Genomic DNA, 121,896 nt, shown 5'->3' on the forward strand with positions numbered 1-121,896 from the left:
AAAGAGTCCAGCGCAGAGCCACAAAGATGATTAAATGAGTGGAACACCTCCCTTATGAGGAGAGGCTGAGGGAGCTGGGTCTCTTTAGCTTGGAGAAGAGGAGACTGAGGGGTGACCTCGTCAGTGTTTACAAATATGTAAAGGGTGGGTGTCAGGATGATGGAGCTAGGCTTTTTTCAGTGATATCCAGTGGTAGGACAAGGGGCAATGGGTGTAAACTGGAGCATAGGAGGTTCCACGTTAACATCAGGAAGAACTTCTTTACTGTGAGAGTGACAGAGCACTGGAACAGGTTGCCCAGGGAGGTTGTGGAGTCTCCTACGTTGGAGATACTCAAGGCCCTCCTGGACAAGTTCCTGTGTGATGGACTCTAGGTTACCTTGCTCTTGCAGGGGGGTTGGACTAGATGATCTTTCGAGGTCCCTTCCAACCCTTGGGATTCTGTGATTCTGTGATTATTCTAATGATTTTTTTCCTTTACTCCCCTCAATGATTTTCTGTTCATCTAAGAAAGCTGTGAGAAAGTAGCACATCAGGGTGTTTTCCATTCATGTGCTGGAAGAACGTCGATATTAGCCATCTGTTAATTTACCTGTCAACATGGCCATTGGTGAATGGGGACAGCAAGGAGTATTGCTTGTCTGAGAGACATCAAAATGTGCTTTCAAATCAAAATGCGAGAATTTTTCCTGTATGACTCCGTTTTCACTACCCTTGGCTGCAATGTTCTGATTATAAATTCTTTGATTAAGCAAAAAACTTCCCCCCCCCCACCCCGCTGATGAGAAAGCATGACATCACTGCCGCTTCATCAAGGAATTTGCAGATCTTTCTCCATCCTGCAAATGGAGAGAGCCATGAATGGTGCCATTTGAAGCAGGAATGATTCTGCCTCAGTGGAGATGGTAACAGTGATAATCCTCAGAGTCACAAAAGCCTCAGGGTCCCAGGAGCTGCTGAGGCACAGTGGAAGAGCATTGATAATATTGACCATTTGCTGGTCACATCTCTGTTCTACTGATACCACCTGTTTCTACGGTTGGCCCTAACTTCTCTACGCAAGAAGAACCTTCATGCATAATTTTCTGTTTAGATCATTATCCAAGAAAAACAGGATAATCCAAATGTATTGTCATTCTCTGTAGGTCACTCTCATACTCCTCACCAGATTCTTCACATGTGACTGTTTTTTGATGTGACTATTTTCTGTCCAGTTGAGCTATGATTGTGATTGTGTTTTTCAGGCTTTGGTGGTTTTGAATGCTCTTCATCCTGTGCTCTTCCCCAGCAAGGCTAACTTTAAATCTGATATACTTTCCCTCACCTACACAGGACTGGTGGTGATTTTATGCACAGAGCGTGGTGTAGGTTCATTTCTGGATGTCTTGATGAATCACATTTTAGCCCCACGGGCTTTTGTATCCGGTGTGTTTTTTAACAAAGACAGTCTATACACACACACATTTGACTTTGTCCTGTCAATTGTATCTATGACACATGGCAATGATTGTGGTTGCACTTTTTGTACAGGATCCAAACTACATATATGTGCTAACCTTCACTTGTGGCTGCAGGGAAGACTAGTGCATGGCAAGGCTTTGAAGTGTCTCCTTGTGCATAAGTGGGGCTCTGAATGTATGGGTGCATATGCATGTGTCTATAAGAGACAGGATCTGTCTGTGATCGCACCTATCCCTAAGGCTGGACTCATGTAACAGTGGCTGCCTGAAACTTGGGCATCTGGTATAAGGAAGTCACCCAGGCTCCTAATGTGTGAAAATGCCCTTCTAGAGGGGAACTCATCCAGTCTTAGACACACATGTTGGGAAAGAATGTGCTGTGCTTTGCAAGGTGTCTAGAGGGATCCTGTAAGAGTCCCTTTGGCTAGACATTTAGACAGCTAGAGATAAATGACACAAATACCATCTGCCATTCCTACAGAAAGCTGAGGATCACATTGCTGCTCGGATCTCTTCTTTTTAGCTCTCCTTCTGGCTTTCTGAAATATCTGCAGCTTTTTCGCACATATTTTGTGTTGATAAGGATCCACTGCAAGGTGCAGTTTCTACTTTGCCATGTCCAATGACAGCGCAGAAATAGTCAGTAAAGTCTCCTCCTATACAAAACCTGGACAGGGAGAGAAAGCCAGATTTAGTTGCATTCCTGCCCTAGGAGGATGCAATGCAGTCATATCACTTCTGTGAAAGGCAGAGTGGCACCTGGCCTTGCTGCTAAGCTATACTATTGTCAGTGGGATGAGAGGCTGCCTTGCTGGAGTCTCACTCCCATTCCTTAATTTTCTTCCCCAGACCTCAGCAAAACCATATGGGCTATGCTTTTCCATCTAGAGACCTTCCCCTTCTTTGGTATCCTCCATTCAATGATGCTGACATTACACTTCCTTGCCCCTTCCTTTCTCCACTGAATTCAATCTAATCAGATTCCTCCTTACTCACCAGAACTACAGCTGTGTTCTCTCTTGTCATCCTCATGTGACGTGCCTGTGTTCCCACATGACTTACAGTTCCCTTTGACTTGTCACAGAGATGTGCTGAAGCACCTGAATATAAGGACTCAGGTTGCTGCAGATTATGGTCCCTGACCTCGCTTGTACTCCCTGTTGTTTGTTCTGGGGTTTGTTTGGATTTTTTTGTGTTGGTTTGGTTTGTTTGTGTGTTTTTGTGTTTTACTTTTTGCAGACATTGCATCACAGTGACTTGCTGAAAAAGGCTTACATGTCTGAGCTAAGTTCCATGTTGTTAATCCACTTCCACTTCTTCTCACTGTTAGAGTATGTGAGACCAAGTAAGTAGTAACTACCTCTAGATCGTTTGCAAAGAAAATTCTAGAAAGGAAAAAAAGAATAATAATACATTAAAATTATGTTGTCTTCACCAGAGGTACAGAGAAAGTTTCGTGCTAAATAACCAACATTGCAAGTACACCATGCATCCAGCCACACATCTCTTTGCACAGCTTTAGATGCTGAATTTTTCCAATTCATTTAATCTCATTTCTCTTCCTGGGGCTTCTTAGGAATAGAATAAAAAGAATAATACACCTGTGATACCATTAATTCTATATGCTATACTTAACCATGTATGACCCAATACCTGGAGATACTTTTCTATTCTGATTGTGATAGGAAAGCCTTTTCAGTTTTCGGCAAAAAAATGACTCTCACAAGTAAGTGTCTGCTTGTATGTCTTGGTTTGTATGCTCTGTCTCTTTAAAATGTAAGTAATTTAAGCAGAGAGTTTAGTCCTTCCCATGGGAGCATGCTTGCAGAGAAGCTCCCAGGTGCAAGACTTGAAGCACCAAGATGTATCTGACTGTGAAGGTGTTTGCTGCCTTATTGGGGTGCTTGGTGTATACAGCTAGCAGTGGATTGTACATCTGCAAAGGCATCTAGCATAAGAAGGCAGACATCTAACATGAGGATATGCAAGTGTAACCCATTAGCCCTTTGGCATACAGGTCAAGCCCCATGAATTTTGATCTCACCAGTTCATCCTTGTTGTCAATGATGACCAGGTCAGCCTTCATATCAGTGCATTCTTTACGGGAGTCATTCCAATCGGTTTTATTCTGCCTTTGAGAAAAGAAGTAGCATTTTCCCCCATTTTTTTCCCAGTGTTTGGGGCAGCCTGCAGGAGGGAAGAACAGCTGTGAAAAAATCCATGTTCACACTAACAAAAGGATCACATCACAAAAGAAAGGTAAGAGAGTGGATTACAGCCAGAGAAGTACCTTTCTGATTCTGCTTTTGATTTTCACCATACCACCTGGGATCCATGCCATTCTCTGTAGTTAATTCCCGCCCTAGGCATAAGTCAGAAGTAGAATCACAGATAACATTATCCAGCCTTTAAAATATTTGCTGAGGAGGTAAAGAGAAATGACCAGGTCAAAAAGCAGCTTTAAGTTTTCAAAAGTCCTATTTGCCTGCTGCAATATATGGCAATAGTGATGCTACTAAAAGAAAGAACATTTCTCTCTATTGCTAGGCACGGTACCAGGAGGAATAGATAATGAGGCCTGGAAAGGGTGATATCATTCAGGGAGACAAGGACTGCTTGATACAGTTTTATTGGTTATCCAGCAGCTCCTAAACATCAAAAGGGAATTGCACTTAGTTAAAATGCTAAGAATGGAGAGGTACCTGAGAAGCAGTAATGCACATTGATCCATCATGCTCACAACAATGCTGGGATACCAAAGGGATTGTTATATTTTTGTCTGTTCACCTACCCGTGGGCTCCTCTGTACTAGCATGAGAGAGTAATCAGTTCTTACCTCCAGAAAAGTAATGCAGTGCTGACCAAGCACTACTTTTAAAGAATATGAAAGTAAGAAAAGTCTCTGGCCTTGAAAGTGTATCCTATGAATGTACATGACAAGGTTGTTTGTTCCTGAGATGTCAAATTCTTTGTTTGTTCTTCTGAACAAAATCTAGACACATACCTTCCGCCAGCCCCTCCACCCCCTTAAAAGACAATTGAACAGGCTTCTGGAAACTGTCTTTTGAATGGCAGAGTATTACCTACCTAGTGCATGTTCATCTTCACAGGTGATGGAGCAGTTTTTTGAGTCAGCTGGTGTGCTTGCAGTTGGATGATCTGGAAATAAGAGTGCAATTTCTGCTTTGAATGTCTGACCATCTTGCCATACACTCTCAGGGCTCTTCTGGACCTCTTTGACCACCACCATCACCCCATACAGAATGCCTGCTCCTCACCTTTCTCCTCCTTCAATGAAGGATTTCAAGGACCACCAGATGCTCCAAACTGAGCAGCGATATATGTGAATCTCAATTTTAGTACAAAGGAATAATCAGCTCCTTCCATAACCCTAGAGCCAGACAGTGGGTGGCAACAGGAAGGAAGGAAGTATGAAATAACATCATTATTTGAGGAAATGACTATACTTGTTTTCCCAGAAAACAGAGCCACTGGACCAGATTCCTCTGTTCTGTAATTTTGCTCAGGTTTCCTAGCATCTGATCAGACCTAGGTTTTTCTATTGTCCTCTCTTTCTTTATATTATTAACTCTAATAAATCACATTTTAAATAATGCCCTACAGAGCATGCGTGCTTTTCTTTTTTCTTTCTAAGTGGGATAGTGACAAGCTGGCATCTCCTGGTGCAAAACAGTTGTTGAAATACTGTTTCACAAATTGCTGGAGTATGAATTGTGAGAGCTACTGTGGTCTTCAAAAACACACTGGCTAGGAAGACCTACATTTCTTAATCTACATTTCTTTCCCAATAGCAGGCAAGAACCAGACTTTAGAAGTTGTGAGAGAAAAAGCTTCACTGTAGCACCTAAAATCAAATGCTGGCAATGTAGAATACTGGTTTTACATTTACAATTAAAAGATCAAAGTTGATCAGTAGAAGTCTAATTTTGTGGATACTAACTTGCATGATTTGCTCTCTTCCTTTTGGGGATTAATTTCAAATATATTGCTGGAGGAGTAGTTGAGTCTTAGATATCACTATTTAAAAATACAACAAACCCAAAACTAAATGAAAAAACTGAAGGAAAGATATATTTCTGAACATTAGAAAACAAAGGTTCTTAAAGCTCTGGTATATAGAATTACATCCAAACCTGTATACAGAGATACCCACGATAAAGTATGCATTATATTTTACAAAATATTAACACTGATTGTAATAATGAATTTAAAGCTGAGGACTGAGAAGTTGAAGACACAATCAAATGTTTGGAAGAGGGGGGAATCAGAATTTATTCTTCAGTAAATGTTTTCAAAAATATTATATGAACCAATGTCAGGACCATTTCATCTTAGAAGATGAAGAAGCTGGGTTTTGCATATTGCCAGATCCTGTGGGTGGAAGCTTGGAGTACTGCTTGTAAAGGTGACCTGAAGACTTTAGCATGTAATAGTACCAAATATTGGTACTAAAACTACCTGACATAATTCAGAACCATTAATTTATGTGAAAAAATCAAAATTAATGCATACTGGTATGTATTGCAAAAAATAACACCATCACACTGATTCTCCTACTGAATGGAAATCAATTTAAAACAGATTAAGTGGTAGATCAAGATTGTCCCTGGAATATTGTCAACTCTAACTCTGAAATCTGCTGTATCTTCAGCATTGTTATTGAAAATGGTTCAAATGTGCCAAAACCTAACAAAGCAATAATGTGTTACTTTCTAATTGGAACAACTTAATACTGAACTTTATCCTGCTTTGGCAATACACTAATTGTGAACATTTAGGCTTTCTTTGCTATTTAGTGAACCCCTAGAGCAATAAGGGAAAATAAACCAGAAGAATAGCTTTGAAAGTGTATGTTTTTCATGAATACATGCATTTATATGTATATATCTTGAGGCTGGGTATCAGCTCCTGGTTTCAGAAAAGAGCAAAATTTAAGTCATATGAAGGAGCATTTCAGAGTCAGACCTATCTGTTATTGGAAGACCAGGTCATGAACTGCAGGGCTAATATTTTACTTACCAGCAGATAACTTGGCTTTCAAGAAAAAATAAAAGAATATGATACTACTATAAAAATCACAACAATTTCTGCTATAAAAGTCACAACAATTTCTGCTCATGTTCCACTGAGTAAGATTGTTGTCATTTTCATGAACAGAAATGGAAAATGCCTTCTGGCCTGCAGAACTCTTGTAAAATGGAGCAATATCAAGAGGTGACAGTTTAGTTCATTTGAACAAGCTGTTCATCAATAACAGTATATTTGGCAAAACAAAACCATATGGAAAACTCATCTAAAAGAAAAGCTTGGAAATAAACCACTCAACATGGCAACAGTTTTTATTTGGAGTACAAGTGAAAACTATGCTACTGAAATTAAAAACTAATTTGCTTTAGTTTCTCAAGTTTTATCTAGATCTCAAGTTTCTTAGGATTATTTTTTTCAGTTCACTGGGGCCGTACTGAAGCAAACAAAGTAACTACAACTGAAGCCATACCTGAATCAGAGTCTAGTGGCTCCTCATTCATCTCCTGATTAAAAGCCTTATTAAATGGTGTTAATTTTACCTTATAATATTGTTCAGATTTATATATATATATATAATTTTGCTCTTCCTGTGCTATTTTACATTTTATAAAGGTCACATCACTATCAGACATCTATCCTTTACTTTTTGCCTTGAAAAACAGTTATCTCCCCCAACCCTATTTTTAAAGTTCCATGGATCAGAGGTTTTGTCATGTCTTCAAAAGAGTTTCTCCATGTGCATCCAGAGTAGGTGGTAAACTCTAGGACTTGAATGTGATTGACTGTGGAAACCTCTTTAAGCTTGCTTAACTGTTAGAGGATGAAAAGAAACAACCACATCTGAAATTTAAAAACATTCCCTTGAAAATATTCAAAGGAATGTATCGTGTGGCTCTAATAAAATTTGTTGGTGCTTTGTTTTTTTTCCTCTCTAATGGAGATAAGAATGCTAAACTTCCAAACCACTTGACTCTTTATGGATTTCCTACTACAGCCACGGCTGGCTAAAAACTACTGCCTTGTACCTTCAGACTAGCCTTCTGTTGCTGCTGGCTTTGGATGGCATTACTCAGATGTCAGTCGGTGGGTGAGGGTCACAAATTAATTGCAGTTATTACATTTTTAGCAGGACTTACACATGAGTATCAGACACACTGCTAAGGCCAATAGGAGGATTATCACAGCAACTGATACAGCAACACATGTTCTGGAGCAACAGCTTTTACCTACAGATAGACAGAAAAAAAATAAAGATTAGGGAAACAACTGGAAAAGGAACCTTTTGTCTTCATTCAAATATGCCATTTCCAGTCTCACAGTGAGACTCTTTAAGTTAGACAAAGACCTTTGATGCTGTCCCTTCATATGTTTGTTCTTCTTGTGATAGTTATACTGTGGACACGTTTTTCCATCACAGACATTCAACCTGAACCCTTCTGCCATTGCTTACAATACTTTGATATATTCTGCTGCACTTGATACTGGAGTTAAGTGCTCACTGGAATCCTTACCTGCCCTCTCAGAATACTATGAAAACAAAGCCCAATCTAACTACCAGATAAGGGTCCTGCCATGTTATACTCCTCAACAAAGCAATTTTTTCAGAGAAGTGAACTATCTCTTCTTTTTGTTTTTACTGTTTATGGACTTTTGTTTAGGATTTAATTCAGGAGGGTCCTTGCGATACTCATAAGTCTCTCAACTCAGTGGATATTGGCTGGGTGTCATAGATCACAATAAAGGTCCAAGAGAGGATGGATAATTTGTTTTGTAGGCCAGTGGGTGTTAGGCTGTCTAGGAAGCATTCAGAAGATAAGGTCATAGTAGAGAAGCTAAATTAATCCCCTATAGCAGGGTTGGCTGAGTAAGAACTGGGTAGATCTTCCATTTCAGGATAGTTCCTTATGAGAAGCTGCATGAACTGGAAGATGTATGGTCCAAATAAAAGAATAGATAAGCTAAAAAATTGCAAGAGACATTAGGTGTGAGATAGCTGGGCTGCTAAACCGTTTTGTAATCTCAATCTTAAAGCTGCCTCTGCACCCAGGGACTGGAAGTTAATGTGCATTGAAAATAAAAAGTATACAGAAGTTCTAGAGGAGATTTGTGAACTTAGGTTGGCTGTCCTGACCACACAGTCATAGAGTCATTTAGGTTGGAAGTCATCTTTTCAGATCATCTAGTCCAAGCAATGTCAACTACAGCAGGTTGTCCAGGACCATGCACAGTCAGGTTTTGAATATACCCTAGGATGAATATTCTACAACCTTCCACTTTAGGAATCATCCAGAAGGCAAATTAACAAAACATAGGATGTTTTGTCTGCCCCGTGGTTTTATAAAATCATGGTTTGCCTCTATTTTAAATGGTGAATGCAATTCTCCTACCAGCATGGGAAAAGATTCAGAGAAGTGAAGCAGTAAATGATAGTGCAGGCTAGGGTTCTGCAGCATGGAAAAGAGATAACCAAAAAGAAGCTATGTTAGAGTTACATAAAATCCTGAGTGTCATTTGGACCTTGGGTATTATATGGCTGCTTACTGTATCTTTCATGGAACATCAGCTGAAATTAATAGAAGGCCAGTTCAGAGTGGAAAAATCAGATGTTTCTTCATGTGGTATTAAAAAGAGCTATGGATCCCCTCATAAAAGTAGGAATCTGGGCTATGTATAAAACCAAGGGGAGACTGGGCAAGTTTGTAGAAGAGATATCTACTGGGGGTGCATAGACAGAAATACGCCTGCCTGGGGAAGTCCCTGCGTCGATGCATGCATGAGAAAGTATTACAGGAATGTATTGTGTGTGCCCACCCTCTTCTTACTCATCTCTAGCTGTTCACATATGCCTGCTGTGGTTTCTTGGTCTGGCCTAGAATTCCCGTGTGTTCCTACACCAGTGAACCCATAAGTGTTTCATTGCATATAACAGAACACATGAACAGCCCCCTGCTCTGGCTATGTAAAGCAGACATCTGTTTCTTCCTGTCAGCCATAAGCTTTCATATCACTGCATTTTTGGAAAATAAGGACCAACATCCTCTCCTCTCAGTGTTTAAATTCATATAAACTTAGTAGACAGCTAAAAACTCACCAGATGACGTGTAGCTAACTGCAGCACTTCTGCCTAGGGACTGCACTTTCAGTTCTGCATACGTAGACTCTAAAACCAGGCAAAAATAACAGAGAAAACCAAGGAACAACTAAAATGGAACAAAAATGACTGAAGTTATGAGAAATGCTATACACATCGCAGCAACTGATTTATGTGACTATGTTTGACTGTGCTTGAATAATATTTTTCTCCATTGCATTCACAGCTAAGAGGACTTGCTATAGGCAGAAACAGATCTGATTTATCTTCAGTGCAAACAGCAACAGAGGGGGCATGGGTACCTGCACACATGTTTTAAAAGGAAGTGAAGAAAAATGTGTAAGGTTGATTGTTTGTCTTATTCACATCCATATGTACATGGTGAGATTGGCTACAACATCAAAGCAAACCTGGAAGCTGCAGATCATGCTAAATTTCAAAGGGTTAATGACAAGACGGTGTGAAAAGAGAAAACTGTTCTAACATCTGCAGATAAAAAATATAAATAGAAACTACTGTTTGTGTCAAAGAGACGGTGAAGTTAAAAATGAAGAAAAATAAAATTAAACACAAAGTGTATGAAGTCTGTTATTTTAGGATGTAATCTTATGCAGATGTAACAAAGCCAATTCAAAATTTTATGCAATAATTCTTAGTGCATTAAAGCAAAATCAGCTTTACATTAGAATTTTGCAAAGTCATTTATACTAAATCAAGCTAAATCTGCCCATGAAACATTTTATGCTTGATTTATTCAACATGTAGTTTATACAGACAAAGCCAGTCAAAAAGAAGAAACCCTGGAGCAATGCCTCCCATGGTCAGCAAGCAGGAACAAGCTGTGCATGAGACTGCTTCAAACAACAGAAACGTTAGGCATTCAATCTCCTGATCAGTTTGTTGCAGGAATCAGTCTGGCACCTGAGAACATTCCTGGTTCAGAGCCAGTTGGCATTCAACTGTGGAATAATCTCTCAGACTGATAGAAACTACTCTTAATATCACATAAGAAACTCTCCCTCACATGTGTACCTTAACAAATAAAAATTAGACCTTCTAGCAATCCCCTTTTTTGGGGTAAAAGACCTGGATGGACACCCCACCTGTACATTTTTCACAGCATTGGCCCTCACATTTTCTTAGTCCTCTTTGAGGCTTTGGTGTTCCACAAAAGGCTGAAGAATACAAAGAAAGCTCAGTTCAGACCGATTTACCTACCTTGGACATCAGTGACCTGTATTTTGGGCCTGGTTGATTCAGTCAAGTTCAAGTCAGCATAAACGAGTTTTTCTGACATTCTTGTTCCCCCTTTACTTTCTTCCCTCTCGCTGCTGATTTTAAAATGGTACTGTGAACTGAGGATGACTCATAGCCTTCTCCCCCATCTAACTTCCAGGAAGTAGTTCTTTCCTCTTTTAGTCATGCAAAAATCAGTGACAAACAAGAAAGCTTACTTCTAACCAATCTTTTTATAGCAGCCTGTTAAATGTAAGGTTGTGGATTGATGCGGTCATCTTTGTTAGCAAGTGCTTCTGGCTTTAGTAGTATTAGAGTCCAGAAGACAGTACTTTCAAAAGCAGACACCTGAAAGCATGATACATTTGCCCCTGATCCGTAGAGAAATGTACTCAGTGCTGCTGAAACAGGACCCTGCCACACTCTGTGGCTCTTAATTTGTCTGTAGCTCTTTTAAACCAGAATCAAGCTGACTTGCTGTGGCCTGAGGAACGTGGGATTTGTGCAGCTCAGGAACAGGTTCTTCTCCTCAGTAGGTAGCTTCTGATGGCAAATGGGAATTTGTAAAATGGGATTGGTCCGGCCTGTTCAGGAAGGAAAAAGGGTGCTTAACATGCAAAGAGAGCAACTAAAATAAGTTAGTCTAGAGAAGACAAGCCATAGGCTTTCCAGGTTTTTAATTCCCACATGACTAATGCTTTCATAGAGCAGGAGACAGTAGCTATGTGGACATTGTGCTGTGAATCATTGTTGGAGGAATTATCCTAGCTCGTAGCATCATTTGAAAATGCCAGATTTAGTTTTTGTGCTGATGGGAGATGAAATCGACCAGGAAAAATGTCATCCCCCAGATTGATTTGCTGGTTGACAGCAGGATCAAGCAGTGTGCCCTGGCAGCAAAGAGGGCAAACTGCATCCTGGAGTGCATCAAAACACAGTAGAACCAGCCAGCCAAAAGAAGTGACCATCCTGCTCTTTCAGCGTTGGTGCAGCCTCACCTTGACTGATGCGTGCAGTTTTGTGCCTGTCGCAGTTTAATCCCAGCTGACAACTAAGGTACTCACAGTTGCATGTCCACTCCCCTCCAGTGGAGTGGAGGAGAGAACTGGAGATGTGAAAGTAAGAAAACTCATGGGTTGTGGCAAAGACAGTTTAACAGGTAAAGCGAAAGCTATACGATGAAGCAAAGCAAAGCAAAGATTTAGTTCACTAATTCCCATCACATGGAGGTGTTCAGCCATCTTCAGGGAAGCAAGGGCTCCATCATGCATAACAGTTGCTTGAGAAAACACCCTAATTCTGAACGTCTGCCACTTGCTTCTTCTTCTGCCCAGCTTTATGTTGCAGAGCATGACTTCATATGGTATGGAAATCAGTTGGGGTCAGCTGTCCCAGCTGTGTACCCTCCCAGCTTCTTGACACTTCCAGCCTGCTTACTGGTGGGTGGGGTGAGAAGCAGAAAAGTCCTCAACACTGTGTAAGCACTGCTCTGCAATGACTAAAGCATCCCCATGTTATCAACACTGTTTTCAGCACAAATCAAAACATTGTCCCATACTAGCTACTACGAAGAAAATAAACTGTATCTCAGCGAACACCAGCCCAGGGCCCCATGATTCAAGAAGGATGTGAAGGTCCTGTAATGTGTCCAGAGCAACAAAGCTGGTGGAAGGGACTGGAAGGCATGTCCTGTGAGGAGCAGCCAAAGGACTCTGGATTTGTCTGGTCTGGGAGGAGGGTAAGGTGTGACCTCATGCCTCTCTACAGCTTCCTGAGGAGGGGAAGTGGAGAGGGAGGTGCTGGTCTCATCTCCCTGGGATCCCATAGCATGAGCAGCAATACTGTGAGTTTCCTTCTCTTATTGGTATCGAGCAGCTTTCACTCCTCTGCCAGACAGGTGGGTGTGGAGCAAGCAGGCAAACACATGAAGGTCTGGAACCAGCATCCCATTCATCTGCAATTCTAAATGAAGTGGGTCAGAGCCTGGCAGTCAGAGCATAGCACTGTGTTTTACACCTGCCCATCAAGTCAAAAACTTGGTGAAACTCATGTAAACATCATCTTAACATTGCTTTTTAAAAGCAGGTTTAAGACCATTTCCTTATGTGAGTCACTACTGATTGAAAGATTGCTCTGGTTAGCCTTTCTGAACATTGCTCTTTTGGCTTTGTGTACTCTGGCATAGATAACCTCATGCTGGGTACTGTAAGCATATCTTGGTAGCAGCTATGTATAAAACAAAGGCAAAACACAGGTGAGATAGAAGTTAAACATAAAGATACATGGGCTATAAAAATAAGCAGATAATAAAAAGAGTAAAAGTAGAAATTGAAAGACACTATCAGTGGGCCATTAAAACCATCAAAACATAAACCTTAGAAGGTTCAAAGAAAAATGAAATTGGATGAAAAGAAAAAGAAGATTATTGCAGGTCTTGTAAGAGGGAGCAAACCTATGGATGTGTTGTATGAGAGGGACTGTGGGATTGTGTAAAATTTAAGGGATATTCTAAGTGGATTGTGGGAATGTGAAAAAAAAATATTACCAGACACTTAGGTTCTTACCTAAGGTCAAAGGTAGGGAAAGAGAAACAAACATGGGAAGACTGGGAGACAAAAAGGACAGTCCAGCTGATTGTTGGTCAGTATGTTTGTCTGACCAAACCTGATCACTGCAAGCTAGACTATCTTATTAAACTCTGTTCCTAACTATTTTCTGGGTGTGTATGCTCTCTAAGCTATGTATATGTGTGTGTTTGTGGTTTTGGGATGGGATGATCCATTAGGGAGCTTCAAGGAGGGCCTTTTATACAGATATTCTTATCAATTTCAAAGGACTTTCGATATAGAAAAGTGCTTTCAGTATAGAAAATTCTGGAAGATGTTCTCAAAGATACCAATAGGTAACATGGTTCTGAGCTAACTATACTCATACATCAGAGTTGTAGCAACATTTCTTCAGGTGTGATGTACAGAAAGAAAAAGGTACTCAAAGCTGGAAACAAGACAGAGCTTATCTCCACACGAGCCAAACAAATTATCTGGCTTATCCCAGTGGCAGTGACGGACAAACAGAATGCTCCCAAATTAATACTAAAATGCTGTAAAAGACAGGTTTGTATACGTGATTGAAGGAGCAAGTCTGGAACAAGTCTGTCCTGTCCTATTTTTCCTCAGTTGTGACAAGCCTGCAAATTTACCTTGTAGATAATGGTGTTTCTGTTTGACAATGGGATAAAGATACAGGCATATATGGTTTCTTCAACCGGAACAGCAAAATGGAAAAGAAACACATGGGTAACCGGAAGGTTCCCCTGGCAACTCAGTAATGTGCACAAGGAATTGGAGAAGTCAAAGGCAGCCAGTGCAAACAGAATGAGACCTGGAACAGCGGGGGACATGGGGGAAGGGAAGAGGAAAGTTGATGCTTTAACCAAAGAACTATTTGGTTTTTTTGTTGCAATGGGTGGGAGTATTAAAGGGTCAAGAAGATGAAACTGTTCTGCAGAAGGGCAAACACATTTGTCAGCTCCAAAAGGTCTTAAATTCTTTTTCTTTTAGATTTTTCTGTTTGTTTGTTTGTTTGTTTGTGGGGTTTTGTGTGGGGTTTGGTTTGGTTTGATTTGATTTGGTTTGGTTTGGTTTCCTAAAAGGGAACTGTATTACTAATTTGCCTGTTGTAAGATGAACTGAGTGAACTGAAATCATCCATCCAGTTATTGAACATTTTTAATTGCTGGTTTTCTGGAGTCACAAGCACAGCACATGATAACACTAATCCCACAAATATATACATAAAAAATAGCATCCCTCTTTACTATGGAATATTGCCCACACTAATCAGCTGATTCAGCTGCAGCTTGGGTGAGTGCTGACTGTGTGGGCTGGTGCTGTTTAAAGAAAGAAGTTGTTAATGCAATACCACCCTGAATTTGTACTTTTGAACTCCATTTGACAAGAATAGCTCATGTATCATGAGGTGATGTTAATGGGGGGCTCTAGCTTTCCTGGTAAAAATCCATAATTCTGACACTGAGATGCTGCATAAGTTAATACTGGAGGCAGCACACACTGTAGTGTGTATTAAATATTCTGAGCTCTTACCCAAAGACTTGTCAAGAGCAGGTAAATGCATACCCATTGTTTCTCTTCACTGTGACATTGTGTGGTTCCCACAAGACTAGGATGGGAAGCAGTAAATATCTTCAGTATACTATAGATGTTTTTTAATGGGGCTGTATGGCTGAGACAATAGACCTGTATACATATATGCTGTGTTAATTATATTGCAGTTCAGTAGCACCACAGTCTATATTTGACTCCCTAAACTTTGGTCAAGGGAACAGGCAATACCTCACAGCTTTTCCTAAGAAATAAGCCCTTTCCCCACCCATAGCAAGCCTTCCATTCCCACTCCATTTCTACTCTTGCCAGCTCTATTTGCATGTTTCCAAGATCAGTCACATCCATCTTTTGAACATCATGGGCATGATCAATTTTGAAAAGAAAGACAAAAAGAAAGGTGAATTTTGAACATGCCAAGCAAAGTTCTTGTTCAATACTTACATTGTCCGACCTCCTGTCATAGGTGAAGAATATTTTGGGATCAGTTGAGGCAGATGGACCTTTGTACCTCATCAAGAAAAGAGATTTGGAGAATCTTTGTCCTTTAAAGAATTGAACTGTGTCTTCAGTGCCAAAAATAGTAACGAGGCATGCTGCTATCCTTACATGATCGGGCAGATCCAGGTGGACCTTTGAGTACATTTGTGCTCTACAGTAGCTACTAATGGGGAACCAGTGGACTACAGTTTTGTTAGCTTTTTGTGTAAGTCATCATAGCACTATATCATAGAATGGTAATTATTTGTAAAAACTGCCAAAACCACATTAACAATACATGAACTGCATCTGCTTGCTCTAAGTTATGCAAAGATCTTTAGCACCACTGTACAACTCCCACAGGTAGAACAGTATCCAGACACTGACTATCTGAATATTTAAACATAAAGTGGTGCAGGTGTGAAATACCTGTTTCACTCTTTCACTAAAAGCTCCAAATTCAAAGATAAGTAGTCTGCAAATGAGCTATCTTGAAATAAATAAAATATTTAAAATTCTGTATACTTTATGAAAGAGGAAGGCAATAAACAGTGGGGGGGAAACACCTTTACAAAAACAAGCCTTTTCCACTAGTTTTTCACCCATTGGATATTACTCACATAATGACTTTGTTATGGTTGTAGTAAAGAGGAATATTAAAACAAAAAAGAAGGATGTGAGAGGGTTAGAAGAAAGAATGTAAATGGAAAACCCCACTCAAACTTCATCTACAGTAACTCGCATGTTTTCCCTTCAAACTGCTCCAAGGGTTCTGTGGATATGCTTTACAGTCTACTGAGCAAATGTGGATTTTTGTGGTAATTAATCTGCTTGTTTACTGGAATGTCCCCAGACCTAAATAACTGGGAGATATTTTCTGACATGTAAAAGCATTGAAAAAACCTGACACTTTTGTGGGACCAAAATTATTTTCTAATATAAATAAAGAGTTTCAGCTACCAATGCAGAAAAACATCGAAAATGTTAAATATCTCTTCTGAAACTAATAGGATGTTTAATATTTTTGAAACAAAACATTTCTATTTTTTTATTTCAGGATGACCTTTTCGGATAAATTAACTGCTTCTGTTTTACCTCAAATCACATTAAAAAATCATTGTTTCAAATATAAAGAAGAAGTGTTTCTTCTAAATTGATCGTATTTTTTTCTGCTATAGTCATTCACAGCCCAAAATTCCCTGTTTGTGTCACAATCACAAAAAAGATTTCTAAACTGGGTATTTCAAGAATCAGCTAAAGGCTACAATTAAGGCGAGCTACCTCACCCAAAGTTCCTCTATTTCAGATGAACTCTGACACTTCACATGCAAACCACTTTTTACAGTTGTGTAAAAAGGGAACTGAAAACATCTGAACAAAATAAAGCCACTGGGACTTACAAACACTTCAGCGTAAACTTTTTCTGTGTCTGGATAACATTAAACTGCCTATTTCTTTTTTCACTAATAAAAACCCCCCAAATAACATTCTTTTAAATTTAACACCCACAGTGGCACTTCGTTCTTCTAAACTCCAGCTGTTTTTACATCAGATATCTATCCTTGGTGGTTGCCTTTACATACAATGGAAGAAACAGCAAGTTCCAAGAATGTCCTATTCTATTCCTATGGGAGACATTTAAGGCCATTGGAAGGAGCAACCTTTGGAGGTGTACACATCTCTACTTAATGCAGAGGAAACCAAGTAAACTAACCTTTGAAGAGCTTCAGTGAGGGAAAACATGGGTTTTTCACACCTGAATCCTGTCTGAACTGACCTGTGGTTTGAATGAATTAGAAGTTACACTCCCAGCAACATTTTCTAGCTTTGTGGTAGGTGATTGCTTCAGCCATATCTAATTTGTTCTGGCTGTGGTTTTGACTTGCAGATGGGATCAGTTTATTTACCTAAGCAACGTCATCTAGTGCTATCTGGGATACCACAGGGTATCTCAAGTAGCTGCATGGGGATAGCAGGAATGACACAGGACCTGCAGAAGACCTGGCTTCTTCTAGACTGTCAGAGGCCAGGCCAACTAAGGTTTTCAAATGGCCTCAGACACTTACCTTTATCCGGTTGAGCCCATATGTTTTAAAGCCAATATACTTGGAGCATGACTTTTTGCAAAAAGGGATGCGAAGAAAGTCTTTACAGCTTACAGAGAAGTAGATGCTGCCATTTGGGAAGACGCCTGCTATCACAATGTCATATCCAATCAATTCTCCATGAGGGCTGAATCCAAATGCCATCCAGCCAGTTGTATGGACCTGCAGCTCAAATGTCATCAGTTCCTGTTCATCATGGTCCCGGTAGAGGGAGACCATGTTTGAAGGATCCAGGAAGGTGGAGGAATGCCGCAGTGGAGACGCAGGCTGGCCAGAACAAAAACATGGGAGGAAGAAGCAGAAGAGCATACCCTGGATTCTTGAGAACTGTCATTATCAACAGGACCGCTGGAGTTTCTGAGTCTTGCCAACACCTTGGGCAGTTATTGTGTTACAAGTGGCCCAGTTTATATGGAAGCTCATGAAGCTGGGCCTGTTGCCAAAAAGGAGGAGTGCAAACTGACTGTTCTATATCCAATCTAATACGTAGGAAAAATCAACACTTTACATAATATGCCCTGGCACCCTGCCTCAGTGAAACCATACTAGGCCCTGCCATATACATCTTAAAACATTTCAATAGCTCTTTTGTACTGCAGAACCAAAAAAACCCAACAAGGCATGTACCTCCCACCCAGTACTCCTCAGGGTGGGTGAATGCTGGCTCTTCTCACCAGGTTAAAAAGGCTCTTCTGACTAATTTGCCTTTGTGTTGAAATGAACCCTGACTATGTCATCCTATTGTTTGGTGTGATGATTATTGGCACGTTTGTTGGAAATGGGCTGGTGAGTCTTACAGCCATGGTTTATCAGAGGAAGCTGCTGTGGCTCATGAAAATAGGGACTGTAGTGGAATGGTAGAATAGGAAAAATGCTTTTGCATGCATTATGCCTTGGTGGGAGTGAGTGGAAAGAGAAAAGTCATCATCTATTGCCCCGCTTAAGACCTTTTAGTGTAATGATATGAAAAACAAAGAGCCTCCGTAGGTTTCCAGCTGGTTCTGCCAGTAAGTGCCTTGTGCATTTCTTCTCCAATTTGTTCAGTTGCATTAGGGTTGCACTATAGCCCAGTGACTATAGCGGCTATAGGCATAGCCCAGGTCTGTCAGTTTTGAATGACATGGTAGTTCATTCCTATTTACTTGCTAGGAAAGCCTAGAAAAGCCCATTTGTATTAGTCTGCTGAGACAAGTGCTTGCAGAACAGATAAATAACAGAGAAGAAGGGTATCTAATCTCATCTTCAGGAACAAAGCTTAAACAGATCAGATTGCATACAGATTGCTTGAATCCCAGGTTATGTTGTTGAGAGTCCTGCTGTAGACAGCAAGTATATTTGTGGTTTGTTTTGTGAATTATGTTAGTACAATCCAAACATTTTATATTTCCTCTGCTCCAGAGAGTCCCCAAACACTGCTCTGGGGGAACTAGACAGGGCTGAGGGATATGGTAATGCAAAGGACAGCACAGGGATATCAAAACTGATGGACTTCAGACAATCTGTGATGAGAACCAATGACAGTTAACAATACAGGGGGGAGGGAAAGGGGGAAGGGAATCTGCATGACTGCATTAGGGTGCTTTGCAGAGCTGCTGGCATGAGAAATTCTCATCATTGTTACTTCTCTATTCTTTTAAGCAGAAAACCTCTCTCTCACAAGGTGGGGGGAGACTGAGATTAGGGAACACAGCTGAGACACTGCTGGAAGACGTGTTTTGGAGGATTACAACAAGGGATTGTTCAACTGTGTGACAAAGGTTAGACCTCCATGGCTCTTTGATAGAGCAGGATGTGGTGATTGCATAGCAATGCTGAGGGGCATGGGAGAGATATCCAGGAGCAGGAAGATACCACAGATTGACAGTGAGCAACATGCCAAAGAAGATTATATAATTATGGGTGACCTGAGTAGAAGAAAGAAGATAAAAACTACTTCCTTTAAAAATATAAGTGCTTATACAGGAGCCAAAAATGAAGAGAAAGAGGAGAGTCAGAACCACAGGTGCAACGGCACTGTTGAGGGTCTGCCTCAGGGAGCAGACACATACATAGAAAGAAGGGGAAAGCAGTGATGCTTCACTGAGTTTTCTCTTTGGGGATCATGATGATGTACCACAAAGTCAAGAATGAAAATGCTGTGCCCAGTACTCTTTTGAAATTACCATGAAGGCTCCAGTGCTGAGATTTTTGCTGGCAGCACATGCATCCCTAGCACACAGACAACTCCAACTCCCATGTCTCCTCAGCCCAACAACTCCCTGTTGCAGTGCAGGGTAGGAAGCACAGTATTCCTGTTATAACCAGTTGAAGCAACATGCGTATTTCATGTCACAGTATTTGACCTTCTGTTGAGGTTACTTAACACTTCTGTTTTTTCTTTTTGGCCAACTTTTAGCAAAATACACAATTAAAAAAATAAAATCACAGACTCTTGCTTTGGAAATGGGGAAAGAAATGCAACCTGCACCTCAAAGACCAAAGGCTGTCAAAAGTGGATATCCAAGGGATTTATTTAGGTTGCTTTCATGATCAGTAGCACAGGAAGCCTAGACTTAGACCAAACAACTGTTTTTTAAAGTGACTTAAGTGACATGGAATAAATCTAAAATGCAGCATTTCTATACTCTTTAAATACCTTCTCATCTGTTAGTATAAAGCTAGTCACTCATTTCAAAACATTCCGTTTTAAACTTAGTGTGAAAAACCTCTTACTGAAGATGAGCTATAAGACTTTTAGGGAAGAATTAAATTTGAGAAAAATGTATAGATATATAGAGGTCTAAACAAATACAGGTGCATCCCTATCCATGAGCTGTCACTGGAGCCCTGAATCAGGAGACATAATTCAGTTGTTCACACATAGGTGTGTATATCTGAGATGCCTTCTTGTATTTCACCTGCCCTCACCTGCTGCTCCAGGAAGGCACAGTTTTCCTGCTGTACCTGTCTCATCTCTGTCAGCTCTGTGTGGATATCTTCAGTCAATAGGCCGTCCAAAATAGCTGTTAGTGCATATATTAAGAGTTAAGATCCCCCTGGTCTTGTCTGGGCTATGGCAGTGACTGTATATTTGACTCACAGCAATTGTACTTAAGGCAGCATTGTGAAATGCAATTATTGCAAAGTTAATTCAGATCCAGAAAGACATCAGGGTTAGGAGTATTTTTTAAAATATCATTATTTTTTTAAAGACAATGTTTTCTTAATGAGGTTTCAAAGACAGAAAAGGTATAACAGCCTGTTCACTGAGGCTTTGTGTTTGCACAGCTTTATTTCCTAAAGATTTGTATCTCACATCCTGTAAATACCCACTGTTGCAATAGTGCTGGTGCCAGCAACTTCTCAAGGGATTCTTCTCTACCTTATTTGAAGGCTGTTGTCTACAGCACATAGATGAACATGCTACCTGGATCTGATGGATCTCCTTGTTTCTGCAGAGGAATGTGAAAGCAGTGATGACATCTGAGGGCTAGATCTTTCTGCTAAGTAATTTCAATTTATTCCTGTCATATCTGAAAAAAAAAATCAACACTTATCTGAGAGAGCCCTTATTAGGAAAGTTTCTGAAGACAGAAATCATTGTGGAGGCTGAAGGAGCTAAAAAAACCCCAGCGGGTCAGCAAGGAGGAGAAGACAGGAAAAACACGGCAGTCAGCTACAGTGAAATGCCATCTGTCTGTCTTCTGTGAATAGAAGGATAATCTAACTGAACTGTGGTCTCAGGTGGCTTTGTCACTTTTCCCTCAACATTGAATGCCTTGCAAAACCCATCAGCATATGCCATGAGAAGTAATATAATGCTGCTTACTACAAAAAGCTATTGAAAATTCCTGTGAAGAAAAGGTGGCTCCAGCACACAAGCCCATACACCAAATGAGGTTTAGAACTTCATTCAGACTAGGCAATACTATCAATAGCAACCTGGTATAATCAACCCCAAACTTTGCCTCTGAAGTAAAGCAGACAAATACACAAACGCCAAATTCTAAGACAGGTATTTTAACTTGGAGCAGTCTAAGCAGTCAAGTGAATGTGCCACAACAGAGAAGAAGAATGAGCAGCAACTGAATCAAAACAGTAAAAATTATAGTTGCAAGGGTATAAGAATATGGCTTTTTATATTATGTGGTATCAGGATAAATATTTTTGCTGTTCTTAGTCCACATTGAACCCTTGCACTTAAGCACAAATCGTTTGCTTCTTATCTTTTGTGTGACTTGTAACAAACAGCCAAAGTATTTTCCAAATATCTGCAAAAACCTATCTGAATATTCATTAAAACTGATTATGAGTTTGACTCTTTCATTCAGCTCTGACGAGGGGTGGGAATTCTTCTCTGTGAAGTATGAGAAGGGCTTGGCCCACATTCTACAAGATGCTCACTCACCCTGGGTATTCCATTTCATCACCTAAATGCCACCACAACAGAGAACTCATTTCTCCCAGTACATCATTCTGGTGATGAATGGGAGCATTTTATAGTCTCACAGCTTCAAATGAGTCTCTCTGAAGCCAGAGATGTAGACAATTCTGGTGCTGCAAGTTGTCCTGTTTGTCAGTAGTGTCTGCATCACAGTGGTGTGATATTTGTCTGCCAAAATACCCTTATAATTCACTGCTCAATTACACTCAGTAATGGTCTACTGCCCTCCTTGGGTCACTCATCTTCCAGGTGTTTTTTCTTGAGCTCCAGGATTTGCCTGAATCCAAGAGAATTCTTATGATGCATTGTGCAGCCCATTTTCTCTGAGGTGACTGTAACCATCAACTTTCTATTCAGTAGAACACACTTGCTATAGGCCTTTTGTTGTGCTGTCACCTCTGTACCTTGTCAGATGGCTTGTTTACTCACTGTTACATTAGAACTGTGTAAGGACCATTTTCATATCCTTTGGGCTTTCCTTTTACACAAAGAGCCTGTGGAGTTTGCTGTTATGGTGACTTAGAACACTTGTTTCTCTTGGGACTACTGCAATATTACTGCTGCAATAGCAGCTGCATTTTGTAGGACAATTTCCTCATTATTTCCTTTTAAACTCCAATACCATCTGTAAGCCATAGTAAAATGTGTCACAATGAGATGGATGCTTTACAAATGCAGTGAAAAGATCGTCCAAAGAGTTAAATGTTTAAACTAATTAAACATATAAAACATAGAAGTCATAAAATCTGGGGTTTTTTTTCAGAGTTAAGTTAAATTTCCCATGGAGGACAATTTTCTTGAATTGAAACAGCTTGCTTTAATCCATCCTTCTTGTTGCTATGAATACTGAGTGGAGTCTCTGCAGCAGTGGGCCCAGAATACCACTCTTCTTTGCTGCTGCTAAAAACCTAAAGAACATAATTTGCATTTCTAAATGCTTCTTCTGCTAAGAAGGTGTGACAACAGTTTCCATCTAGTGCTTCACTATAAAGAAAGAGATAGAGGAGGAAAGTGAAGATGCTGTGTTTGATTTATCTTCTTTTTTTTTTATATAGAAGTAAATCCAGTAATCCTATCCATGAATTATTGCTGATTTATGCTGAAGTAAGTGAAAGGATTCAGATTGTTCAGTCAATGCATTCTTTCATTTAGATCCAGGAAACCTAAAAGTCAGAAGTCTACTATAACATCAAGAATAAGGCACTCTCCACCTCTACAGTCTCCATTTTATTGCTGCTGGTTGTGAAGAATCTCTGATCACAAGGATATACATAAGAAAAACAAACGGTTTTCAAATTCCGTTTTGCTTGCCTGGACTATTTGAGGATAAAATGAACATTAAATATACTTACAATGTGCACAGCCCATGTACAGACAGATACAGCTTATATTCCTGAGTACAAATAAAACCTACAAAATATAACAGGTATGCAACTGAACTAATCATCACTTGTGCAGTGTATTACTTAATTGGTGGGAAAAAAAGAGAATGTTTTGGAAGAACTGTTTCACCACTGTGTTCTACTTGGTTACTGTTTACAGGCTTTTCCATTTGGGTTTCCAAATGTTTCTCTGGAAAAACATATTTCCTTGTGTTCTGCAAATCATTTTCTGTTGTGCCTGTGGAGGGCACAGTAGGAGTCAGTCTTTCAGCCAGTTCACTTTCCACTTCAGTTTCCACTTTGTCAACCATATCTTTCCAGATATTTTCTGTAATAAGAAATAAATACAATGATAGGGTAAGACTGCAGGCTCTTAGCAGCAGGTAAACATGACTATCACAAATTCACAAAAGAAAAAACAGTTGAAAATTTTCTCTGGATCTTACAACCAGCACTGATGCATTCTTTTCCTCTGAAAGTGAAGTGCATCATAATGGGGTGTCAGATACCATTGTTATTTTGCTGTCAGCAGGGAGAAGATCTTTCTATGTGAATTTTGGGACTGCCAGACTCCTTGCTGGCAGCTGCTATAAAACATAAGTAATGCATTACTACAGAAGTGAGAAAGAGTGGCTCTAACCACCACATTCTAGTGACTATCCATTATCTACATACTGTGTACTATCACCTCACCTTACTTCACATCTAAAGAAATACCAAACACTGATATAAATGTACTTGGTTCTCCAGGTAGCACATGCTTACGAATATTCTCTTTTTTCTTTTCCAGTGTAGAGAAAGAGACATCACTCAGCACTCTTGAATTCTGTTTTGCTCTGTATATTTTTGGTTCCTGGATCCACGCATGCTTCATTGCTTCATCAGGAGTCATGCGCAGGGCAGGTTCCCACCTTAAATCCATGGTAGACAAATAATTATTGAACTGTTTATGACAGAAAATTAATTCAAACCAAAAGATTCAGTATTATCTTCTGAAAGTCCTGTCATGAGGATATTTCTGAAACAGATACTTAGCTGAAAATTAAGAAAAATCATATGTGATCTCTTCCATCCTTCAAAACTTTCTATTTTCTCCAGCACTGTGTGCTTTGCTGATCAACCCCTCTGCAGCACAAAACCATTTTTAATACACAGTTCAAAGTGTTAATAGGGTAGAGAATCTACTGAATATTTGTTTCATGGTTTTCACATTCTGTCAATGCAATCTCCAAGAAGGGCAACATAAATGAGACATGGGATAACTTTGTCTTCCCTAATTTAGCTGCACCTGAAACTACAGTAGAGACTTACTCTAAGAAAACTCATGGGAGATCTTATTATGGAAATTAAAGGTGTTGTTTGGTTTTGGGGTTTTTTTGCAAAATCTCTACATTGACTATATGCTTTTACAGTTTTCATTTACGCAGCTCTCACACCCCCATACTCACAAGTACCAAGTGTTTTGGACAAGGGCACTTGTGTGTCCCACAGAGGACAAGTGCTGTCAGCTACTGAGCCCTCATCACAAGTCTTTGGGCATGTTCCTTCAGATCAGAGCCTTGCTAACTTCGGTCTCCATAAATGTTAAGCAAGTAGTTACTCATGATCTATTTTTCCTTTTGGAACATATGTTTGTTTTCCTTTCAGGCTAACAGGCAAATGAAAATGAACAGCATATATGATAATCTGTAGCCTTGTCGCCATGCAATGGCTGTGAGCTTTGACATTTATCACTGTGCTGTGGTCTCACCAGAGTGCAGGCTTCCTGGCTGTGACAGACAACATGCTCCCCAGTTTTATTTCAGGAGCAATGACCTTCATTACCAATACATACCATTCTTTCAACCCCTTTTCTGCTGTTTTTTCCAGTGCTCAAACACATTTATGTTTCCATTCTTACTGTGTTATTGTCAGTCCTAATACTTCTTTTACAAATCTCTGTATCATTACAGACTGTTACATTCTGATTTGTCTCAGTGCTGTCCAGAACTGTACAGAAATAATGTAGGAAAACAAACAGATTCTTGTCATCCCAAAAGCTGAATGATTTTTTTTGTGTTTATTTGATGTTTTCATCTGCAAAAGAGTTATATGCAAGTTGAACAAAACTATATATGAAGTTATGGCAAATGTATCAAGCTGCTTTGGACAGACACAGACTTGCAACCAAAAAGGACAAAAGAGTTCAGTTCTTTTTGTCTCCAAAAGAGTTTTCTTTTCAAACCGTACTTCATTCCTTTGAAAATTTAAACAATCCCAACACACAGTATTTTTAATGTGCAACCTGGAAAATACTTGTTCACAAAGTTGTGTTTTTTTCTGATTCACTGAAACTATTTTCTAAATGTTATGATTCAGGCAGCAAAACAAAATGGATCAATGATTCATTCAAATCTAGCAAAATGAGAACATTAAAAGCAATCTCTTAATGAAATAAAGAGGGTTGATTTTCATCATGTAACCCTATGAGTTTCTTTGTTAAAGTACTACTGAACTTCTAGAAAGAAACCTACAGTCAATATTAGACTTGTGTAAGACAGAGGTAACACTGGAAAAGGTATGAGGCCAGCTTCTGCTGCCATTACAGAGTGCAAACTAGGATCCAAGCTCATCCCGAAAGCTTTAGTGCACCTGTGCAAGAGGTTAGTATTTAAGGCAACCAGACAAAAGTTTGATCCTGCATGGTCAGTCTTTTAGTTTGATGGATGAGTAAAACCCCATTAGTAACCATCTTCAAAGTAAAAAGACCTATTAGTAAAATAGCACCTCATATCAGCAGGGTCTGTGGAGTCCCACCCTGCAAAATGCTTAGTAATGTGACCACCTTGGAAAATAACCATGATCATGTTTGAACTTCTCCCCATTTATTAAAAAGTCCCATTTATTTTGTGATAACAGATGACATGCTGATGACACTAAATCGTGTCTCTCTTCCCTCACTCAAACACATAGGCACTTTGCCACTGACACTCTCACCATGAGTGAGATTCAGTTTTGGAGCAAGTTGCCCAAGAGGCTGTGGATCTTCCTCCTTGGAGATACTTAGAACCTGACCAGACAAGGTCCTGAGAAACCTGTTCCAAGTTTGCTTTGGTTTGAGTGGGAGGATGGTCTAGATGATTTCCAGAGGTCCTTTCCAAGCTAAATTATTCTACTAGGTAAAAAGTTTCTGTATAGAGAATTTCTACCTTGTCTGAAGGCTGTTAACAGTTACATGCAGTTTGTATTTAGCAGCATACAAAAATATGCAAATCAACTATTTCCTTTAAGAAAAAAGCTGTGGACCACTCGCCATACTAGGTATTCGGTAGCAAACCCCTTGACTAAAGTCAACAGTTTATCCTAGAAATGATAGGTTCTGAGACATACTAGACTTTTCACACTCTGAGCTCCAGTGACTTATAAAAATCTATTCCAAACAAGAGAATAGAAAAATACAGTTTATCAACTAATCCTTGAAATGCAAAATGCCACTTCTATCAGTGAAAAATAACTATGAGAAGGAGGTAAAGGTCTTAAATCAGCTTACAAACTACAAGGTAACACTGTGCTAACTGTGCTAAGTAATTCTCCACACTAACTACCAGAATCCAGAGGAAGCAACCAATACCATTAATTCTGGGTTGGAGACATGGCTGAATGCCTTTTTATCCTCTGCTAATGGTGAGGCATATGGTGTACTGGAACTAAAAAGAGTCTAACCTTATCTGAGGGAATGTGCATGCAGAGCAAGATCTCTGTAAGCACATATTTAAAGAAGCAGAACTGTTTTCATTCATATACTACAGTGTAACACCTGATTGCCATTTCCAAGCCCTAGCACAGAAAATTCCATAAAGGCATTCTAGGCATCTAAGTCAGCTCCAAGTATAACTTCTGCTGGAGGAAATAGAAAGACTTTTTCTCACGGAAGCAGGAGTTAAAGTACAAAACCAAACCTTGATCTCCATAAGCACACTGCCTTGGGACAGTGCATTACCATTATCTATGTTATCTGAATGAACCTTTTCTGATAAAACAGAAAGCTTTAACTGTAAAAGCTCTCAATGAGTAAAAAACATTGCTTTTAGAGTTTAGTGTTCAGCATCAGAAGATCTGCTTTTAGACAGGATGATGTCAGCTTTCTTCTGTACCTTAAACCAATCCCATATAGGCTTTCTGTGCAATGATTTCTCTCTGGAGTAAGCTATGAATAATATTAGTTATGCAAATGCTATCATGGAAAAAAAAACCAAAGCAACCAAACCAAATAAGAAAACCAAAAACACCCTACCAAAAAGCACCCCAACAGATACAAAGTTTTTAAATGCACAATAGAATGAAAGCAAAGTCAGAACTAGCCTGCTGCATGTAAGTCAAAACTATGAATTCACCTCAGGCATCCTTGCAGAAAGTCCAAGAAACCAGCATCATTGGTTTTCAGTACTGTGCTGAGATCCTTGGAGTCTGGGCATCTTTTTTTCCCCTTGCTGTTAGTTACGGATTTAGGAAAACCTTTGGAATCTTAAAAAAAAAAAAAAAAAAAAAAAGCTCAAAAAATATGCTAATACATCCTCACCAAATATGTAAGACTTGCAAAAACAGTGCCCATATCCATCCCACTAACTCTGGTTTTGCCCTGCTGGACTGATAGTCTGCCAGCATTGTGGCAAACAATATTGTATGCATCCTATAGACTGTTTTCTGTAATTTCCAAAACCAAATTTTATATAAAGGAATGAACTCAACGTGTATGAGCTCCCAAAGCTTGCTGTATTCCTTCAAGCAGTATTTTTAAGGAGTAACAGTGGGATGGTTTTCTCAATCCCTTCCCTATCACCTTGGCAATGAAAGGCCCATAAGACATGAAGAGGAAAGCAACAGGTTCACCTGTAAGCTTCATGTCACCCTTTTGCTTCTCCCCAGTACCCCTCCCTGAAAAAGGTTTGTTAGCTAAGAAGCAGCTAAGGTTATCTGGCCCTGCTCTTTATCAGTGCTACTAACTAGTGATTAACTAGCAGGGAAGAATCCAGCAAGGACAATCAGAAGTAGTTACCAAAGAATGTTCGCTTCCTTGATGAAGCCTGGATAAAATCAGCTGGTGGAAGACCCAATACCTTCAACATAGAAAATGAATTCATGAAGTTACTCCTCATGTCATTAACATACCTAACAAGTATGTTAAGCATACTAAGCATCAGGAGAGATGTGGTATTTTACTCTCCATTTGAGAAGAAGTTGAATGGCACAATTTACTGTGAAACGTCTGCAAACCATTTCCTCTTGTGCCATTTAATGTGGAAGGAGTTAAGAGATTCCTTAAAGCTGTCTGCACACAGAAAATGTGATCTTATAAAGGGTAATACTGGAATCCTCACTACCACATATCCGTTAATGACACGTCACATAGAGAGATGCTGTCATTTAAAAACCTTGCACAAATTAACATGGCAAGGATCAGAACTCAGGGCTGAGTTCAATATGAGGTTGCAGTTGAGTGATTGGTATGGAGTAACTAAGTAATTTGCTTTCACCTTTGCACCTATTCTAAGATTTGCACTGGGTAGGTGACCTGAGGTTGAAGATGCTGCAGCACATTCCTAAAACTCTTTGAAGATGATAGTGCCAAACCACTTGGTACGTACAGACCAGTATAAGAAGGGGCAATTTCCACAAACTGTGGCTTGAGAAGTGCAGGGTGACTTAGGAAAAACTTTTTCACCAGGAGAGTAGAGCAGCACTTGAGCAGGCCACCCAGTGGGTTCCTACTCAAGACTGAGGTTTTCAAGATCTCTAGACAAAGCTACAGCTGACTACTCAAATGTTAGCAAAAATCTCTTCCTCAGCAGGAGTCTGGAGTAAAGAGATCTGATTCAACTGACACATATTAGATTTCTAAGAGAGGAGGCGCCTGTTGTCATTTTGATTGCTTTTTCTTCCCCTTAGATACACTTCTTCTAACTTCTCCATATAAATTCTGACCAGATTAAGATATGTTTCCTTCAAAAGCAAAACACTGAGTGTACAAAATGGTGTTTGGCACATGAAATGGAAATAACAGTTTTGCCTTAAAACCCATCATCTCAAAGAGCTCTTTGGCTCTGTAATAAAACTCCCTCTAAATGGCCAGCCCATAGCCAATTATATTTCATTATCTCTTGAGATTTCTTTGTTTCTGGCAATGTAGTTTATCAGGTGAATATGTAATTCAAAAGATAATCCCAAAAGTTACCTCCATGATACAGGCAAGTTGGTCAACTTCATTTTCCCCTGGAAACAGTGGATAGCCTGTGTAAAGTTCAGCTATAATACAGCCTAAACTCCACATATCAACAGCCATAGCGTAAGGATGACCAAGAATCACTTCAGGTGAGCGATAAAACCGGCTCTGAACATAGGTGTACACTACATCAAAAAAGAAAATTAGACAAGAAGCAAAATATCATAATTGGGACAGAAATGTAAATTCCAGATTTCACAGAAAAGTGAAATACATGTTCAAGTATCATAAATCTCCTCTACCCATTAGATAACATTAAGGGATTGCTCACAGGCTCTAAAAACCTTTTCTAATCCCATCCTAAAATCAATCTGTAATATACTTTCCACTGTTCTATTTGGAAATTGTTCTTCAACAAATTTCACTGAAGGAAACTATTCTACTAGTGCTGATTCAGCTTACTCCGTGTTCATTTTCCTATCTGGAGGTCTTTGCCTTCCATCACCCAATAGTTCTTCATTATTGCAGGCTTGCACTGTAAGAAATACTGGTTTCACTGACACCTAAGGAACACCTCCTATTCTCTTCTGATTTCCCTATTAATGCATTACTGTCCCACAGCAGATGCCAAAAGATCTCATTCCAAAATTAGGACTCATCATAGTGAGAGGTCTAATTCTTTTATCTCTTGTCATTCAGACAGCTAAACACACTGTGTTATTTTCTGTTATTCTCTTATTCCTACCTCTCTGATCATTACTTTGTATTTGTGCACTTATTTGAATCCCATATTCCATCTTTCTGGAAGTAAAGCACCCTGAAAAGTAAGTGCTGCGTGATATGTGATTCCTCCAAAGCTGTACAGTTAGAGAGTTCCATGGTGGCAACCCACCCTTCTGCATCTGACCAACTACACAACTGCTGTCTGATTTTTGTCATTCTTGTCACAAAGAAATCGCTGCCTTTTTGCTTTCCGCTCTCTAAGCCTATATGACTTTGAGGGTTGTACCAATTCTCTTTTCAGCTGTCTCCTCAGTCATACCCCATCTTTCCTTTCACTTGTTTTGTGTTTCGATTTGTTAGTCTTCCCAAAAATTTTAGGCTACACCTCAGATTACCTTCTACTCAGATATAGGCAAACTTAAAATGATTACACACTCCTACAAAACTGGGATGCAAGTGGTCTGAATCCAGTGGTCTGAATCCCAAAATACAGGTGAAAAAGTTTCGCTCAGCTTACATATCCATCATTCATAGGAAAAATATGAGCTATACAAGACTAGTTCTGTTTTTCCAAGTTAATGAAATGCAGTGCAGATTTCTTTCTTAGGTTTTGGGTTTCATTGTTGTGTTTGTTGGTTTTTTTTTAACAGATAATGTTTGCATTCCTGATGATGATATCATTCTTGCTTTACAATATGTCTACTAATATTAAGATTTATTATTAGGTAAATTTTTATGCATTTGTTTCTTTTCTACTAATTTGGTTTTTGTTACCTCCTCACAGTGTACTTAAATCTTCGATAAAAAAACCCCAACCAGCCGAAACAAAAACAAATTTAAATTTTCTAGACTAAAACCATAGTTTCCATTCCCCCCATTGTATTAATCACAAAGTACCAATTATAACATAACCATCCCATTGAGAAAGGCTCTCTGCACCTGATAAATTCCTTGCTAAGTGAAGTATTGAGATTATACTCATATGCCTATTAGCAAGAGCTAGTCAATCTTGCAAAATGAAATTCTGATTTCAACAGGAGTAGAGGATCCCAAATCATCAGGCTTGGGATGAGGAAAAAACATGGCAGTAGAATACTTGTCTCCAACTCGTATTTGTTCTACCACCAGTAGCTGAATAGTTCATCAGATTCTAACTAAGGACATAGGTCACTATATCAGCTCAAAGAAGTAGTTTTCACATTATTCAAAATTAAGAAAGCTTATTAAGAAAATTACATCCACTTGACTTTTCTGCAAACCTCTTTGGTGTTCATAGCAGCTTGATCCAAAATCAATAACTTTAACTGAGCCTTGGCCTTTGTGGTATAATAGTATGTTCTCCTAAAGAGAAAAAAGAATCACAGGGAAAAGGGGTTTTAACATTACATCAGATTAATTAACACTTTGGAAAGTAATCAATGCATAATACATCAGGCTTACACTTATCTGCATAATGAAAGCTTCAAACTAGAACTTCCTTGGGTGTGTATTTGGTAACATGAGTAAGCATTCAATAATGGGCAATTAACCAAAGAGAGATCTGTGGAGTTATCCAGTTTGAAGGTTAGCTAGACAGAGACTCCAGTCCATGTCATACAATACAAGACACTGCACTGTGCAGTGTGTGGTGTTACAAGGTACCAGCCGGCAAGAATGCTTGCTGTGTAAGTAGAGTGAGTTCCACAGACCTCATTATTTGCTAACCTAGTAAAAGGCAAACTGCATCTGGTTGTATGCTGTGCTGTATCAACCAGAACAATCCTTCTGTAACCACAGAAAGCCCCTGTCCCATGAATAAGTAGTGCTTCATGGTTTATCCATCCATTGCTTTCAATTTTCTCCAGACTGCCTTTATGCATACCACTCCACTCTCCATCTCACAATGGTGTGATCCCACTGAGAAAGGCTCTCTGGGATCCCCAGGAAGTGATGGATGGAAACAGTAGGGTCTTATGGATTATTAGCTGGGTGCAGATGGCTACCTGCAATTCACTACAATTCCAGATTGAGAAGTGATTCTTAAACAGCTAGCTCAGGGATATTTGCACCAATGAGTAAACATAGCTTATTAGCTCTCTTCTGCATAGCTGACTTTTATCCTCATTAAAAATCTACCTAAATCAAGGGTTTTCTTTGACTTCTTACAGGTCATGCAGTCTTTTCCACTTCTCAGTGGAGAGATGACTACCTTTATCAACCAGTTTTAAAGTTATTATATGTCAAAACTTTGAAGCACTGAGCAGTTCTCAGGTTGATGTCAAATAATGAGGAAGTAGTTTCTTGGCTAATTAGTAGGCTCATTAGGAAATACTTTGTGTGACAAGAGGGAGAAACTGCTACTGTGAAAGTCAAGGCAAAGACTGACTTCCACTACAAAAGTGCTCTTGGTCCTGTTATGGGAAGAAGCATCCTCCCTCTGCCCTTCCTGGCCATGGTAGAACTCTGTCTCTAATAGTAAATCTCTGACAATGCAAGGGAGCTGATTAACTGCAAAACCAGGTTCTGGGGCAGTGATTACCTAGCATTAAGTCCAGAGAAACTTCATACTCTACATAACATTGTGGAATATCACAGGAGGCAGATGGAGTAACAGATGTGAGTTTCAAACACATAAATTCACAAAACTGTACAATTGTAGAATGAGAACAAAATTCTCTTTTAGCAAACTCATTAGATGTTCACTAATATATTACTATATTTAAATACACTCATTGATCATGCCAACCTCATTCCTTATCAGTGGCTTTCTGAAAACAGATTTCCCATTGGGCTAATTATTTCTGATTAAGATATTTTAGATATTTGCAAGTCTCATTTCTCACTGCAAATTGGTCTGGCAAAGACGCTAGCAAGACAATGATTACAGACCGTATGTGACTCTTCAGAATTCTGAGTCAAGGTACGTTAAGCAAAGTGAGAGCAGAATTTCATCCTTGTAATTTTTATTTGAGAGCTGATAACGTTATTGATTTACTGGTTCATTGCGGTTTTGTAAATAAATCAAGAGAAACATCCTCGTGAAATAAAAATAGAATTAAAATACTCAGAAAATCTCAGAAAATTGGAAAAATCTAAGGCTGGGGATTAAGTAAAACAAAAATGTTTCACCTAGCATAAATGCTCAGCAGATATAGCAACAGGACTTGGATCACAGATGTTCCTCCAGAAATAGGTGAGTATCCTAAACTCAGTACTGTAGAATTCCTTTGCCATCTACTAGGCTGCTTAATTTACAGTTAAGTATGTAGAACTAAACAGATTTAACAGGAGAACCTGAAATAGATGCCTTGTGAATATCTCCATATCTCCTTGAATTATAATGTCCTTTATACTGAAATACTTACTTCCACAAGTACTTTTTTCTTTCTGTAAGCAAAATGTTATTACCTGAATTTGATTCACATCTTCATGCATTTTGGCAACCATCTGAACTCATATAATAATTGCAGTGAATAAACTGAACCAGTGGAAAGAGTTACTTGAGTCTAGTACTAACACAGTCTGGAATAAGCTATAGCTTCAGTACAAATAGCCTACTGGGTTTTAAAGATTCTTCTGACAGTTCACTCCCAGTCAATAAAAAATAAATTGAAGCTAATGTATTCTGTGCAGAATAGCAGGTTATGAAATAACTGTACTTACAGGCTTCAGATCACAGTGAATGATTCTTTCCTGGTAGAGCACTTGTAAACATTTCAGCACACACTGAGTGAAGTGTCGAATTAAAGACAAACTGAAACCTTGGAAATTGTTCTTTTTGATCAGCTCATACAAATTTATTCTGTGGGGGTTGTGGGGGTGGAAGAAGACAGAAAGCAGAAAAGAGATTAGGGAACTTATTTTTAAAGGCATGATTGCTTACTGACATCAAGAGAGTATTTAGCCTCTCTTCCTACATGAGGAAGGACTCATGCAGAAGAAAATAACTTAGCTCTTTCCCTCCTTGAGAATGCTGTTCTGCATGTAACATGCCCAAATGTTTCCCTGATCATCCAGACCTAAAGACATAATGTCAGTGACTTGCTTGCTTGCTAAACTCAGTGCTATGTTATGCAGCTGTCTGATATTCACTAAGAGCAACTATAATTCAGGAACTGAGAGAAATCAATTTTCTTCATTTGCTCTCATTTGTCCTTGCTTTGGCAGCTTGTATAAGTCCTTTTCACCTAAAGAATCTTTAATCAGCGTAAATCCTTCTAGATAAATACCCCTGTGAAGTCAGGTCTTGCTAAGTTTTTATATCTCTCCTGTGACCATTATATCTTAGCTCCTTCCAGTAGGTCATTAAATGATGTTGCAACATGGGAATGCTACCCAGGCACTCGGGGCACCAGAACCCTGATGACTCTCCCTAGTAGCCTGGGGTTACCCCCACCTGCTTACAGTCCAGGACCCCATGACTCCAGTGACACCACAGCAGGGCTGGTCTCCAGCTACCCCATGAACATTTTGCTATGAGTTTCCATAGTAGCTCTCTGAAAAGAGTGGTCTGTGTCTTCTGTGGAGGGAAAGAGTCAACTCTTGTGTCTGTGTGTCTGTGAGTGACAGACTGACAAGCAGTAACACAGTGAATTTATGTCTCTTTGAGATTAAGTCTTCCATACAATAATGAATATTCAGCAAGGATTGTAACATGTGCAGCAATGGGGGCTTCAGTTTAAGGGAACTGTGGGTAACCTGCATGATTCCAAATTGATGCCTGATTATAAGGGTGCTGGTGAATAAAATTATCTTCTCTAAAATTCCTTCAAAATTTCTCCTAAGCTGTGTCCTGCAACACAGGTGCATAGAAAGCAGGAAAAAGCTATATTTTTTAATTATTTAATATTATCTGTATTTATATACCCTGAGGTTTAACAGTCCTCCATTCACTGTTTTACTCTTTTCCCCATAGGTCTTTCAGGGAAGAAGACTTCAATATACAGCACAAAAAAATGAGGGGTGGATCATGTCATTATCTGTGTGAAGCCTGTGAATGGAGCTTTTTCTTGTTCATCTTTGGTGAGCAAAGGCTCAGTTATGCAGTCTGTATTTAGACAGTATTCCTTTCTTGTAACATTAACAGCTGCAAATTCTTCTGAAGAAGACATAAAAGTTAATGCTTGTAAGGCAGAAAATCTACAATTCTCCCTAAGATTTGTGTAAAGGAAAATATACTTTACCCCAGCAGTTCAAAGGAAATACAGAAGTGATTACGAAAGTAGAAGTATTCCTTCATGTGGATGATATTGTGAGTGTCATCTTTGTCCTTCTTCAGGAGAGCATCAAGGATCTTCACTTCTACCAAAGCCTGGCTATGAAATCTGAAATATCACATGACATAGGAATGATAACATTAACTTAGTCTAGCATTTGTAGAAATACAAATGCTATGAACACTATAATCTTTCTGTAAACTCAGCATGTCAGACAAGGATTAAAAATTTACCATTCACACATTAACTGCTGTAACTTTGATTCATTATGCTTGTTTCCTTGTCTAAATATACTGGCCTTACATAACACTTCAGAGTGGTTATTTTTGACTTGTCTGAAAAAATGCTCTAATGAAAAAGTTTCAAATTAGCATCAAGAGTAAGATCCTAGTGCTTTCAAAGTCCATAGGAATGCTTCCATTTACTTGAACAAGGCCATATTTCACACCTATCACAGTAAGATAGTTTTGAAGAGCACCCATACATTTAGTGTTCACTGATGGTGAAAACTCAACAGCTAAAACTCTGATGCTTCATTCCCATCTGCTTCATTGACTCTGGTTCAAGCTGGACTCAACTGCAAATTTTTAACCTATCACATAATAAGAAGAGGTTGCTTAGGACCATAGTGTAGAATGTTTCATGTTAAAATGAGTGATTGGAGCATCCCAGCATATTCCTGTGGGGTTTGAGTCTTGGGGAGAAATGTAGGCTATCAGCTCTCAGTCATGCAGGGCTGGTCTGATGTAGAGGGGGTTTGATTTTGCCTTGTTCACATTATCCCAGCTGGTCACTGCCTATATAACAAAGAGCTGGATATACCAGTTTAAAGATGTCTCACCTTTTCTTATTCCTTATTATCTTCAATGCCACTAATTCATTGGTTTTATGATCCAAGCATTTAGCCACCTGCCCAAATGACCCTTTCCCAATGACCTCCAACACTTCATATCGATACGCAATATGGTCATGTAAAACCTTCAGAGGAAAACAAACAGTTCAGATTCAAATGTTATGACAAAGATCAGGTTTTAAAGTAGTTCATGTTAAGTCTATGTTAAACAAGAGTGACAGAGAAAATACCAAGTGCATACTTTATTAATCCACCTACCTTGCATCAATCCCAAGTTAGATGCAAAGTGGGCCTCTCTTTAGGATTCTCTTCTAAGCTTTAAAGTGATTGGCACTGATGTTTTCACTATGTGAATATTTATCTTCTAGAAGCAACATTTATCTCACATAGATCACTTAAGAGTTGGTATACAGTCACTGCAAACTTATCCAGCTGAAAATGAATATCATACTTTTTCCACTTACCTTTAAGTAGGAACCATGCTCATCATCATAACAATTATTATTCTGGGTTTCTGGCAAACCTTCAATCTTTTTAGCTTCCAGCCCAAGAAACCATAGCTCCGTGTAATTGAGAATTTCCTTTTGCTCATAGACTGTTAAATGGTTTCTAAAATATTTCAAGGCTTCTAAATCAGAAAACAAGAATGTAAAACCAACAATCAATAAAATGTTGGAAACCTGATGGAAAATTGCTTTCACCATGGAATATTTTACAGTACAGCACGCTACTGAGCAGGAGGCTGAGTAGGTGACTGTTGGAGTTCGCTTCCGAACAACATTTCTATGATTCTACAATGTTGACATTTTGCACAAATCTATGTTTCTGTTTTATTTTTCTGACTTCCAGTATTATGTCCAAAGCAGTCAAAGCAACAAAAATCATCATCTGTCAGCAAGACTTTTAAGAGAGCTCAGGTAAAAATTATTTGATTTTGAGCAAAGTTATCTACCTAGGTATTTTTGAAAATCCCGTATGTTGCCTATATGCTTCAGCAAGCTTCAAAGCATGCATTGGAAAAAATTATGGTTTTATTGGTTTGATCATTATATTTTAAAAATGGCAGTAAGCTTTAGTTAACCAAAGGAGGTTTTGTGATAGAAGACATCAAGTAAGTTCAGATGCATCAGATTTGGAATCAAATGAGGCCCAAATGTGCTGTTGCCCTAGTTCTGATTCTTTCTGCCTAGAAACATTTGAGCTACCCTCACACCTCCACTTGCATCGTTTAAAGCTAGATAAATAATCAGACTGTAGCATTACAAAACATGTTCTTTAGGCATGCATGTGGGTGTTTTGTTAAACACTGGCAGATCTTAATCCACTAACTCAGGGATGCTAAATCATTTCAAAGCAAAAGGCCACTACTTTTTTTTATTATTATTATTCCTAGACTCCTTCTAAAAGCAGATAAACTCTGTCAGAACTTTCTAGATCTGAGAACTCCCAAAATGCAGTTTAGCCCACAGAGATAAAATGTGCCACAGCTACAAGCAAGTGGGAAAAGAGTTTTATTATTGTAAGAAAATAGTGCTGTCACCTACATGTTCTGTCGTAAATCTTAGACAAATCGACATTATTTTCCATAAAGCATGCTTCTCTCATTTATATATTTGTGTTAGTGTATTCATTCTCCTACTGTGTACATCCCCAAGTAGGATTTTTGGAAATCCCTGAGACCATCCATATCCCTGTCCTCCAAATAGTTTGTTCAGTATTTCAGTGACCATTTAGCATGGGGCCTTTGGTCACTGAGTGTCCTGACTACATACACTCTTGATCAATACAGGCAGCCTGTCACCTCAGTTCTGTTATATTCTACCTGAAGCTGTCATAGGCAGTTTGACAGTGATGCTGGTGGTTTCCGGTTCTGATGGCTTTGTCTGGGCTCTGGTATCACTTTCAGGAAGATCGTCTGGAAGGTTAAATTGGGAAAAATTTCCTTGTGTTCCATTTTCCTGCCAAGCAAAAGCAAACAAACAAACAAAAAGGTGAATTTTGTTTGGTCTGTAATTATAGGAATATATACAAAACCAGTTTGAAAATTCTACATTCCCAAAGACAAAGCTGCAAGTTATCTATTTTGTGTTTGTCCAGTCATCTTTATGTCAATATTGTGCTGAGACAGAACAAGCATGTTTGGGGACTAGAACACTCTACTTACCCAGAGAGCTAATTGTGCCAATAGCACTAGAAGTTATTGGACCACATAAAGGGAAATCTCTAAATAAGAGGAGGTTCATCTTCCAGGTTCATTTAATACATGGGCTCTCACTTTTTGTAAATTTTACAAATTGCTATGGCTTGATTAAGTTGCAGTAACCCACATGCTAGTACAGAGAGCAGGAAAGAGAGTATAATAGACATTATCCACCTCAGATTTCTATGTGGGCACATCTGCTGGAGAGTTGTGCTAGAATCCTTGAGATTGCTTGTGCAACTCACAGGACTGAATCCACCTTGCCCATGGCAGGGGGGTTGGAACTAGATGATTTTAAGGTCCATTCTAACCTTAACCATTCAATGATTCTATGAACTGCCAGGAACACCAGCTTGGGTCTGCACACATACACATGTATAACAGAAACACCAAGACTGGTATGAATGTGTGGGTGCAGAAGCACTAGAAGGAAGACATTGCAGAAGAAGGGATATACACATCAACTATACCAGCAGACGATCAGGATCACAACACATGAAGATTCTTAGGATTTCCAGAATGGGAAAACAAAGCATGGACTGCAGAATCAAGCCACGAAGAGACGGTGAAGGGCCGGAGACAAAAGAGCACCAGATAAGGAGACAGGAGACTGTACTCTAGGATAATGATGTAAGGTTTGGTGTCTCAGACCATGTCCTCCTCAATCCCTTCATTGAGGGGAAAAGACTCAGCAGAGATGATGCATCCACTGGATCTGGTAGAAGCTACAGAGAAGGTCATGGCTTCTACAGACATAAGATGAGAAACAAGAACTGCTGAGGAGAAACAGGAGCTATTTGATGAAGTAAGGCAAGATTGTCTGCAAAGAGACAGGTTTGAATTAGGTACTGCAGGGAAGAGTCATCATAACTTAAGGCCTTAATGCTGATGGGGTAGTCCAGTCACCCCAGTATTCACTGAAGTGGCAAAAGCATTTGGGGAGATTTCTGAACTGTTCTCAATGCAGGTGATTTGAGATGCACTGCTAGACCTGTTACACAAACATAAGCAACAACTGGATCAAAGAAAAGACAGCTTTGAAGGCAGTGACCATGTGATTGTGGGGTTTAAAACCCTCACCAAAAAGAGACAAGTGGAATTACAAGCACTTTTCTCCAGAAAAGCAACTTTAGGCTTGTTCAGTGACCCTCTCATCATAAACCCACGGGAGACTGTCCTGCAGGGCAAAGGAAATCAGGAGAGCTCATTGCTCTTCAAAATCAATTTCTTAAAAGCATAACCATAGTCCATTCTATTGGTCTATGAGAAATTAAACATGAGCCAGCTTCAGTGTGCCCTCACAGCCAAGTAACCAACCGTATCCTGGGCTGCATCAAAAGGAGCATGACCAGTAGGTTGAAGGAGGCAATCCTGCCCCTCTGCTCTGCTCTTGCGACATCCCACTTGAAGCACTTTGTGCAGTTCTGGTGTCCTCAGCAAAAGAAGGACATGGAAGTGTGGGAGCAAGTCCAGAGGAGGGCCTGTGACACTGTCTCCCATTGTATGCTTGAAGCCCAAACAGTGAGATATTAACTGGATAAGTGAGTGGAAAATTGGCTGGTCAGGTTCCAAGGACTGGGTAGTGGCAAGTGGTTACAAGTGACATCCCTCAGGGATCAATACTAACACCAGAACATTTTAGTGTCTTTATTAATGGCCTGGACAATAGATTGAGTTCACCCCAAGTCTGCAGACCATAGCAGGGCTGCTGTCCAAAGGGATGTCAGCAGGGCTACAGGTATCTTCTAAAGCTGAACAAAGACAAATTCTAAGTAATCTTCCTGGAACAGAATATACCCATAGAGCAGGTCAGGTTGAAGGACAACAGAAAGGATGCAGCTTTGCAGGAATGTGGGTCTGACAACGGTCAGAATGTGAGGTAGCAGCATGCCCTTGTAGCAAAGAAGGCCAAATGCATCCTGGCTTCTGTTAGCAAGAGGATAGCCAGAGATCTCCCCCTCTATTCAGCATTTGTGAGACCATGCTGGGAGTACTGCATCTAGTCTGGGGTTTCCCAGGACAAGAAAGACATTAACCAACTGGAGCAAATTCTGGGGAGAGGTCACACTGCTCAGGAGCTTGGAACATGTGATGTTCAAGAAAGGGCTGCAGGAAATATGTTTGTTCAGCCTGCTGAAAAGGAAGCATCAGGAGTGACGTTACTGCTGTCCAGTCACTTGACAGAATGGTATAGGGAAAGCAAAGCCAGACTCTTCTCAGAGGGCCACAGTTCTAGGCCAAGATGGGTGTGTGTCTAATAGACACACGTTACAACACAGGAAATGCTGATTAGATATTAGGAGAAATATTTTTGTTACCATTAAAGTAGTTCACTATTGCAACAGGCTGCCCTGAGAAACTGTAGACTCTCCAACCTTTGAGATACTCAGAACCAGGTCCTGAGCAACCTGCTCCAAGCTTGCTCTGCTTGCAGTGCGAGGCTGGGTTAGATGTCTTCCACGTGAGCCTTCCAACCTAAATGCTTCCTTAATTTATTTATAATTTCTCATCCTTTGAGAAAGGCCTGATGACTCACAAGACTGGGGCAGGAGGGAGACACAAAAGATCAATCTCAGTGTCAGGGGGGTACAAAAGCCGTATTCAAATAACTAGTACATGGTTGCCAAGACAAGAAGAATCCAGGCGGTGTGATATGGACTAACCAGTTGGAAATATCTGGAGATATATACAGCAGTGCTAGTAAGTAATCCATCTGATTGTTTACAGTTTTTCCTTTTGTTTTCTCTTTAACTAAGGCTGGAAACAGAAACTGATGCAAATGCTGACACTATATTTTTTCTCTCTTCCCACACACAAACACACTTGTGACACTCTCTTAGCTGTACTTAGAGAGAAGCTGATTTACCAGGCAAACACAAGATTTCTAAGAGCTTTACAACTCACCTGAATAGAGGAGAGAACATTCTGCAAGCTCTTATTTGTTATCTGAGGCAGGCTGTTTTCAAGGGGGAGAGGGTTTGCAGTGTCTGCAACCAAACCATGTTTTGCTTGACCTTCCAGATGCGGGAGGGAAAAAACACCACGACTGACTTTCTAAATAGAAAGCATAAGTAAATATTACACAGTGATCCAAAAAGCAATTTGTAATGCAGAGGGACTTAAATCCTTGGAAAATATGTATGATTCACTTCTGACACCTAATGGCAAAGGGGAAAAGATCATGGGCTCTCCTGTAGCTCCGCTGTACTAATGGGCAGAAGTTGGTCCAGGGAATCAGGCAGCCTGACACATTTTAGGGCATGAAAATTTCCCCACAAGGACACCTCCATTCAGCATCAAAGAAGGGACTGCTTCAGCTGGAAAAGGCAGTTGGTCTCGGAAACTAAAGAGCTGTTCCAGCAGAACTCCTTTGAGTGGGGAAAATAAAGCATATGTAGGGTAATAAACAGGAATGAGTTGTAAGTGGCAAGGCAATGTCATTAGCTATTCCCAATGGTAGGAAAGAAACTGGGATGGGCTGCTGCCAAAAATCAGGAGTGGGGACAGTGAGAGAAGGTCTTCCCTGCACTGGTTTCTCAGTATTTCCTTCCCTCTCATTTCCCATGGAGTTTGTTTTGACTAGGCCCCCTTGTTGTACTGCTTGTTGGTGAGGGAAAGGCAAGTTCTGTGCAAAATTTACTGGAAAATGAAGGCTTATACTAATTTGAAAACTCCAGGATTTTTATTCCTTCCTTTAGACTTCTCCTATTTGTTATTTGCAAAACATTTCTTCATTCTTTAAATTCTTTTCATTCATTCTTTAAATTCTTTTCATTCATTCTTTAAAGTCAGACATTTAAGGATGTGGGCTTATGAATGTTAGAAACTCTAACCATCTTTGATATCTAAGTGAGAGAAATCAACACTATTCCTTTGTAAGATATTAAAAAAGTTGAAATGATCAACCATGCATCATCAAAGGCAGACCAAGGACTAGAGAGTTAAGGCTCCAACACATACGAGTCTGTAACATTTTTGTCATCAGGGAAGGATAGAAACATATTTGTCAAGCTTTTGACAACAATGAAGAGGTTTGATATCTCATCAAAAAGCAAAGAAACAAAGCTCTAAATCCAACCAACTTCAGTGAATAAATTTTATTTCCCAATATTATGGAAAAGTCTTTAAGACCTTAGAACTTATTCCAGTGGACTTTTTATGAAAGCTTCAAGAAACAGAAGTGACTAGACATAAGTAATGTCTCAAATGCTACTGAACGGCTAGCAAAATCAAAATACTCACAGGCATTAGGGATAGGAAGTCATACAGCTACAGGGGAAAAGGAAGAGACCAGGGATAAAGGATTTACCTCTGCTCAGATTAATTTATCGTAGGGGTCCCCTAGAAAACAAGCCTTCTGATACTTTTAAAGTCAGCTGAAGAGTCACATACCTGATGGAAGACTCTATTTGATCCCAGATGATCTCTCTCTTGAACAGTCAGCTGAGACTGAGAAAATGCATCCACATGGGAAGACTGCAAACATGAAATGATGCTTTAATAAAAATGATTCTGGAAAATAAAAATAATCCTGAAATCTCTGTGCGGTTTTTATGTTCCTTTTCTTTGTGGCAATGTCTGTGCCAACACAGTATATGAGAGAGGACCACAAAAGCTACTGAAAACAGGCTATGGCCTAGCAATTCCTCTCCCAGTCGAACAGCTGTTTTGTGGACAGATGCAGAGACAGCTTGCTTTGCTCATTTTTGCCTCTCAGCCTGCTTCATATACCCATGTGGCCAGTGGAGGGGAAGGGGGGGACTTTTGCCATCTCTAAATATGTGCTCAAAACCCAACAGTGGGCCTGCTTGGAAGGACAGCTTTAAACTGCCTCACAAGGTAGATTGTGTGTGCATCCATTGTTACGAGCAGCACTAATCTGATTCGACTTGTGGTACAGATTTAATGAGAGCACAGCTATGTTGAAATTTACTTAGATACAGAAAAAAACCATTGGTTCCAACGGACGGGTAATATTAGCAATAAATACAAAGAAGAAAAAAAAGAACATGGGGAAAGTGCTAAGCAGCTTGTCATTTTTAAGATTTTGGTGGTGGTTTCAGCAGCTTTTTGATAAAGATTAATGCAATAAGGTAGCACTTTCTGTCCAATGACAGGCTATAGTAAACTGCAGAAATCTCTAGATACTGAGAAATCTGTGCCTATCACAGCTTGGAGCTCTTCTCTCTTGACTGGTTTGGTCAATGTGGTTTGGTCATTGGTCAATGGGTTTGGTCAAAAGTGCTCCTTTGTCCCTGGGCTTTAAGATACAATGTCATTCCACTCACAGTCAAAAAGTCATCTTTATCCAAGCAGACACATCAGTTCCATTACAGAAGTTCAGAAGTCACAGAACAACAATATTTTCTATAGGAGCGAAGGAACTTGGAGCAAGAAACTTTGGTTTCCAAATAACAAATCTGCAGCAAAAATTACCCTACAGATGTTAACTGCAGATTAAAAACTCTTAAATAAAGCATCATGGCATTCTTCTTCATCTGTTTTACAGCCAGGGCTTCCATGGCCTGTACTTGTCACAGAGTCTTAAATGGGCACATTACCTGATGATGTCTTTCCTTTTTGCAATTACTTTTAGTCTATCCAGTGCCAGTATCAGTGCCAGTGGATCACTTTTTAAAAGCCTCTATCATGGACTTACAGTTAGTCCACTTGAAAATATGCCTACATGCTGGAGGAGTATGCTTAATGTATTTTGTACTGACTGGTGCCATGAAACATCTGCCATGGTGCAGCCTAGCCACACTGAAATTGCCTCTGACTGAGCCTGAAAGCAGAAAAGACAATTCAGACTACAATACTGCATCTGTGCCAATAAACTGTATATATATATATATATATATATATATATACAGGACTACCGGTAGTGGGTGAGGGATGTTTATGTACAAACTGATCCATACATGTACAGTGATTTCAATATATCCAGGACACATCAGCATTGCTACAAAGGTCCACAACAAACTGAAGATGCGTACAGTGGTTCTGACACATCCTGCTCTGTTAACATGGAATAGCTGCTCAGAGAGGCTATGGGCTCTCCATCCTTGGAGATGAGGTTAGAGACCTCAGAAGATATATCCTAAGAAAATATGGAGAGAAAACTCTATGTACAAACTGAAGTGATCACATGAAGGAAATGCTGCCCTTTGACATGCAGGTTCAACTGTCTCACTGTCAACCATGAAGACACCACTAAAGCTAGGCAGACCAACTAGAAACTAGTGCAGTTACTGTCCATGACAGGTGTTTTTGTGTTCATTTGAAAAGCTGTGAGGAAAAAAAACATAATAATATAATAAAAATAAGTCATTCTGCAAGCTTAAACAATAAACTTCAGATACAGAACAAGCTGAAAAAAACAGCTCTGGGTCTAGCCTTATGTTAATCAGTACAGCTTGCAAGGAAAGACCATGGATATCTGTGGAGCAGAGGAGAATATTAGGAAAGGGAAAGGTACTAAGACCTGTCTTTGCAGGACATAGTAATTCCCATCTTTGAAATGTGAAATCTGATGGCCGGGGGTAAGGAATTATGTGTTGTAAATCCAATACATCCCCAGAGCCGCCACAACAAATGTCCCCAGAAGAGAACCACTGGACTACTGCATTCCTACATATGAATTTCCTAGAGCACGATATACTTCACCCGGTGCACCAAATATACTTGGTGTTTGGCTGTCCTTCAATGTGAATTTGTATAGATGATCTACGGAAAGCCCAGTGACAGAGGTTTTTTACAAACACTTCACATGCAAACTACATATCCTGCATTTGAAGAGAGAATCATATTTGTTATGAAGGTGAGCGTGGGATCCACATTCATAACTGTACTAAATATATCATATCAGCTCTTAATAAGACTATTAATTTTAGTGCATGGTATTCTTTTTCCCACTTTATTCTCAGCTATCTTTATTTTTCAGTTTCGGGAGCTCATGAAAACCATACGCTCCATTTAAAGACATTTTCTTAACCACTTGTGCTTTTCTAACTACAAGTCAATATAAAGCCAGGATTTTAGAAAGTAACAGTTATCACTGAAAACCAAAGAAACCGTGGACTTCACAGACCTGTACAGGCTGCAGAGTCTTCACTCCAAAATGGCATTTTATTTCTCAGCAATACTTTTGAATAGATATGCAATGATGCCTACATTACTGAATATAAACTTCAAAATAGATTGTGTATACAGGCAGAGCATGAACAATTCACAGAATGTTTCTAAAACTCAGGAAGAGCTAAGGAAGCAGGCTGAGTGAGCTCCAACATTTGCTGCCAGAATTTGGAATCCATTTCACTGGGGAAAGATTAACAAGATACTGAGACAGACATTTCTCCTTTTACAGTGCAAAAATATCAGTCCATCAGGTTGTGGTTGTGCCTTTTTTTAAATCATGGAAATCTGTGATTCTTTGTCTCCCCAAACCCATTTACTAAGGGTTTATAGTTCTTCAGTGCTCTTTGGGAAATTTATTCAAAACATCTTAAAAACAATAACTGGTCAACTCTCCTAACATTCCCCCAAATAAATGAATACCATAATATTTTATCTATGGAAAAACTGATCTGTGCCTACAATAGTCCTGTTGGTGGCTGAGCAGGTGAATTGACCAGCTAGTCCCCACAGTGACATATTCAATGGTCTTGATCCACATGACCCACCTGCTGCTGCTCTAGCATAATCCTGTCCTACAGCTGAACTGTTATGACTGGTTTAACTCTTGTAGATGCACTTCAAATTAAAACTTCATCAACTGTTACTATCCCACTGCATTTCACACCTGGCTGTCCTACTCCTATAGCATTCAACCTGTCCTACAGCTACAATATTGCACTTCAATCCCAAGCTATCACCTCCTGCTATTCCAGCCCTTCAAATCATATATTACCTTGCTAATTCTGTCACTCAAGAAACAGAACAATGTCCTTATTCACTAGCCAGTCTGTAGTCATAAGGAGTTTTACAGCTGAGCATACAGCATTCTGCAAAATCAGAAACTGTGACACATTTTTGTAATTCCCAAAATGCTAGCCAATTGTTCAGTACCCAGTTGACCACAGAAATCAGAAATGCATTAAAATTTTATAAATTATTAAATGCACAACTATGTAAAATATAGACTCCATTGTCTCCTCATTTAAATGGGCACTCTCTTCTCTTTGTATTCAAAACTGAATCAAGCCTGTAGAATACATAGAGAGAACGCAATGTAGGTGTTAGATCATGCAATATATTAAAAAGCCATACCAAACGCATTCTCACACACTCAAAATACAGAAGGAACATAAACACTTTCCCCACCTTGTCAACTATTTCTGTCAGCATAACTGCAAGAGCCGTTAACTGCAGGATAGATGTTGTTTATTCCGTTCGGTGAATGCATTTCAGGAAGCCCACCTTCATCTAGTCAGAGCATAGCAAGATCAGTTTCATACAGTACCCTGATCAGAGAAAAATGGATAGTGCTTCTGCTTGGCTTCAGATTTAAATTTTTATCCCGGAAATATGCCAGTGACTATTAGCTGCTCTAGTATTCTTTTGGTGGCCATCTGTTCCCTTTCTCAGCCTCCTTCTAGCCAAATATAATTTTCCATATTTATCATGGCAAGTCAGTAATAAGAAAGACAAATATAACAGGATTGGCTGTTCTCCTTGCCGTCTCAGTCTGTTCTTTCTCACTGAGCTCATGTGCTTGTGAAACCAAAAAACACTTGAACTTGTATCTTTTCAAAATTTGTTGCAGCAACCTTGCTATATATAGTGAGCAAAATCTATTCACCAAGACAGCCAACCTGGGAAACGAAATTAATACCTCAAGGGTTGATTTCTCATTGGACATTATGTGTCATTTACTGAGGACCAAATTGTGGCACCTTGGTCTGTGGTTCTTGTTGGCATCAGTGCAGAGCTGCTCTGACCTGTGAGATAAACAGGCTCTCATTCTGGTGTAGACACTGGGACAGAGCTTAGCAGCCATCCTTTCTTTCCTATTCCTCCTTTGGGTGTTGTATGTGTGATGGAGCACTGATGGAGGCATCCCTAATCCCCCCACTATCTTAGGGGAGTATCTAAACCTGAAAATACAATTTGCTCTCCTCCTTCATACAGCCAAGGAATGGCATGTTCCCTGCTGGTCTTAAATCTGTCGACAACCAGAATAGTTCCACTTTCACTCAGAAACCAGGGTTTCCAAAGAAGTACATTCTCACCTACAGACGCTGTTCTAGAATGCTGCCACTTTTACTGATGTGCCTTGAACGAGTACCACTTTTCACAGTGTAGTCAAATGACAAACAGCTATTCTCTCACATTCATGGTGCTCCAGTGATGCCCTTGCCTAATATAATTGCTGAGGTGCACCTATTAAAAGGCACATTGCTCCCATTTCCATCACTCCCACTTTTCCATTCTTCCACGCTTTGTCGCCAACTCTCTTGTATCAGTATTAGTGCTCCCATACAGGAGAAACTTCTCATTCACTGGCCAAAACACCAGACTGTCACACCAGCAGGGCAGGTTTAGCCCCGGCAATGCATGGAGATGCCATGTGCTGGAACACAAATTAAACAGTACAAACACACATCAATTCTATTAAAGTTAAACCACTCCCACACAAACATATACAGACAAACCATCATGTGTGAGCACATACAGCTAGTTACACTCAACTCTTCTCTCCCACAGGTATATTAAGCATTTCTCAGCAATTTTCACCAAGGTTCACAAGAAGGGAATTAATGAATGTAGTGTGTGGCATATATTCTGTGAAAATATAGATCTGTCATACTAGAAATTCTCAGTGCAGTCCACTGTTGATATCATATTTATGTACTATATAGATGAAGCACCACCACAATCACTACTGGTTCTTGCTAATAATACTCAGTGCTCTTCTTTCAACCAGCTGCGCTAGGTATATGAGGTGGGGTATGTAGCAGAAAGCTGCACACCGCGTTCACTTGGCTTGTTGCAGTGCAGGGATTCTTTTAAATTGAAGATTTGTAATACAGCTTTACACAGGTTTTGACTCTGTTGAAAAACTGTTAGCATTCCCAGGATAGTCTACATGGAAAGGAGTGAAGAACAAATCTAAAGGACTCAACTATGCCCCATTAAGAAGAATGTCCTGTACTTTATTTGATTTATTTCTGTTCTTTGTAATGCTTTCAATTATCATTTTATTTTATTACTTTCTTGTAAAAACATTCAAATTTGCTGTGTTATGTCATGCAGGAATAAAAATCATCTTCAGGGTGATTCTTTCCTCATACCTGAAGAGGACCAGCTCATTTTTGACAACACAAGAAACTGGATAAAGTTTTCTCCTGCATTTCTCAGCAATACTTTCAAAGCAAGAGAAACCTCTCAGATTATTACTAAGCTTCAGCCATGGTACACTGAAATAAAAAGCAGTGCATAAAATGTTTCAGCTATAAATTACAAAAAGGTTTGGTTAAGTTTGACAAAAATATTTATGGACTTTGTAACTATATTGCTTTTTAATACCTGTTTCTGAAATATATTTAATTAAAGGAGCTAAATCCAATGGTAGATAAATTCCTCCAGGATGCAATCACTAGCTGTGATCACACAGACAAAGCCTTAGCTACAAATTTGTTAAGTTGCCAGCATCGGTGTGAGGGAGACTAGTACGGTGTGAAGGAAATTAAAGATCTTCTCCTGTAAAGGAACAGGCATTCTGCAGTGAGGTTTTGTTTCATCTTAGCCTAAATATTCAAGGTAAATTAATTTCCCTGTGGAAGTATTCCTGGGTTTTTATCAACTTGGCTTGAGATGAGCCTATGCATATAATGTAGACTAGCTATCCCAAATTTTTACATCCCTAAAATTAGACTAGACTAATTCTGCTCTTTGTGCTGTTTACTGTTCTCTTCCTGCACTCCTGATCCAAGCAAGGATAAAAGGTACAGAAGAACAATGAACTGAACATTGTCTCCAGCCCTGTGCTGTGGCATATGTACAGGCTTGACCAGTGGCATGGAGAAAGTCGAATGCTGCCACTGCAGGCTGAAGCAGGGAAGGTGCCTAAAATCCCTAAAGAATAATGTGAGTGGAATTGCCAGAAAATGTCTTTTGTCGCTCCTGCTCTATTTGCTGTTAATAAAGCATATGAACTATGTCAATAAGACTGCTGCAAAACCAGTGCAAAGGGAATGGCTGATTTAAAGTTTTGTATACACTTACTTGGGCAAAGATTCTATCAGGTGAACCAACTAGTCCAAGTCTACTGGAAATGGAAAAGCCAGTTACATGGCTTCTGTGATTATGACACACAAAAGAAATGCATCTTCTTTTGTGCATGTCTTCCACAGAAGAGTGCAAAGCTTGGGATATGATAAAGTCAAGTTTCTGACATTGGAGTTACTTGCTAGGAAGTTGGCTCTTCAAAGTTTATTAACAATTCCTACCATGGATCTGCTCTTTCTCCTAGCAAATAACAAAAAAAAGAAAACCAAAGTTAATAATGTTGTTCAGTTCTAAAAGAGATCAAAAGCTAGATAAGAAATACAAATGTAATTTTACATAAGGGGAAATTAAGGCATGATATAGCTAAGGATGTGATTATTATAATCTTGAGAGATAATTCCTAGGGTCTGAGCAAAGGTCCACAACTGAATTCAAACAGAATTTGGGTACATGGGGATTTTCCAAACAGCTCTTTGATTGTACAAAGCCACCAGGACCCTAGCAACATAATTTCTAGGAAACTGACTAGGCAAATGAAGGACAGCCTAGAAATCCGTACAGTGTTTTCTAAAGCATCAATCTGTTCTTAGGACTATTCCAAGAACAGAAAATATGGTTACTCCTGGACTCACAAACTAAAGAGGAATCATGTGAGAAGCAGGAATTGGACAATGACCAGATAAGCTGATTTCAATTGAGTGGGGGGGGTACAGATGAAACACAGCTCTAGATATGTTGAAAAGTCATAGGCAAAACAAAAATGATAAGCAAATTAGATCATTATCATGACAGAAAGAAACTTTGAGCTTTCCTGTGAAGCCCTGAAAGCCTGCAAGATCTTCAAGAAAGAGCTCCAGCTGTTTCTACCAGTCTTGGGAAATGCTTGTATCACCCCTGTGATGACTGGGAGTGGAAGCTGGAGAAGTTAGTCCAGAAGAATCAAGGTGTCTCAGTCATTGTACAGTTCAGAACCACACTTACTAAATATGTTCCCAAATATTACTGACATCAGATATGCATTCAGATATACTTCTTATATAGTGATCTCTTGGGGAAGAAAACCAGGGGCATCTTTTAACAACTCTCTTACTTCAGAAGGGTTATTCTAATGGAAAATTACTAGCACCTCAAATCGATTTTCCTACAGAAGGTCAATTTAAACAAAATGACTCAATGTTAGTTTTAAACTGAGAAACACATGTTTTTAAAAAGACAGAACTTTTGATTTCAGATTAATACAACTCACTGTGATTTCTATATAAAAAATAGACCTACAATATACATATTCTACAATATACATATTACAATATACAGACAATGCATATTACAATATACATACAATATAAAGTCTACATAGTCTACAATATACATATATTTTTAATAAACCAAAAATCCTCTCACGTAAACCTAACGGTCAATCTGAAATCTTTTGCAGAACCCTAGGTGCTCTGGGATTCTACAAACTAATTTGCTTACCATTTATGCAAAAACCTACAAGATACTCCTGTGTTTAACTTTGTAGCATCAATAATGCTAATGCATTCATTAAAAATTGTCATCTTAATTCCCCTTCAACAAATTTAGATAATGACTAATCCAATATCATATGAAATTGCTGGTAAATGGTAGAACTGATCGAACTGTCTTCCTTCTGTTTTCTAATAGTTATTTTCCATTTCTCACAACAGGTATGCCATAATCTAATACAAACATTTGTACATCAAACAAGAAAAACAAATACCAGGCATTATTACCTTAGGCTGGATTCTCCTGTTTCTTCTCATTCGTAAACAAGAGTTATTGAAGAAGCTGAAATCACAGCATCTCTCACTGCTTCTTTCCTTCCCCATAATGACAAAGCTCCATGTTTTAAATCAGTCTCCATTAAATTGTTCTCCTTGTTATTTAAACCTGATATTACTGTTCATCTAATCCAACCCAGCCACACAGGTGTCCCTCCATGAATAATACCATGGGCTGATGGATGATTTTCATGGGGGAACTGGCTGGAATGAAATCACATGTTGTTTTACATGTTTCACAGCGCTGGCACAAAGTAAGTAATATCAAACTGAACTGCGAATAGTAGTGTATCTGCTGACGTGCTGTGAAATCTTCGAGGACTTAGCACAAACACAACATGTTCATCAATTAGGCTCAGCATGATTGCAAAACTGCCCCTTGAGGCACCACAAGGTGCATCATTTGCTTTCCTTTCCTTTCTTCTTTTTTTTTTTTCCAAAGACAAGACCATAGCTTTAGCTCTATTGCTGTAAACATAAACTGTCTCATTAACCAATTCAAAAGTAATTTAGAGTTTCACAGAGAATCCAAGGGGTGCCCCCAGGCATTTCACTCCAAGCTTCCTCTTAGCCTTCAAAACTGCTTGCAATCTTGGAATTACTGTTTCTAGGTAGTTCTGTCTCTGCTTAAATTTTAACCTTCTGTGTGCCCTGACAACCTTTTAGATACTCCTTCAGCAAAACAAATGTTTGCAGATGGAGCAGCCTTAGCTTAGACCGAAGGGAATAGTCTTCAGTGATCTTTTATTCAGCACGCCGTAATCTATTTTTGCACTTCTGACAGACTCCATGGGGTATAACTAATACTCAGTCTCTATTCATTGTTTTCTTTACTCTTCTTCTGAGAACAAAAAAGCAATTCACAATTCATAAAGAGCAGAAAAATACAGACACACTCTCTGCCAAAGAGAAGGACTTAAAAAAGCAGAACAGCAACACAAGCTTTATGAAAAAAAAAAAGGCCATAGTGGGTTTGGAATACTAACAAAAAAGAACTTTCCAAATCCGCTTTTTGGAAAAGACTGGAATTAATATACTCTTATTATTTATTTTCTTAATTGCTTTGTAAAATTGAAAAACAAAGGGGAGGGAATAAAAGCCAATTGGATGACAGAACACAAATGCCAAAAAAGTCAGAATGCAAAACTGTTTTTTTTAATCAAGAAAAACCAAAGCAACAACCAACAAAATCTGAGGACCATAGCTTTTCTTACAAAAGAAATAGAACCTCAAAGCTTGAGAAAGGTTTTATAAAATCAGCAAAGAGTTTATCCCATGTGGCGTTAGATACAGCAATAAAATAATAAAGGGAAGTACTTGCATGATAAAGTCAAACAAATTCTGCTTTTGCCTTCATATTCTGCTTCAATCCACAACACTGAAGTGTTCTGTTTCTGAGAGTCAAATTTAGAGCTTGAAAAAAGACAAGGAAAGTGATGGAAAACAGAGAAACTGTATAAAGTCAAATAGCTTTGTGTGAAGTCTAGTGGAAAATGGATCATTCCCCAGCTCCTAAACCATAGTCACTATGACCTGAGCAAGTCACCATGAGACATATGAGCTTTCATTCAAGCCCTGAGAAACCTGCCACAACTCCCCTCGTTTTCACAAACACAGTACTTATGAACCTGAAAATCAAAAGGTGCCAAATGAGTAGGTTATGATACATGCCAGATTAATTAGAGGTGCTGGGAGGGGTCAAATGGACTCTGTTTTCAGCTGCTTGAAAAAGCTAAGTTTATCTGGGAGGAGAGGAAATGAATCTGCATCAGCTCCTTTTACAGCTCAACAAGTGCCTGTGCATGGAAGTGCTTTGACATCAGTATACTGTTAGAGCAAGTATTATTGAAGTCTGGAAAATAACAGATATTAAGAAGTGCTGAGTTTGTGTGTAAATTTAACTTGTTATATCCTATAAGGGTATAATTTGATCTGCACTTGTGAAAAAATGAATGGGTATATACTGCAAATGGGAGTCTAAGCAAGGTATGGCTGAGGGAACTGGGGTTGTTTAGTCTGGAGAAAAGGAGGCTTTATAGGGACCTTATCAGTCTCTACAACTACCTGAAAGGAGAATGGAGCGAGGTAGGTGTTGGTCTCCTCTCCTAAGTAACAAGCAATAGGACAAGAGGAAATGGCTACAAGCTGTGCAAGGGGAGGCTTAGATTGGATATTAGGAAACATTTCTTCACCAAAAGGGTTGCCAAACATTGGAACAGGCTGCCTAGGGAAGTGGTTGAGTCACCATTCCTGGAGGTATTTAAAAGATATGTAGATGTGGTGCTTAGGGATGTAGTTTAGTGGTGGAGTTGGCAGTGCAAGGTTAACAGTCAGGCTCCATGATCTTAAGGGTCTTTCCTAACCTAAATGATTCTATGACTCCCAATTTCTCAGCATGGATCTCCCAACCAGGCACTTGCCAGACTCTTGAGAGCTGAACCACCTTCCTGCAAGTTAAAACTCACAGAGCTGCCTGCTATTGCAGCACCTACTTCAGTGATTAAATGTTTGCCTCCCCTTCCACAGATATCTGACTCTTTACTGGACAGACCACAGGCCTGCTCAAGCAACAATGCTACTGATATTAAGTGTCTTCCCATACTTCTCTCATTCACATTATATTAAAATTTTCATGTTGGTCTTGCAAATCATTTTCTACAGACCTGCTGCTAATCACAGACCACATCCCTTCTACAGTCATCACAGAATCATAGAACCATAGAATAGTTAGGGTTGGAAAGGACCTTAAGATCACCAAGTTCCAACCCCCCTGCCATGGGCAGGGACACCTCACACTAAACCATGTCAACCAAGGCTTCATCCAACCTGCTCTTGAACACTGCCAGGGATGGAGCATTCACAGCCTCCCTGGGCAACCCATTCCAGTACCTCACCACCCTAACAGTAAAGAATTTCTTCCTTATATCTAACCTGAACTTCCCCTTCATTTCTTCATATGGGGTGCTCAAAGTAAAATAAAATCATTGGTTAATTAAAACCATACATGTAACAGTTCAAGACCCTCTTCTATGCTTGCACACTGCTTCACTACACCTCTTGCAGCTATCTGCATGGAGCAAAACTCTTTGCTATATACAACAATCCTATATGTAAAAATGACAAAAAAACCTAACACATACTAATCAACATAGATGCATGTAATGGATTACATTTGTTTGCTGTCCAGGTTTGGGATTCCTTGAGGAATTTTTATATAAGGAATCTTTTTGGTTAATATTTTTATACATTATTTGACTGGAATTATCAGTCAGGTGTCAGGCCAATTTTGTGCTGTTAATGATATAAAGGTAGAGGCTGACCCACAAAATGTGGTTTCACATAAAGCTGACATCAGTAGTCACAGCAAACAAGAAGGTAGAAAAAGAGGAAAAAGAGCACTGCCGAACAGTGAATTGTTACACGAAAGAGGCAGTCACAGGATTTTGCAGATAAGCAGCAGAGGTTGATAGCTGGTAACCTGGGAAAAATGTTGGAAGAAGGGACAATTAAAGAAAAAACATTTCCAAAACTGAACAATCCACTTCTGAATGCAAAATAAAGTAATGAAGATAACTTTTTTTTTTTAAAGGCAGCTGTATTACTGTATATGCAGTCAACTGAAAATGTGAAATCTTCTATGACTCCTAAACTAAGAGAAATCAAGTCCCAGTCAATAAAACAGATGGCACAGTGTTTCTGGGCAACTGCAGCATGGCTGCCAGACATGGCAAATGTAATCTGAATGAGTGGATAAGTGCAGGAAGAAACTTCAGCTCTGCAGATGAATTAATTATTATCAGAAAACAGAACCCAGATTAAGAAAAAAAAAACCAACCAAACATCACAAAACCAAACAATAAAACCCAAACAAGAAAAACAGAACAAAACAAACAACAACAAGCACAAAGAGAAGTCTGACTTCCCAGCAGTTTGAATTAGGCTGATGAAAGAAATTACCTCTCTTTCCAAGCCTTACTTCACTTGCATCCTTAGTCATCACAATTGCAATTATATGGCTTTTACTAAAAAATAGAGACAGCTCATTCCATATATTTTTTATTAGGTATAAAACCAGATTTAATGATTAGGTGGAAGCACATAAAGGTAGGATGCAAATTCCATGCACATCCCTGCAACTACATTTTGTTTTTTATTTGCTCTAAGTGACTCTCTTTGTTTTGAATGGTTCTGCTTTCCTGAAAGAGCTTCATGTGAAGTCCAGGGACCTTATTTGTGGAGGCTGGATTGCCTACTTCTGCCTACTTTTAGATACTGCGAGATACATACACTTAGCTGCACAGGTTCTAGTGGCCAAAAGCCAATTTTCAGAAATGCTATAGGCAGTTAAGAATGTCAGAAACAGGTTCATGCTTACTGCAGTGGTTCACTGCTGTCCACTTCATCTTGTTCTCACATGGTGCCTTATTTAGGAGTCCACATCCACCTTCTTCTCCAGACCTGCAGCAGCACTGAGCTTCTGTAGAGGCACAGAACTACAGCTGCAGCTAGAGATGCAGAGGTGCCATAGCATGAGGAGGAAGGGTCCAAACTGCTCCACATACTAGCAGCACTCCCATCCTCACTGCAGATTCCTTGGGAAGTTAGCTCCTGGCAGCAGTGTGTTTGGCAAAGGGGCCAAGTTAGCAAGCCTGGCAGACATCCTTGCTTCACCTCCACTGGTGATCTGTGGCAACCACTGGCCTAGTGAGGTATTTCTCAGTACCTAGACACCACGGGAAACCCCTGGGATCCAGCCTGCAGTCTGCATTTCACCTGTTGTTACCGAACTGAGCAGTCAACTGTGACTTGAATAAGGTGGTTAAGGTAACACCTCTGTGGGGGACACGAGTTGAACAGCAATCTGAGGCACTGATTCAGAAAGGTATTTCAGCATGCAGCTCATTTGCAGTATGAAAATGGTTCTATGTACTTCAAAGGTGAGTGCTTACAGTACTTGCTAGATCCAGGCACTTAACACATTCTCAGTACACATGCTGAATTTTAATACATTAATCTCGATGTATAGATATACCAAAAAGTACATATCTGGCACATGCATATTGCTACTGTTCGTTCAAATAAAAGATTTTAAATATATATTTTGCCTCAGTTCCTCCTTGAAGAGAAGGAATATGTTAGAAATCATGCCCCAGTGGCATTTCAGAAGAAACATGTATTTATTAAAGGAGCTTTCATATTATTTAGGGAAAATATTTTAATAATACTCTCTTCATGGGTGTTATAAATACACACAATGTTAGGGAGATTTCAAAGGAGAACTATGTCCTTAACCATTGCATATTATTGTACAAAGAATAATTGGGTTTGAAGTAGCTTATCTCAAGAGGTGCTTTCCAACCTAAAGAGTTCTGTGAGTATAATAGTGCAGTATCACTGCCTACCATGCATATTAAGGTTGTGCTGACCTTTCTTTTTACTGATGTTACTGCAGTCTTGTCTCACACTCCAGACAGTAACACTCATTTTCTTACCCTGTGTCAAAGACATCCCCTGCATGTTCATCTACAGCATGTAAAATAATAATGTCATAACCAGAACAGTAAAACATTATATCACATCTTAACAAAACACAAATTTGCTCATAAATCTTTTCTCACAGGAAGAAGCTCAGAAAGCACAAAGAGTGTACAGAGGAGCTACTGCAGTATGTGCTGTGTAACATGTCTCAGGAATGATACGGATCAAAATTTAGCTAGGCACAATTCCCACTTAGGGAGCAGGCTGGCTGTGATGTGTGGAGGACAGAATGCTTCACATTACTTTGATACGTACTTCCCTACTCTTGCAGGAGCAGCTGGAAAAAATCTGCCTCCAAATTTCTTTGGCAAGAAAGATGAATCAAAGCAAATGAAAATGGGGAAGCAGGAGCTGATCTCGGTGCAAATTCACTCATGCTCCAAAGTGCACAGTTCAGCAGAGAATATACACTCTATTGTCATTATTACAGCCTCACTGGGGCTAATAAAGATACAGTGCACAAAGCTGATAAATGAGGAGAACCACACTTTCTATACATAACTGCATAAATTAGGGGTGGAAAACATATCCCATACAGACCATGTTTTTCTTTAAATGCTGGTTTCAAAACTATTCAGTGTTATATCTATATCTTGCTGATTTAAATGTTCCCAGGAACTTTGGCAGCTCTCCACATTGACAGTTCTTTTGCAGGTAGCCCAGATTCAGACAGCTCTTGGTAAATACATCTCATCTGCCTTTGCTTTATGAGCAGACTTCAGTCTTCCTAGAAAAGGCTTTGGGCCACTGTGTCTGCGCAGTGCTGGCTGCAGGAATCTGTCAGAAGAGCTGATGGAACGGGTGGTGGGAGCCATACAAGGCACAAGAGCATTAAGGTCCATCCACGTGGCAGGAAAATGAGCTCAGAAGTGTTCACTTTAGGATCTTTCTCTTAAGCGTAGCAGCTGGCCTCTGTTTCCAAAACTTACAGGCTAGCAGTGGCTTCATTCTTATTTCTTCACAGCAGTGTAAACACAGACAAAGGGAACATTTTTTACATGGGAATTGGGTGCTACCCAAAACCACTACAGAACTACTAGCTATTAGTAAGATTGTGTCCTCCTGCCATAACCTGATTAAACAAAGATATATTCAATGCACAGCCAAAATCTTCTACATTGAAGACAACATGGCAGAGACACCCTAAAAGTCAACCCTCAATATTTTGGTTCTCCCCAGTGCCAGGAGAAATTATCTATCCTGTTAAAAAACAAAAAAGGACCAAGTGCAAAAGATCTGTGATAAAATTAAGTCTCTATTTGCCAAGCAGTGAGCCTACGATGATGCCTTGCTTCAAGTTCTTCCTACAGTATCCATTATAGGTTGACTCAGACTTGCTCTGTTCAGTGAATTCTGTTGGGCAATAATTTATTAAGAAAAAAGAAAATTAAAAAAACCCTACAATCTACATTATTACTGGGCATTATTCTCAAAATACCTGACCAAAAGCTTTCTGACAACAAGACTGATCACAACCTCACATGGCTTTGAAGCAAACTTTCAAATTCTGGACCTGGACCTGGCCTATATCACAGAATCCCAAGGGTTGGAAGGGACCTCAAAAGATCATCTAGTCCAACCCCCCTGCAAGAGCAGGGTAACCTAGAGTACATCACACAGGAACTTGTCCAGGCGGGCCTTGAATATCTCCAATGTAGGAGACTCCACAACCCCCCTGGGCAACCTGTTCCAGTGCTCTGGCACTATTGTTAAGAGTGAAATTCCCACATTGAGTTGATTGATATTCAGTGTCATATTCTGCAAGGATAAAATGTAGGTAATTGGTAGATATCGCCCACATACCACCTCTTCTCCTACTGGGACATGTTATCACAGTTAAAATACCATACACAGAAGAAACTGTATAGCCAACATTGCCATTGTTTTCCCCACCACCAAGGGTTTAATTAACACACATTTTAAAAGGCTCTTTCATACACCAAACTAATAGAATTAATAACAGTAGTCTGGATGAGTCCAAACTGAGAACAACTGAGAACAAGCAGATAGCCAAGATTTACCTTCTCACCTATGAAACAGACCACAGCAGGACAGAGAACACCATAGCTTCATGAGCATTTTAAACCAGCACTGTTGCTAAAAGGGGACTGGGGAGGTGGGAGGAGAAGTCTGCTTCTCCTTTTGCTATTTATTCTTAATCCTCAGGTGTCCCCTTCTTCATGCCAGCACAAATGTTCATGAAATCCTACAATAAATTGGATCAAAAAATAACTCAGGTTAAAATTAAACCAGCAAAGAAAACTCAGATTAGTTTTAACCTCATCAGTCCTCTTCCACTTCACCCTACAGTGGCAGAAATGATCCCTGCTATTAAGGACAAGTGATCAGGGTCATGGAGGTACATGCCATGCCTTTCGATGCTGATAGAATCATCCTGTTGGTAGCTTCTCTGCTGTGCTTTGACACTGCCATTACTGTCTGACATTTAAAATGGAGCACAGAAATATCTCAGCAAGCTGTGGCCTCTTTTGCTGGGATTTTTAAAAGTGGAATAATTAATATTTTTGGTTTGTAAGAGCTCATGTTATCAAAGGCAGCTATATCAGGTAAGAAAGACAGGAGGGAAAAAGAGATACTTTCTTATAGTTTATGAGTAATTCTTAGCCATGAATTCTGTGTCAACCTAAAAACTTGGACCACTGTATTACTTAAAAATTGACTTATATTAAATATTGAAGTGCTATCCCTCTCATGATTATGTTTGGAAGAAAGTAAAGGTGTGTGTCCCTGCGCTGTAGAGCTGTGAAAGAGTAGCTGAGGCAGTGTTAACAATCTTCATTCTTACTTGATTTTGAAATTACTGTACAGCATGTTATATATAGCAGAAACTTGTTTGGTTTCTTTCTTATGTTTTGTTCCTTTCATATACTGTAACGTGTAGCTATTCAATAGGAAGGTCCACACAAACATTAATATTTCCAACAGTCATTTCTTTGGAGCACTGATTTTCCCTGGTAGCACCAAAATATCAGATTGGAACCTACACTGAAACTTTGATTATAGTTAAAAGAATAGTCAACACTCAAGCATAGATTATTTCTATTGATGAAAATCCTCAGAATTTGAATAATTAATCAGGACATGACTACTTCAGCAGAAGTGAAAATCACAAGTAGCACCCAACAGAAACCATAGTATCATGAAATCAGCTATGAATTATTAACGACTTAATATTGAGACTGAATTGACAACATCAGAAGTACTGTGATTACTTGGGTTCGTGTAAGAGCAAGGCAACTATTCTGCAGTCTGAGCATTTTAGACACCTGTGAAACTACTGATGTACAGAAGTCATTCCTTATGCAAAATTTGATTGGAACAAACATGCAATACAAAGATATTATTTTGATTTTTTTTCTCATTTTTATTCTGTTGATACCTCCACAAATCTCTCAAGTGACTGATTCTCTCACTTTCATTGGCATTTCAAATTTTAAAAAAGACTGGTTTCCACATATTGCATATGCAACATGACTCTGCTCATGGTCCTCCAGCAAAACACAATCTTCCCAATCCCCTTTATAATAATCCCAAATGTGTAACACATGGCACAACATGGTACATTACTAGCATAAGTTAAAATGCATAAATTATAGCATAGAGCAACAACTTTATTTTTCTGTTCTTTCTGCAATCCAGAGTTAGAAAAATCTATCAATTTTGGAAAAGAGAGTTATTTCATAATCTCGCATTATTACTATCAATGTTTTCACCCCAGGAAACCACAGCTAGCAGTTGCCCCTGTCAGTGGAGTTCTGGGTCTCCTTCAGTCATGTAGTCATTAATAGATCTTTGAAAGTTTTGGGCAACAAAGGTGGTCAAGAATACATCAGCTGTGTCAGAGAGGAAGCTGGAAGGTGCAATGCACTGAAGAACACAAGGTGCCAGGCTGCAAAGATGCCTGCTATGATCTTCTGAACATCCTACGCAGGCAAAACACGAGAAGTGCCTTCTTGAGATAGCAATCAAATACATAAGGGGAAGGCAGCAAGCCGAGCTAAGATGAGGTCTACCCTGCCACCACAGGGGCCTTGGTCCTCCCTGACTCCTTAGAGGGAGGTTTGTCTTAAGGCACAGGAAGACAGATTTCCATGCACTGCTTCAAGTGCATAATTGCAACTGGCCTCTGTGAGAAGAGTACAGAGAATGAAGGAGGATTTCAATGACTACATACCATCTGGACCTGGGCAATAACTGCCAACTGCTACTGAATTTCAACTCAGGGAAGCACTATGACATTCTGAATTTACTGGTAATTTAAATGCATGCCTCCAACTTCTGTGCAGTTCTCCTCCTCCTGGTTGTGCTGAATGCATCCCTTTTCCCAACTTAGCTCTACTGTGGAAGATGACAGATCTGCTTTCTGACTTGTAGGTAACTTTGTTCCTATAAAATGGTGACAAAGAAACTGAACTAGCTCACAACTTACATCCAAATTATTTTTTTACCCAAACAGGGCTGACTTATTATGCTTTAGAAAAATTATAGCAAACATCCAGAAAAGAACTAAATTTTTTAGATTAGAACTGAATGAAATAATGCAGGAAACACCTACAAGCATTACTCATCTATGAAAATGTATTAAACTGTGTTGTTGATATATTTTGACCAAAGGTAAGAAGTTAGTACTTACTAAATTTCTATTTCTGTTTTTCTATTCCAGGTATTTTGGATTCATAAAAAATAGCTGGGAAATAGATAGTTGGAATACCTTCTGGTTATTTTTTTCCTTGTTTGGCAAATCATACTATGTGTCTTGAGCTGCAAGGTACATTAGGACTGTAATATTTTATTTACTAAGTCTTATTTTTTTTATAAAACACTTGTGTTCAAAGAATTATAGACATCAAATATGGAAAAGGTTTATGTTAATCCTCATGTCAGTGTGTATTTGTTTTCTGTAGGAATTAGAGTCAAATCTAACTTTTCTAATCAAAAGATAATCAGATGCAAGCCTGTTAATACCTGAAAAGTTACTAATGCAAGCACAATAAAGATACCTGAATACCTTCATTCTTATTTTGCCTTCTGAGAAATACTACATATACTTCAAAGAAAATCTACAGCAGACCCGAGGAACAGCCAACTGCACTGGCAAGTACCACCTAACACTCTCATTGTTCATTTTTAGCTTTTTTTCCCCTTAATTCTAGTGTGTTATTTCTATTTACATCCTTTGGTGCTCACATATGTCATCCAAGTCTCTGATATGTGTACACTTTGCAAGTACAAATGTTAACCATATAGCTCTACTGTACAGGAATAAGTTAATGTACTGGCCTCTACTCTTGATTTCCTACATATTGCAAGCTTCTGTTTGCATTCTAAAAGGTATGCACCCATCTTCTAATTTTTCTGCTGAGATGGGGTTCACAAGTATTTCTAGAAGAACTACTTGATAACAACTCTTTAGAATCTTTCACTTTAATGAATCCTGCAAAACTAACAGAATGAAAGCAAGATTTACACAGATTTACTGGATGGAAGTAAAAAAATGTGGAATACCCAAGTGAGTTCTCTCATCTGTTCAAGGAGGAACACAGAAAGATAACCTGTCATCTTTGGCTCTATTTCACAAGATGGTCTATCTCCAAGCAGATAGTCTTTCATGTTTGATCAGTTCTATTGTCTCATATATCAGATGATTTCTTTGTTCATCAGTCTTGTAATTTTTAATGACATCATAAATATGATTGCCTTGGCCCAAGGACTGTAATTACAAAAAAGGGATTTGGTAAGAGGAATTGTGGTGCCTGAGCATCAAACAAAGAGAAGCTTAAATATATTAAGGAACATGTAGATTCTGTCTTTTACACACAATACCAACTAGTCAAGTTTTAAGCCTTTCTGTGTTCTTATTCAGTCAAGATTAGGGAAAACTAATCATTAACTTCTAAGAAATTAGAGTTATATTCAAAAGTAATTAAATAAAAAATACCAAAACCAAACCAAACAAACCACAAACAGAAAACCAATAAATGGAGGGGAAGACAGAGGCACACAAAAAAAAAAAAAAAAAACAAAAGAAAATGAAATTTTAGGTTTTACATATCCCAAATGTATGGGGATAACGCACGCTCAAAGTCTTTGTTTAAAATGTACATAAGCATTGTGAATATTTGGTGTGAGGACTGAAAGACTCAGTACAACAGAAATAGCCTCAATTCAAGTAAGATGTTTTTCTCGGTATTTTTTTTGCTTCCTCTCAAGAGAACGATGCCACACATGAGTGAAGACAAATCAGTTATTCTTTGAAGTAGCAGGACTTAAGTGTAAACACTTCAGGAGCGTTTTAAAATGCAAAGAGCAGGTTTCTGCCCAGAGGAACACAGGAAGTGGTAACACCGGGTTTTAACCTTTGTGGTTTACAGTGGTACATTACTAATCTGCTGTGTAAAAGAAAGTTGAGCTCTTTTACTCAGGTGATCAAACATGGAAGACAGCTCACATTTATCTGCTTAGAGATAGTGCATCTTGTAAATGTGACTATGTGACTTTTCTATGGACTATGAATGCTGACTATACATTGGAGCTCAAGCTTGGATAGGAGTCAGTGAATGTAAATGAGGAAACTGGGTCCAAGAGCTTCATTTTCATTCTCTTGAATTCAACAAGAGGCCTTGCAGAAGGATCAGAATAGATTGGAGCACTGGGCAGTCATCAGTGGTGTGAAATTTAACAAGAACAAATGCTGGATTCAGTACCTGGGAGGAGTAATGCTGGGCACAAGTATAAACTCGGAGAGGTGTGGCTGGAGAGCAGCCCTGTAGAGAGGGACCTGGGTGTGCTGGTTGACAGTAGGATCAAGAGCTGCACAGTACTGAGTCAGTGCTGCCTCACCTCGAGTGTTGTGGGCAGTTCTGTTGACAGTGGTTGAAGAAGGATGTGAAGGTCCTTGAATGTATCCAGAGGAGGGCAACAAAGCTGGTGGAAGGGCTGGAAGGCATGTCCTGTGAAGAGCGGCTAATGGACTCTTGGTCTTTCTAGTTCGGAGGAGGCTGAGGGAGAACCTCATTGCTCTCTGCAGCTTCCTGAAGAGGGAAAGTGGTGAGGCAAGTGCTGGTCTCTTCTTGTTGGTGTTCAGTGACAGAACTCATGGGAATGGTTCAAATTTTCACTCAGAAAAAAAAAAAAAGTGAAATACTGGAAAATCCCCATGAATGGGAAATCCACACAAACTTCATTAGGGGCTTAAGGACAGGTGGCAGGCTGAAAATTATGTCAGTTTCGAAAGATGCCAAGCTGGAAACCAGGGGAACACAAATCTCAAATGCATGTTTTGTGGAGAGAAAAAAGAAAAAAGGATGAAAGTAGAGTGGGGGGAAAATACAGCTACTAAAACTTACAGCTGTAGAAATATTTTCCTGAAGTTGAGAAAATACTTTGCACCATTACGTATATTTCCCTGTAGCAAGGAAACATGCAACCACATGAAAACTATCTTTATCCCTGAAAAAAACCATAAAAGCGAAACAATTCATGACCGCTTACTTTCAACAAAAGGAGACCTGATGCAGTGAGGGAGCTGTTCTTTTGCATGACGATTCCCGTGGAAAGAAAAGGACTGACACGTGAATGGGGGCCATGGATGGGGTGCTGCAAAAAACCACCCTGGGCCTGAGGCTCCCATGTTATAGCAGCCACTTATTCACTGTACACTGCAGAAAAGGGTTATGCATGTGAGCACAAAGAAAAGGAATGGAGAGGAATAAACTAACATACATGCAGCATACTGGTTGTCACAAGCATTGGTTTTTGATACTTACCTTTCCTCCTGTGGGTACTCCTGCATCACCCTTGTTTGGAATCAGCTTGCTCATCTGATGGCAACCTGCTGTCAACTTCTAGTCTACCAGTGTGTCACTTCAGTAAGCCAGGATGACTTGTGACAGAGTCAGACAAGCACTAGAGACACCAGGGCTCTGCCTCCCCTCCTTAACTCACTTAGCCCAGCTCACGGGATCACACTTCACTGGGATACATGATCCCATGCCAGGAATTCAAAATGTGGAGATTTTATGTTATAATGCTTACATTTCCTCTTTTTCTGAGAAACAGATTATCATCCAGTGATTTCTTCTTGTTCCTTCTATAAAGCAATCCGCATTGTTCTTAATAAATACAATAAATATGCATGTATCTTATTTTAATAATGTAAGTACTATACTGTTAAAAATTTGTCATACCATAATTTTACGGTAGGCAACACCATGCTTTTGTCTGTGTAATTACTCTGAATATGGCTATATATTCCTTTGTTAATGCAATTCACTAAGTCATAACCAGATCCCTTTAACAATACAGGGGAAATACATCTGCTGTGCCATCTGACACAATCATTATGCTTAGGTGGAAAATCATTCACATTATGAATAACAAGTTTGAAAGCTCAGTTTCATTATTCAGTGCTTTACAAAATCTAACTATGCATGGTATCGTGGTCTTCAATGAAAACCAAGGAGCTCAAAGCAAAAGTCTCACTGTCTGAGCTTGGCTAATGCTGTCAACTTCCAGTAATAGTATGCACAGGCAAAAATATCTGCCAGACTGCAGCAAAAATTTAGAAGTGATAAGTGATTTTCAAAATTCATAAAGTCAATTAATATGATTAATTTGGTTATATAAAGAATTTTATTTTATTAAAAAATACAACATTCTAAGAAACATCCCATTTATAATACATTCAAAATAATTAACATCCACATACAAGATAGGCAAACATTAACAGATTTTGAGAGTGGTGACAAACTTCCCAAGAAGGGGGTGGAAAGTGGCAACTCTTCCAAGTAATATTTTTCAAACTGTGACTTTCACTCTGTTAAGATATCACATTCTATAACTGACATAGTGCTGTGTAGACTATTTTAATGCCAAGAGTTTAGAATCAGAGAATTAAAATTACCACAAACCCACATCTCAGAATATAATCCATGAAAGAGCTGGTGACCCAGATGTCACCTTGATTAAATAGTATTATTATTTAGTAGCACATAAGGATGCCCAGCATTTTGCAGAATAAAAAATCATTATAAGACACATACAACAGTCCTCCAACACAGTTGATGCCATGAAGCTTTTGCTTATTTATAAGCAAAACACTTTCCAGTCTTTTCTGTCACATGCCACCTTGTCACTGACCACTTAACTGCTGGCAGCACTGGGATGCAGTGGTTTGACTCTTGCTAGTCTGGAGAGGCCGAGTCTAAGACACGGAGTAGGTGACTTAAGAGAAACACATCTCATAGAGTTATTACTGCTTCCTGATGCAGCTGAAAAATAAACAACAACCAAAACAAACCAAAAAGAAAGCGTAAGAGATCTGGGGAGGGGGGAATGAGGGATATTATATGACTGCTGTCTTTTTAGAGTTGTCACAGTACAATAAAAACAGCATTCTAAAGATACTGCAAAAAGGTCTGGGAATCAATCTATTTGGGAGCCAATGCAGCAGGTATGGTGTACAATTTAATTAACTAGCAACACAATGGCGCAACACTGGACAAGCAAACACTGTTTCCAGAGTACTATGCATTTTCAGGTGCTCCACAGAGAATCACATAACTGAACACAAGTCCAGGTGGGAAAAAGAGAGTTGAGATAAAGGAGCCAAACAGAAATAAACATGCACAGGAAAGAAGAGCAAATATGAAGGAAAATCAAAGAGGCAGGAGTCAGCAGAAGCATGCTCAAACATCTTAAAAAAATAAAGCATTTGCTTTCATACAGCAGTTGAAACACTCCAGCATTTTGGTAGTATTATTTATTTAGAATAGATAAGAATACAGCACATACCAGAGATAAAGAAAGCTCTTATTAAGAGAGAAATGGCCACAAAACAATCCTGGATTAAGATTTGATCCACACTCTGGATAACATTTAATTAACCTCCCCACATAAGGGAGTTAAGAATAACGCTGTAAGAGGAAAAAGAAGCACAGAGATAGCCTTTTTTTTCTTTTCTTTTAAACGTAAGTTCAAAAGAATAACTTTCATTGTAAGAGGTCACTCATTTTTCTGAAATATTGTTTACTTGCTTTTAGGAGAAATTGCTAAAAACTTAAGTCAACAAACCTATCTGTTTATTATTACAATCTTAAAGGTACCTGGTGGTATCCATTTAGGCTTCTTATCTGTTACAGGACTCGATGTATGTAGAGGCCTTCCAACTGGGCCTGAAGAACTGGACATCATCTTTTGTGTTTGCTCAGATTTTTGTTCTGTTCTCCCAAAAGGAGAAACTGCAGCTGATACTTTGTTGAAAATAAAAAAAAAACAACCTTAGAAAAATACTCTTTAGCAGAGAAATCATCACACTGCATAAGGTTATTGATCACTGTGCAGCATGAGCTTTCTGTATCGAGTGAAATAATGTTACTACATTGTCACATCTTTATCAGTATATATTCATAAAGTCAGTCTTGTTATACTGTAGAATTTCAAACCTGGTTTGAAAATAAGCAGTACAACAACTTCTTGAAGACCTGCCAAATGTTGGATTTCTAGGAGGGAAGATTCTTCTGTCAACTACACAAAGCAAACCATTCTTTGTTATACCTAAAACTAATTTTAAATTAAGTTACATGTTTTAAATTTAGGCCTGAAACTAAACCACATTGCCAAGTCAGACACAAATTAACACAATAATTAAGTATTTTCTTAAACTATTTAAATTAAGTTGCACTAGTGACACAGTGAATAGTTAACTCTGAAAAGCATGACTATTTACTAGTTTTCGCCAACTGGATAGTAAGACTAGCTTTGTTTAGCTATGCTTGAATTAAACATTCATAAATGCAAGAGGAAGATTTGAGATTATAATTTCAAAAAAATAACAATCCTCAGATCACGCCTTTTCTTAAAAGCTAGATATAGTTACAAAAATAGAAATTAATTGCCTATTCACTTTTGCCTGCTTTTCTTTGTAAGAAGCATTAGTTTACTATAGAATGTTCTTTCATTCAGGATTTTTTCTGCTCTCCTCCTTTTACTCTGCATATAGTCCTTCATTTTCATCACAACCCTGCATAGTCAGGCTGTCACCCAATCTATCTGTTTCTTCAATGAAAACAAAAGGGACATTCATTATAAAAAAGTCTATTTCAAATTCATCATGCAATCTTACCTGTAATATTAATCTTGGATTTGGGAGTTTTCTTCTCTCTTTCCACTGGCATCTTTTGTCTGGTTTTCTTTTTATTTCCTTTGGCTTTTTTCTTTTCCATAGCAAAGTCTTCATCATCATCTTCACTATAATCTGAACCTTCTTCTGACTCCTCCTCACCTACAGCAAGTAAAAGGGATGTTATCTCTCTACATGAAAAACAATCTGCTGTTATATTACTCCAGGGTCTTCTAATCACACTCTGGACATAAAAACCCAGGTTACCTTAAAGATACAATAAACCAAATTTGAACATATTTTTATGCTGAACTGAGAAAAAAATAATCTCCATAAAACATAATGTATTTACAGAATTCTTGCTCTGAACTTTAATAGTGGAACACCCTGGTATAAGCCACATACAGTAATAATTTAACAGAATTGCCAATATTCCATGTGTGCAAGATGAAAATGTTAAAGTCATTTGGCAGGGCTTCTGATTTTTACATATTCTTAGTCATGACTGAAGTGGAAAAACACTATGTCTAATTTCAGCTGTAAGAAAGATTTTATAGATTTACTATTAAAAAAAAAAGGAAGACATTAGTAAATGCTAAAAATAGTTCTCTATCAACAGGAATATCTGGATGATTTCCCTGATCTATCTTTGCTACTGGCAATTCTGGAAATACATTGCAATAATCCTTGAAGTAAGGAATAAAAGAATGGATAGACATGTTAATCATTGGGGAATGAGGTGACTGTCATACTCTGCAGGCATTCAATACTAGACTGCTACTACAAGCAGAGCATGAGGCTACCCTGACCTCCAATCGGATGCAGCATTGTCTTCTGAGAGTTGAGAACTGAAGAAAGGAAAGAAGGAAGGCTACTTACTTTTTTCAATAAGCTTAAACAAAGCAAATACTAGGAGCACTAATACCACATATTACTCCAGAGTCAATGTTTTGATGCAAACCCCAGACAACAACAGGAAAAATTAACAGAGGCTCTCTAAAGAGAAGAAACTTTCCTGGACAAAGATGGTAGAAGAAATTTGTTCTGACATATTTCAGCAAATGCAGAGAAGTAGGATAACTTCTGCCAGTTTGGCAAATGTGTAGGAACAATCTCCAGTGTTTAGATTTAGTGCCAAAGTGCAACTGAGATGTCCCTAGTATTAAAAGATAATGCTTCAGTAAGGGGTCAAGGGGGAATATACAATAGAAGCAGTATGCATTTCACTGAAAATATTAACCACATTTAAGGCACCACATTCAAAACACATTTAAGGGTTTTTATAGAGGAGACCTTACTGGGTACACACTCTGGCTCAGAGTCAGTAGCATGCTCTCTGTCATCACTGTCAACAGTCAGTAGCTTCTCTGGATGTGCAGGAACGTGAGATGCTGCTGTCCTTTGTACACCATCGGCCCTAGGTACATCATCATCCATAACTTGATTGAGACCTAGAAAGCAGAACTTGGTCTAATTCAAATTCACAGTAAAACTACTATTCTTCTCAAAAAAGAAGCAGGTATTTGAACGCCCAGAATTTATTTTTGTGATTTTGAAGTATACTACACAGAAATGTATCATTGGCACTTGTTTTCATGTGATTCTCATTTTACTCTCTTAAGCGACCAAATTGTAAATTCTGGTTGTGAAAGTTATCAATATTTATTTGTAATGCAGCTACTAAAAGGACAGAAGACCAAAAATAAAACTGAAAAAATTTAAAAGTTTCCAACAGTACAGCGGAAGTTTTGGTTATGTTAAGCTGATGCTTAGCTATTATGGACCCATTCCAGAGCTGAGGGCAAGTGCAGCTTCTTGAAGAAGTAAATCAACTCAGCATCTAAAACCATCACACATCTGTTTCTTTTTCCAACAAATTTTTAGTGATCTGTAACAATCTTATTCAGCAATCCACATCTTCCCATTTTAAGACTGGATGAAAAAGTTGCTGAATCCTTCAGTCTTTGTTTAAGATAGAGACTCTTTATTCCATGTAAGTGAAAACCAGAAACCAATTGAAACAAGAAGACATTAAAATTCTTAAAATATATCTTGATATTCTGTATCTGAAAAGACAGAGTATGAGAACAGCTTACCTAAAAATTCACTGTCTACACTGCAGTTGGAAAAAAGGGGTCTCCTTTGTACATTTTCCAATTCAAAATCCTTACCTGTTTTAGCATCCAGAAAACAAACAAAAAATAATATAAAACATAAGTACACCAAAAAAAATTGTAAAAGGTTAAGATATTAAGAAAACTATGTTTGGACATTCCACACAGACAAAAAACCCAACCAAACCAAACCCAAAAAAAAAAACCCAAACCCCAAAACATAAGAAGAGAGACTACCTAGAAATTCTCATTTCCTAATCATGACATCTTGAAATAAAACATGACTTTCAACTTATTTCACTGTAAAATAAATTGTCATGTTCAAATTCGCTACATATAAATAGTGTTGCAATTAAATGTAAAATAACCTTGTTCTGACTGTTGCACCTCAGCGATATTTGCAGACTTTTGTTTGATGGATAAGGCTAAGGCAACTTCCAAATCTCTTTGATAAAGTTTGTCATCCAAAGATATCCTGAAAAAAAAACAAACCAAACATGCTAAATAATAAAACAATGGCATGAGTGTTAGAGATCTATTTCAGACTCACTGAACTTTGTAAAATTCAAATACTTGCAAAGATATTAATATTTCAGTATATACAGCATATTATTAATATTACTTCCTTAAATGATTTAGACAAAATACACACTAATATTTAAAGCACACTACATATAAGGGTATTATGATTGCAAAACATTGTATGTATAGATATATATGTATAGACTAATAACTGGTATTATCAGAGAAAATGTTATGTTTGCTTGAAAAACCACACTGAAATGTAATATTTATATACAACTTTACTACCAAAATAATCAATTTTTTTTCCATAGACATTGACTTTTTTACATATATCAACCTTTAAGTATGTTCTCTTTTAAAGAGTAAATTTTTAAGTGTCTTTATATTTCTCAGCTTTAGGAGTCCTTAAGTAACTCAGAATTGTTACAGTTATCATGCACTGTGGAAATATCAAGACAAGATCAAGACATGCAAACCTGTTTCTGTGCCTATGCAGGCTGCTTGCTGGAGCTTTTTAGAGCTGTAACAGAACAGACACAGCTCACTACTGAACTCAGGCAACTTTTCCCAACTCTATACATTATCCCTGATCTGCAACTATATCAATACAGCTGAAAATCTTTTATTATGCTAATATGCTATTGTGTATTTTCAGCTGCTTAAAACTCAAGAGGGAGTGGGATGTGACACGACACCAAACTTACTGAAATCCAGCTTTACACAGAGTTGACCATATTTCAGTGTTTCTTACCTTTTACTCGGTGTCTGTTTTGGTGGTGGAGTCAATTCTTTCTGTGGCTTTTTTTGCTTTTCCTTCTTTTCCTTTGGTTCCTTGAGCTGTGTTCTGGATTTTTTGCTTGAAGGTGCACCTATACATGCGAAGTCTTCATCTGTTTGGGAAACAGCAACAAGCTTTAATGAGTTTTCTTATATTCTTCCGTATGGCCAGAAGAAGTCATTCAACTTAATTTCATCACAGACTGAAAATATACCAAAGGTAACCTTTTTAAAATTAATTCTATTTTTAAAGAATACAACTGGAACTGTAGTATTCTTACCTTAAATGAATTTTAAATGAAAACTTAACAAGGCCCCTTTCGCACATGCTTGTATTCAAGAGGTAATGATTTCAATTTTTATTACCAATAAGGCAATAAAGCTTAAGTGTAACACATGTTACCAGATTTTCAGTAACTAGAAGTTCACCTTTTGATATGCTGAAGAGTTATCAATTCTGATAGTAATCACTGTCATTAAACAGTTTTATATGTAGATCTAAGCTGCAGCTCTGTCTTGATGGGTTTAGGGTAAGGACACAGCAGTCAAGTTACACTGATAAGAAAAATAGATTGTAGATTATATGTTTTCGAGACTCCTTCGCTTCTAAGCCCTAATAAGTATTACACTTTTTAAAAACAAAACAAAACAGAATTTGTGTTCATTTAAACACCATTGAACTGATAATCAGAACACAGAATAACAAATTATCACTGAAAACTGAGGCAGGGAGACAAACTGATCTTCCTGCAACAAGATACAGTGTATTGACCAGCTTCCTGACATACTGTTGTTATACTCTGGCTTACAGCCATTGTACTCTTGTTGAATTAGGATATTCAGCAGCATGCCCAGATCATTTCCAGTGAAAACAGTCACAGCCTTCTCAATGAAGACACTCTCATGGCATTTTGGGTGATTACGTTAGTGTTTGGCATTTTTGTTGTGTACAACAATATGTTACTTACCGTCATCTTCTAAATCTCCAAACTGAGAATAATCAACAGTTTTCTTGCTCCTGTGGCAAAAAATCCATACACTGTTAAACCTTTCAGGCTGAGCATCTTGACTTGCTAACACTACTTTTGGACAGATCACTTTTTACATGAAAAAAGCAACACACGTTTAAATGTATGTATAACCAACCAGTGCTAGTGTATACAACATGGTTATTGGGAGTAGCTTCTAGATTTTTAACAAATCTTAAAATAACAGTGCTTCTCCTTCGTGTTGTGGGAGCATTACATTCCGTTTACATCCACACCATCTCAGAGCTCCTACTGTGCAATTACTTCTCTCTCGGCTCACTTTTAGGCATTTGAAATGTGTTTTCCGCGCACCTTCCAGCCCGTTTCCCGTGTGGCACTGCCGTCGCTGCACTGAGGCGCTATCCTCTCCAGCGGGAGCCACAAACGGCGCGCCCGAGCCCACCCCTCAGACCGGGGTCCGCCGCTCTTCGCGACACAGACGCTCCCGCTGCCGGTCCCAGGGAGAAGCCCCTCGCTTCCCTCCATCTGGAAGGGAAAACGGTGCAGGCCTGTCCTTAAGCCCCAACGCTAGAAGGGGCCATGAAGCGGCTCGGTGTGGAGGCACAGGGCTCCAGTAGGGCTGAGATGACCCGAAACGCTCCCTCATCGACCAACGGCCGCCTAACGCTTTCGAGGAAACGTCACTCAGGGCCCCCCCCGCGCCCCATGGCCGATCGCACCGCGGTCGGTCCTCGGTCCCCCCAACCCCTGCTCCGCCGCAGCCCTCACCTTCTCACCGGCCGCGCCATCCCAGCTCCGGGCCGCGGGTCACACCCGTCGCTAACGACGGTACTGTCCCGCCCCCTCCGTGTCTCCCTTGGCGCCGGCAACGCACTCAACTGCGCGGGAGCGGGCGCTCGTTCGGCACATTCGCTACAAAGGGGGAGGGTGGGCGGCGAATCTGCGGCTCCGGATGCGAAGGGTCCATAGGGAGGCGAGAGTCGCCCGCCACCGCCTTCCTCAGCGGCGGAAGCTCTTCGCTGCGTTCCCCGCCCGGGCGGCGCTGGCCGCTGAGCTCCCTCACCTGCCCGCCTGGCACCCAGGTGAGCGCACAAGGAGGAGGATATCGGTCCTGCCTTTGGCGACGGGGGAACCGGCTGCAGTCCCCCTAGCCGAGCTGTGGGGCTGTGCTAACCCTGGGGTGTCGGAGCCTTCCCGGCAGGGTAAAGGTGGATGGGGTTCTGCGGACGTTTCCTTCCCGCTGCTGGCTTTGCTTATATGTTTTCAGCAGTGGGAGCTGATGTCTTCTCCCTTGGCATGAGGACCAGGTCTGGCTCATCAGAGCCCTTGGTGTGGCGGGGGGCACAAGCGCCGGGTTTGGGCCTTTCTGCTGGGGCACATCGGCTGCTTAGCTGCACTTTTCTTCCCCGCTATTTTGTCGGGAAGTTGCAGAAAAAAGTTCGTAAGTTTTGCATTTCTAAATGGTGCCGTTTAAATCCCTCTCTGATGGGCCAGGAGACCGATTTGGGTTGCTTTGGGTTCGGAGATTTGGTGTTATAGTGAAGCAATTTATAACTCATTTGTTTAATCCCATTTCCAATATATAGGTTTGCTCACACACACACACAAACCCCAAACAAACAAAAAACCCCAATATAAACGAAAAGTGGGAACTGGCCCCATTAATCTTGACGTGGAAAATACCGTGGAAGATAGACTTTTTCTTTTGTATTATGCTTGGAGCGTAGTTTTTAGCATAGGTTTCAGCTGAGTGCTATATCCTGCTTTGCGGTGATGTTCTAGAAGGAGGAATGTAAATGAATAGAGGGAAGAATTAGTGACATAGTTACATGATCCCATCTGGTATTTTCATTCTGTAAGCCATTATCTTGCTTTTCTCCTGGCTTATTTTCAATGGTATTATTTGGAAATAATGACAATCTATCCTAAAGTAGGTGGGAAAAAAATAAGCTTTTTCTAAAAATGATTGCAAACTTCCACAGCCTCCCACCTGCCAATTCAAACCTACCAGCTGCAGAAAGGAGGAAGTAAAATCCTAATGTACAGTGAGGGATTTCAGATTTTGAGATGTTCCTGGCAACAGTTATTAGTTAGTTTGCTGTTTGAGCCTTTTGTCCTGGTTCTGCCTTTAAGTCAGGGTGCTTATACTGTAATTGTAAGAGTAAGTACCCAAATTATAGAATCATAGAATGGTCAGGGTTGGAAAGGACCTTAAGATCACCTAGTTCCAATGCCCCTGTTATGGGCAGGGATGCCTCATCTTGGACCATGTTGCGCAAGGCTCTACACAGCGTGGCCTTGAACACTGCCAGGGATGGAACATTCACTTATTTGGGCAGCCTGTTCCAGTGCCTGATCATCTTCACAGGGAGACCTTCGTCCTTTTATCTAACTTACATTTTCTTTATATCTAATTCATAAAATGATAGACTCAGTTACAGTTTAGAAGCAGTCAATGTTTTGTAAACTGCTATTTATGTTACAGTTCAAACCCGTGTATTTGGAAGTTGAGATGAGTATGAAAAATTTGGGGGTTTATGTTTTCTTGCCAGAAGCTGTTAATAGTTAACAAAGACATGGTTTTAGTTAGCATTTTTACTTACATTTTTACAATAATATAGATCATGTTATTTTTGTTTCTAATGCAGGAAATAAACTCAAGAAGATGAAGCCTAATAAAGGAAAGACCTGCAGTAGAGAGAGAGACTATATGTACAAATTCAATGCTGGAAACCAACATTTAGTGCTTACCGTGCCTCTCAAATTCCCTGTGCAAGAGAATATTAGTCATTTACATGGACGTCTAATGCTTCTGCACAATCTGCCATGCTTTATAGAAAATGGTAAGAATTGATTTCTTAATTTCTTAAATTAAATTCTTAAATTAATGTCGTATGTCCGTGTCCACTTTAAGAAACCCAAAGAAGGGTGTTAGAACAGTCTTAAAAAATTTGGTTTTAAGACAACAAAACATTAAACTACTGTCACTAGTAGCAAGTAAGGTGCCTAAGTAGAAGGTTTTCAGAAAAACTTTATTTGTATGTTTCCCAGATGATTACTGATACTTCTCCTGGCATGTTTTGTTGATGGACCATTATTTTCATGTTATAATAGACCTGAAGCAATCTCTTAAGAAGTTTGTAGAAGAGGAAACTATAAAGGATTATGATAGAGAAGCTGAAATGGCTCTGGAAGCAGTGAAATCAGGAAAAGTAGACATAAACCAGCTGGCAGATACTTGGGCTAAAGCTTATAAAGAGGTAAGATTAAGGCTGAAAAGTTAATATTCAGGACTTTATTTGTGAGAGTGTGTGTGCATGTACAGACAATTACATCTGTGAAGATGCAAAATTACACTGAATTTTACTGGTCAATTCTTACAATTTTCTTTGTTTATCTGAAAGTGATCATTAAGTCTTCATCCTGTCAGTCATTAATTAGTTTTTTCTTGAATTTAGTAGAGACAGAAAATTGACAGGTAAATAGCTAGTGATAGTCAAACAAAAATAGGTGTAATGTCTATAATGCATTAGAATAGAAGCAAGAGATAGTAAATTAGTACTCCTGTCCTGGATCTTAGTAGTGGCAGTCAAGTCTCCAAAGAAATAGTATATACTTGGGGGAGACTCTTCAGCTCATGTTGTGTGTTCATGTAACTATTTTACATTTTAGCTGGAGTAATGCATCTAGCTTTGCATGTGATCTTCAAAAGAGAAGAATGCAAAAGAACTGGAGGAGTTCTAGCAAAGAGGAAAAAAAAAACCCCAAAATTACAAACTGCAGCATTTGAGGAAAACTTTATAGGAATCAAATTTGCTTATCATGCAGTGTAGAAGAATGTTGTGAAAAATTCCAAAAAAAATCTTGTGTTATAAAGATATTTGGAAACAAATCATCTGCCTTAAAGAATGTCAACAAAACTAAATTAGCTTAACAAAAATCTGTATTGACTGAGCATATGAATGTGATAGAACACTGGAAGAGTTTGCAGTCTTCTCTGCTAGTGGTCTCTATGAATTGGTTGACCTGAGTGCAAGGGTTAGGATTAGATCATATGTGACATTTCTAACCTACACATCAATGATGTAATCTCAATTCGTCATCTGAATCTGGTGGAAATGATTACACATGTAAGGAGTTTTCCAGTAAAAAGGAGCTTGAAAAACTGGAATCTTTGTGCAATAAAACCTGGCTTTTCTTACATCAGTGTTACTGATCGAATTCTAGTGATGTCAGAGGTTAGTCAGCCTTTCTAGAAAAACAGTTTTGTTTGCACAGCTGGTGTTTTGGACCCTATCTGAAATTCATCAGCTGCAAATATTGTTATAGGTATTGTTCTTTCCAAGTTGGGGATGGCAGAAAATTGGCAGTTCCTCATTGTAGTCAAAACCTTAATGTTTCCATTGTTAGTTGCTTTGAAAGAGACTATGGGAAGGGAAAAAACATTAAAACATTTTTTAAATTTTTCTATATTCTAAAACAGAGTATTAAAATAATATAATATTAAAACAATTATCTTTTTTGATAATTTTTGTATGTTTCAGGTTGAGTAACAGTGTGAATGCACAGTTGGTTTTGCCCCAACATTGTGAGGGATCCTTGTATGTCCTAAAAGGTAACATATGCTTTAAAATGCCTTTTATCATTTCTAGACAACCTTAGAATATGCAAAACCTGAAGAAACCAGCTGGGATGAAGATTTTGCAGACGTTTATCATGATCTGATACATTCTCCAGCTTCTGAAATGCTGTTAAACCTGGAACACAATTATTTTGTTAGCATCTCAGAATTAATAAGTGAAAGAGATGTGGAACTGAAAAAACTTCGGGAAAGGTATTCCTTTTTTTTTGTCTTTTTCTCTCTTAATAAATAGGGGTGCATGCCACTGGGTGTATACAACTTGTAGGACAATGTGTGTCAACTTGTAGTTGTCTGTGTAAGCCCTATTTAGTTTTAGGTTTCCCTCTTTAAAATTGTATGATACTTAGCCTTATACTGCTAGGGTCTGCTATATTGTGTTCTCCTCAGACACTGAAAATAATAAAAGCTAAGGCCATCAAAGTAATAGAAAGTTTGATGTCCACTGTTCTATCCACATTTAAATGGTACAGCAACATAAAGTGCTTAGGATATCTAGAAAATCAGTGTCAGGTTGGACAGGGCTTTGGGTAACATGGTCTTGTGTGAGGCAGCCCATGGCAGGGGGTTGATACTAGATGGTCTTATAGAGTCCTTTCCAACCCTAATTACTCTTGCCATTTAGGGAATCTTGGCATTTAGGAAAGTCCTCTGTGGGATCCTGCGTTTCCAAATAAGCTTGCATAACTGCATGTGGCTGCTTTGTCCACAAGAGGGAACACATACAATACTGTAGCTACTAGATACTGTAGGTGCTTGTGAAGTGCCAGGATATTCTAAGTAGGTTTGTTTTAGCATTCAGAGTAACGGTATGACTCTTGAATTGTGTGTGTTTAAACTCACATTATACAATGCGTATCTACTTACATAGTTTCTTATACACTGAATTGTACGTATTTCTAATTTGGGTGTGTTGCCAATAGCATGTTAGCAAACCATTTTGACTCTTGACAAGTAGTATATAGAAGAAAGAGCAGTTAATCTTAAAAGCAGTAATTTTGTAGAGCTCTGGTGTGATACAGCTGTGCATTGATTCTGGTGGAAATTGTCATATCTATTTGTCATAATCAAGGAACTCCATATGTTGGTGGCAGCTGAGACTATCCCAGATAAGCGTAGGTGTGTTGTTTACACAGGAGCTGATTTGGAATCTCTGATCCTCAACTCACTTTTTTTTTTTTTTGATATTCATTACTAAATCAGTGCTAGAGTAATTCAATTGCTTGCTGAAGAAAGAGCTGAATGTGAAAGATTAAATGAAGCCACGGATTAAGAAGACTAAGGAGGGATGAGGTATTGGATGAATTGATGATAGCAGGACAGCCCTGTAGCTCCAGGTCCTCATGTTGAATGTAGTTTGAGCTGGAAACTCATCCAACTATTAAAACTGGTTATGTTTAACCTACTTCCTGGTGTTTACCTGTTTGGATCAACTGTGATGTGGTTGGGCTGGAGAAAGGCAAGGGACTGAGTAGGTCAATTTCAAAACCTCTTCTAATGATAAGGATAGTGAATTAGATGCTGTATTAGAGTATCTGGAGATAACTGTTGTACCTTCTTTAGAACATCTGTGAGGGCAGACTTTAAATATATTAATTGCAATTCCAAAATGAGCAGATGGACATAGCTTTCAGCTGTGCATTCAGTTGTATCTCTGCTTGTGATGAGCATTGACCAGCTGACTGATACAACTGATAATTGTATCAGTGACTTTACGATAGGTGTTGTTTTGCTATTTTTTATTTTCTTTTATTTTGTTTTTAGTTGCAAATCTATTTTTGCTTCTATTTCAGACAAGGAGCTGAAATGGATAAAGTGATGCAGGAGCTAGGGAAATCACTAACAGACCAAGATGTAAATTCATTAGCAGCTCAGCATTTTGAATCTCAGCAGGTAAACTGACTTCAGTGAAGCAGAATATGCATGTCAAGCAAATACTAGTTTAAAAAGACAACACAAACTACTCAAATTATCACTGTTGTCTTGTTAGGATTTGGAGAACAAGTGGACCAATGAATTAAAACAGTCTACTGCCATCCAGAAGCAGGAATATCAGGAATGGGTGATAAAGCTTCATCAAGACCTAAAGAATCCCAACAACAGCACAGTCAGGTATTTAATTCCTCTGTGATGCTTACTTCCATTTGTAATAGTTCAAAGTACCTGCTTTTATATAATCTTTATTTCATGTTAGCCATTTAAGTGGGATAGTTGAAGCAAAAGGACTACTAAAGGTCCAGAGGCAAGGACCTCTAAGAGAGAGGAGAGGAGAGGATGTTTTGGTGTCATAATATTGGATGCTCATAATAGATGTGAAGTGATAGTGTTTTAATCATTGTACCTGGTATCTGAAATGTTTCCAGCTAGTTTGAATACAATGGAGTGTTTGATTTGACTTGGTTTGATTTTTATTTTTTTTTTAATCTTTTTTTAGCATCCTATTTTGTATATGGGTCAAAAAATAAATGTTTTGTGTTGTAACTTCATAAATAAAGTTTTGGCTATGATAAGGAAACTGAGAAAAATGTTTCATTGTGGGGTTTTTTTCCTTCCTGTGTTATTGTCTTATAGCTAGGTATAGTACTTATTTTTTATTTCTCAATCTCAGAATGCTTTGTAATTATTTAGGTAAATCTAACGGTGGAGTTAGGTCTTTCTGCTGGTATGCATGTAGAATATTGCATACCAGAAAGGCAAAATAAGTGAAGTTCATGCCGATAGGTTTAGTCTCTTGGCTTCTACAGACTAGCCAAGAAAACTTCGGATAGCTTTCACAAGATCTTGTTGGACTGAATAAAAATTAGGGCAAACTTTTCAGTACACTTTTCATTATTTTAGTGATGAAATTAATATTCAGCCCAGCCAACTGAGAGAATCTGTAGAAGGAAATGGAAGAATTTATGAAGAGCAGAGGCTGTTAGAAGAAAGTTTTACTATTCATTTGGGTAAGTAAACTGACACCAAAATGAAACATCATGACAAATGCTAATAAATAATGTATCTAAACCATGTATTATTTACAGGATGACATGTATTATTAACCATGAATATGCATAATATATACAAACCAAACTGTATTTGTTCTTTACATAAGTAAGAGGAGGACTGTATTGTGTAAGCTGTATCAAACAGTATCTAGCTACCTGAAATATACTTAATGTCAAACTTTCTAGAAGCAAGTTTTTATCCACCTTCACAAGGTACACTAACATCAAAACATATAGTGGTTAAAAATGATATTTTAACTATTCTTATGTTTGGTAAGCAAATGTCTGTATTAGGTTCAATTCCCATGCTCAATTAACAGAAAAATAGATACTTAAAGTTTTTGCTTTTTATTTATGCAGTAGAGACTTCTTATGCTGTCTGTTTTGACTGCATTTGTATTTCATCCATAGCCTTATAATAGCGGACAAGGCCTTTCTTTGTGACAGCATGTGAAAATACTGCATTTTTACTCTTACTTTGTAAATTGCTGGTATGTATGTAAAACCAAATATATGATTGAAAACTGTCTTTGAGTATTATTGATTATATTTCCCTTATAGATCTTTCTCAGAAAACTTAGGGAAGCACTTTAATCCCTTGCATTTTAATAACAATCCCAATTTTCCTCTTTCACTGTACATATTCAAATTGTTGATATCCCCTACAGGAGCTCAGTTGAAGACCATGCATAACTTGAGATTACTGAGAGCTGATATGCTAGATTTCTGTAAACATAAGCGCAATCATCGAAGTGGAGTAAAACTTCACAGACTTCAAACTGCAATGTCTCTCTATTCAACTTCTCTCTGTGGCCTGGTTTTGTTGGTAGATAACCGTATCAGTTCATACAGTGGCATCAAAAGAGGTGAGTCCTCTAATGGAGTGTATCGTGTCAGTGAAAACAGATGTCACTCAAACTTGCTGTCACAAAAAATATTTCCTGTAGAATTAAAATTTATTGGAGATTCAAATGTTTTGGACATGGTATTGCAAAAAGGGTGACAAATGCAAAAAGAGATATGGATAAGGATGGGGGACAGAATTGTGCTCTGATATGCTGATATCTCTCTCACTTCTTTCCTAGGGTTTGTATTTGAGTAAGGAACATGTTGGAATGAACACTTCAGGGTTGATTTCCTTGCCTTAGACTGACTTACTGAAGGGGCTTCTAGCTCTCTAATGACAGATTAGCATGCTGAAACCTGTTTGCAAAGATGAAACTGAAATTTGCAAAGAATTTACATTGATAATTAAATGTATAAAAATAATGTGTTCTTCAGATGTCTGCAGCACTATGAATGCCATTAAAAATGATCAATAGGAATATTACTTGCCTCCTCCTGGAAAGCTTGCTTAGGAGCCATTTTAAGTGTATGCGTGCCTTTCGAGTAACTGGACATTATGTTCATTCCTGTTCTAATTTTGGTCACTGAGGCTTTCTCTGAACCACATTATTGTGTTTCCCATCTTCTTCTTGAATACCAAAATATTTGACTGAAGCCACTATTTTAGTCATTATTTTAGTGTGCCATAGAAATCCCAGACTTTGGTCGTTGATACTCTCTGAAAACAGTGTGGCATCACTTGTAGCAAGAAAGAAAGGGAAGTATACCAGTAAAAATTGCAGTTGTGTTTTTGCTGTTTATGGTTTCCAAGCTGCTTAATTCTGACAGTATTATTTAATACTTGTACTCTTTTTCAGTTACTTTTCTCTCTGTTTGTTTTAGTTTTGTTTTTTTTTTATTTTTACTGCTTAAATGTTTAAATTAGTAACAAATAGATAAGATTTGGGTTTATGATTAATCCTAGGTGGGAAGAGAAGATTGACATTTAAGTAATACCATCAAACACAAAATTGCATCTTCTAGCTGCCAGTTAGGTCTTGCAGCCACAACAGGGGGGGAAATAAGGGACTTTATCACAATATGTAAAATATAATTCTCAGTAAGTTTTTATTTCTTTGAGTTCTGAAGGCATGTTGACAAACTTAACTGTAGGCACATTCCACAGCTGTGTGCACCACCATTCTTCTCAAAATGCTGTGTCTCATACCTCAGCTCCTCTGACCTAGCTGAACATAGAATCATAGAATAGTTAGGGTTGGAAAGGACCTTAAGAGCATCTAGGTCCAACCCCACATGGGGCATGGGACACCTCACACTAAACCATATCACCCAAAGCTTCATCCAACCTGGTCTTGAACACTGCCAGGGATGGAGCATTCACTACCTCCCTGGGCAACCCATTCCAGTGCTTCACCACCCTAACAGGAAAGAACTTCTTCCTTATATCCAGTCTAAACCTCCCCTGTTTAAGTTTGAACCCGTTACCCCTTGTCCTGTCAGTACAGTCCCTGATGAAGAGTCCCTCCCCAGCATCCTTATAGGCCCTCTTCCGATACTGGAAGGCTGCTATGAGGATATATATTACTTTAAACCATCAGTGAACATCTGATTGTACTGAGGCCCCAAACCACTGTTGGTGGCAATTGAGGTTTGGGCACATGTCTTTAAACCCACTTTGTGGTGATAATGGCAGCTTCTGGCAGAACGGCAGTATTAAACTTACCTTTGAGAGGAAGCTTTGCTCTGAAACTGTTAAAGCTGTTTGTTGCAAGAGCACTAGCCAGAAACAGTTCCCCTTCCTAAAAGGCTCTTTAAGAAATAAATACATTACGGGTCTCAAAGGTTCATAAAATTGCTATATAGAAGACTTTCAAATAATGCATTAATGCTGTTGTTTAAATAGAGATGCTGTGGCTTGTGCAGTCTAAATTTCTGGATTGCAAAAGCGTAGAAACAATTTTCTGCTTCTGTTTTAAAGCTGAGGAAAAATACAAACCTAATAGCCATTATTTTATGATGGGCTAGGAGCTCCCTCAAATCTTGATGAAATTTTCAAAAGTCTGGCAAACATTTTGGTGCTGCATCTTAGGTAAATCTCTTATCCAAAAATGGTTCCATTTGTATGCCATGTGAGGCAAGACTGAAAACTGTGACTGCAGTGTTTTCTGTATGTCTTACAATGTGTACATGGCAACTAGCAAAATATACCTTTGAAAGCAGATTTGTACACATCTCTAGAAAACAGCCTTGGACAGAAAGTTGAACTTAGGTGTGAACTTTCAACATGCTGATTTCATTCAGACTATTTTTTCTAAGCTAGATGAATAGTTTCTTTGTAGACTTCATGCATTGCCTCACTCAAGTCTTTGATATTAGGTCTTTGTAGGGCTACAGTTGCTTGGGTTTTGAGTAGGTGTAGCACACTCAGACAAACAATAAACTAAAATGAAAGTTAATTTAAATATAAGAGAGATTTCTTTGTTTTAAATAAAATGTCTTGTGACCTTGTTTTATCTCGATAAAACAGAAGACACAGTCTTTTGGAATATGAGCTTCTTTCTCCCTTGGTTTTGAACACAGAATTTAATATATCTATTTTGAAAATAGATTTTGTGGTGGAGATTTAATGTAAAACGATAAAATACATTAAGAACTTTAAGGAGGATTAGAACAGGTACCTTAAAACAGGAAGTAGCAATTACTTAGTGTAGTCTAGCTCCTTGCTAATAGATTATTTTGGCTCCATTGACTTGCTTGGAGAGAAGGCTGGGCATGAGGGTAAGGAGTTTGGAATACTAGTTACAGAGGCAGTATTTTATGATCCTCATTATCAGTATAATATTTCCAAGTCTGACATAATGCTCACTTATCAGGAAAATGAACTTGCAGTTCTTTTTGGCTGTTGACACTTTTCTTCAGCTTTCAGATCAGTGTTTTGAGAACTAAAATGAAAGAATTGTAATTTCAGCTTTCCAGATACACTGTTTATGAACTTCATTAATAGTGCTCACTTTTCAAAGCACTTGAAATGCTCTTATTGCTGTTGGAGGTATCTATTAAGTATCTTTTAATAAACTACTACTCCTAGTAATAAGGCATCAGCTTTAGAGCACAGTTACATTTAATGCACATAATAAGTACATATTGTTGCTGGTGTTTTGGGGTTGTCTTTTTTTTGTCTGGGTGATTTGTTTGAATAGCAACAACACTCATGCAACTGTTCTTGGGATTTTGTTGTGTGTTTGATGTGGAGTTTTTTTGCTTGATTGGTTTTGTTTGTTTGCTTCCCAAAGCAATTAATTTCTTTCTCTCACATATATTTCTTTAGAATTTAAAAAGGAGTATAGCAGAGCTGCTTCTGGTTTTGGGGGGTTGTCTTTGTAACTGGCCTTGCTTGAACAGGAGCACAGGATTACGTAATGTTACTAAGCACAGCCTTATGACGTGGATTTTAATCTTACTTTTTTCCTAGATTTTGCAACTGTTTGCCAAGAATGCACGGATTTCCATTTTCCTGGAATTCAAGAACAGCTTGAAATTGTCCAGAAGGTTGTACTTAAGGCCAGAGCACAGCGTAGCAGTAAGTCGAAAAGACATCATGGTCAGTAACAACTAAAATTACTTACCTTGAAATAGAATAGTGGTCATCTGAATGTTTATGTTCTGGGCAAGCTGATTTCCCTCTTTTTCAGTTACCTTATCTATAAAATGGAATGCTCAAGTTTATTGATAAACTCTGAGAAGTCTGCATGATATTGTCTTCACAGACACCATGTTTACATGGTGTTTTTTGCTGCCATAACAGAAATACCCTACAAAAAAAACAAGTGTTAAGTCCTTAGGTTCTGATCATGCTCTAACAGCATGGGAAGTGATAGGGACAGGGCACTGTGCTGTCACCTGCAGTTTAAACTGCCTGCAGCAACAGAGACTTTATCTGACTTTACCTGAGTTTACATTTAAGTAGAAATAAAATTGCAGAAGAGATTTATGACTTCTTCCCTTCCTTAAAAGTGAGTGCTAAAAACTGAATAATAATTTGACTAAATGTGTATATTTTTTTAGTGCTGACCAAATCCTTGTAAACAGGTTACTTTGCACTTACATTTACAAATGGCTGTGAAATTTTGTGACCATGATCAGTACTTGTACATCATGAAACTTTGTTTTTTCATGCAGAGAACTACTTACTTGATTTAAATACATCAGTAACATTAGTAGATTTGTAAGAGTACATAGAGAAAAACAAGTTTTCTTTGGAACCTGCATATTGCTGTAGTCTTGAGCAAAACACTGAAAGCTGATTTTATATTGCTAATTTATGTAAATATCTTTAAATTTTTTTCTTGTAGTACTAGGAACAAATTTGCTTTAAATGGTTATGTTATTTCAAAAGCAATAGCAAGGTACTTTGCAGTTGTGGGACAATTTGGAAAGTTTCATTTTATGTCTGAGAATACTGTGTTTTCCTTTGTCCAAATGAAGAGGTGTTGTCGGATGGTTAAGTAAGCATATGGTTTGAGATAAGATACAATTCAGTGCCTACTGAAGACAGCAAAACCACTTCCTGTCCTTCTCCCTGCTTTTGGGGGGCTTTATATTAACTTTATAGTAAAAATTAAGCCAGATATCATCTTAGTATGTCAGACTTTCATGGCAAAACATAACTAATAGATATGTTTAATATTTGTGCTATATATTTATATACAGAAAACAAAAGTAGTGGAAGTGAAGATAAATTAAAGAATATAGAACGAAACCAGTCAAACATTTTGCCGGGTGAGTTCTGTTGCATTTCCCCTCTCTTCTTAAAGCAAATCATGTTTTATAGATGCACATTTTTAGCTCTAAAGTCAGAACATAAATTATAAACTAAACCCAAGTTGACCTCAATTAGAGGCGAAGGATGTTCTTGTGGCTACGGCAGAGAACTGGGTGTCAGGACATCTGGTTTCTATTCCCAGCTTTGCCACTGCATCATGTGACTTGGGGCAAATCATTTAACTTCTGTATGGGAAAAGGTAAAACTTAAATGCTAGCAACTAATTTTATTTTTATTTAAATAATTGCATATATGTCACTGTTGTGATAGAGCAGAACATTTTAGAATGTATTTTTTGACCCTTGAGAAGTATTAATCCATTCCTCTCAAAATGTCTTCTGTATATACTGTAATTTTTATTAAGGAAAATTTCTGTGGCATTTGAGTATGAATACACAGTTGGGAGGGGGGAAGGAGTTAAATCCATACAACTCAAGGTTGAGTAAGAGGGCTTAAAATTGCTTTCGTGATTGTTTTGCATCTTCTTGGTGTAAGTGGATTATAAATCAACTTGGGTTCTTAACAGATAAACTAGGGTGGATATTGCTGCAGTGGCTTGTGTATTTCTACTTTTAGATGGGTCATTGCTGGGGATTACTACTTCCTTAGCTGTTGTCAGGAAGGAGTACATAGCTGTTCTTCAGCTGTCCCAGTACAAAGGTAGTATCTTAACTTAAATGACCAGTGAGAATAGGTTTGAAGAAAGATGCTTATCTGTTGATTGAGACAGTAAAGGTATTGTATACCTACTTTTTTGATCTCTAGCAGAACGGTAAGATGGAGACATGCATTTCGCTGCCCCTTACTCTTTCTCTACCTGTGGTAAATGAATAAATACCAAGTGTAAAAATACCCCAGTGAGATGTCTTGGTCAACTAATTTTCCCATTCCTATGGATTATTTTAAATTCTAATGATCAGTGATACCTTTGTCTTCTAGGACATATCTCAGATGTTATATAACCTGCTATCTTTTTCCGCAGAGTTTTTACATCCTTTATTTTAACCCATCCTTTTTTGGTGTTTCCGCCTCCCACATCTGTCTGCAATTCAGTACTTACATTATATATTTTGAGTATTACACCTCCTCTGTGTTTGTTTTTCTGTTTCATACTATATATAGATCATATCCGCTTGTACTGGCACTGTTATGTCTTATTACACCAGGTGTCCATGATGCCAGTGAAACCCATCAAAGCAGGAAAGTGAGTGTAGGATATGTTACAGAACAATGATATTCCAGGAGATTTTTAGATCAGTTGGTTTCTAACTTTTTTAATCTCCTTATTTGTGTGTTCTGATCTCTCTTGTGTGTTTGTATTTGCCTTTTTTCTTGACTGACCATATCCTTACATTGTCTAACAATTGTATTTCAGTGTAGATCACTACGATAACATCTTGCTTTCCTGGTTTGTATTATTTTGCAGGAGAATTCTACATCACACGTCATTCAAACCTTTCTGAAATTCATGTTGCTTTTCACCTCTGTGTGGATGATAATGTAAGATCCGGTAATATAACTGCTCGGGATCCTGCAATCATGGGACTCAGAAACATTCTCAAAGTCTGCTGCACACACGACATTACTACCATTAGTATTCCTCTCCTATTGGTGCATGATATGTCAGAAGTAAGTAAATATAAGGATTTAACTTGGCTTTATCTTGTAGGATGCAACAAAAGTGATTTTTGAAAAGGGTATGTTTCATGCCGGTTTCAGGCACATGGGACAGTTTATGCCAGTCACGTGCTCCTGCCACATCATTGCACTGGCTCCTGCCACATCATTATGTTGACACTCATTTATACGGTGATCCAAATTAAGAACTGAAGCAGTTACAAGCACTTCAGCCAGCTGAATGACTTTGGATTTTTATTCCCACCCCTCATTTTGGACATTTTGCTTTCTTGATCCAGCTCATTGCACACTTGTACTGTTGAAGGATGGGACTACTAGAAGTCTTCTGGCAGCATCTCTTGCTGTACCTCCAGAGTCGTTGATGCAGTAGTCATACCAGGTCCCCAGTTTTATTTGTTGCTAGCTAGAAACTCTTAAAACTAAGTTTTATGAGCAGCAGAGCTAGCAAAGCTGGGCTTAGAGTTCTGTATCCCTAAACAGCACTCTTTACTATCTCAACCTTACTCAGCAGCAATCAAATTTCACCTTTGCTCTGAGCTGTGATCTTCACTGCCTAATCACTTGCATCCTTAATTTCTGGCCCTACTTTCTCTTTTAAGTCCCCCAAATACCAGCTGGGCAAGAAGCAGTGTATTGCTAATGCTCTTTGTGGATACAAGTGTGCTTCCTTGTTGTGCTGACCTTTCGTATTCACTTCTTCAGTGGACACTAATGTACAATGTGGCTCTTACTTAACTGTAACTTTGAACAGTGCATATTACATTAATGCCATTGACAGTCTCTGCACTGTCTCATGTGGCTCACAAGATACTAGCAGAGATGAAAAGGGGATGGAGAGGCAGGGTGAGAAGCAGTAGACAAACACTGCAGCCATATGCCTCACCTCAGGAGGTGGAAAGTCTGTGAACTTAAAAAAATGAGAAAAATAAGATAATACTGCCATTACTGTAACCTCGTATGTATAATTATAATCGGTTGTGGGTTCTTTCTTAAGTAACCCTTTGATTTTTTTTCAGTTACAAATTTCAATACTGCCTTTCCTTCTTTGAAAGTGCCTGGCTCACAGCAAAGTAAAGGATCACCATGAAGGATTGCCCTTAACAATGGCTTTTTTATAGGGGAATTTGATTTTAACACAGTGTACAAGTGGCCCCCTCTTGCAAGATCAAGACCTGTTAATGGGACAGTACAAGCAGTGCAGAAGTTAAATATGGCCAATTATGAAGCTTCTGAAAGATATACTTCCATACATAAAAGTAGTCTTTTAGGAACTGATGATACTATTTCTGAAATTTTCATCTCTAAAGTCATATCAAGACTTTTTGAGGGGGCACAAATGCAAATAATCAACTTGCAGGACAACAGCCTGGGTTACTCATGGGACCCAGTTACTGTGTTTCATAAATTTATTCACCTTTTTTATTAATTGTGTTGCCATCTCACTATATTCTTTTTTTTCTTTAAACCTGGTTAGTTTTAGCTTTCATTTACATAGCTGTATTTTAATGTGCAAATAAAGCACAACACCACCTGTTCAGTGTACTTTGGGAGTGTTTTGTTGCTTGGATGTGTGAAACTGAGGAATTAGCTTCCTGTCTAGTGCTGGATTCTTGAAGGGTCCTGACAAAACAATTTACCTTTTGTATTAAGTTTTAAGTCTTTGCAGAGTAAGCAGAAAGTGATCTGTATTGTAAGTGTATGTTTAGCCAAAACTGTTCTGTGTGAAATGTATTAGCAGCATTGCTTATTACAGTGCTTTGCAGCTGGCTGACCTAATTTGAAACACACACATATGTAACATGTTGTTGAGGGAAAAGTGAATAATAACAGATCTCTGAAAGTTAACCTGAACTTGATGCCTTCAGCAGCCCCGGTTTTGAATCTGTGTTTACCACCTACATGAAAACATTTTTGTAAAGTGGTTTACCAGGAGCACAGCTGCAGAGATGTTTGCATGCTTCACTGTGGCAGGCATTCATCGTGAGTTTTCTTTGTGCTTTTCGCAGAGGTTTTCTTCTTTTACAGATGGAACCATAGTGTTTATAACCTCACAGAAGTAATGAAGTCATTAAATTTCATTATTATTTCTATGAAGAAAAAAAAAGAAAGGAATTCTGGTTTATGTAGTCTTTCTTATGATGAGAACAACAAAATCAAACTCATCTGTTCTGATAATTAAGTTAAATGAAGGAAAGAAACTGGATTTGGTACTTGACAAAGGCAAAAGCAGACAAATTCAAATTCAGGCAAATGAGATGTTACTGTCTGCTCACTGTTCCGAACCCGATATAAACTGATACATAAACTGAGGATAAAATGGCTCTCGTAACATTTTTAGCAATGCCATGCTAGAGCTGGCACACTTCTTTGGTAGTTTCAAGATAGGAGCTGTTGCTGCTGTCCTCACAGCAGTGCTGTGAGAAACATGTCTCTATTACCATAACAAAAATGTTTTGGGGAAAAAAGTACAAATTAAGGAAGTATAACTGTTAAATATTTATGATCATGGTTTACGTATATAAAGAGATTATTGATAGGTGTATTAACCTCAAATACTTCTTGTCTGGGTTTCCTGCCTGTAACTGTGTAGCTGCTTATATAGGATTTGCATGGATGTACTTTGAATAAACATCTTACTAATTCTTAATAAATTAAACATTGAAATTTGGTTTGAAATCTTCATCCCACATGGCATTTATGGACTTCAGCATTTTTATTACCTGGTTATGATGTGATCCGCAAAGGCATGAAACCCTTAGCTTAATAAAAGTGGCAATGCCATGTTGTAAGTCTGTCACAAATTTGAATCAGAAGGTTTGCAGCACATCTTCCGAGTTGGTGAAGCTTTCCCTCTTCCTCCCCCCACCCCTTTTGTTTGTTTGGTTTTTAATAAGGAGAAGAAATCTGATAGCATATCATTGCCTGCTAAGGAGTGACGTGGTTTCTGCTAGTGAACAAACCCAGGAGTCCCTGGTGTTCTTGGTTTTTTACTCACTTGAATGTTATTAACCAAAACTCACTAGGAGGTGGGGTGTTTGTTCCCCCTTTTCCCCCCATCTCCTGCATTGTGCGTTGAATTGGTATGTAACTGACCCTTTATCATTTCCACAACTGTTACTTAGTTTGCATCTAGAGAAAAATCCTGACAGTGTGGCAAAACCCTGAGAACTTAGGTTTTTAAAGATGGATTAGAATTGAATCACTACTGTGTCATTTTCAGTTCTTGTGGCTTGCATGGAGTGGCATTCTGTATTCAACCTGTTATTTCCATAAGTGCCCACAGGACTTATGTTCCTCTGAAATAGTCCAAGGGATAATGTCATATCCTGCTCTTCCAATCAGTCCTTTAAAGGCTTAGTTCCTTTTACTGATTACACAAGGTACTTCTGAGTTGCCTTCAGAGCAACAGGACCTTTCTTTTTAGACACTGTTTTTTTTATCTAAGCCAAAACGGTGATTAGAACTGACAATGAATGCCTACATTACTTGTGACACATAGGCACATAAGTTGTAGCAAAGACCAGGGATCAAGTATTTCTTCAGAAAGCTTAGAAATGAAGGGAAAAAAATGTTGTCCAACAACATTTATATGATTATTGTATCATATACCCTAAAAACAGCATCTACTGATGCAGTGATTTACTTAATAAAAGCAAAATTTCTGGAAAGACATTTCTAGCTTATGCTGGTTTTAACATAGGTAGTGCAGGAGGCTTTCCCATCTAAGTAGGAACTTTGTCTTTCAGAGTTTAGTACAGCCGTGTACAGTGTACTGTTTTGCGGTCATCAGTTGGCATTCTTGGATAATCTTGCTTCTCAAATAACTTTTTTTAATCCTGAAATTAACCTCTTTGATAATGACAGATTACAAAATAAAGGCTGGCTGTACTGAATGGAAAATTATGTAAGACTTAAATTTGAAAAGCTGCATAGAATGATGCTTTTGTTTTCTTCTATATTCCTGTACTCAGACTAGCAAGTGCTCCTTCTCATGTTGAAGAGTACATCAGAACAAACAGAAGCATTCTTTCATTGTGAAGCATTTACACTGACTCTTTCTGGTTAGGAATATTCACCTTAATATAATTGCCTTTGTAACATTCAGACAAAGAATGTTTTAATAAACTAAAGCATTTAAATTATTACTTAAATTATTTAGACCACTGCTTGTACCTGTATCTTAAGGTATCTTAAACCACTGTGGTTTTCATATCCCATCTTGATATTTAACTTAGATAAGGATTTGCTGTCTGTTTATGTCTGAAACTCCACCATGAGATGAAGATTAATTCTGTTCGGTTTAAGTCTTCACATAAATGTGTCTTTAGGAGAGAAGGGCTTCTTCCAGTTATGCTATTAGAGAGGAGGGTTTTGCTGAAGTTGGAGGTATGCCAGTAAACCTTAAACAATCATCAAGAAGAGCTAGGAATTATCAGTTACTCCTGCTAAGGTGTGGTCAGGAATCTATCTTTGACTGGCTGACGCATAAATCTGACAGTTATCCTTTGGATGTTGCACAGTTTTCTGAAGCTCCGGAGGGGAATTAAATAACCTTATTTCCAATCATGTTAATAGTATTATCAACAGTATTTTTCTTCAACATCTCAGCTTAAAAAAACATATAGATTGTTCTGACATGGGCTCTCCTACCAGTAGGCAGTGGCAGTGCTTTTATGGTCACCTATAGGATATATAGGCCTCTTCTTGGCTTGTAATGGTGCATGGATACCTGCTGGAAAATGGGGTTCTGTGGCAAAAATATGTTATTTTATTGTCTTCACTGCTACTCATGTTGGTTAGATCCATTGAGCATTGAGGCTTTTCATTTATTAATTTTTAGGAAATGACTATTCCATGGTGCTTGAAGAGGGCAGAGCTTGTGTTCAAGTGCGTAAAAGGTATGTTAGTGAATGCTTCACACGGTTTTGGGGTTTTTTTTGTCTGTGCTGCATTTGGTGACATCCAGCCTTAGCTGAGGCTGAGTATTTTCATTAAAAAAGTGATTTTCAATAATTACTGATTGTTAAAACAATACATAATTTTCTCTTAAAATTATTAACTGTCATACGAGGAAGCAGTCTCAGACACTTAGAAACTAAAAATGTGAAAATATTTTTGCAACTTAAACATAGACAGTAGAAGAAAAAGCCTTTACTGCTGCTTTGAGCAGTTTCTCAAGGAGGGCAAAATCTGGTGATTCTCTGCAGTATAATTTCCAGTGTCTTTTGTATTTTGATTGTCTCTAGCAAAGAGGACTCCCTGGATTTTTCCAAGACTAGTCTATAGGCTAATTCATCTCAGTGCTGAAAAGTCCTCATGACTCAACTTGGTTTTCTGCCTTTCCAAATGGTCTTACTACTTGCTACATTCTGTGTGCTGCACTTAAATGCTTGAGTCATTTAGAGTATTTAAAACATTAATAGTGTTAATGCTCTTTCTCCACCTACTTGAGGAACCTCTTCCTATTGTGACCTTTAGTAATTCACAATGGAATATCATCCATATAACTATTTTCATTAATCAAGTATTTTTCTAAGTATACCTATTTGCCATGAGTTTGTTCCTTTGGACTTTGTAATTCATTTGTAAGGACATAGTAGCACAAAAATACCATATTGTAACTTGATCAGTAAATGAGTGCTGAGCTTTTTCCATATAAGTATGTCCAGGTAGTCTCTGTTGCTGCCAGATTGCCAGTGTACTTTTGGCAACAGGCTTGTATTTATTAACGTGGATATGATCACATCAGAGCTAAAGGAAAGTGCTATTTCTCAATGAAAGCAAGTCATTGAAAGAGCTCATAACACACGTATTTGGAGAAACCTCACACTTCTTCTGGCTAGTACTGTGCTATACGTAGGACTGGTTATTCTGGTCTTCAAGGGTATATTGATTTTCTCCATAATTCCTTGTTAGATTTTCCAGTTAAAGTAGATTTCAGTCAGGAGATTGGTCCAGTCTGATTTAAGTGCAAATAATGACATCCCCAGTTAAGGCAGTAAAAATCCTAATTACATGTGAAAAACCCCTCATGGCTCGATAATGGTGTAATTGATGGGGAAGACTGCAAATAGTATGGATGCTGTTTTACAGGTTTCATGATGGAAATGGCCTCATGGGATGGAGGAATTTCTCGGACTGTACAGTTCTTGGTGCCACAGGTAGGTTAAACCAAGTTCATATCCAACCTAGGAAATTGTTGGCAGAAGATGTTAAATTTCAGTCTAGTTTTGATTTCTTTGCTGTCCCCTACTCTTTTTGTGTGAGCTTATATTAACCACTATGGGTTTGGTTTGTTGCCAGTAAAACAAGAATAATAGGGATTTATATTTTTGGCTATCTTGTAGTATATTCTAATGATCCTAACTTTCAAACTGGGAAGTTCACCTTTACAAATTGTGAATATATCACCTTTGAAAGAGACAACTTTTTTGCAATCATTTACGCTGAAGAGATGGCTAACCTAACTTGCATTAGGTAAGTTTAGATGTTTGTTAGTCTTATTGCCTAACAACTTGGAAAGCTGCAATGCACTGAGTTCACTCAGGCTTCCCTGAAGTCATTATTAACTCCAGGTTTTTGAAGGCAGTTGAAATTAAGATTCTGAATTGGTTTAATTTGATATTCTGGCTGATCTTCAGAAACAGGAAGTTTTCCAAAGGTGGCCAGCACCAACTTGTATTTGTTCTAGAAAGGAGTACTGCAATATAAAAATCAGTTATATTAGGAAAGAAATAGCATGTATTTCTTGATGAAGTAGTAAGGTGTTGAGCAGGGAGGAAGTAAAGAATAAATTTAAGTACTGAAGTTGAATCTAATCCTGGAATTCAGAGAGCAGGAGTCCTGTAGATAACAAACAGCACTGTCCTGCTTATGCTGAGCAGAAATAATCAATTACTGGAACAAGAAATCTACTGGAACAGGTATGTCCTAGAAATATATAAACAGTATTTGTAGGTCAGTGTTTTCCTTTTGGTTGAATTAAATAGAATTATAACACATAGCTTCAAAACAATCTTTATAGTCTTCTGAAAAACAGTAAATCTCTTAAATGTCAAAAAACAAAGAGATGTAATTCATCCAAACTACAGCAAAAATGCCAAAGCTTATTGGTGTGTTTTTTTAATATTGTTTTCCAGACAATTTCTGAGGAAATGTTTTACCAGCTGAGTAATATGCTTCCACAAATCTTCAGAGTATCCTCTACATTGACTCTGACCTCTAAGCACTGAATGCTGTGTGGCAGTAAGATGTATCATGTTGCCAAAGGATGAGACTGCAGAGATTCTGGACTGGAATGTCTCTCTTTTGAGGGATGATAACCCTGAAGTCGTATTTGTTGCAACTTCAAAAATCATGGTGTCATAATAAAAGATAAATACTGTCTGTATTTGGGTGACAGCAGTTGATTTTTGCCTCTTGCTTTGTTGCAGCATGGTGTTAATGCTGAATTCCTCACCTTTATCTGACAGAATTCAATGTAACTTCTTGTATTTAAACAACAGAAATACATAGGTGGTGCTTGTACTTAAATAGTAGGAATTAATAGCTTATGGTAGGAAGAGGATCTTTTGGATGGGTTTCAGGCGGTTGAGTTTTGAAAACATTTTCTGAATTTGCTCTGTGACATTTAAGAGAATACGAATGATGTCAGATGTCTCTTTTTTAGTATGTTAACTTTTTGCTTCATTTCAAGATTTCACATTGACAAGCCTGTCTCATCAACAATTTAACAGGAACACTACTGTGTTCTGCACTCTTGTGCTGGGAGTCTGGAAGCAATCCTGCAGTGCAGAGGCCAGGCACCCAGAAATCCCTGTCTGAAACTGAGTCAAGCTCACAGTTAAGCATCTGGGGTGTGAAGGTCCCAGGTAGTTTCCTGAAGTCCATAGGTCAGTTAGAAAGGAAACACAGGGATCCTGTCAGAGTTGGCTTTGAATCTGAAATCTCTTTCCATGTATTGCTGGAATTCACTTTAAAACTGGAGATCTGGGAAGCCAACTAGAAAGGTAATTATTTTTCTTGTGCCACAACACCCCCATACAACACTCCAGGCTTGGGGAAGAGTGGCTAGAAAGTTGCTGCTTGGTGGAAAAGGACCTGGAGTACTGATGAGCAGAGCTGAACATGAGCCGGATTGTGCCCAGGCAGCCAAGGACAATGGCATTCTGGCCTGTATCAGTGCTAGTGTGGCAGCAGGGCCAGTGCAGTGCATGCCCCTGTACTCAGCACTGGTGAGTGTTCAGTGTGTTCAGTTCTGGGCCCCTCACTGCAAGAGAAACATTGACATGCTGGAGTGGGTCCAAAGGAGGGCAATGGAGCTGGTGAAGGGTCTGGAGCCCAAGTCTGATGAGGAACAGCTGAAGGAACTGGGGTTGTTTAGTCTGGAGAATAGAAGGCTCATGGGGGGACCTTATCACCCTCTACAACTGCCTGAAAGGAGGCTGTAGTGAGGTGGGGGTTGGTCTCTTCTCTCTGGTTACAAGTGATAGGACAAAAGGTAGTGGCCTCAAGCTGTGCCAGGGAGGTTAGGTTGGATGTTAGGAACAATTCCTTCACTGAAAGGGTGCTCAGGCACTGGAACAGGCTGCCCAGGGGAGTGGTGGAATCACCATCCCTGGCAGTGTTCACAAACCATGTAGATGAGGCCCTCAGTGATATGGTTTAGTGATGGTCTTGGCAGTCCTGGGGTGACGGTTGGACTTGATGATCTTAAAGTTCATTTCCAACCTAGCTAATTCTATGGTTCTATGATTCCATTGTATCTCCATTGTGATATCCCCCCTCTCCCTCCTCTCCCCCCCCCCCCCCCCCCCCAGTTCTCGTTTGATAAATGTGAAGTTGGCAAAGCTCTGTTCTGGTGAAGCTGCATGACTTAAAATTCTCACAGAGAATCAAAGGAATATAAATCAGTTTATGGTGTTTATAAAGTCACTGTGTAATGAGCAAACTCCTAGTATTTTTATCGAGTCCTGCATGCTGTACAGAAGCCATGTAAGTGACCCAGCAAACATCCATTGCTGGACTGTCACATGCTTTTTTTTTCTTCTGCCAGCAACTTCTAAAGAAGAATCATGCAAGTAATGTGGTCTAATTTGGTGTTCTAGAAAAGAAGGATGTAAATTCATCTAGAAGGAGCTTGATTAATCCTGCTAGAGCTCATTTTACATTGGTTGCCTTAAGCTAAAATCGATCCCTGGTATGAGAAAAGCAAGTTCTCTAACCACTGTTCTGTTTGTGAAAGGTGTGGTAGCCCAAGTGTTCCTTTTTATAAGTTGTAGGACTTATCTGTGTTAGGGAAAAGGTCTATGTTACATATTTGGTACTTTTAGTCCTTCAGTCAGTCCATCTACCAACAAGTAGCCTGTGGATCACCAAAAGTTCTTGAACAGATCATCTTGCTTATACAGGCTCTTTACTGGTAAATATTATGACCAAATTCTCTTATTTTGCCTAAACAAAGACTCCATGTAATTTAGTACCATTTCTGTAAAACTGACACTGAGTTCTAAGAAAATAACAACTTTTTACCTTTCATTTTTTAATCCATATGTCTTCAGTGTATTACATATAAACTTTTCAGTGTAATAACTGGTTGGTCTTTGATTCTAAAAAGAACAAGCAAGCTCTAGCGGTGAGGTTTTGAGAAATCAGTGGTAGGAACGGTACAGAAAAACTATTAGTTCTGCTTAAAATTGTGCTGAAGCCGGATCCTTGTAAATGCTGAATTAGACAGCCAAACTGAATCTTTGTCTAAAGGGTTCTTGATACAACATCTTTTATTTCCATTTTTGTTATCTTTCTGAAGGAAGTAGTGCTAACAGCAGATTTTTAGCTGTCTGTGTATAAAAACAGACTATAGAGATGGGATGACCTAAACTGTACTTTCTGTTTGATCTCTACCTGGCAACCATACAGAACAGTAGCATGCAGACTGCAATTTATGGGGTAAAGCCACGTGAGAAATCCTGTTTGGGTCATGAGAAGCTATTTGAGATTAAGAGGAAAATGACTCAAGAGGCATGAGGTTTTCTATTTGTATACGCAGTGTAGCATTCCTTGGAAGGATGACAAATTTAATGCCTTGAAAATGTTGCATAAAATTGTATAAATGGCTCTTGGCCCCAAGAGAGACGAGGAGCAAATAACATTGTTTGACTTCTGTAACCTTCTCATGGTGACCAGTATAAACTGCAGTTGCCCTTTACAGAATCCAAACTGAGGTTATTACAAGAAAAAAAATCATTTAGAGAGTCTGAATTTGTCAAGGCCTCAGTACGTGACCTTCAATCTTCAGCTATAGGATCTGTGTCCATTTGCTTACATGGTGACTGATGACAAACAGGAGGAGAAGACTGCAGACAGCTGAAAACCAGGTTTACAGACCTTGTCCTGACCAGACTGCTTTTATCCTGTTGCAATTCCAGAAATTTCACTTTTAGTAGATGTCACTGCCTGGAGAAGAAAGAATTGCATCTGAACTCTTTTCTTTGCAATAGCTCAGTCTGGATTCTAAGTTAATGGAGCACAGCTGAAAGATGTTATTTTAAAAATAATTTCCCACTGTATGAGATAAGTGAAGCTACGGAAGGTGATTATGAGGAGGAGGTATAATTTGAAGGAGGAAATAATGAATAAGATTGTGTTCTAACCCAGTTCTGTTATTTCTGTGAGCTTCAACGTTGATCCTGTTTTTCATCTGTACTTCATTTTCCCCTCGTTAGAGCAAAGTTTCATTTATGCTTGTCTAATATTTTGAGCATTAATCTTACATGCCACATTTACTCTTCTTTCTTGCCTGTACTATATCCAAAAGTACAATACTGTTCCCTGGTATTCACACCAGGTCAGAAGGATAGAGAGATGCTTGTACTCTATTTGTATCTTTGCCTTATTGAGGTATCAGGTCAGACCATCAGTGCTGCGTAAAAATAAATTCATTGCTTCATACTTGTATACTGGATGTGGTAGAAGCCAGTAGTAACCACGGAATTACAGGACCACAGAATTAGAATAATGTATTATTATGCACAGGTATAAACAACCTTATTTCTGGTTGTGTAAGTTGAAGGGCTTGACTTTATGCTATAATCACATTTAAACACTTAAGTTGTAATCTTACCCCAACATTTAGAAGCAAGTGGAGCAAAGCAAGCATGCATCACAGGGAGCAGCTCTCGAAGAGCAGCCAAAGGAGTTGTCAGAAGCAAGATGGCAGTGAACTGGGGTAAAACTCACTATGCTTGAAAGAAAGAAGGGACTGCCTCCAGCAACAGGGTGGTATTCTGTACATGATACAGGTTGTAGTGATTTTAGGCTATAAAGGAACCCATAAGAAACCTTTAAACCTCTTTTAGGATTTTTTTTTGAGATCAGGCCAGATTCTAGTTAAAGAAAGGTGGTTCATAATTCATTTCCATCCCCACATCTGTCAGAATAACCTGTAAAGGGAGAAAAACAGTGTTCACCCTTTTTAATAAGGGGTCCAAAAGATAAAAGTAATTGAAAATTGACAGTGTAAGATGTGAAGTAAGTCTTCAAAGCTCCACCTTGCTATGTAAGCTGCCCCATAAAAAATGTCATGTCCAAAGTGCATTGCTTAGGAGGACCTACCAAGAGTGTTGTTACAGAGGAATAGAAGAGTACAGCAGAAGTGACCCACCCATCAGCTCAGACAGGTATGTTGGTGTACCCTGGTAAGGAAAAAGATACTGAGTGTGTTGCCTGCGTCCCACTGAATAAGTATTAGGAAGGGCTGCTCCTCTGTGGAGGAGGAGAGAACCTCTACCAGCCTCCTGGGAGGCGGTCCCTGTCCCTAGGCCCATATCAAGGCTGGGAAAGTGGATAACCTGCAGAGGTAATGGCAATTCATACAGTGACAGCCATCATACCTGAAACAGCTGGGCTGAGTGGACAAGAAATGGAGGGTACCCACAGATCCTATCTATTACTGGTATTAAGGAGAAAAGCATAAAGAAATAGAAGAATGCAGTGTAAAAGAGCCCAGAGAAACTTGTCAGTGAACAGCCAGCTCTTCTTTTGCTAAGTTTAATAATGCCTTTCAACAAGGAAAAACATTGACTGCATTAACAGTCTTTAATGTGGCTGTGACAGAAGAGTGATAGCACAAGGAAGTCAGCTGGAACCGCAACAATTTAGACAAGGCCAAAGGACACGGCTAGGAAATAACTGATGTAATTTTGCAGATCGTGAAACATTCATAAGATGTTCAGTAGAATGTGGCAGAATGAACTGAGCAGGCCACAGAAAGACTACAGAGGTGGTAGAAGATAGTGTAAAGTGAGGTGGCAAGCGCAGCTTGGGGAAAATAGCTTTGGCAAGCAAAGGTTTTGGGGGGTCTGTCTTCCCACATGAAGTGTTTTTCATTGGAAAATGCATTATGGATTTAAGCACATGGTACATAGCTCTTGCCTCACTGACCAGTTTCTCTGCTTTCAGAACTGACATGGGACAGTGCTTTCAACCAGCCCTACTCAGGGCCAAGAAGAGGCAGAGACATTTTCTCAGGTGGAGTCACAGAACAAAACAATGTTCTTGTGTCGTGTTTTTCACAGACATATAAATACGAAGTATGTTGTAGCAAATACTCTATGTAGCACATTAAAAAAGCCCCAAAAGCTAGCAGTGTTAAGTCATAAAAGAACTCAGCATAGAGTGCTCTATCTGTATTTCTCAGAAGAGCCATGGTAGATACTGACATCTTTCAGGTGGCTGTTGTGTTTCACAATGTCTTGTAAATTTTCAGTCACTGTGAATGCAGCAAAAGATACCCTGATAGAAAATCCACCAACCTTGCGTGGTCCAGGGCCTGCAGGATGTATTGTTAGTTTTGATTGTCTTCCTAGTTTTATTTGGCATTCAGCTTTATTTAAGAGTCACCTTTTGATCTACATTTTGCTGGTGTAAATTCAAGTCTACTAAAGTTCACTGACTTACTCCAAAATTACACAGATGTAACTGAGAGCATAATTTGGCCTCGTGTGCCCTTCCAAGGGTGCTAAGTTTGAAGACATACACGGCAACACTGGCTAAATGACAACTGAAGGGGAATATGAAAACCATCTGTAAATATTTAAAGAGTGCAAAGATTGAAGAGGAGGCGGGTTTGTACTGCGTGTTTTCCAAGAAGGGTTTCAACTTAACTAACATGGATAAAGGTAAGCGAAGAAAAATATGCAAGAATTAGAGAAGCAGGATTTCTAAAAACTTAGAAATCCTATCATAATGTACAGAAATTTCTCTGAGAATGCAGAGATATCCACCATGTACCTTACAAAATGACAGGAGGATACAACTATGCCTGTGTGTTACAAAGTACCCTTAAGATGCCTGGGAGATGTTAAGATAGGGCTTACCTTGGGAAGTGTCTGCCTTCCCAATTGCTCAGCTGAAATGGGTTGATTTCTCCCTCCTGTTCCAGCTTCAGGAAGTGCCTGCATGACCATCTGGGTCAAGACAGACATGGTTTGTCCCTGGTTTGCTTAATATGTTGGTCAGTTTTAAATCTGCACACAGGAGCAGAGAAAAAAGCTCTCTGTTCCTTCAAGATGTACTTTCTGTGAAAGACAAAACCTTGGGGGAAGAAATCCTTAAGTTGAATTAATTCAGGTTTGGATAAGGGGTATATGACAGTCATATGCTACATGGCACTGCCAGTGCTTTCCTAAAGGGTTTTGGTTCATTCATAACAGTGCCAAATATCAGAACATCTTTGAGACCTAGTGGTTTCAATAAGAGTTCAAAGCCCTTGGCCCTATGTAGTAAGAAACCCTGTCCATACAAATTTAGGAGCATCTTGAACTGGGAAGTTACCAGAGTTGAGGCTGGTTTGATTGTGTCCCAAAAGTCGTATTTTAAGCTGCTTTAAGCTGAACCATAACAGCTCCTGCCCAGCATAAATTATAATCCTCCAAACTGCTCTGTACTCACTCATGCAAGTCATTTATAGTCGCTTTTCAACTTTGTTCCAAACAACCCTTTTAAATCCCAGCAGAAATAGCATCGCTGCACAAACAGGGGCCTGCTTCCTTCCGCCACTCCTTGTGTGCAGCATCCACGTTATCAGTCTTGTGTGTGCCTATTTCTGCAGCGGAAATCCAACCAGCACAAGGCAGCCAAGCCTCCTTTTTTGAGAAATGAATCTTTGCTTGCTCACCAATAAAAGGTGGAAATTGCAGTGGGTCCATGACAGCAGCTTGGCCTCAAGCTTAACCAGCTACACAAGAGGATGTGAGTGCTTCTGTTGAGTAGTTGTTTGGAAACCGCGGCCTGACCACCAGTTGTTATCTCGGATATGTTTTTAGCCATTTTGGAAAGTTCTTCCTGCCCATGGAAGTGGTTCTTTCTTTCAAGCAGTACATAAATTATGGGCAAGTCTTACAAGCTGATGTTACTACATGCAAAATGGTACACACCACCCTGTGCCGATAGCTAGTGCCTCTCAGCTCTTTTTATGGAGTCTTCCTGTTAAGAAATATGAAATCCAGATAAAAATACATCATTGACATCTTTCTGAGGTTTGCCTAATTTCTAAACCTACAGAATAATTCAGGGAACCTGCCAGACTGTGAGGGATATTGTGCTTTCCTTGGTGAAGATGCTTTTACTAGCACCAGTTTCTGCCATTTCAGTAGATGGAATTGGTTGTGCAGATTCACTGCTTCTTCAGCTCTGCCTTTGTTAATGGATGTGCTCTGCAGTCCTCAGGGAAGGCAGAGTTTTCCCATAACACATTTTCTAGTTGTGTTTCTGAATCACATGGTATCTGACAGTTCTCATGGAACCCAACAGAGGTGACTACAAACAGGCAAAGCTAAGCGATGGATGTAGCATTCAACATGAGTAGCATAAAAACTCTGGACATCCAGTCTGTGGCACGTGAACCATGGCAAAACTTTACATTCTGGTTATCATAGCCTTAATGGGAATTAGCTGCCTCACTGAAGTACCCAATACCCAGCAAAGTCAAACTCTGTATGTTTCAAATTACATAGTCCTTTTAAGTAGCCTGATATTGCATCAAACAATTTATTCTACTAAGTTGATTTAAAAATGGAAAGACTCAAATGGTTGAATGATAGATAGCTGACAGATGCACAGAAAATAGACAACAGACTTGAAGAATTTTTGTTATTAGCACTGAAAAGAGACTTTATTGCTCTCTTCAGCTACCTGAAAGGAGGTTGTAATGTGGCTGGTGTCAATCTCTTCTCCCAGGTAACAAGTGATTGGGCAAGAGGAAATGTCTTAAAGCTGTGCCAGGGGAGATTTGGACTGGATATTGGGAATAATTTCTTCATCAAAAGGGCTGTCAAGCATCGGAACAGGCTGCCCAGGGAAATGAAGGAGTCACCATAGAATCATAGAATAGTTAAGGTTGGAAAGGACCGTAAGACCATCTAGTTCCAAACCCCTGCCATGAGCAGGGATGCTTCACACTAGACCATGTTGCCCAAGGCTCTGTCCAGCCTGGCCTTGAACACTGCCAGGAATCCTTGAAGGTCTTTAAAAGAAATGTAGATGTAGCACCTAGGGACATTGTTTAGTGGTAGACTTGGCTGTGCTAGTTTAACAGTTGAACTGAATGATTTTAGAAGTCTTTTCTAACCTAAATGGTTCTATGATTCTCTGTTCTATGACCCTATGAAGCTACAAACTGGGCCAGATAATGGTAGGATAAAATATGTAGCAGTAAAATGTAGTTTATCAGGAGAACTTTACTGACTGGGAACATTATCAGGCTATAGGAAAGTTAAAATAACTTTAAATCACCTGGGCATCAGAAACCACCTGGACGATGGACAGGATGTTCTATCACGCAGAGATGGGAGCAACTTTTCTCTGTGAAATGCAGAGGCCACTCCTCCTTCCCATAGCTTTCTCTCCAGCCTTAGGTTCATGTCAACCCCACCACAGGCACCCTGAGCAGAAAGGAAGCTTGCTTGTTGTTTTTGTGTTTGTTGGTTAGTTGTTTTTAACATTGAATTCACTGTTTGTAGGACACAAAGTTCTGTGAGATCAGAGTCCTTTACATACTTCATGATACTGAAGTCCTAACTCAAAGGCTACTGGAATTAGTGAAAATAAAAAAACAGTGACTCAAGAACACTGGAGATCTCCATACCAAATCCAAAGAGATTTGATCACTTTACTATTGAAGTCTGGCCAGACTTTCCTCACAACCTTGGTTTTTTATGCCCCTGTAGCCAAACACTGCAGCAACCATGGGTGTTCAGAACATTGTGGTCTGCAGTGGGGTAAGTAACATGCCCAAACTCTTATAAGACCTCAGAGGAAAATACCAGCACCCACGGGTCAATTGAAACTAATTACTTACAACTGTGGTCCTGTGCCAGAAAAAAAGACCATTAAGAGGATCTTCCAGCCAGACCAATGTCCTTCAACAGCTATGTTCTCTCGCCTTGAAAACAGCAGGATGAGAACAGCAACAGCTCAGTTGTTCTTCCATGACAGTTACCTCTGAGTTATCAGATTAACTACAGTTCAGTTCATGAGCCTGTCTTAATTCTCACATACATAAAATACTACCTAGGAGAGCTGAGCAGGATTTTCCACCTCAAAAATATAGAAAAACAGTGAAAACAAGAAAATTCTCTGCTGATCAACTGAATAATGCAGGTAAAAACAAAAGACTTGTGTTCAAGAGGATGACTCCAACCGACACTAAAAGAAGGCTTTCAAGTAACTTTCAAGTACTTAATATGAGATGTGAGGAAGCCAGAGGTGAATCTTTCCAGATGTTTCCTATAAAATCTCTGCCCATCTGTTTAAACTTCTGTGCTCTCTGAAGAGCAGCATCAAGGCTCTTTACAAAGAAACTACACAATTTGATAAGCTAAAGCCCCAAACATTCATGTGATGAATCTTTGCTGGATACCGTTATATTGGCTGACTTTATAGTCAGTCTTCTCCATTCAGTTGCATGCCTAAACCAAATTCAGGGCTTTTTACAGCAAACCAGTGTTAACTATTGGCCCTTCTGAATTTTGTGTGTTTTGCTACTGGCTACAGTGGGCCCAAGATTTCGCTTCCCAGTTTATTTCTAGCAGCATGTAATGGTTAAATAAGAAGATGAATGTGTTCAAAACATCAAACCTTTGCAGTTCTTCTAAATGAAAGACAATCTGGCAGCCAGATCTAAAGGCTCAAAATCCATACCGGGTGTCAAAGAACAAGATTCACTTCCTTGGTGTCACCAGTGCCTCACAGCATCTTTAACCAATATATCCCCTTTCAGCTTCTTCATTTGAAAACCATTGGTTATGAAACTCACCCTTGCAAAACTGAGATACAGAGTACAAGAGGGCCGGATAAGTGTCATAATATGCATAAACCACCAGTGGGCAGATGGGTAATAATATCTACAGCTCCTCACCAATCAAATATACAAAGCCTCCTTGTTAGCAGTGCATCAGTATAGGTTGTGCATATCTCAGGAAAAAGGAAACAAATTAATAGGCCCTTACATGCTAAATTCATATCAGTAATGTTATTCAGGTGCCTATGTTTTCACAAGATCTGGTCCCTTGCAGTGAAAGAGAAAGTTCTGGACATCTAACTTGCAGTTAAAAGAAAGAGTGACAGAGAAAATCCATTGCAAAAGGTCTATGCAATAAATGGGATTAGATACCATCCAGTGTATTCAAAAGATCACCCTAGTCAGAAAATTATTCTTAGCTCCATAGTAATCATCATATGTTAAGTTAGATGGCTATCTCTCTACGTCTGGAAATATGGCATGAAGGTCAGCCATGGCTTGATCTAGAGCTGGCAAGAGTCCCACTTCAAGTGGGAGGTTAGACTAGATGGCTTCCAGAGGTCCCTTCCAACCAACATTTCTATGACAGCATGATCTCACACCCATATTGCAATTAAAGGGACCATGTTCATATTTAAAAAATCCTTGGGATGTGCAGAGCTCACTCAGGGTATTTGTACACAAAGATTTTAAAGGAAGGGACATTCAATCCTATTGATTCTTTATCTGTGTGCACCACACTTCAGACAACAGTTTTTATCTTACTTTTGCTTACAGTGGCTAATAATTTGCTGAAAGCAGGTCACATTTCACAGTTTTTCTTCTCTCCACATTTAATTTACAGTCAAAGTATTTCTTGATGAGGATGATCCGTCCCTTTGTCTGGGTATGAGACCCACCAGGCTCTCTCCATGTCCCTTTACAGGCTGAGGTGGGTTACTGCCTATAGGGGTGTGGGACTCAGTGGGGCACGCTGGGGAAACACCATTTTGGGATAGCACCAGACGCATTATGGGATGTTTAGGGAAAGGACCAGAGGTGGGAAGCAAGGGATCAAGGTAGACTAGGGAGGATCAAGAATAGAAAAACAGAGGGATAAGGGGTGAAAAACGCAGAGTTGCGCATAACAGGTTGCTGGTCAGCACACTTATCTGGCCTTGCCTTGCTCCTGGTCATGACAGTCTCTTCTTACTAAGCTCTTGCTCCGTTAGGAGCCCCATTGTTCCTGGGTGAGAGGCCCTTTGTTCCGGGTGCACATGTGTGTATGGAGGTCTTTATGCCAGCTACTGGCAAGGGGCCCATGAGTCAAAAAGGGTCAATGAGACTAAGAAGCCAGCAACTGGGGAGACTGGAGACCATGCCTATTGTGTCAGTGTGGATGTCAGTGTGTGTACTTGCTAGTGAATATCACACTGAGCTACCCACAGGTAGGATAAGAGGCCTGTAAACTTAGTTTCCTGCTTCAAAGAGATGGATTATAGTCTTATGTACTAGGAAAAATATATACAAATGTAGGCCATCCCTGCCATGGCAGAAAAGAGCAGGCTGTCATTCGTCTTTGGTGCCTAACCTCAAAAAAGGGCTTGGGGCTAAAAATACAGAGGAGACCTGAATCAGAGGAGGACCTCCTCCGAGGAGGACCTGAATCCAGTGGCCTTTGCAGACACCTGTTGGTATTCCCTTATGATCACAGTAGATGGTGCTTCCATAGTCCTCTGGCTGTTGTCATTCAGGTGACTAGTGTTCTCTGCTGCTAATTAGGCTGGGGACTCTGGATTCAGCATGCAGCAAGCAAAGTGCTACAGTGCTGAGCATGTCTGTGGGAGCAAACACACCAGGACTGGGAAGGAAGCTTTACCAAGGGAGGCTGGAAAACCGCTGGATCCCTGAACCCTACTTATTCTCTGACTGCAGCTCTGCTCATGGAGAGGGTGACTGCCTGCAGCTGGTCACCCCAGCTGCCTTCCTCTCTGCTGAAGGGTGCCATAGGGTGAAAAGCTCCCCCAGATGCTCCCTGAGCCTCTGTAGGCAGAATGAGGTGGGTCAGAAGAGCTCCTCTGCCTCCCTGTATAAACTGCCCCACCATTGTTCGACTGAAAGGCAGCAGCAATGAGCAGCTGCTCATTTGATAATCTTTCAGCTGATGTCATGGCACTGAGAAGAAAGCTCAAGCAAGGCTAGAAATTTATTTGAGCAGGGCAGTGGAGAGATCACCCTAATTCCTATGAGAGGTTGAAGAAAAAAAGAAAAAGAATCTTTGGATCTCTCCTGACTTCCCCAGGGTTTTTCAGCTTCCACACCCAAAAAAGGCATCAAGAATGTGGCAGTGCAGGCTGTACACAGTACACACTAGATCCAGGCACCATGTATTTTCTGTCTTTTTATGGGAAAAGATGCATCCATTTATGACTTTTGAGAAGCATTTCCACACACATAAAGGAAAGCTCTCTCCTGTCTGTCCAGACTCCAAGCCATGTCTTCATATTTGAGAAACCAAACTAAGGCAGCCTAAGCACGTTGGCTTTCAGATGGGGGATGCTCAGTGCTTTCTGAAACCCAGACCCACATGTCTGAAGTTGAATGCATCTCATAAATCGGGGTACTTGGAATCACAAGCCGTCTGGGAAAGCCTTGGTCTGTGTGCAATGTGATACCACTGTATAGGGGCACAATCAGGCTGTTGCACTATGGTCTGCTCACACTGAGGATCAAGCTTGCAGTCACGAATAGCTCTGTAAAGAACCATTTTGCCCAGTAAGAACTGCCTGCTAGATCACCTACTTGCTGCATAAACCATCTTAATTTTTACAATGGAGTCATAAAGGTCCAGACCTGCCAGACACTTAGTAAAACAAAACTAGAACAAAGGAGGCAAACACAGAGCAACTAAAAAGAGGCAAGGATATGTCAAACTGGTGAGAGCAACAAAATTCAGCAGCAGATGGTGAAGAGGCTTTAACCTCCTGTGTTTATGTCAACCAGACAGTAATAAAGTACAACAATCTAGGACCTATTAACATGCACTCCCGTGGCCAGTTCTTAAACTGGTTTCTTAAGGTGGATTTTATTGTGCCATGAGCATAATTAATTTTCACAACACTATTTTCATGATAGGTTGTTACTCATTACATTACAGCATTCCCATGCCTCAGGCTTTTTGTAACAGTAGGAGAAATGGTGGGCTGGAGATGACAGCTGGGTTTGCACGTGGTATATGTCAGTTTACTTAAGCAGAACCATTTTACTGCTGCTGGAGGAATGCAGCAAAAGGTCAGTGCTGAAACTCCACTAAAGTAAGTTGAGCACACATTCCAGCTGCGAACATATGCTCAATACTTGCTTGATCAAAAAGGAAATTTCAGAGCTCTGCTACATGCTTGCCTTGACCCTGCTCCATACCGCCTGTCTAGTGTGCATCAGACAAACTATTCTTTAATCCTGCATAGAATACGCATTCTGGTTAAAGGATGCTTGGAATAGTTGCATATCATCATTAGCAGCGTAATCTTAAACTGGGCCTGTGCATATGGAAAAGTGCACGATAGTATGGAAAGGGATGTCAAGAGGAGAAGTGTCACATGAACACATGAAATATGTGGGTTTATTTCTTAGTCCGGTGTGTCTGTCACAACCTGACCCTGTCCAAATGAGACTCATCTTTGCATGGAAAAAATAAACTCAACATTGTTATTCTGCTCTTGCATTTCCCTTGCCTGTGTCTTCTTCAAATGTTTAATCTTCTAGAGTGTGTCTGATCTGCTCAGTGTCAGGGGAAGAATTCCATGCTATCAAAATGCACAGAGAAGCCACACCGACTTAATTGGGCTGTTAAAAATTGCAGGAGTGAAGCTGTTATAGCTACAAGAGCTTTCGGCTGATTTAGAACATGCCCTCATAACATCATTTGATAAAAATAAGACTCAGACTTTTTAATAGCACAAATTACTTAGGTTTCATATTTAACTACAGTCACTGTTAAAGCTATAACTGGTTTTTAGAATATTTTAGGAATCTGATCTTGATCTTCCATATGTTAAAAGCCATCACAATAAATACCTTATACTGTGGTTCCTGACAAAGAAATAACAAGGTGGCTACAGCCTTAAGGACAAAATGTTTATTCTGTGCTCAGATTTGCTACTGTCACAGCAGAGCAAGTATCAAAAATTATAATTTCAAGGCAAAGAAGGAGGCAGCCATGAAACCTGCATGATATCTGGAGAGAGGGCACTGATGTTCTAGTTACTAGGGATTAGAAGCAAAACATCAGTTAGAACTGGATGATCCTAAGGTCCTTTCCAACCCTAACTATTCTATGATTCTATGATCTAAAACAATACACAGATTAAAAGAGGGTGTTAAAAATATGAAGTTAAAGAATGAGGTCTTTTCTGGCAGAAACCCAACCACTTCTTTTCATATTGCTTTTCACTATGGGTACTCTGTGGGATAACCACATAGTACAAAATCACGCTGGATGACAGTTTGGTGAGTGGAAACACCATGATGCATAAATGCATTTCAGGAAGATTCCATCACTAGCACCAGATCAGTTTATATTCACAGACTCATCAAGTTTTCACCTCACAGCAACAAACTGTAGGAAAAGCTGATACAATGAGCATAGGGCTGACATCCATCTGGACCCTGAAAAGCTGGAGTAATGGGTTGATAGGACTCTTATGTAGCCTGGCATTAACAAATGCAAAGACATTACTTCTGCCAATAGTACAGGCTGCACCCTGACTGGTGCAGGAGCAGCTTTACTTTTAGAGGAGGCTCAGGATCCTGGTGCAGAATGAGCCAAACCTAAACCAGTAGCTGTGGTGAGGAAGACCAAACACATACTGAGCTGCATTAGCAAGAACACGACCAGGCAGTCAAAGGCTGACAGAAGTTATTATTTACCATACATCTGGTGTGCTATGTCCTGTTTAGGGCATCCCAGCACAAAAGAGGTCGACAGATTGGAGGAAGTCCCAGTGGAGAGCCATTAGGATGCACAGGGAACATGCTGAAGATGTTCAAAGAGAGGCTGAAGATGCTCTCAGCAACTCACCAAGGTTCAAAGTGCTCCTGAGCTGTTTGTGGCATTTTATTTATTTTTTGAAAGAAGGAATTCTTCTGTCTTGGAAAAATGCCTTTTGAACAAAGTCCTGAGTGTCATCAGGGAAGTCATTCTGTCATCCTTCTGTGGAGAATTCACACTATCTGAACACTGTAAGTGTGTCATAAATGTATCCCTTCTTCAAGCACAGAAGATGCTAACAGGGTGCATCTCAGCTCTCTGCAAGAACTGTACAGGTCTCATAGAACGAGCAGGGCTCATATTATGGCTCAGTTCCATTTTTTACCTTTTTCCTTGTTTCTTTTTATAATTTTTTTACTAATCTTGTTATGCCACTGGGATACAGGCCATCTCATCTACTTTACCTCTTCTCTAATACTGGTACCAAAAAGAGGTTCATATCTGCTTATTTTATACCCTCTGCCCCTTAATGCTCTGATATTAAAACACTTCTACTTGGTGCCTATCTGTACTGCTGTAAGTCAGGCCAGTTCAGCAATCTGCAGCAGCATGTGCATAATTTTAAGTGTGTGAAAAGTCCCAGATTCCATAGGAGCCAACAACCACATACTGCAAAAGTACGACTTACTAAGCGTTAGGTACTGGTTGATCCCAGCCACCTGCCAAGTATCTTTGGTCCTTGATGGTGTAAGCCACAATACTTATTAGCTACCTATTCTCCATAATTTTTTTTAGTGTTTGCTCTGCACTTTTCTGGTTTCTCCTGTACGGCCTCACAGATCTGGTGTGCTCCTCACAATTCCCCAGATAAATTTCCACACATGAGCCCAAATACCACATCACCGCTTTTATGTCTCAAAAAGATGTGGTTTTGATATTCTTATTTCTTTTTCTCCATTTCCTAGACAGACTTCTCCCCTTAATCTTTCTTTGCAGAGCTAAGTCTTATCAGCTATATTACCTAAACAGCTCACCAGTCTTGCATTCCTGGTCCCTTGCAAGGTCTATACAAATCCGGAACTCCTCAATAGGCTGTGGCATAGCTTGAGCCCCTCTTCTGTATTACTTGTCCTGCTATTGAGGAGTGAAAAATTATCCTATTCTCTTTCCCCTATTCAGAAAAGGAGCTATAGGAACAAAACCTGAATTGCTGCATTTGTGTACGAAAACTTATCCTGTTTGCTTTAGCCTGCAAATCTGACCAGAATGTAAGATCACTTCTTAAATGGCTCCATTTCTTCACTTAACCAACAAACTTTCTCTTTGGATGAATATCTGGTGGCTGAATATTTAGCCACCCATCTGGATAACTTTCTGATAATGCATTCTGTAAATTTACTAGACCTTTGGTGATGAGAACAGGGTACAGTTTTATGTGCACTTTTTCAAAGAGAAAATATCTACCATTACTCCTATAGATCCAGTTTTACCACTCACCCTTGTGTTGCTGGGAATATGCAAATGCTCCAGCACAAAGCAACACTACAAGAGTTACACACCTGTCTGCCTTGTGGGATTTTGGATGCTTCAGATGTTGTGAGTGCAGCAAAAACATGAAGTAGTGTTGTGTTCCCTCACCTCTATTGACCCATCATCTTCCTATCTTCTCTTCCTTCACCAATACATCAGAGGCAATGGGAAGAGGGTAAGGGGAAAGGATGGGAGGAGATGTGAAAGATAGCATCCTTTCCATGAAAATTAAACAACAAATCACAACTGCTATTGAAGATGGATTACAAGATTTAGATCTTCAAGTGCTGCCTGCCTTGTAGGAGCAAAGCTTGACAAAACCAAGAAAGAGTTCAGATGACTGCACAAAAGGTCCAGGATTCAGAACTTTCCCCTGAAATATGAGGAGGAATCCAGACCAACAGATGAAGAATTAACATGCAAGAGAAAGTCTTCAACTGAGGTAACTGTACACAACACAAAGAAGACAGAGATCTGGCAAATGGCAGAAATTGCCTTCAAATTTCTATTCTGGATTACAGCATATCATCTGAATAGCTTCCATGGTCAGGAATCATCCAGTCGGGCTCTTGGACAAAATGTCATCACCACCACCACAACAAAACCAAGTTACATTTGCTTTCCTATTAATAATGTTACCTACGTGGGACATTTAGCAGTCCCTGTTCCTGTAATGTCCCTGTTCCTGCTGCAATGACAAAACCATACATGTAACAAACTGAAAGCAAATTAAACATGTTCCAGGTCATTCCACCCTTCTAATAACTAACACCAAGCAGATCCCTGTGGGAGCTGGCGGCTGTCACTTCTTTTCAGTTCAGCATTTTGCCCTTGAGCTGCCTGTCCTTGGAGAGCGGGAACAGCTGAGGAGGTGATGAGAGAAGCAGTGTGGGCTGGTGTGCAGAACACCAGGTTGGGAACCCACACGTTCACCGGGGAGTCACCACTCTGTCTTGTAACAGCCATTTCAACCTCAGGAAGATATGGAGAGGCAGATTCTGCTGTCTCAGAACTGTTCAGGGTGGGATTTTCTTGTGCCCATGAATGGAGAAGGACCAGAAAGCCAGTGCCCTGAAATGCACCTCCTGCTGACAGCTTTGCACCTCAGAAGGATTTTTATGCACCTCCAGAGAGCTCCAAATCTTCAAGTCCCCTTCAGCCTGCACTGGCAAGAGCTCCACAGGGGAGTCAACACGATCACCAGCAGCTTTGGCTGTTCCCCCTCCGCCTCCTTGCCAACTGCTTCTGCAGGCTGTGGGTGACCTTCGCCCAACCCCTACAATAGAAGTTGAGACAATTTCTTTTCATGGAGAGCTTCCTGCCTTTGGGTTTCTATGCCAAGCTTTACATAAGCAAAAGCCTAGGGACAGATCTTGTGCAGAAAACAGTAAAGATAAAAGATGCAAGTTCCACTCTGATATATCATGGCACAGCCAGAACAGCTCTGCTGCAAGAAGGAATTTGTGATTGTGTCATAAAGAGCAAGATGTGCCCATAACTCTGTGTGCAAGCACAGCAAAGTTACTCTGTGTACCTATGAACTAGCTTCTGTGGTTCAGACGGAATGAAAATGGTGGGTACATTCGACTGTACCTGTGCTTGACATACCCTCTTCACAATATGAATTTAGCAAAAATAAGCACCAAACCAAGATTTTTTTTCCAAGCAAGCTCGCAATCTAGTCCTAACTCCTCCATGGTTTCCTTCAGGAGTGGATCCTTTTTCCCTCTTCCCTCCACAAAATAACAGGAAGCTGTTCTGTTGTTTGTGCCTGCCTGTAGGAAGTTAGTATGTGGAAACTCAGGGAGAGCCCTTGCTGAGAAACAGGATAACTATTTCTATGTTGTTTAACCTACTTTTTTAACCAAGTACTCACTTGCACTGAAATGCATATGTCCCAGTGGCCTATCCAGGATTGCCCTGTGTCTGACATGAAGGACATGGTAGATCCTCTGTTAAGTCTTCCCTACGTATCTTGAGTTCCTTTTGACTGGTGATGACAGACTGGGTTTGAACAGGTTTTTTATCTACTTTAGGAGTCAGCACTTGGAATGAGGTGATGCTTTTGTTGCAGTAGCTCTGCTTACTTCAGCCTCCAAGAGCCTCAGGCAAGGCTGCTGTCTTCATTTTGGATATCTATATGGCTAACATACACATCTCTACATACTGGCCAACAAACTCCCTTAGCTGAAACATGGTCTGATGGTACTTCATGGTCATACTTGATCTAACAGGGTTTTATGCATGTTATCTAGAGCCTGCAATACTTCCCCTGCCAGATTTGTCACCTGGAGATCTCTCCTCTCCTCTGTTCCACTAACAGCCTGTGTCTTCAGCACAGGCAAGGTGAATAATTTTAGTCTGTCCTTATGTGTTTGAGTGAGCGATTGCTCCTTCCAGGCCTTAGAATAGGGAGAGACTTTTTAGAGATTTGAAAATGGAACTTGGGATCCTAAATCATCATTCGTTTTTGAAAGATGTGCTGTGCACCCATATCATGTTACTGCTCAGATGCATGGCTTTTCCTAGACTATCTGAAAGTGGATCTCTGCTGCTGTGTTCCAAAGGGGGTTATTTTAATATTGTACTAAAATACTGACAATGAATACTCGTTACTTTGATTAGGCAGTAAGCACTGTCATCCTGGGTCTTGAGATTTTGAGTAAGCAGAGGTTAATTACCGAAGTAGATTTTTACCATTTTGGAGTTCACAGGATTTATTTTACTGCCAATGCTATTGGTTTCTCCCATGACACCTTCCAAATTTCACTGGGTGCATGAAGTCAGGACAACATGCGATCTGAAAATCAAAACAGGAACCAGCTACTTCATGGGCCAAGAAGACAAGTTTAACCACAATGAGACATCTTTTAGAGGGGACATGGCTTGCCTAATTGAATCAAAGCTCCAGGATTTACATGGCAGTTCATCTTGAGACCACTTTGCTAATACACAGAAACTCTGCAATCTGCTGGACACAGATCAGACTACAGAATGGTTCAAGACTCATTTCAGCTCCACTGAAGAATGTCTGAGCAGTACAAGACTACAGCATGCACTTCATCTCCCAACTGCACAGCATTTGGTGTTAGACCAGATACCAAATACCAGTCTTACGAGGGCCAGAAGTCCCAATTAAATCACAATTTTTAGATATTTGTTTTGGTTTCCAGATCAAGCCAGATAAGTTCCAATTTTTGCAGCCAAGCTGTTTGGCCACCTTTTCCATACAAGTGTGCTGTCATCTCTACTTGATCACATGAAACTGCAGGTGAGAGGCTGTCCCAGCTACCCTGAGCCAGCTACTCTGGCCCACCACAGCTCTCAGCAGCCACATTCCAGATGTGTTGACTAAAAGCCAAAGCGGTACATACCATAGACTTGGCAGAACTTGTCCTACATATTTTATGCGATCATCTAGTATTCATCCTATGGCCAAAGGTACCAGGATTGCATTGACTTGGGCCACTTGCTGGGAATCTGCAGTGCCAGCACAGGTTAGAGAAGCCCTTTTAGCCCATACTTTGGCTTTGCTGTGAGTAACCTGAAAAATGAGACACAAAGATAATGTACATTGTTGGCTTTGATCAAAAGCCAGTGATAGAAAGACAGCCCTGCACCTTTGTCTCTCAAACCAAATGCTGTTTTGCTTGCTGATTGGCAGCTGTATTCTAATTCCCCCTTAGGACACTGATCATAAGCATACTTCAAAATGACAATTGAAACAACCTCTGGGGAAAACTGAAAATCTTTGGGAAAAAATATTGGAATGCATATTTTACAGACAGTGATGGCTGTGAGATCAGGCAATATTTTTAGGAGTCACATGCATTGGGAATGGGCAGGTCTTCAGACTGTAGCATAACACAGCTTAGGAAATCATCCTTGTAACAGTGACCCTGGGCTTAGTTTCACCCTGACGCTGGCCTCTCACAAGGACTGCAGCTATGCTGATGCAGGGGGATGTAAAATACTAGCATTATTCCTTGCTAAAAATTATAGATGCACTTTGCATAGCTGATAAATCATGAAAATAAATAGAAGGCAGGAGAGGCCTAAAGATTCTCATTACAAACAAATAGCAGACAATATTCCTAGTGCTGCTTCAACAAATGCAGAGAGGTTTTGAAACACCACCTGGCACAAGCCAGGGTCTAGTCCAGTGGTTCCCGATCTTTTTATAGCTGAGCTTCTCTCAGGAGAATAATCAGTATTTCCTATGTCACTGAGTCTAACTGCTCACCTGCCTCAGGGCTGCCATCTCCCCCTGTTTGCTCAGGGTGCTCCTACTTGAGAGCCTGCAGTTTCCATGGCCTCGTATTACACCCCTGTTAGTGTGAAACTGGATGTCATGCCGGGTGTGCTCACTTCAATCACACTTCCAGGTACTCTCCTTATTAAGATGCAGGGATCTCAAATGACATAGACAACGCAAATGCTGTGCTGTGAAAAGCTGATAGGCATATTGGAAAAATGTGTTTGCGTAAACCTCGGCCTTTTTTCTCCCATTAAAGTCTTAATGAGTCCTGTGAAAATAATGAAGTTGGAAGTCTAATCTGTCCAGCTCCAAAGAAGCTGAAACAGCAAGATGAGGGGAAACAAGATCAAATGCAAAGAGAGGAAAATTAAGACTCTCATAAATTACTACATAAAAAGAGTATTTGGGCTTAAGGAAAAGAGGCAGTGAAACAGTGGGGAGATGTGGCCCATTTTCCTTTTTCTTCTTCTTTAACACATTACCTTGACTTGGAAACACAAATACAACTGCAGCTATGCAAGAGGCACACACCCTCCCAAAAGAAATGTGATCATTTGGAAGAAACCTCAGTGTAAAACATGAACACATCCATGTCCCCAGCTATGAGTAGCTCAAATTAATGCTCAGCAGAATCACTGCTGCAAGGAGCAGAAATGTGCTTGCATAAGAACAGTAGGAGCAAGCCCCTCTTAACATAGAATAACTCTGTTAGCCAGCCAGAAGCACTCCTTTTAGAGGTACAGACCAAGTTTTAGCACGTGGGCCACTACAGTAAAAAGGGCCTTGGATTTGCTGGGTATGCATAAACAGAGCAATGGCCACTTCGAGCCAATTCTCCCCAGATATTGAGCTGCCCTGGTGTACACCCAGTGACCGTGCCACCAAGGAAGTGACTGTAAAGTTTTCATTGCTCACCGATGAGGTCCGTAACTGTTTTTACACCTTCTTCTCTAAATAAGGAAGCTGCCTGTTTGGCCTTCGACAGCCCAACCAATTTGACTCCTTTGCCTTCACCAGCCAATGAAACCCCACTCCTGCCTCCGGTCTTGGGTGACAGCATTCATCAAACCTCAGCCAGCCTGGGAGGACGACAGGTTAGTGTTACAGCCATGGCAGGCTCATCTCTGGCAAGCTGTTGATGTCAGAGTGATGATGCAGGGAGGGACAGCCTCTGCACTATAAAGATGGGTCAATCAAATATAACTGAGGCTGCCCACAGGAGAGCAGGATCTACAAAACATGGTCCCCACCAGTTCGAGTCCTGCCGGCCTGTCTCTGCTTCCAACTCAACTGCGATCGGGCTTTAGTTTCATGTCAGCAATCTCTATTTGCTTTCCAAAAATAAGCCTCTGCCACCATGCTGAAGGAAGAAAACCAAGAAGGGCGGTATTTTTAGGGCCATTAATTCTGACCACGTGCCCAGGAGGTGAACCGGATGGCCACTGCACAAAGACTTCTCATCACTATGTCCTGTGAAGCCAGCATTCACCGGACATTGCCTGCTTTCGTTCTCCTGGGTTTTCTAACTGGGATTGCTTCAACACATCCAGTTATAAGCAGAACTAATGGCACATTGCTGGAAAGAGGATGGCAATCTCTGTTGTCCAGGTCCATTGCTGGGATGTCAGGGGAGAAGTCAGATGGCAACTGGGAGAGTGACTATTTGCTAGGAATCAAGAGGCAGCGGAGGCTTTACTGCAACGTGGGCATCGGGTTTCACCTTCAAATCCTCCCAGACGGAAGGATAAGCGGAGTTCACAATGAAAACCAATACAGTGAGTTGCATCCAGAAATGAAATAGAATAGATGTCACTTAATTGCTGTGAACTCTAGTAATTACCCTTCACAGAATGCAAATGTTATTACTTGATATTATTAATCTGTGCTGCATCTGTTGCCTTTTAAAAGTCTTTGGGTTCAATAAACATTAGAACCCTCCAGGCTGAAACATGTCACAAATGCATAGACAAATTTAGATACAATTTATTTGTACTCTGCTTTACTGCACAGATGACAAAAGACAAACCAGGTTGAGAATTGTCTCTCTGCTGCATTTCCTCACTCCTCCCTTCTCATTTGCCTTTTGAATGTGAGAGGTTGTCGCTGAGCTCAGAGTGCCAAAGTGTGGTTTTTGAATCCTAGTTGACTAGCACTTCTGGGACAGCTGGGGGCTTGCTGTTCCTGATTTGCTTGCTCTTATGAGTGCTCCTCTGCTACTGTAAGATTAAAGAAAAGCATTAGCCCTATGGATTTGAAGTTTCCGTAGAGAGCAGTTGCTAAAATCCTTTGCAGCTAAGATAGTACAGGAGACATCAAAATACAAGAAACGCTTCTCTAAGCTTAGTAGCTAACACTTTGTAATTATAGCATATTAGATACAAATAATTTGCTTACAGGAAGACCCAAGAGTTTGGCAGATCAAAATAGTTTCATGGAGCAAAAGAATAATATGGCATGTGACTACAATTCTACAATAATTATTTTTAAATCCTACAGCATGTAGTAAAAACCCTAGGAGCTTCTCTGTGTATTTCTAGGGAGATCATTTTAATAAGTGAATATAAAGAGTTCATTAGGGTTTTTAAATAAATAAATTATAGCTAAGTTGACTTTGATTAGCTCTGAATTCTATGATAACATTTCTAATTTTTTAGGTCTCTTTGAAATATCCACTGTAGAGAGAGGTGTTGTTAGCCTGTTCGGTGTGAAAAGTGCTCTCTTCATCGCCATGAACAACAAAGGGAAGTTGTATGGAACGGTGAGTACAAGTGCAAATAGTTTTCTGAGGCTTAAACAAAGGCTGCAAAGGTTTTTTTGGGGCTTTTATTTTCTTGTGGAAATCTCTGATTACAAGCAGAGAAAATAGCCTTTCAATTAGAGGGAACCTGTCCAACCAGGTGTCATCAGTGTTATTCAGTCCAGCTGGCAGCATGGCTGTCAGAGGCCTGTTGTTTTAAAGCTTTCCAATAAGTTTGTAGAGAGAGCACACTAGGAAAATGAATGTATTCTGTAAATAGTATGCATTAATTAGATTGCTCAGCACTGCAAGACTGACCTCTTTTCATTCCCTTTGTCTATAAAGCAAAAGGGTGTGCTCTGAGAAACTACCCCCTGAGGTCAATTGTGTGTGTGTCCATGAGTGTGTGTGTATATGGGATTGCATGAGTGTGTGTGTGCATACAGGCTTGTGTAGGAGAGGCACAATTAGAGCCATCTGTACTAGCTACCATTAGTAAAATCATGACCACCCTACTAAAAACAACCACATAATGAAGAATAAATAGTAAGTCTACCCTACAAAGTCAACACATGTACTTGGGGTTATTTTAGTGACCAGTTTTGTGAGATCAGTCCAAAAGGGTGAGAAAACAATAATAGCTCTTAACAATGGTATGCAGGTCATACTGAAATACCATCACCATCACCCTCATCTAGAAAGTGCTAGCTATGATATCTAAATGCAATTTAATCTCCTAGGCATGAGCAAGGCATCTCCAATCTCAACATTCAGCAGAAAAAGTACTTGTTAGGAAGCAGGTTTGCAAGAGGCTGGGTTTGAGCGATAGGCGAAAGCAGTCCATCTCAAAGTGATTAATGGCACTGACTGCATTCATCTCTTTTGCCAAGAAACAACAAAGCCATTTCCTTTGAAACAGCTGTACTTTCAACAAAGCGTTTCACTTGCTTAATAAAACACCAAATGTTGCAAAGGACGCATAGCTATTCTTAATCTGACTGATTCCTTCTCACACAGATAATGACAAGGGAGCATTTTAAGGTTCCACGTCAGGAATATTGTTTTAATCATGTCTGATTTCAGGCACCTAAAAAGAGCCACAAGTCCAACTGCTGTGCTTGCCTAGGTCTTCCTAAAGAAATGCAGGGTCTGTCTTCTGAGCTCCCTTTGATTTTCCCCCTAGTTTCAATCCAGTCTTCTTTATTTTCCTGCCGGTGTTCAAGGCTGGGTTGGACAGCCTTGGAAGACACAGACTAGTGTGAGGTGTCCCTGCCCAGGGCAGGGTGTTTGGAACTAGATGATGTTAAGGTCCTTTCCAATCCAAACCATTCTGTGACTCTATGATTTTCAAAGACATTTTTAAAACTTTCAAGAGATGAGCATTTTCCCTTGCAGAATGCAATGCCATTAGTTAAACTCTTACAAGCTTTGAATTGTGTTTTTAAGAAGTCCAAATAGAGCAGCACTGGTGGTGCCTTGTGTGCCAAACATTTAATGTCAGATGATTATTCTGCTTTCCCTTTAAATTTCCTTGGTGTTCTGTGTATGTCTCCTGTTTGTCCTTGCACCTCCTCTGTCAGGTAACTCCCTCTCCTTGGATTTATATGATGTGACATGAAGAAAAATAAAACTGTTTTCCTGGCTTAGAACCTGTTGTATATCTTACTAGCAGCTAAATATAATAACATTAATGGTCTGAAGAAAAGATTTAGTGCAGATCTGAGGTCTTATTCAAATGGCTTATTTAAGCAAAAAGTCCTCCTTGGATGAGAATTGAAGGTTTTGACAGCTAGCATGTCATTCTTTTATAGACTAAGGGACCTGTTGCAGAGGGGAGATATGAAATAAAGCTGCATCATTTGGACAAAAGAACATGATGCTGGCAGAAACTATTGTTTGTATTGCTTGCAAATAAAATGAAGAATTCTATGATTTATGAAGAATTAACTTGATCTGTCACAGGAAGTGCACAGTCCATTATCTGGACAGGTGGCATCTGGGTTCATCTGACACCAAATTAGCACTGAGGAGGGAGATTTATTGTTGGATGCAGTCGCTGGGGCACCACCTGTTGCACACTGCAGCGGGCTCTTCTGTACTAACGCTGGTAAGAGAAATTACTTGAGTCTTCTTGAGATATTTACTGTACCTGCTTTGTTCTTCCTTGCCTCCTATTCTCTAGGCTGTTTTCCAAGATGAGTGCAAATTCAAAGAAACCTTGCTGCCTAATAACTACAACTCGTATGAATCAGATGCTTACTGTGGTGCTTACATAGCACTCAGCAAACATGGGAGAGTGAAGAGAGGAAACAAGGTTTCTCCTGCTATGACAGTGACCCACTTTTTACCAAGAATATGAACACGGGCAAAGCTGAAGATTAAATCCCAGGAAAAACTGTTTAATTTTGCACATGGGAATAATCTCCCAGGTAAAGTATTTATACTGTTCATTGAAAAAAATAATCTATATATCTATGTGTATATTTGGCTAAAAATATTTGTACTAGATTCATCACACATAGCATATGTAACACAATGCTACTTCTCTTCTACTCTGTGCAAATTTTATATGGCTGTGTGCCTCCTTTGGTGCTGAACAGAGAAAAATGCAAGCTGAATTGCAAAGGAAGCATTCACAAGACAAAATGACTGTGGGTAATCATCTGATTGATCATAGATTATCTACTAAATAATAGTAATTACCTCAGAAAATAACCTTTCATAGTGAGCTGTTTACATATCATGGGCCAAATCATCAGAGGACTTTGCTTCATCAGACCTTCCAGCAGTTCACTCCATCTGAATATCTGCCTGCACCTCCCCTTCTACACACTGTGTCCTGTCTTCTAAAGTCCTCAATCAATTATATTGATCATTAGGATGCCAATTTCACAACTGTTTCTACACAAGCAAACTGCCTACTCCCAGAGTCCCTCTGTCTATGAAGGGATTATCCGTGGTCTTCTCACATGGACTTGTTGGCAAAATGAAGAGCTGTGATCAATTTCCCTTAGGAAGGGTCACAAGATAAATGACAGATGGGCCTCAAATGCAAAACATATTTGAAGCTGGGGATTTTGAATGGCATTTTGTGAGCCTAGTTTAGATTCACCTCAAATACAAAAGTGTACATCTTTAATATAAATACATATGCATACATATAGACATGGGATGTATGTGTACCTATGTAATTACATACTTTTAATGAACTAAACATCCCAACCTCTAAATGCCCAGGTGCCTTTACATGCATATGCACATAAAAGAACATAAATATTTAGGGGCACTGTATTCCATTTAGGCTGAACCTTGTTAATCTCTAAGAATTAGAACTGGTCTGCAGGATGCATTTTATAAAATGTATGAAATTCATGAAATCTTCCAGCAGAGGGTTATTTTAGAAAACCTCAGTGCTTTGAATTTTCTTGTATTTACTCCTTTAAGTGTATTTGATTCTTCTCTGTCATACCTCACTGAAGTATGTATAACAGAGGAAGAAGGAGGCTACAAAAGTATGTCTTCCTGTATTGAGGTAAGGGA

General features: G+C 39.3%; 5 protein-coding genes across 8 annotated transcripts; 2 read left to right on the forward strand and 3 right to left on the reverse strand.

Moving 5' to 3' along the window:
• Positions 1-773: 773 nt before the first annotated feature.
• LOC106023442 (C-type lectin domain family 5 member A-like) lies at positions 774-10,931 on the reverse strand. The gene is made up of 8 exons (XM_013128740.3): positions 10,819-10,931; positions 9,601-9,669; positions 7,646-7,735; positions 4,548-4,619; positions 3,751-3,822; positions 3,505-3,647; positions 2,736-2,845; positions 774-2,127 (listed from the first exon to the last, which is right to left on the reverse strand). Exons 1-8 carry the CDS (start codon positions 10,895-10,897, stop codon positions 1,980-1,982), a joined length of 783 nt encoding a protein of 260 aa, XP_012984194.2. The 5' UTR covers positions 10,898-10,931; the 3' UTR covers positions 774-1,979.
• A 12,248-nt stretch (positions 10,932-23,179) lies between these two features.
• On the reverse strand, positions 23,180-46,941 carry DYRK4 (dual specificity tyrosine phosphorylation regulated kinase 4). The gene is made up of 14 exons (XM_005147963.3): positions 46,840-46,941; positions 42,910-42,993; positions 41,422-41,571; positions 38,140-38,275; positions 36,782-36,945; positions 36,306-36,442; positions 35,432-35,572; positions 33,912-34,050; positions 31,529-31,610; positions 29,559-29,731; positions 28,383-28,443; positions 27,721-27,850; positions 24,113-24,258; positions 23,180-23,675 (listed from the first exon to the last, which is right to left on the reverse strand). The coding sequence occupies exons 1-14, from the start codon at positions 46,861-46,863 to the stop codon at positions 23,428-23,430; spliced, it is 1,815 nt and encodes a 604-aa protein (XP_005148020.2). The 5' UTR covers positions 46,864-46,941; the 3' UTR covers positions 23,180-23,427.
• Positions 46,942-65,729: 18,788 nt separating this feature from the next.
• RAD51AP1 (RAD51 associated protein 1) lies at positions 65,730-73,562 on the reverse strand. 2 transcript variants are annotated; one of them, XM_034063161.1, is made up of 9 exons: positions 73,400-73,562; positions 72,611-72,660; positions 71,617-71,755; positions 70,709-70,815; positions 70,323-70,397; positions 69,525-69,677; positions 68,230-68,388; positions 67,211-67,357; positions 65,730-66,376 (listed from the first exon to the last, which is right to left on the reverse strand). In XM_034063161.1, exons 1-9 carry the CDS (start codon positions 73,417-73,419, stop codon positions 66,249-66,251), a joined length of 978 nt encoding a protein of 325 aa, XP_033919052.1. In that variant the 5' UTR covers positions 73,420-73,562; the 3' UTR covers positions 65,730-66,248. The 2 variants fall into 2 exon arrangements, with proteins under 2 accessions (XP_033919052.1, XP_033919051.1); XM_034063160.1 differs by lacking the exon at positions 70,323-70,397 and having other exon boundaries at positions 73,400-73,524.
• A 32-nt stretch (positions 73,563-73,594) lies between these two features.
• Positions 73,595-94,972, forward strand: FERRY3 (FERRY endosomal RAB5 effector complex subunit 3). Of its 3 annotated transcripts, none has more exons than XM_034063155.1 (14): positions 73,595-73,713; positions 75,280-75,474; positions 75,746-75,891; positions 77,284-77,465; positions 79,064-79,163; positions 79,261-79,382; positions 80,109-80,215; positions 80,926-81,123; positions 84,576-84,704; positions 85,814-85,882; positions 87,352-87,554; positions 92,404-92,461; positions 93,657-93,724; positions 94,703-94,972. In XM_034063155.1, the coding sequence occupies exons 2-14, from the start codon at positions 75,297-75,299 to the stop codon at positions 94,793-94,795; spliced, it is 1,653 nt and encodes a 550-aa protein (XP_033919046.1). In that variant the 5' UTR covers positions 73,595-73,713; positions 75,280-75,296; the 3' UTR covers positions 94,796-94,972. The 3 variants fall into 3 exon arrangements, with proteins under 3 accessions (XP_033919046.1, XP_033919048.1, XP_033919047.1); XM_034063157.1 differs by lacking the exon at positions 73,595-73,713 and adding an exon at positions 73,817-73,833; XM_034063156.1 differs by lacking the exon at positions 73,595-73,713 and adding an exon at positions 74,056-74,072.
• Positions 94,973-117,054: 22,082 nt separating this feature from the next.
• On the forward strand, positions 117,055-120,715 carry FGF6 (fibroblast growth factor 6). Its single transcript, XM_005147965.2, has 3 exons — positions 117,055-117,394; positions 118,274-118,377; positions 120,539-120,715. The coding sequence occupies exons 1-3, from the start codon at positions 117,055-117,057 to the stop codon at positions 120,713-120,715; spliced, it is 621 nt and encodes a 206-aa protein (XP_005148022.1).
• Positions 120,716-121,896: the final 1,181 nt, after the last annotated feature.

Source organism: Melopsittacus undulatus, chromosome 5 (genome assembly GCF_012275295.1).
Source record: "Melopsittacus undulatus isolate bMelUnd1 chromosome 5, bMelUnd1.mat.Z, whole genome shotgun sequence".
Taxonomy (NCBI): Eukaryota; Metazoa; Chordata; class Aves; order Psittaciformes; family Psittaculidae; genus Melopsittacus; species Melopsittacus undulatus.

Bases quoted from the DNA above. Each gene is read 5' to 3' on its own strand.
- FERRY3 (XM_034063155.1), top strand. From the start codon at position 75,297: ATGAAGCCTAATAAAGGAAAGACCTGCAGTAGAGAGAGAGACTATATG. The intron at 75,892-77,283 runs GTAAGATTAAGG...TATCATTTCTAG, and splicing joins GGGCTAAAGCTTATAAAGAG to ACAACCTTAGAATATGCAAA. The intron at 79,164-79,260 runs GTAAACTGACTT...TTGTCTTGTTAG, and splicing joins AGCATTTTGAATCTCAGCAG to GATTTGGAGAACAAGTGGAC.
- DYRK4 (XM_005147963.3), bottom strand. From the start codon at position 46,863: ATGCTGACAGAAATAGTTGACAAG. The intron at 41,572-42,909 runs GTATGTGACTCT...CTTTCTATTTAG, and splicing joins CAAATAGAGTCTTCCATCAG to AAAGTCAGTCGTGGTGTTTT. The intron at 38,276-41,421 runs GTGAGTTGTAAA...TTTGCTTGGCAG, and splicing joins ATGTTCTCTCCTCTATTCAG to GAAAATGGAACACAAGGAAA.
- FGF6 (XM_005147965.2), top strand. From the start codon at position 117,055: ATGGCCACTGCACAAAGACTTCTCATCACTATGTCCTGTGAAGCCAGC. The intron at 117,395-118,273 runs GTGAGTTGCATC...CTAATTTTTTAG, and splicing joins TCACAATGAAAACCAATACA to GTCTCTTTGAAATATCCACT. The intron at 118,378-120,538 runs GTGAGTACAAGT...CCTATTCTCTAG, and splicing joins AAGGGAAGTTGTATGGAACG to GCTGTTTTCCAAGATGAGTG.
- LOC106023442 (XM_013128740.3), bottom strand. From the start codon at position 10,897: ATGTCAGAAAAACTCGTTTATGCTGACTTGAACTTGACTGAATCAACC. The intron at 3,823-4,547 runs GTAGGTAATACT...ACTTATGCCTAG, and splicing joins TGAAGATGAACATGCACTAG to GGCGGGAATTAACTACAGAG. The intron at 2,846-3,504 runs GTGAGATCAAAA...TTTCCTTTCTAG, and splicing joins TTGACAACAAGGATGAACTG to AATTTTCTTTGCAAACGATC.
- RAD51AP1 (XM_034063161.1), bottom strand. From the start codon at position 73,419: ATGGCGCGGCCGGTGAGAAG. The intron at 71,756-72,610 runs GTAAGTAACATA...TTTCCCAAACAG, and splicing joins TGGAGATTTAGAAGATGACG to ATGAAGACTTCGCATGTATA. The intron at 70,816-71,616 runs GTAAGAAACACT...TTTTTTTTTCAG, and splicing joins AAACAGACACCGAGTAAAAG to GATATCTTTGGATGACAAAC.